The 144,179-nt window shown below is 39.6% G+C and overlaps 1 protein-coding gene and 1 pseudogene across 1 annotated transcript; both read right to left on the bottom strand.

The window, feature by feature from the left end:
* Window positions 1-21,215: 21,215 nt before the first annotated feature.
* On the bottom strand, window positions 21,216-79,034 carry LOC149167481 (aspartic proteinase-like; annotated as a pseudogene).
* Window positions 79,035-138,478: 59,444 nt separating this feature from the next.
* Window positions 138,479-139,604, bottom strand: LOC149167482 (uncharacterized). The gene is made up of 2 exons (XM_089430499.1): window positions 138,842-139,604; window positions 138,479-138,759 (listed from the first exon to the last, which is right to left on the bottom strand). The coding sequence occupies exons 1-2, from the start codon at window positions 139,602-139,604 to the stop codon at window positions 138,479-138,481; spliced, it is 1,044 nt and encodes a 347-aa protein (XP_089286625.1).
* Window positions 139,605-144,179: the final 4,575 nt, after the last annotated feature.

Below are 144,179 nucleotides of genomic sequence, written 5' to 3' on the forward strand. Positions count from 1 at the left end.
TTTCTATATACTAATTCATTGGGATAACATCTAGGGTATGACAGAACAGGTGCACCCACTTAGGTTGGGGCTTTTCTCCATAAGCCTGGGTCCATTTGGCCAAATGCACGCATGGATCATTCTTCCCATCATACTTGTCTATCAGTCACATCTTAGGCTTCCCAAATCGTGTTCTCATCATCCTCCTACATTCGCGCCAATCATCAAAGCTTCCCTTGTGCATACCCCACCATTTTGCGGGTGTGGTACGCAGTGCCCGGTCCAAGGCCTAGAAGCATTGATTTTCTAGCACCTCCCTTTCAAATGCATCCAAAAAGATGTCTACCTCATTCATACCATCATAAGTAGGTAGATTTATTACCTCTGATGACACACAGTGCAACGACCGGGTCATCATGTTGCAATTCAGTGTAGTTACTTCATGTAATCGATTCTTCAAGTGTTTTATTTCTTCATCGGAGTTCGAAGTGCAGGAACTCTCGCAATCCCATGTATTCCATCCATCCACAGTGGGATTCACCGAATCTTGGTCTCACATTGTTATCTTATAGACACAGTCCAGGTAGTCATCACTCTCATAATCACGGACAGGATTAGTATAGCACGATCCTTCAGCAGGATCGAGGGGTACTATTACGTGCAACGATTTCTTCTCAAAGATCATATTTTGCTTCTTTAGATTGATTACCCCATTCATATCAGTAGCCTAGTCACTTCCCAGGAGCACAAGATAGGGATTTTTGTCATCCACTATCTCTATTACTTCAAAGTCAGCTAGCACGCTTGCTCCCTCAATATCCACGGTCACCCCCTACAGCCGCCCCATGGGGATGATCTTCTGCTGATTCAACATCCTTAGTTGAATTGGAGACCATTGCAATGTAGGTCTCCCCATTCACTCCCAAGTCTGTTTTGGTAGGATGTTCGCATATGACCCCAGGTACAACATGACTTGATCCATTTCATACTCCCCTATCTGTGCGGTCAGTCTCATCTCTCATCCTATTCTTGTTTTATGTTTGCCAAGCTTTCGTATTCTGTGCTGCTCACTCGGCACGATTCCAGCGCATCTATTGATGAGCTCTTGTAACCCTTTCACAACTTTACTATCACGCAATAACTTCATACAGGTCTCTAGAAAATTTGTGATCATAGAGGGGTGCATCTCTTGGTCAGGCTTATCCTTGCTTCCTGAGGTGGAGGCCTCAGCGAAGCTCTTCTTACCTTCCATGAAGGTTTCATGTGCACGCTCCAAATCAAACTCAAACTCCTTTTCCAGGCTTTGTGAACCCATGTATTGTCTTCTGGTTGTTCCCCTTGTCATCTCCTATTGTGATTCCACTTCTGAGCACTATATTTACATTTGGATCTTCCTCACGTGGCTCAGACCTCATCATCTACAGGTTTTGAGTCAGGGAAGGTGGTAGTTCCCCCTTGTCACGTATCCTAGCTATCAGTGTATGATAGTCCTCTATTTCATGATCAAATAGTGTGCAATACTTGCACAACGAACACATTGGATTAGTGAAATCATGGGCATAGTGTCCTAGTCCTCTGCAATTGTAGCAAATCAATTGTATTTAACCTTTGCCAGGTCCTCCTCCACCTCGGCCTCATCCGTGCCCTGAAATCTTGTTTTTGCCATCACTGCATTCTGGTCAAGGGGTCGCATTTCAGCTTGAACCCTATAGGTAGGAGTTCTATCCATCATCAATTCATAGCTCCTGCAAGTATGCTCATCATGTCCTACCAACCTACAAAAGTTTCAGAATAGTTGTTGCGGTGCTTGTACATACTTTTATATCAAGTGATAATTATCTGTGGCATGTTTTCTGCCTCCCTGACAGATAGCACACCATAATGCAAGCCCCACGCTAGGTCTTGCTTGAGCTTCTGGCCTTAAAGGCATCAGTCCTCCTCCTGCAATGTATTTTGCAAAGATCAATCAATGGTATTTGTCATGACCCTGACTCTTGCATTTCAAGCACCATAACTCCTCGCGTACCTCTGGCCAAACCGTCCTTTCCTGCTTTAGACTTTGCATCTCAAGGCACAGATTCTTGAGCTATGCATGGATCTGCTAAACTCCTAGATTAGGATCTTGCATCATAGTTTCATGTAGTCTCATGGCAAGCTCCAAGGCCTTTGCCTGAGTTGTTATCTTCTTCTGCTATAGTGCAGTACTTAAGTGTGGTAGTAGCGAAGCCACAAACTACTTGCGATGTTATCCATCTGTCAAATTCATGTTGGCTTCACAGATTGTACATTTTAGCCTCTGATCTAGTTCCCAAGGCATCTCGCCGGTTATATCGCGATCTCTTTGCATCCCACAATCGATTGTGCCTCAGATTTAGGCCTTATAAATTCCCTATTCAATGCTGCCTGGATGTCTGCTACTCCAGCATTCGGGTTATCGTTAGAGTACTTAATGTACCAGGTTAGCGCACAATCTTGTAGAGCACTAACCAACATTGCCTTCTTTATATGATCATCTGTAACACCTTGAGCTTCCCATACAACCCTCAAACCGAACTAGAATTGGTCTAGGTCCTCATTTCCCAAACCTTTGAACAAAGGCAACTTCACTGTATTTTCCATACTAAACTGCGGTGGAGGTGAAGTTGGTATGGGTGAAGTTGGAGGTGAGGGTGGTGAAATCGGAGATGGTGTGGGCGGAGGTGGTATTTACAGGAATCCTTGTCTTATTAACTAAATGGCACTTCACGGAAAAACCTTTGCTATCCCTTCTTCATCACCTCGCGGGGGCGAAACCAAGGGACTATACTCCAGACCCTTTTTTCCTTCATTCTTGTAAGTTTTTCTGCTTCACGTATTCCCGAACATCAAGGTAGATGCATAACCCATTTTTTGCACAATAACATTTTAACCCATGTATTCAAAGATTTAATGTACTTACCTAACAGTTCTTTGAAAAAGCATTGCTCCACCTCGCTATAGCTGACTGAGGTGTCAACCGTGAATTCAGTCACAAATCCTCCTATGACATGATCGAGCCAATGATCGATAGAACCAAGGTTCACACAATAAAACTGTCAAGTTTCCACCTTCCTTGGCTATCTACTAGCTTCGCGATCCACTCATATAGATCAATAGGGAAGGAGCAAAAAAATATCTCGTGGATCTCTGTATACAGGTATCTGTCCAACCACTATTCCTTTGTCAGTCGTGGGTTTTTGTTCTCCTGTGCCATGAATTCATGGATATTTCTATCAAACCAATCTCCAATCTCCTTCTTAGTTAGATTCCAATGATATGACATCACACATCTCTTATGTAGATTCTGGTCCTGGCAACTGAACCATTTGTTGGCTTGAGGGGGCCCCAGGTTCAGCATTAACTAGCCAAACAAATTCCTACACTACTGGCCCTTTTGGCATCAGCCCGTGGAGCGCAGACCAAATTCTCACCCGAAGTAGTAAGGGGGGATGTTGGAACCAAGTTTCCGCACCCTAAGATGGTTGTGATGTCGTTTGATATCTTCTATTCCTGCCTTCGTGTGGATGATCTTGTCTAGGGCTTGTAAGACAAACCCTCTATTCCGACTTTCAATACCTTCACGAAATTATACGATCGACCTTCACGCAACCCTAACCTATGGCTCAGGTGGTAGCATGCCATGCAAATTCCTCAATTACCCTAAGTGATTTTCTTATCTTGCCGAATACTTGAGGTTATTACCACGTAATCAGATATTCATAATTGCGTTTAATTATTCAATGTAATTGCATTCATTCACGCATAATATAAGCATAATAAAGGAAATTCATACATCATATATTCAAACCCATCAACAGAACAAAGACATAGAAATTGTAGAATAACTCCTTTTATTAATATCTCCCAAGTGTTTACAGACTCTATCCACCCTACGCACACAACCGCAGGGGTCCATGCACTCAGCTACGAACTTCTACCCTAGACCTCTACACACTCATCTGTAGAGCCTCTACCTATGCTACAACCTAAGACATAGACTTCTTACTCTAAATCTCTGACTCTGTTACATGTTGTCTCTCTCAAATTAATTAGAGCTTAGCTCTTTTTATACAATCCCATGGTCCGTGCACCATGGGTAGATATCTTACAGCCAACTTTACTTTACAAAACTAAGGGAAAACTACCATTTATGACACATAACACCTTCATGCTTTGTGACCACAAAATGCAGAGTTTTTATAATAATATTACGAAAAGTGACTTAAACATGGGCTTTTAGCCCCAAAAATTCCCTTGGGGGATCCCGCTCCGAACACAGCCAGCGCAGTTCCCAGCAAAAAATGCGCATTTTTATCCAACAATCGAGTAGTCTCTTGCATGTGCAGCTGAGTTAACCGGTTTCCTACGAGGCTGACCAAAATAGACTTGCATGCATGGGATGCTTCTCCCAAGGTAGCATGCAAAGGCATCCCTTGTTTCAGGGATCTATGTTTAGAAGTTGGAGTTTACATGCAAGGAGCAATTCTGAAACCTCCCACCAAGTGTCGCTTCCCCTAGATTCGTGGCATGCACATCACAACCTTGATGTTATCAAAACTCACCAACCGGATGCTGCAAATCTCATTCCTCACATCAACCTTGCAGCTTTGACATCCCACATCACATCAAGGAGCAATCGGCACATTCAGCTCAACTGTTTTGGGGTAAGCCCACTTCCCATGCCTTGTGCTGCATTTCTGTGACTTTTCGTGTTTTTGCTTGTGGGAGTACTGTTTACTTGATTTATTTTGACGCTTGCTGTTGTTTACATGTATTCTAGCTTGTCCTAGCTCTATTTCTATTTTCACTGCTATCTCACTGTCGTCACATGCATGAAACTATTTTCCAAGAACTTTCGCCCAACTGGTGAACTGCCTCACCCACATGCATGTCTGTCTATTTGCTGAATATTTCATTCATGTTTTGCATGCACTATCAATCACTTCTGCAATCACTTAGTTTCACCATGCATTCACTTTCTTATTCGCTTTCAGTTTCCCGTCGACGAGTTGAGCCAACCTTGGCCCGAACTCTACCTCCACCAAGGCTACATTGCACAATCTAGGTAAGGAAGGCTCACCTTCCTCTCCAGAAATGCACACTCCTGCCCAGAACTAGCCTTCAAGACTGTTTTGCGCATTTCTAGAGGAAAATCATTTCTTGGCCCAAGAAATTGCTCAAATCTATCCCTATGCCAGCAGTCCTTCCCAGCTAGAATTGTGCATTGTGTAATCCCAGTAGACAACAACCAGACTGGACTATGCATTACACAGTTCCAACAAGGAGTCAGTCTCCCAGTAGCCCAAACTGTGCCTTGTGCAACCTTGGCAATCGGTCTCCCGACCTCCCAGCCGAAATTACGCAACATTCGTGATCATTCATCCAGGTATGTTGCAAGTCAGCTCTCATGTTCATTTTGGTATTCTAGTGACATATTTCTTTCCATGAGTGTTTCCATGTCTCCAGATATCACAGGTGTTCATCTACCTCTCAGCAGTATAGGTACAATGGTTTCCAGGAGGGCAGAGATGAAGACACCGTTCAAAGCACACTTGGGGATGCAGTCGGTCAAGTGTCTATGGACTTGCCTACCCACAAAGACATCAAGTTTTTCATAGACAAGGACATCAAGATATGACAACACCAGAATCACAACGAGCAGCGTCATGAACAGTAGCTAAAGACAGCATACCAAATGCAACGAATGCAAGAGGAGGGTTGTTGACAACACGGAGGCAGAACAAGGTTGCAATCTCAAGAAGATCCATTGATGGTGAAAGAAACTTTGGAGACTTTGCTATGAGGTGACAGCATGACATGAATATCATACGAAGGCAGAGAATGGAACAAATAAGGAGTTTCATGTACTAAAGCAATAACTCGGGAAGAACATGAAGCTGCACAGACAGACGAATGAGTTGCAGTAGGAACAGGAACAGTAGTGAGCGCAACATGCACTCACGGATGAAATTGTGCCTGTACAAGTTAAAGATCCATCCCAATAGCTGACACGAAGTAGACATGGTGAGCAGTGTTGTTGATCGCATGCAAGGGATTCAACATCATGCATGTCATTCAGCGCACGCATGCAATCCAACCCATTTAGCACACTCACCAAGGTGAAGACAAGAAGTAAGTCCAACTGGAGCTGAACATGTACTTCGACAAGTTGATGTGCATGACCACCAGCACACACTTGAAGATCATCATGAACACTATGCATCAATGTGTTGTCATTTTAGCCACACCTAAGAAGAGCATGTGCATGTTAGCAGACGAGTTGGATGAAGGGGCCAAACCAATGCACCGGTTGCAACAGAAGCAAGAGTTTGCTTCAACAAGATGTCACCATGAGGTGCATGCACACCATCATGGACGACCAAGCTTGGCATCAGCTCACGAGCTTCACCATCACAAGCCTATCAAAGAGTTGGTCTCACCATAGCAGACCGAGTGTTAGTGATGTCTTGCAAGGCTTGCTCAAGCCATGTTGTCTCACATGATTACATGTGCATTATAATGTTGATTCATGTCAAGTGTAAGTCAAGTGTCAATAGTTGGATGTGACAATGATAGAGTAGGTGAAGAGTCATGAGGGTAATTGAACTATCACAAATGGGAATGTCAAGGGTCACCCCACCCTTTGCTATAAATAGTCCCTTGTAACTCATTGTAAGGGCTTTTGGTCAGCCAAGCTTCTACTAAGACTATTTTGAAGAAGGATTGGACAGTATTGTAACACGCCTTGGCTTCTCCACTGCACATATCTAGTACATCTATTTAGAGGAGCAAGCGGATGTGGTTGTAACCTTCCACTATTCGGGCTAGCAGGTTTACATGGATTTATTGTATGATTGTGACTTACACTTCTTTATATAATAAGATCCATCACATTTTCATGCATATGTTGTTATTGTAGTTGTACTGCTTTGATTTCTTTAATGATATGTGTTGTTTAACTTACGTACTTATGTATGAACGGATTCACATGCAATTATATGAATCTTGTTGTTAATGTGTTTCATATGTTGTTGATGTTGTCACCATCTGTTTCGACTGCTCTATCAGACATCAGACGGACCTTTCACTTAAACCTTGCTATAACAACCATCACACTCATCTTGAATTGGTCCTTGAGTTTTGTATGTGTTATCTTACCTTGTATGATGTGATTGCCGCATCCGAGTGGACTGCTCCACTGGAAGTTGTGCATGTCCTTTGTGTTGTGTGTTCCTAGCTGAGTTGGGATTGATCCCTTTCAACTTGGAACTCACCTTCACCTCCTTCCCCCTTCAAAGTGTTGGAACCACTCATACACCTGCCTTGACTCGCTGCATCAGTCACACCCTTGTTGCTGACGGAGTTATTCTACTCGCCTCTATGTGACACTGTAGTCAAGGCATTACCTTACGACCCACTGTTGGGACTCCTACACCAAATGGTCTAAGGTCCAATTGGGACTTTTTACCGGGGAGATCCCCTTGATATGTTGGCAGGTCCAGCACTGTCAACAAACTATTATGTTAAATCCTTGGAAGAAATTTTCAATTGTGTCCCAAACTTCGTTCCTATAGGACTTAAGTCTTAGGTGTTTTTTTTGAAACATATTTCTAACCTGCTTCACTATTAGCTCAGAATCAGAAAAGACACTCAAGTTTTGAACCTTTAGACTCTTAGCTAGCTCGAGACCAAGAAGAAAATCATCATACTCAACCACATTATTGGTGACCTCAAATTCAAGTTTACATGACTGTGTTATGTTTTCTTTATTTGGTGGAATTAATATAATCCCTGCTCCTTCTTTTGAGCAAGAGCCATCAAAATAAAGTTTCTAGATTTCTAATTCTACAATTTTAGTTTTGGAAACTATAATTTCAATGGCAAGTTGAGTGTTTGATGAATTTTGTAAAGATAACTGAAAGCAACCAAAATCCTGATCTACTGCATAAATAGGGTGATTTTTTTCTTGATCAGACCTACAAACAGTATCAAGGAATCTAACTTCCCTATATAACCTTAAATGTTCACCTCCATACACTGGAATAGTGGCAAAAGACATGTTCATATGAAGTGATCCTCCAATTTTAGCACAACATGATATAGACAGGAGCAAGCCAAACTTGGCAGGAATATTGGTGACAACTATGTCTAAAACTATACTCTTGATAGGTATTTGGGCTAAGGTCACAACTAGGTCTTTGATCAATCCTAGGCATGGTACTTTCTTTGAATCAAAGGTGTCGTGATCATGATAAGAATGAGTAACTTGTAACTGAAGTTGGTCCATAATTACCTTTGGCATAAGGTTATGAGAAGCTCCAGAGTCTACCATACAGTTATACAAAAGAAAGTCATGAACCTTTAAAGTTACATAAAATGTTGGAACAATCTCTTCAATCATATCAGAACTAGGGAAAAACACTATTGAGGGTTTTTCATCTTGAAAACTAATAACATCTCCCTTAGCATCTACACTAGAGGACTGTATCCATTTAGACACTTGATTTTATAACCAGGGTTTTTGGAAAGTTCAGCTAAAGGGGTAGGAATCTTGACCCTTTCCAATTCCTTTTCAATATTGAAAGTTGTCAAAATGGTCTTGTTAGATGAAAAGGTTTCAGTGGATGACTCTGTAGTTTGAGGTGTTGGAGTTTGTGTTTGAATAGATTTTATTGCAGGTTCAATTATAGTGGTAGATTTTGAAGGTCTACTTGGGCTTGATCTAGGTCTTATATCATACCTCTTATTCAATTCTGCAATCAAAAATTCAGAAAATGCTTGGTATTTTGAAAGTTGAGCATCTCCTTGTTCTTGTTCAAAATACTAAGGGGAAGATGAAGGAACTATTGCCATTTGTACTATTGAAGAATCAATATTATAAATATCTTTAGTGATTAAAGGGCCTGTATCTTGTGGTTATTGATCATCAATCAACAAGGGTGGTTGAATGTTTTGATCAGAACCTGGTCTCTAAAGGATCTGCATTTGAGGAGTTCTTTGGAATTGAGTTTTAGCTTGAGGTCGAAAACATTTTGCTGAGTAGTTATAGGTTGTGATTCAATTTTAGAAATCATATTAGAAAGGTTTCTAAGTAAAGATGTAATTTCATCAATTTTCTGATCTTCAAGTTTAGATTTGGAAGAAGATGAATCATCAATCTAGCTTATAATTTTATTTCTTCTTTCTCTGCTAAAGCTTTAATTTTGCTAGAAGCATACCTATTAGCTTATACCTTTATAACATTTGTTTGCATGTCTTCTAATGTATTAGATACTCTTTCTCTTAGCATGACTACAAATTCATCTTCAAATTCTTTGGAAAATCTGACTTTTGAAACTACTACTGGTGGTTTACAATCAGCAGGCATTTTATGATAGAGTTTTAAATCTCTTGATCAATTTAGCAACTGGTTCATCAGGGTTTCTCTTCAATACTTCAAATTCAGTGAGAAAGTAGACATGATCCTTCTTTACCCCCCATTGATTTTTAAAGATAGTTATGAGCTCATTCCATTTTCTTATAGAGTCAGTTCTAAGTTGCCTAAACCAGATCCTAACATTTCCTTCTAAGGATTGCACAAATTATCTCATATAAACATTTTCTTGTTCTATGTTCATATTATCAGCAAAATCTAGGAAAGATGATACATAATCTTCTAATGATGGACCAGTTTCTCCATTAAATCTTGGTAAATGCTTTAGATATCCATCGGGATAATTTGCCAAGTTTTGAGGGAGGAGTAGAGCAGCATACCTTGCTTGTACAATGGGCTAAAAAGCCATGATAGAAGGAGGAGTTTGGGGTGACTGAGTGGATGATGATAAGGAAGAGGAAGATGATGAAGATGAAGGTGATGGAGAAGAATCCGTAGCGGTATTAGTATGTGGAGGAGAGAAAGAGGGAGGATACCTCATTGAAGATTTGAAAGGGGTTTTAAAAACCGACTTCTAAACTCCTGATGGAAAATCTTTCTTATAATCAAACAAAGGATTTGAATAGACAGAGAATGTCTCTTCAATATTAGTAGAAGTTGATGGAACAGAATAAGGAGTTCGAGAAATGAAGTCTGTAGGCTTGAATTCAGGTAAATGTAAACCCAATTCGTCCTCAAATGAAGATGATTTTATAGGAATGGATGGGACTTGATATGAATCAAGTGATTGTATTAAAAAGGCTGATGGAAGATATACTCCTCTTGAATGGAGTTCAGAAAACCTAGGATGTAGTTTAGTCCAATCAAGATAGGATAGCACAAATGAAAAAGGATCTACAGATGATATGTCTTCAAGGTGTAAAGCTGAAGAAGAAGAAGACATTTTATGTCTTCTCCTTGAAGAGGCTCCCCTAATAAGTCTTTCTAGATCTGGTAGAGGGTTGACAATCTCAAAATTAGAACATAATCTAGTATGCTTAAAAGGATCTATCTTGGACTAGTGGAATCGCCAGGTGAAATATTTTGACATATATCCTATCATTTATTCACCTTAAAGGAAAAGGGGAAAATCGTTGCCCCGGGGAAAATCTAACTTTCAATCCTTTGCTCCCTGGCAACGACACCAATCTAATGTTGTCCTTTGAGATAACATAAGGTAAATTAGTTATGCCAAATCATCTATAATGTTTTTTTTTGTTTTAAATGATTGGATGAACAATGAACTATTTTACAAACAGGTGCTTTAAACTTAAATAGATTCTTGATTGAAATAAAAGGTTGTTCTTTAACTGCAGATGGTTAGTTTGATTTTAAGGGATGGATAAGTAGAGCATGGAGAGGTATAATTGATTTTATATTGAAACTTAGTATTTGACCATTTATGAGAAGAAATTAAGAAAACAGTGCTTTCTTAATCAACAAAATATAATCAAATTGTTGCACAGATCTGGTGTAATTTATATTTAAATAGGAACTTACAATAACAAATAGTTCTATAAATTATTCTCTCAATTAAAATTACAACTTCACAAAGGATTCAAAATGAGACTGAAATTCAGTTAAATTTTAAATCGGATAACTGCAAAAGACTTAATTTATATGAAGAAAAAATAATGAATAAACAAGATGAAATAAAACTTACTGAGAGACAGACCATATGAGCTAAATCCAGAATATTTTATTATTTCAAAAATTCTCCAACTTAGTACAAATTTGCTTGATAACTTATTCAAGGGTTCAACCCATAACAACTCAAAGGAAGATCTATTTATACAAAATTTTACAAAATATCTACAATTTGTTTGGAATAGAATACCAAAATAGTACAAAATTACAAAAATAGAACAATATAATAGGAACCGAGAAACTGCTGAAGGGGTGGCTCTATCCTTTGGGGATCTGTTGATGATCTGGCCTGAAAACACTGATGAGATGTCCTGAAAACACCGATGAGTTGTTCTGTTGTTAAAATGAGAAATTACTAAATTGTTTCACACAGTTGATCCCATCTTTGTTCACTTGGGATTTCAACATTTACCATATTCCTAAGTGTTTCATCCACGTCTGTGTATCTCTAGAAATTAGGCTTGGTGAAAAACAAGTGTTTGATTTCATGTAAGATGGTTAAATCAAATTCCAAGGCTTCTAGAAAAGCCCTCCCTGTTATCTACCCTTTAACTCTTGCAAATTTGGTTCTGTCTACTACAATAGCATATAAATCCTTGCAATAATCATCTAATCTAATCAACTTATCATTCAAACCTACTAATCATGGCAACCCTTTATGATTTAAAATATTTAATTTTGAATGAAATCTCTTGACAGAAATATCCAGGGTTTGACATTTAGTTTCCAATTGATTTATCAAATTCCTTTTCTCTAATGCCTTCTTGATCCCTAAGATGGTAGTTGTTCTGTCAGAGATGTTTATTTCTTCTAATGCTTCTTTTCTCTTTGAATTTAAAACCTTGATCATATATGTGTCTTCTACTGGCTTGGTCTTCAAGGCTGTTTTTTTTCTTCAATCACTACTCTGCATCTAGTAACAAGTTTTTGCTGCTCAAAAATAATCTGTATGGATGGCCATACCTCTGTCATGGATTGGCTTATTTTTGTCCAAACACTTTCCTTGGAATAAACAAAGTTTCTGCCATCAAGGACTCACTCTCCAATTTCTATATTTTAAGTTCCAATTTGTGAGTCTTATGCATTTCTTGCAGATACAAAGTAACATTTTGTACTTTTCGCAATTCTAGATTTTGGAATTTCTGAAGTAGTTTCTGATTTTCCTGCTTTTGTATTGACAATTCCTTTGATAATCTAGCTGGAGAAGTTGTTGTTGATGTAGAATCAATGGTTGTTGATGAAAAAATAGGTTTTTTCCCTACAACTGCTATTGGGACTGTTGTGAGTGGCATCGTGGCAAGTTGTGTTGTTTCCTTCTCCTTCAATAATTCTTCAATCTACTCTTCCATTTTCTTCAACTGTATATTCTTATCAATGATAAGCTTGAGCATATCCTCCTTTTGTTGTTCACTTTCTTCCATATACTTGGTCAAAGGATCTTTTGTTGAAGGCATCTTTAATTGTTTCTTCAATGTAGCGATGTCTGAATCCTTCTCCCTAAGGAGTAGTTTTGCAGATTTTACATCTTTGGGATCATATCCCACTTTAATCACAAAATCCTCTCGTGATTTTGTTCTATTGTCTTTAGCTAGAGAAGAAATGTTTTTTAACTTAAGTTGGGACTGAACATTTGATAGGGTAGTCCTAAGTTTAGAAAGAGACATGGTTGTAGTTGTCATAGTAGAAAACAACATCTCACTAGTTTGTCTGTGCATATCCATCTGGTCAATTGGATGGATTTGACTGGTGTCAAATGAAATACAATATTTTTGTAATTAGATGGTGATTTAAGAAATGGAACATGGACTTATAGGAAAGCCATTTGCATTATGCCTTTCTCACTGTCAAAAGCAGAAAGGAGCCTATGTTGGGAGGTTGAAGTTTGCTTCCAGAACTAGCTATACACATTAGACTTTAAAGTCTCATTTTTCTACTTAATTTCTAGGAACCTTGAAAATATGTTTTGATCATTCGAAGTGTTGGTTCCTATTGACTGAATAATTTCTAGAGGCTCTCTAGAAGGTGAAGTTGTAGGAGGAGTGGTTTAAGTACTAACTGTGGGAGGAGTGGTTGAAACACTAACTCCTACTGATGTAGACACTTCTGGATGTGCAAGATCAATGAACACTAGTGGAGTCTCTTCTGATAATGTGACCAAGCTGACTTTAGGCTTCTTTTGTTGAAAAATGAATCCTTTTAGAACATCTTCAGTGGATGAAGTTTACTCTCTCAACCTTTTCTGATGCTTGCTCTGAGCAACTGGAGTCTATTGAGTGGGGGTAAACACAACCTGCTCATCTGCCTCTTGAAGGGTCCCATCAATCCATGTTTCTTGATTCATAAATTTTTCTATTTCTGACCTTAGATTATGGTTATAAGGAGTCATTTTGAAACAAACACTCAAAGCATAAATGATGCCAAAAGGATCATAGGATCAAGTGAAACTAGGTTGAAAATTCATCTTCTTCAATAATGTATCTACCTCAACAACATCTGATCTGGTGTTTCAAATAAATGACCCAATCTATGCTTTAAGCTTGAACTAAGACTTTCTTTTACCTGACACAAAATGTAGCTCATCCATGTGAATCATTTGGATTCCAGAGAGAATATTCTCATAGGAACATATTTGGGCAGCTTGTATGGTGCAAGCTCACAACCATATATTCTTATCTCAATGTAGTTCTAGTATAAATACTAATCACCAGTTTTGGTTTGTTCACTTAAATGTAGGATCCTCTTAATTTCATCCCCAATCCTGGGCTTTGTCTGACTATTAAGGAGTTGTGGCACTGGATGTATGAATGTATCTACAAATTTTGCAAATGAGGAGATGGTAGAAGTTGTTTTAAGCATTTGTGTCTAGTGAATCACTAATTGATTCACTCCTTGTTCATCCTACTTTATTGAGTTTGATAGGTAGTAAATCACCCTGTTGAAAAAGAAACATGTAGATAATTACAAAGTTGTAATTGAACACTCCCTGCATAGTGAATTTCATGAATTGTTCATGTATATTATCAGCCAAGTATTAGTTGTAATTATACATAAATACTGGTTGTTGATCTTTATTGAAAATGGATAGGAAACCAAGGATAGTCTCATCAACAGACTAGTCATCAAGGTATCCTAATAAATAGGAAAGCAAGGAAATGCAATGTCTGGAGGATTCAGGGAACATGGCAGATGAGTAAGGTGGATTTATTTTGGGCAATTCTGCATCCTCAGGCAAAAATATTTCGAAAATTTGGGCTCTTTTTGGGAAGGTTAACTTATGGTACAGATACATAAGTGTTGTTGGTGAAAATTGAGTCAAAGAGTCAATTTGAGGAATTAAGAGCATTTCATTTATGGTTTGAGCAGAAATGGTTATCAGAATGTCTCCATTCTAAGCCATGGATACTCTTTTCACATTATCATACTTGGCTTGACACCAAGTAATAAGGTTAGGGAATTCATGTGTCTTTGGGAAACTATATAAAGGTAACAAAGATTCCCAAAACCTAATTGGATCTTGCTGGTCGAGATACTTATGTTTAAGCCATAAGTGCATTTCATAAAAATCAAACTCACACTTAGCTTTCGCAACTTTGAACAGAGAATCGACAAGTAGGATATGGTCAAGGTCAAGTTGGGTTGGGGTAGCAGTACTTTCCTATACACTCTGCTTATTAGTTTTTGCTTTTGAAGCCATGCTGACAGACAAGAAGAAAAGTGGTTATTAGTGACAAACTGAGAAAATAGTAAGAAGTTCTGGAAAACTATAAACCTGCAAATAACTTAAAATAGTGAGAGAAAAGTGATGAAGAGACCGGTTTAGTTTTATTTATAAGATGTGGGAAGGGATAACGGTTTTATTCATAACTATAGCGTCTTTCAATGCGCAGGAGTGGGGCTGTAACTGGTGGATACAACGGGCATGACAACGGGGTAGTAAGCGTGTAATGGAGTAACATATGGGAAAAACAGCCAATGGATATGTGAGGTGTTGGCTCGTGATTGGTTGAGGGATAATGGCTTTGGCAGGGTGAAAGAGTCATTGATGGAGGGAAACCACAAGTGGTTTGCTGGGGGGTAGTGAGTTGTTTGTGGTTTTGAGCGGGGGGGTGTGGAGTGATGTGGTGGCGACACGTAAGGTTGGGGCATCCACCATGGAAACCACTTTGCGGACCCCCCTCCCCTCGTGTTAACGAGAAATGGTCGAGGGGGTGTGAAATATCTCCCCACCATTGATTTGGGTGGGGAAAAGATCAACCGTCGAATCATGCGCTTGCTTTATGGAAAACTGACAAGACCTTTTTTTCATTTATTGATTTGGGTCAAATCAAACATGCGCTTTATAATATAATTTGCAATGCCAAAGTTTATAACCAAATAATTAATCCTGATTAAGGAGCTAGTCATAAATTAGCAAAATTTAAAATTTACCTAATGTGGCTCATTTAGACTAGCAGCCTTTGCATTTATTTTTTTTGTATGAAAATGAAGCCTTTGTTTTCTTTTTGCTTCCCTAACATTTTATTTTTCTTTTGCCTTCTTTCTTTAGGGTAGCTAACTCCTATCATTTTACTTATATGGATGCCTCTAAAATATAAAATTGTCCTAACATTTTAATTTTTCTTTCTTTTGCATCCATATCCTAACTTATAATTTTGAATTTATTTTTCACTAATATACTAACTTATCAAAACCAAATAATGTTATAACACAGTAATTTTTATATTTTGATTTTTATGAAATAGAAAGTATATGTTTTTTTTTCCATGGGGCAAACAAAAAGGTAACTTGCAATCAAGGCAATAATAATTGATATATTAAATTATAAGTTTTTGTTTTTTTTTTAATTTATAATTTGTAATTGTAAAACCCTCATGAAAGTAAATGGTCATAGAGTAATGGAGAAGAGGTGAAAGATTGAATTTTGGATGATGCAATTTCCCATGAGCTTCATATTAATGTTTGAAAATTTTTAAATAACATGCATAATATGTAAACTAAAGGTAATTATTAATGTATTTAACATCTTACAAAACTCCACCACAGGTTGTAGCTTCTTGATGCTCTCGCACCATGTGGGAGGTGCAGGCTAGGATATTTAGGCACAGTTTTCAGCACTTTGATCCTCACTAACCCTATTTAAATATCCACTCAACTAATCCAACCCCTAGCATGGAAATAAAAATCATGAACACTAATTATAATTTTAAATTACAATGCAAGACCAAAAAAAAATAAAATCTCAAATCCTTTCTTTTGCACACAATGTTGGTATGATTGAAACTCAAGATAACATTTGATATCTAAATTTTAAATAATATGGATTGTAATGAAGTAACAATTCTTTGTGAGTGAGCCTTAATATGAATCTCAACCACATTAGAGACAAATACCATGGGAAAAAACAATGAGCTAGAGAATTTTATGAGTTTTATTTTATTTATTTTTAGTTTTAGTTTTGTTTTAATTTAATTTAATTTTGTTTATTTTGACAAAGGTTTTTTTTTTATAAGTTTAAACAACTATATTACTTCAAAAAATATGGTGCATGAGTGATATCCAAAGTCAACTTGACATCATAACAAGAAACAAGTTAACTGAGCTCCCCATGACTATCCAAAAAATTGGTCTCCACTTATCTAACATGATCCAAATTGTAAACACCATGGAGACAATACAACCAAAAGAAAACAAAATAGCCACTGGCCAAATGATGACTACGAAAATACAGATATGAAATTGACTCCACAATGAACATTATGCCCAAAATAAAATTGCTAGGTAGTGTCACAATGCTAAAGAGAATAGGGACAATTAAAAAGTAGCACAACGCACTAGCCACAGACATATCCTTCCAAATACGCACAGTCATAGGTCAAACTCAGATGTTGTGACACAAAAATAAAATTGAAAAGGGTCCCAAGAAAACAGTAAGCACGAAGGCATTAGGACAAATAACCATGACATCGTTATTACAACAACAACCATGAGTGTAGTGAGCGATAATTCCTTGCACTCTTCAAAACAACTACAAAACAAGGGATTCATGACATGCAACCATCCATATCCACATAACCCTACCTTAGAGAGAAATAAGACAATTAGCATCAATGAAATAAGGTTTCCCACCAAAAAGAAAAACTAAAAAACCAACTTCTTCATGTTGTATTAGAGGATACAACCTTGACTACTGCTAATAATTGGATCAGTAGGATCCCTTGGAGGATATGCCAAGTCTCTCGAGGATGAATCCACATGAATCACACAAGAATCAATATTGTTGATACTAAACATGGGATTCCACAATATGCATTTGATATCTTCCAGACTAGAAAAGACATTATAATTATAAACTTTTTTATCCTTGAAAAATAAATGAATCAAAGTATCCATTTTTTGATGCGATGAGAGAAAATACAAGAAATTGAGTCATCTCTTCCAAAAACAACCTAGATTGGGTACCCATTTCAATCCTCCTCCAACAATTTTTGAGTCAGAGAAGTAGGCTCGGTCCCCAGATTCTTAAGACTCTAGAATCATAATTTCTTTTCAAAATTCAAGAGGGACACAATAAAAAAAGGTTTCCATAGTGTCACATGAAAAAGGTCAAGATCGTTTAACACCTACATTACCCAAACCACCTCGTCTGCACACCATTCTTTGATGAAGAGCCATAATGTAAGTTGCGAGAGTACAGGACAAGAAGCCAGAAATAGAACCACAACCAAAATAACAATCATGAGGATGAATCATCGCCTCCTCAAAGCCTGACCGAAAAACCAACAATTCATCCCCCAGCCTCAAGACCAAAGGATCGAATTCAAGAAGGGTTTGAAACTCAGAATGCCTAAAGGACATGAAACATGACATCTTTCGCCACACCAACAAATAGCAACACCTTAAAAATCCCCACACACCAAGATAAAATAATAAACCACTCCAAGTGATAACTTTCCAGCCACAACAATTATATTTTTCTAACAACCAAAGAAGATTCCAAAGATAAATTCAAAAAAGCATCCAAAACCCAGAGCCGGAAAGGGTAAAACAAAACTCTAGGTAAACACACAATCCTCCACTAACACAACTACAACCCCTGCAACTTTAAAACCAAACAGGGAAATGACTTGAATACTAACATCCACAAACCAAAACAGGGCAAGGATAAGATATACCTTAAAATTCGTTTTCCAAAGAAGGAAATTGTGAATAGACAACCACCAACTCAAAAACTGGCCCAAGCTCAGAATAATGTAGGCATAAAATGAATAACATTGGCACTGTGTTACCAACTTATACCAAATCAAAAGTAACCTTAGCTCAAAAGAACCAGTTCAAAACTTGTCAACAAATAACCAAACATCAAAACGGATCACAATAAGTGAACTGAAGGTGACAGAGGTGGAGGGGCGAACCTCACCTCTACGTCTTGACGTTGTGTACTTGTGCCAGCCCATGTGAAATAATCAACATTTAAAGCTAAGGGACATTAAGTATGAATATTGATCCCCCAACCGCACACACTGCTATGCTATCCAACACATGAGACAAATGTACCTATGGCACATCACCCCATAAATATACCATAAGATCCTTGTTCACACCCCCATCAGGGATCAAACTATCCTTTTACATTATTCCCCTGAGTAGTTTAAATTCTTCCACTAGAATAAATGGGTGCCAACTTTCATCCAATGTTAATATTCTAGACTTACACCCTAAGTTTGCTAGAAAGTTTTCCGTTGCATTTTCCGATCATTGAGAATTCATAACAGAAGCATAGTCTTATTGAGTAATCAAAGCACTAATACTAGTTACAAACCTTTCCAGCCTCCAACTTTTAAACAATTTAGTAGGAGGTTTTCCATGTAAGAGCCTCTTTAAATATTATATAACTATTTGAGAATCACCATCCACTTGAAATAATTAATAAACTTCATGGATAGTTATAGAAAGACCTTTCTATACAGCTAAAAATTCATCCATGTTATTGCTCATTGAGCCACAACTCAAGGAAAAAAATCTCAAGGGACCTGCATGTCAATCATGAATCCCCTTCCACCCCACCCCTCCCCACCCCAAAACCTACAACACCTGAATTCCCTTTGGAAGTGCCATAAAAACACAGTTTAACAAAGCCATAAGGAAGACGTGAAAAGGAAGAGATTGATGAAAAATGGACCTTTGGATAGGTTCTAGCGGAGGAAAGACATATATTTTGTGATAAATTAAGGCATTGTAATATCTCAACCTCGAGACTGTCTATTTTCCAATCATCCTCCGAGCAAGAGACGAATAGAATAGTCTCACAAATATTTTGTAGAATGAGCTATCAAACAATAGAAGCAAATATCTCATGGTTCCATAAAAATTATAGCATTACGTTCTTTCCACAAATGCCAAAGAATAAACCATGTATCCAATATCCAAGCTCGATTTATTTTGACTAAGCTAAAATTCTAAACATCACAACATTTCAATCACATTGAGCTAGAGTGCACTCTCAGCGCAACAATTATATTTAAAACTATCATTATACATTAATTATATATTTTTTTACCACACACACACACACACACACACATATATATAGTTCACATATATACCATTAACACTCTATGGTAACAAAACAACACTATAAACCTATTATAAATAATTACAGGCATCTCTTAAGGAATTTTAACAGACATAATCCAAAACAATTGACTCTTCACCTTAAGAATAAAGTTTCCCTTGTCTCCACTTTAGACTTGGTGAGGTAACCCCCAACCTCTTCAAAGGGGAAATAATCATGGTACTTTCGGTTGGAAGGAGAGAGACTAGGTAGCCCCTAGATCTCTCTTTGTCCCTCACTTCTTCCTTCCTTGGTACTTGTGTTGCATAGGCCAAGCAAGTTTTCAATGTATCTAAGGTGACCCAATCTTACATATACAAATATCTATATCTAGGATTAATACCAAGTTAAATATTATCACTATAAATGAAGATAGAACTAGCCAAAACTATAATGGATTGGGACGAGCACCTAAAAAAATGGCTAGGAGGCCTCCCCCTGTTCCTTCAAGCCATAATAAATAAAATAAATAGGTATGGCCTACCTGTTCATTCTAAGGACTTGTGGTGCTATTTTGTTCTCACCTATAGAAGGTAAGTGCAGGGAGTGTGCAAGAGATGTGCACTAGGAAAGCATTCCCAAGTTACCATCCCAAGCAATGAGCATATATCAAGAGGGGTTCTTTATCTAGTTCATTCAAATGACCCCTCCACAGGCTAATCTCCCTCTCTGAGTACCCTTATAAAGAATGACCTCTCCTCCTAGCCAACCCCTCTCCTACCAAACACTTCCTCCCTCTCACAATGGACCCCCACTTAACCATGCCACACACCCACCACACACAGTAACGTGATGAGTTCTCATGTTCTAAAAAATATGGACTAAGAAATTACATAACCAAACTGCTCAATTAAAGAATGAAACCTTAAAAAAATGAATATATTAATAAATTTCATATAATCAAACTATTCAATAAAAAATTAGTCAAGCACAATAATGAAACCTTTAAATTAAGTTTATAAAATCAGGCAACTTGGAGGCTTTAGTTAAGATCCAAAATGTTGAATAAAATAAATATATCTCCCTCCCATGTCACCATGCACTTAAGTTTTTATAGTGGCATTAGCATGCTACTCCACCTACCATATGGACATGAAATGTATCTCTCTTTTGAATTTTCATGACAATCTAAAATCTTGTTTTCTTTTGGATTTTCATGAAAATATGAAATATCATTGAAAAACCAAACACATTCGACGAGGAACGCTGTTTCTAAAGGGACAAATCAACTTAAAGCATAATTGCTACTGAACTAGGAAAGCACTCTAGGGGCATATCCAGTCATTTTGTTTTGACATTTGTAATGTTTCATAGGTATCACACTAGAAAAATTGTACAAAAAATAGTAGTTGAGTGAACTATAGAAAACAAGTGCAATTCTCCTCCTATTATCATCTAGATATCAAAACTCTGTGATGGAAGAAAACCCCAAAAAAAATATGATGAACAGTGGAGAACTTTGTGTGGTTCCATCCTACAGTGCACACGAGAGAGAGTATTAAAAATATTACATTATCGTGCCATATAATATTATATGTATGTTTATCTTCAAATAGATTTAGCAAATACCACTCTCAAGTTTCTATAATCAAACATTGTGTGGTACACACCCATGAAAATATCCCCAAGAATCCTACAACTTGATAATTAAACTAAGAAACATACTTTTGAAAATTTTGAATTGAAATTGGAACCAAGTTCTAAAAACATCCTTGACGTATCATAAACAATATAGAACCAATTGTGTAACATACAATATAGGACCCAACGGTGGAGGGACATCCAAACCCATAAAACAACTTACACATTGCACTATAGAACCTTCCTCAACTTTAAGAATGTACTGCAACCAAAATAAGAATAGCATCAAAACCAATTATTTTCTAACACTGCCACTAGAGCGGCATCAAAGCCATTAATTATAAATATATTCACCTTTTTGAAGGGAAAGGATAAATTACATATTTATGTACAAGATTCAAGAGCAATATAGCTTTACGTTCAAGAATCAAGGGTGCAGAAAATATCCAAACTAGTTCATAGGATTTATGTATATACATCACTCATGCCAAGAACAACGTTTCTTTATTGTTTATTAAAATCTATAGTGGTCTTGAGATGAGACAACTCTGAAGTCATGCTGGAAGGGAGAGTGGAATGATATGTAAAATATAGAAGTGTTTGGTAACTCAATTGGTCAGATAACCCAAATATTTCCATATGGGAACAACAATAACAAAAAAGGTTCAAGCTTCTTTGACACGGCTATCATTTCAAAAGGCAAGGCTCATTTTTTTATTCCTAAGTTAGTGAATGGATTCCTAAGTTTGATTTATATTAGGAAGTCATTCTAGTCACAAATGAAAATACAAATGGCCCCTTAGGCAGTATATTCTGCTTTAGAGGGAGAGATGAAGCAAGTGGTTGAAGATTATTTGTTTACCAACTTGCAATCACAAAAAGAGAGAATTTACATGTGAACTTATAAACCTATATTCTCATCTCAAAAGGATGTATCAAATGAACAATCTCACAAGATTTCAAATTTGAAATATGAGCTATAATTTAGATACAAAAGCACAACAAGTGGAAAATTTTGCAATTGTTACTGGTTATGAAAAAGAGACATGTCATATTATGATAATATCCAGATAAAAAAACCCAAAAAAAAAGTGAAGCTTGGTATTTCATTAGAAAATTTAAAATTGTTACCAAGATTTTTGGATACGTTTATTTATAATTCAAGAAATTTCAATGTGAATTTAGGAATCAAAGTATAAAACAAAAAGCAGAAGCTAAAATTAAGTTCTCTTTAGAAAGCATGCCATAATTGCAACTTTGTTTACTACAAGATTCAGATGCACAATTCTAACATAAATTCCTTTCTTCAACATTTTCCTACAATGCTCGAGTCCCAGTGAACTAATTTTTTACAACAATTGACTATATGATAGAAAAGACATGAATATTATAGAGTGAGTCATAGTCATACAACAAAAATCATTTTCCTATTTTGGAATAAACAAAACATGATGTGGTGTGAGACAGAACATTTATTTCTAATTGAAAATGAAGCAGTTGGCATGCTTGATATTTGATCATAGTCAAACACTAGTTCTCCATTAGGGCTTGACAATTTTTCATAGAGTTAAACATTACGTTCAAGAATCATAAGCATTAGTATTAAAATAATTGTTGCTAAAACAAATCTCAACATCCGTGGAAAATTAAAAAAAAAAATAAATCATCACAAAGGGCAAGGAACTCTCATTACCTTATTCAAATAGGCCTTAATCTTCTCCTTAGTTCGGTTTGGAGCAATTTGGTTATGCACCCACAAAATCGCCATCTAAAAATCAATGCATGTACCATCATTGATGCTTGACAATGTCTATTTTTCATGGGTTTTTTCTAAGACACTAGTTATTCCTGTGCTGCAGAGACCAACAATTTTCAACATCATAAATAAATCTTAACATGGGAAAAATTTAAATGCATAGTATTCCAAAAAAGTATTGATGACTACACAGTTGGACTGTATACAATAATTTCAACAAAAACAAAATAAAAAGAATCTCACCTAACATCTCTTGCACCATCATAAGAGCACAAGCCAATCTGTGAGCAGATATTTTAAGGATTTGTCTGTAAACAATGAAATTCATTTTAGATGATGGAAGGAGAAATTATTTAGTCAGCTGAGGTCTCCAAAAGAAATCCAACCTACCTAATGACATAGATCCACTTACCTTCAAGCCAAAGGTATTCATATTTAAAGTGCAATCTTACATGTGACATTTTCTGAGAATAATTCTTATATCCTTTGATAAATCAAAGACAAAGAGCTCCATAATCACATCTCCATATTGTGATACTATTAATTTTCATTCATGGCTTAAAATAACCGAGGCACCAATAACATTGTTGATTTTTGTTATAATTCCCTACATTTGAGATAATTTACAAAAACACTTCTCAGTTAATTTTTCGAATATTATAGCAAAACATAATCAACAATGTTAATGACATAATATTCATGAACATGAACCATCTGATCAATCTCCCACGTTGCGCTCTTCCCTAAGATCACTCCTCCTCCCTCAGCTCTACTTTTGTGCTCCCCTCTAACGTTGTTTTTATGGCCTTTGCCAACTTTTTTTCTTCCCTTGGCCCCCCTCGCGATCATCCTGCTCCCTCTAAGTTTGTAAAAAAGCTTGAGGACATCACTGAAATAGTTCTTCCTCCTTCTTTGCCTCAAAGAGTTTCTCTCTCCTAGTCTGAGAAGGGTACTATTGGCCAGTTCACTAGCCTACGTCCCTCTCCAAAAGCTTTACAAAAATGGTTTGAGACAAATTGGTCTCCTTCAACTCAAGGAAAAATATCTATTCTCTTCTGTGGAAGAGGTGATTTCACCTTTTATTTTGAGTCCAAAGAAGACAGAGATCTCATCTTAAAAAATAGGCCTTACTTCATGGATACTAGAGGCATATACTTATATGGATGGACTCTGAACTTTGATCCCAAGCTCAATGTTCCTAATGTTGTTTTAGTTTGGGTCTACCTCCCCCACATTCCTCTTCATTGTTGGGGGTATGAATCTATCAAAGAAATAAGCAACACATTTGGGAAATATATAGACTGAACTGAACGAAAGGAAAACATGTATGCTTGTGCTCAAATCTGCGTGGAAGTTAACTTGGGAAAGGGACTACCTAAAGCAGTGAATATCAAGGTAGATAACTGAGCACACATTCAATAGCTGGATTATGAGCATCTTCCATTCAAATGCAAGGTATGTCATGAATACGGTCATTTCAAAGATAGATGTTCGAAGAAAGAAATAGAAAAAACAATTGATTCACAAGACCTTCAATGGGATCTTGTTAAACAAAAAAAATTGGAACCAAGTCTTCAAAATCTTTTTCCCCCTCCTCTTTTGTTCCCCCTCATCAGAGTGCCCCTTTGCCTCTCTAGATCCCCCTCTCAATCCCCTCCCTACTAGACCAGATTCTCCCTCTATCCCTCTCAAATATCCAGCCTCTCCTCCCCCCTCAAAAATATCATAGAAGCATGCAACCTAATGGACATTCTGCCCAAAAATGGTAAATACACCTGGAGAAACAAAAGGCTTGGATCGGGTAATATCAAAGAGAGGTTGGACAGATTGTTAATTCATGACAACATCATCTTAGGCTACAACTCTATGATTTCAAAGGCCATTGCTTCAGCAGCTTCGAACCACAAGCCAATTTCTATAAAATTTAGGGAAAGTGAAAACTTGGGACCTCTCCCCTTTCGTTTCAATCCCCTCTCGACAAATTTTTAAGAAGTTAAAACTCTGGTTTCCACAGCATGGAATCAAAGCATCAATGGCTCCCCAAGTTTTATTTTGGAATCAAAGCTAAAAATATCAAAAAAAATCTAAGAGAATGGGCTCGATCACATTATAAAGAGCCTCAACAAAAGAAAGTAGAGATGCAAAAGGAGCTTGAAAATGTTCATAAAATCATGGAGGAAGGAGAAGTAACAAAAGAGAATCAGCTGGAAGAAAAATAACTTCATTGGGAAATTTATAAGAACAACATAAATGGGGAAGAGACCTGGAGACTAAACTCCAAAAACTTGTGGATTCAGGTCGGTGATAAGAACACTGCATTATTCCACAACACCACTAAAATGATAATAATCAAAAACCACATAGAGACACAAAGGAGAAGGGGATGTCGAAATAAAGTACCAGGAAGAAATAAAAAGGGAAGCATATCAACATTTCAAAATTCTTCTCACAAAAAATCTTGGGAATCAAAACTATGAAGAATTCACAATACACATCCCTAAATTAATTTCAGAAGAGACAAATTATGTTATTACAAAATAAGTGGAAGAATATGAATTACAGCTAACCTTTTGGAATCTACAACCAGATAAAGCCTCGGGCCCTGATGGATTCTCCATTTCTTTCTATCGTTCATTCTGGTTGCTCATTAAAAAGGACTCCACTTATCTAGACCTCATCCCTATGGAAGCTAAACCCTCTTCCTTTAATCGATTTGGACCCATATCCTTATGCAACTCCTCATATAAAATTATCTCCAAAGTTCTAGAAAATCAACTTAAGCCTCTCCTACCCAACCTGATTTCTGAAAATCAAGGAGGCTTTGTACCAAATAGGAAAATTGTAGATAATATCACGCTTGTTCAAGAATTCATTCATTATAGTCTGTTCAGAAATGAAAAAGGCTTCATCTTGAAACTAGACATGGCTAAGTCATTTGATTGAGTTAACCACTCTTTTATAGCTATTGTTCTCCATAAGTTTGGATTTTCTTTTGATTTCATAGCTCTCATAAAATCCTGCATTACTAGGCCCATGATTTCCCCTCTTATCAAAGGCAGACCTAGTGGTTTTTTTTTAAATTTCAAGAGGCCTAAGACAAGGTTTCCCACTTTCTCCATTCCTCTATATTATCATGGCGGAATCTCTTAGCAGAAACTTAGAGCACAACAGATAGAATGGCACCATCACCGATCTCTATTTTAACAAAGGAGTCAAGAGCATTAACCATTCTCAATTTGCAGATGACACCTTATTCTTAGGGGGAGCCTCGTGTATTGTTGCTAAAAGATTCAAAAACATCTTGGACAGATTCCTGGAGGTCTCTGGTTGCCTCCTAAACAATCTAAAAAGTAACATTTATGGATGGAATACCACTACAAGAACTCTTCAACATATTTCTCAAATACTAGGAGTCCCTTTCAAAGAAAATTGGGATCACTTCAAGCACTTGGGACTGCCAATTTCTAAGGATATTTTGAAATCATAGATTTGGATTTCTTCCATAGATAAAATGAAAAATAAAATTTAGAATTGGGGCATGCTCTGGCTCAATTTAACATGGAGAGTTACTTTGATCAAATATGTATTGTCAGAGCTTCAACTATATCAATTTGTTATCATTCAAGCACCAGTTGGAATTCAAAATCAAATAGAGCTCATTATCAAAAAATTCTTATGGAAAGGGGGAAAATCAAAGAAAATTCAGTCTAATAAATTGAAAACAAGTAACATCTCCATATGAGAATGGTGACATTTCCATTCGACTTCCTGGTCTAATGAATATTGTTTTTGGAGCAAAGACCATTTGGAGATTCATCACAGGGGAGCCCTCCTGGTGGAAACAAGTTCTAGAGGCAAAGTATTTAAGCTCCACCTGTCAGCATTTTCTTACAGCAAAAATGCCCATTAGACCACGTTCACAAATCTAGAAGCTTCTGATAAAACATATGCCTCTTGTAAAGGAAAACAAAACAAGAATTTCAGGTGGTGGTCAGGACATCAACTTATGGAAAGATAGTATCATGGGAAATTCTCCTCGCTCTAAAATTTGAGCCATACAACCTCTCATGACATGAATTGAAAATAAAGGAATAAATTAGCTCAACCAAATCTCATTCTAGAACCAACATGATAAATCATGGGAAGCTTAGTCTCCTCCAGCCTTTCCTCCTAATATCATCAATCAATGAAATCTACTACTTTCACACCACAAGGGAGCAGCCCTAATAAGCCTTGATCAACAATATAGTTTCAAGTGGAACCCATCAGGAGGGGATTTCTCTATAAAATCAGGTTATGTGAATCTTCAAGAAGAATATGGACATCGGGATTGGCCTCTGTGGAAATCAGTTTGGAAAACAGAGAGCCTTCCAAAAATCAAAATTTTTATTTGGAAAATGTTAAAAGGAAAGATACTAATAGTAGGAAATATAAAGAAAAAAGGCATCCATGGTCCTTCAAGATATCCCCTGTGTGAAAAAGAGGAAGAAATAATTCATCATCTCTTCTTAATCTACAAATTTTCTGAAGAATGCTCACTCTCATTGATTTTCCTGATTGAGGCCAATATCAACCTTAATCTCACCCTCTCAAAATTTTATGCTAATTGGAAAGTAAGCTACCCATATTCTTTTAAGAACAAGATTTTGATAAAGAGGTCTTGGAGAAGTCTCCCTCCATTTTTATGTTGGAAAATTTGGCTTACCCAAAATAAACAAATATTTCAAAACAAAAAGTCGGAAGTTAGAAAATTTTTATCCAAAACTCAGGGATTGGCTTCTGAATTTATTTTTGCAAAAGGAGCAAAGAAATTGGACAAGATTATCCTCCAACATGAAGAGAAAATATGGATCAATTTTGTTTTGGATAGACCACAATTCATGGGCAAGCCCCTTAAAACCATTCTCTGCAAGCCCAAAGATTGGAAAATTTGTCTGAAAGAAAGGGATTTTTTGATATGGTTAAATAGCCAAAAATACGATGTCTTTTTTTTATGGATATTCAAAATCAAACCCAGATACAGAAGGTTCTGGATGTTACATCATTGATCATGAGAATGCAAGCTCAATCTCCTTCAAGTGGGGGCTTGGTATAGAAACTAATAATAAAGTGGAAGCATATGGGCTTCTATTAGGATCCCAAATCCTAAGAAACATAAATTATATGAACCTAGTAGTCATTGGCGACTCCTCAATTCTAAATCAACAAATGATTAAGAAAAAAAATCCAGAAAAATGTTGATCTCGGTCAAATTACTACCAAATTCCAACATCAACTAAAAAAGTTGGGAAATGTTTCCTTCTTTTATTTTCTATGAGGGAACAACAAGGTGGATGACAAGCACGCAAATAATGCTTGTTTCCGAAAACTCTCGTACCTACGATCCATGGTCAGCATCCTTATCACTTCGATCTCCTCACCTGCCAGAACTCTCTTCACAAAGAATATCCGCATCCCTCTTTGATCCTTCCCCTTTACCATTCATGCTTCTCAACACCATGGTAATCATGCCTTCTTAGACCATTGGGCATCCCTTTTGGCTCTCCCTTCCTATTTCTTCCTGCCTATGCCTTCCTTTCCCTATGATTCCCTTTCTCTTCATTCTAGCATTCCTTCTCTTTTTCCCCTGTAGCGACAATCCTTTCCCTCTATTTTCTCCCCAAATCCCTCAATCCCCCTATTTCATTTGTCATGGATCATTCTGATATGTTTCAAAAGATCCAAACATGCACTCACTATAAGTCCCTTAAGGTCTCTCTGGACCAGATATTCTCCATGCATATTCAGTATCGGGACAAAAGAAAGATAAACATCACATATTTCTACCACCAATGCAATGAGTACATGAAGCAATTCGAGTATCTCAATAACAGGTTTGTTCACTTGGAAAATTGAATCAATGTGTTGCAAGAGATGGTTGCCAAAAACTAGGGGCAAGCTCAAATTCTTTGGACTGTGGCAGTAAAATCCAAAAGACAAAGGAACAGTCAGTCAACAAAGAGTAATAGGAATATCAGCTCATGGTCAGCTATTACTCTCCTTTCAAATCATCATAAATTACTCATAGCTCTCCGATTTATACTTTCAATCATATTCAGATATGCTATGTAAATGTATTATATTCCTTCAACAATTTGTTAGATCTTTCAAGCTAAATGCAGTAGATAAATTTGGAGCTTTTAATGTTAATGTAACAGCTGGAAAGGAAGGATCAAGGATTTTTGTCTCTCTATCTACCTTGATCGCTTCAGCCTTTATGTACTAGGGAGCCATGCACTCCTCTTTTTTGGAATGAATATAACATACCTGATTCTATTAAAAAAAAATATTCATGAACATGAACATCCCAACTACTTTCCCATCACAATTATAGATTATTAGCAAGTTCAGTATAAAAGAAAAACACAGTCTATAAACCATAGAATATAGGGTAGAAGTTTATCAAAACAACACATAAGAGCAACAAATGAAGTAAAGAGCCTACCTTGTATAGCAAATTACAAAAACAGATAGACATGCTTGGCTTAAATAATGTAATAAAACAAAAAAGAAAACTCTTCCTTAGAACCTCAAACCTGGGAAAATTCTTGAAATCAGTTTTAACTATTTATCTTTCATACTACAAAGATAACACATCAACTGAGCATTATTAAGCGTTCACTTGTCACTTATGAATGCACAAGATTGCATCAAATGTGCCACAACTCTGTGAATTTTATAATCTTTTTGGTGCACAAACCTATATGAGCCCACTAACTTGTATATAACAACTTTAAAATATCAAATTTTTATAGGATTTACCAATGGACCAAAAAACAAAGAAGTTCTAGAATATGCAATAGCAACACAACTTGCAGCGCAGAAACCTGTAGTTAAATGTTCATAAAATGCCATCAATATTTTCATAAGGTTCCATAAGAAGTGATCATTTAATCAATTGAATAAGATGAAGGACTCCATGCACACCTGTTGATTGATTATCAATGAGGAAGTCTCCCATATCAAACTAAAAGAAATAGAAACATCAAGTTAGAAGAGTAGAATAACCCCATAATGTACTTACCAGTAACTATAATGCATACCAAGAACATGATATGCATGTAGTTAACCTTAACTATAGTCAATATTAAACATGGAAAACTAACATGATTCTATAACATGCCTGCCAGTAACCCTTTCGAGTAACAAGTGTATACTGATGTTCACCCTTGAAGTGTTTAGGATCAACACTGCCAAAGACTATCTCTCCTCTAGCTTCCTCATCTGCATTCCTATTCATCCAAAATGAAAATATTGGTTCTTTGACAAGGCCTTGGTTGACCATGTTATACATGTTCAAAGTAGAAAGAGTGTTTCATCCAAAAAAAAATATTTTGCAGAGTAAATTTCCCTAGATTGTTAGAGCAACAAACGTTATCCTTTAGAAGCCAACAAAAGGACTCAATATTGGCTAATTATATAAGACAGACCTAGTACTTGTGAAATGTCAGCTTTATAAAAATATAACAATAATAGTATATTCTAGAGATAAGGCTTCTTTGTGCTATCTACTAGTTCAACTTTCATTGTCTTGGAATATATAGCCAACATGGGAGGCCCTTGAAAATCTTAATGAAGAAAGAAATCTAGGATAAAAAAATTTCCACTTTGGTGTTGAAGACAATTGGAGATCTAAACCCTTTGTGGGAGGATCTGGACAGGTTTAAGTTGAACCATCCCAAATGATCCAAACCTTGGTTAGTGAGGAAATAAGCAACATACAACAAAGCAAAAAAACCTTTAGTGGTTCTCCTTGGTTGAGCAACAAAGAATAAGATCAGGAGCTCAAAAAATAGGCAAGGAAATATAGGATGGTAGAGGGGTTACACAAAGGACACTTCACAATACATCGCTTCACTGCATATCTCAATAGATATTAATCATGATGCAACAAAGGGGAGTGCCAATCATGACAAAAGAGGATCCAATTGGTGTAGGAAGCAACTCAAGTGTGGGGGTTCAAATCCAATGTGAGGGATTTGTTAGGCCATCATGATTAGGGTTCCAACATCCAACAACACCTCAAAATACCATCCTGCAGGTTCCCCTGGGCAACAGGGTTGGAGGCATATTTACTCAAAGTTGAGGAGGATTCCATTGTACAATTTTGTTGGTTCTACAGATGAAGCAAACTCAATCTATGGCTGAAAGTTTGGGAATTAAATCACTTGAGATATTGACTATTCAGAGTTGAGGAGGATTACATTGTTTGTTCTACAGATGTAGCCAACTCAATATGTGATTGAAGGTTGGGGAATCAAACCACTTGAGAGCTTGACTATGATTCCATAGAAGAGCAGAACCATCCCCCCAACAGTTCATTGACTAAGATCATAGGGCAGGGGTATCCTTAGGAGAGTGCACGTCAACAATACCAATAGAAAAAATAAGATATGAAGGAAACTATGTAGTCTGCAAGGCCTGCCACCCATCTCCTGTAAGGGCCAAGGTTGAGGAACTAAGAAAGGATGCTAAGGAATGGGGCTCCTCGAGACAACTGTGGACATGAAATGGGTTGTATAAGATATGATGACCAGAATGACAAAAGAAAATATGTGTAACACAAAGAGACAGGAGAAAAAATATTGATTATGTCTTAGGCCCCAAGCAGAAAATTTTGGTTGATACTTGGCATTGGGACACTGTTTGGAGATGACAACAAGTGTCAAAAATTACATGCAATGTGGCTTTCTATCCCAACACAGCAGACTGCAGAAAGTTGCCATTGTGGAAAGGAGTCATAAACCCTTCTTCTCCCACACACTTCATCAAAGTGATGTTTGTAGATTCACTTCATGACTAAGTACATCCTTTGCTAAGATTAGCATCAACCAACTTAAAAGTGATGGGAAACAAATCATTCCTCCAACAGAGATTTAAAGTCAATTTCAGAGATTTCCTTCGATTATAAAATCAAGTCCATAAATGAATTTTTATTTTTTTATTTTTTTTTGTGTCCGTTGTCACAAGAATAGAACAGAGCCACTACTGATATCCAAGCTTTAGATTTATATTTTACATGGAAAACATAAATCTAGCTCCTACTAATTTTCACACAAAAAAAGTTGCTAGAACTTGTTTACTTGGAGAAAAATCCAATACATCTGAAAGCCTTAGTTAGGTTTTGAAATTATGAAGCTATGGACAATTTTAAAAATGGGAAGCTTCCTCAGTCCCATTTGAGTTGGATCATATGAAGTATTTTAAAGTCACCACTGTACATATGTCCAAAATCTTCATATATATTAATGAAAGTTTCCTTCTTCTTTTTTAAATTCCAAGCAAAAGAAAAAAAATACACATTTTGGAAGGTTAACCTAAGCTAATTCATAATTTCACTTGAAGAAAATATTCACTAGACTAAAACAAATTTGTCAACTACAATTTCCTTAAATCCAAGCCTAAGGAGACCATCAAACTTGACCAATAAGAATGTTAGACTTGGCTCACATGTTGTCTCAATAAAAACCTATGCCAGAAAATGACAATATAACTTTCAAAATACTCTCGTGACAAAAAAAGCTTAATTTGTTGGATATTTTTGAAATAAAAAAAAATTCCAACCTGGTCTTTCAAAAAAGGGTACCGTACTATGAGATCATCTTGAGACAAATATCCAGAGATTGCACCACTTTGAATATCACAGGATTTTCCTTCACAACCAATAAAAAACTCAGATCAATTACAATCTAAAATGACAATTTGAAATGACAATCTGAGATGAAAATCCCCCTCTAAATTCATTATGCAAAAGAAAATTGAGAAAGATAAAGTCTTAAAAAATTTCACATGATCTTAACATCTATCAGTCATAAAAGGAAAATGCACCACAACAAAACTCATAAAGTTTGGATTTTAATTTAAAAGTATAAAAGAGTTTAGAAATATGGTAAATAACATGACATAGTAGCTACAATGTATTACACTAGAGAAAGGATGTGTTAATGGATCAAACTGAGAGAGTGTATGACTAGCAAGGCAATCAAAAAACACACTACAATTTCATATACAGAAGGAACGGTATCTTACTGACTAGATCTTAAAGAGAAATATTTGTGGCAAGGTCAGAGAGTTTCAACAGAAGAAGACTAAGTGGGAAAATAATAGAATATAATCATTAAGCACACATCCACAACAAGTCAATAAAGGGAATATACAACAACATATAATTATGAAAATGAAAACTTTAACATATTAATCCATGTGGGAATAAAGATGACAATGAAGAGTAAGCACATACAATCAAAAAGGGGTTTTTCCTGCACTAGTCTCCTTAAGGAGATTTTCAAAACCCAAAGCTAGATGATTATAAATGAAGGATAAGTTATTACTTCTAGACTCATCTGCATGTAAATGATAAAATTCTAGATGACTGCTAACTTCTCAACTCTCCTACAAACTATGACATAAATATCCAGATGACTCGATTAAACAATTTTTATTACAAAATGTGGGAAAGTGGTATTCATTACAGTGGATAACCTCATAATGCATATAACATAGTCAAACCTATTACAATATAAAATGGATTGAAACTTAGTAGTGAATCCCAACATAGGGAAAGGCATTTAACAATGGGATATAAGATAAGTCATAGATGCTCTCTACAAACACACCTAAGAATTGTCATGCTGCAACAAATCCACATAGAGGTGATCTAATGCCTAGATCATGCCCCGGTCTCAATATGTTGCCATATAAATCATTAGAGAAGGTTAAGTGATGCCACTGCTCCTGAACCATCCTATGTTGCCTTGAACAGAACCTTGCTACCCAGGCCAGAGCTCAAGAGGGTTTAGTGGCTACAATAGACATACTTGCTTATCTCAATGAACTCCGACTTGGCCCTAAGTGTGAGTTTCTACCATCAAGGATCCTTCTAAGGTAGTTGCTACCACAATAGGGCTTATTTCAGCCTTTTGTTGTCATAGAGGGATGAATGAACCTCAAACTAAACCTCAAGAGAGTACATTGCCGAGGATTTAACCCTACAACAACTATGTTACCACAAGAAGATGCTCAAGATGGGACGTTATGTAAAATATGAGCACAAAAATCCTTGCTGCCTCTAACTGAACCTCATCTCAATCTTGCTACCTAAAAATACATTTGGATGATAATTCACTACCCAAATAGATGCCAAATACCCTTGTTGCCACACCACAAATAGATGAATGTTGCCTCACTGATTGTCTCAAGAATTAACCTTAATTTTGCTGCACTCTCGATACTCCATAGGAAAATTTCATTGCACACTCGATACTCTAGAGGAAATGTTCATTGCGCTTTATACTTCCATGATACTCCACCTATTTTTGGCCCCTGCTTGGCCAATATATGGCGTAAAAAATACCTTATAATATATATCTATTTATATGTGTGTGTGTGTGTGTGTGTGTGTGTGTGTGTGTGCATATATATATATATATATATATATATATATATATATATATATATATATATATATATATCTATATATCTATATATATATATATATATATATATATATATATATCTCAGAGTACATAGTTTTTGCACCAAGAACCTTTAAATATAAAATCAATAGCACCAGTTAGTACACCCAAGCATAAATAACAACAACACATAATATATTTGCAACCAATTTAATGAATAAACAATAGAGAAGGAACGACGAGCTAGATTGGTGGGCATAAATAGCCAACTCATCCCCTCTATAAGTAATTCAAATCACAAAGACAAGATCAAGCATAGAAACTAGAACCTAACATGAGTTCTATTTATTAAATGTTTCTCAGTCCTTTCACAAGGGCTTCACTGACAAAACAGTACCATACCACGTGTGTTCAAATTGGGGCATAACAAATGAGGAAAACATAAAATAATATATTGACCATATAATGAGGGGTAAAAGGGTTTTTGTATGTTATATATATATATATATATATATATATATAACATTTTGATTCATGAATTTGATGCTTGGTTTACACAACTAGCATATTGCATTAGGATTAGTGGTGCCATAGGTGGATTTGTAGCCACTCTTTTATTTTTATAGAGAGATAATTTTCAATATAACCAAGTGTAGATATGGAATCAAGTTTTATTTTGATTGGGTTTTAACTCATATGCTCGTAAATTAATTAAGACAGTTTTTGCATTTGGGTTGCTTAGTTAAAAGTTAATGCTCAGGTCTCTAGTTAATTAGTAGCTAGGGTTTGAAATTCGATAATTAGGGCTTTTCTCTTTATTTAGGGTTTTCTCTTCAATTAGTGTTTCTTTTCCAATTGTTAATGGCTAGGGTTTGCTTACAATTGTTGATAGAACTGCAAGATTAATGTTTGCAATAGTTAGGGTTTTGTTTCTAATGAATGGTTTTGATTGCAAGATTAGAGTAGGGATTGACTAGTGTTTGCAGGAACTCGAAGTTGTGAGTAGATAGTTTCCAAGGACATAGTAAGGTTTTCTTTTGCAGGTTCCTGAAGTATTTCTCTGGCATTTCTAGAATTGCGCCTCAAAGTCTACAGACCCCAGATTGACATTAAATGTTGGTCCATTAAAATACCATATACTACACCCAACAAAGACCAGGAAGATCCATCTACAAGTACAGGAGACACTACAAAAATCACAAGAAAAATACAAGGCTAGGCATGATCAGCACAAAAAATAAAATTCATTTAAAGTGGGAGACAAAGTATGGTTACAATTGAACAAGGAGAGGTTATAGGGTCCTAGTAAGAAAATAAAGGCTCTATTATATGGCCCCTTCGAGATACTGAAGAAGGTGGGAGATAATGGTTATAAACTCTATCTACCCACATAAATGTGCATTTAATTAGTGGTGAATGGGGAGAATCTAAAACTATATCATCCTTCCATTCTAGATCAAGAGGGGAATAGGTCATACCTTATATAGAGAATTTGGTACTAGATGCTCATACGGAGTTGAGAGATGATAAAATTTTTCAAAAGAGATCCATAACTATAAGACAATGGTAGCATGCTCTTTGTAAAATTGGGTTGAAAGGATAGGTTCTAATCAAGGTTAAATGGTACACCAAAGAGAAGGTGGAGGAAACTTTTACTCACCTCATTTAGAAGAGTCTTTTGGGGACCAAAAGCCTCCCAAAATGGGGAGGCGTGATTTATACTGGATCATTTTAGTGTTTTTCATCCATATTTATCTTTTAGAGTGGAAATAGTGGAGGAATCATCTAACATGACCATTTTTATCAGTATGTCCCAATTTGGCAAATTAGGTTATGAAACCCTCCAGAAGTAATTTGAGGCATAAAATGGGATTTTTGGGGGTAAAAATTCATCACTTGAGCGCAACCCATTGACACTGTTCTACACATAAATAACTTTCCAACAATGCAAGAATCACCTCAATCAGATTTTGTATGCAAAATTTGTGCCACCCATAAGTTGACCTTCTTGTTTTGACCACCATGATTTGAGATGATGATATGTAAACCCCCATTATTCATGGAAAAGGGATAGCCATGTTATCATGGTGAAGAAGACTCTAGAATATTCTATGTTGTAACTCTAGTTAAGAGTTGAAGGAGTCAAGCTTAACCACTAGTAGGATATCAGACCATGTTATAACCGAGCCACTAAGAGGAAAAGGGTTCCATTTTGTTTGAGCGCATTTTCTTCCATATATGAGAAGAGTAGCCAAAATGGATAGGGAAAGAGTAAACATAGAGGTTTTTTGCACTATAGAATCCCACGGACCATAGGCATCACTTCTTTATACTTGCATTTGTTTCCATTCAGAGAAAGAGAGAGAAGAGAAACATCACCTTCTAGCTTGGTTTTCAGCCAAAATGGTTTCCTAGGTCATATATTGTGTTATTATGGTTGTGATTGATTGTATTTTTGTTTGTTCTCTATTTTTTTCATTTTATATATTACATGGATAAAACCAATAACTTAGTAAACTAATATGTCTAAGTAAAATAACCCTCATATTACAGGTTTTGGATTTTCAGTCTAAATTTATCAAACATGTTGTGATGAATTTTCCAATGGAATATTAATGGAAATTAATGGATCGGGTATGGTAGAAGGTATGTTTAATTTCTCTCTAGATTTATTTTTGTGAACAATGTTTATATGGGAAGTAGAATTGTGTAAGATTCTCCACTAGTTCTACGAAGTCAGAGGAAATATTATAGTTGGTGCACAATGATGTGCTTGGACCTATGTTGATTCCATGATAGGGTAAATATATGTACTATGTCTCAATTATATATGACTTCTCTAGGAATATATGGATTTATTTCCTTGGAAATTTGAAGTTTTTAACAAATTCAAATAGTTTAAGTTTATTATGGAAAATCAAGCAGAGAAGAAAATTAAGGTGTTGAGGAAAGAAAATGATGGAGAAAGGAGTTGTGGAAAGGATGAATAGGACACTTGTGGAGAAATCAAGGAGCATGCTCAATAGTGTTGAGTTAGGACAAGAATTATGGCCAAAGGTAGTGTACATTATGTGTTTTCTAGTAAATATATCACCCTCATCAACGTTGGATGAAAACACTCCACACAAGTTATGGACTGGGAAGAAACCTTCTCTTAAACATCTTAGGATATTTGGTTGTGATGATTATGTACATGTTCCAAAGGAGAATAGGAGTAAGTTGGATAAGAAAGTTGAAAAGTGTATCTTTATTGGATATAAAAATGGTCTAAAAGTTATAAGCTTTGGAACCCGTAAATTAAGAAGGTTGTGTATAGTTGAGATGTAGTATTTAGAGAAGTCAAAGATTTTGTCAAATAGGAATTCCCACTAAGAGAGAAAGAACCATAAAAGATAGAGTTTAAATTGAAGAATGATCAACCAGACTCTCGAGAAGAACGAGAATAAGAAGAAGAAGAACTGTAGACTTTGGCACTTAGGAGATCGGTTCGAAAAAAAAAGGCAGCCTGCCATAAAGGTATACTCCACCTAATTTTTGTTCAAATTTTATTTTGTTTATTAGTGATGATAATCCTATTGTTGTGAGGGGGTAAGTGGATTCAAAGGATGGAAAACTTTGGAAAATGTCCGTGATTGAAGAAATGGCAACCTTGGACAAAAATGAGGTCGAGGATGGACATGAAGACACCGTTCTCAATGGGGATCTGGAAAAAGAAATATACGTGAAGTGGCCAGAAATTTTTGTTGTGAAAGGAAATAAATAACTAGTATGCAGGTTGAAAAAGCCTCTGTATTGGTAAAGCAATCATCAAGGATATGATATTAAAATATTAATATTTATATACTAGGACTTGACTTCACAAGGAGTAAAGCAGATCATTTTGTATATTTCAAATTAGTTGGTGATCGCACTATTTATTTGGTATTTTATATGTTGGTAATTGGAAATGGCATGGAGATCATCCAAGAGTAAAAACTTAGTTGTCCTCTAGATTTGACATGAAGGATCTCAATGTTGCAAATTTTATCTTGGACATGGAAATTAAAATAGATTGGGAAAATTGGAAACTCTAGCTAAGTCGAAGGAAGTATGTAGAGACAATATTGCAGAGTTTTAATATTGATCCAAATTTAAACAAGAACACAACAAATTACAAATATAACCATAATTATTGAGATGCAGCAGAAATAACACTTCATTTCATTAATATCAGATACTGAAAATGCTTACAAACAGAACGGAAATAAGACTAGCTCGAGCGATGGTAGCTTATCTCTAAGAAGATATGTGGCAGCTACATTCCTTTGAGCTATGTTACAATGAGGTTCAAAGGCCTAGTTATTATTGAGAAACAATGGAAAACACTAAACATCCAAAAACCTAACCCTAGGAGATGAAGCGCCAAACTACGGGCCCCGTTTGGGTAAATTGGTACATCAACTTCTCAGGGATCGTAACTTTGGCATGTGATCTTCTTTTGATGCCCACAATACCTCGTTAGAAATATCTACTAAGGACTTGTTGTGGCCAGCAACAACCCCCCACTTTATTTAGTTTTAGTAATAAAGCTAAATAAATGGGGACCCTTCTAAAAAATAAAAAACTAGCGCTTATCTTTCCCTTTGAATAAAACAGACTATTATAAACTTAGGAAAACACCCACAAAACCCAAAAACTTAAGTCTTATGATAAGTTCTGAATAAAATCATTCTCTTAACAATAAGACATCACATCGCAAAGGGTAATGGAGGACATCATATAAGCAAACTTCCGAAATTATGAAAATGCGATGCGAGATTGCACGCCTTAAAGACTCATTGCACATCGCGGATTTCATATGCCGCAAGTATCACCTAAGGTAAAATATCCTGATCTAGTGATATGCGATAGGGAATCTCACAAATCACATCTCGTAGATGCATAAGGTGATAAATGATTGTTAACGGAACGAATTAGCGATATTGTGATCTGCGATATTGCGAAGAAAATTGAAAAATCGCTTTATCACAGATCTGCAGGGCTCATCGTACAATAAATTTTTTCACATAATCCAATACTGAGTTATGGGCATTAATTTTAATTTAATGGTTAGTTGATGGTCATTTATGAGATAAGATTTAGATCTAATCAAAAGATTGTTTCACGTAGGGTGATGTATTTGATATGATTTTGGAGTTAAGAACTTTCCCGTCACCTTATCTCTTACCATTATTCTTTCCTTAATTGTAAATTTGCAAGAGTGGCAAGCAGAATAATATACGCAGTAGTGTTCAAAGCGTAATGGGAAAGAAGGGAAAAGCTCCGGTTGCTGAGGACAAAGAGATGACGCCCTTATACACAGACACCACCTACAACAGAGATGCCGGCATAACCACTTGGGAAGGCATGTACAATCTGCTCGAAGAAGAAAACCCCAGAGTCATGGAAGTTAAAGTAACAACAGACTCACATGGGTCATCTGAGGCATCAATTACTTAACTTGCATGCTCGTTCTTGCACCGGATAGTGGCAAGACCCAAGATTCTTCCATACACAGACATGGTCAACTGGGTACTAGACAGTGCCGATATAACAGACAGAAAATTCAAGTCTTGAGGCCAAGACCTCATTGGGTCATTCACTCCACAAGATTTGAGACTTATGTATCATCTACCAGAGCCGCAGGCGAGCTACAACAAATAGTTTGTCGAGAAGTTCGCCAAGGAAAAAAATATTTGGCGGAGTGCACCAACAACTGGTCGGTAAGGGAAAGAACTATTGAAAAAGGACAAACACAATATTGTCTGATTGATCCAAATGGATCCATGAAGATAATCAAAATACCATGACTGTATCAGATCGGGACAAACTTCGGACTCAAAGCGATCAGAAAGATCTCTGAACAATGATAGTTGGCAACCAGCGAGGAATGACGAGGACATCAGTCAAATCACATTGATCGAGGCCCATGGAGACCATGCAGGAGGCGAAACTAGCACCTGGGAAGCTCAGATCGGGAAAAGGAGGCAGTTTCTGATGCGTGATTAGCACTTAGCGCTAATTGCGTATCACTGGTCAAAACCCCTCGAGAAGAAAAGCCCCAGAGCACTCGGACGCATGTAAGCCAGGAAAACCGTGAGGAAAGGTGCTAAAGGCTAAAGGCAGGACCCGCGCTCCAAAACCGATGGTATTTATCGGGGGCACCCTTGGGCGGTAATAAGGATTTGAGGTACGACTTGACCGCTAAGGTGGCAAATGAATTGTTTCCCGATGTAACCAAAGGTAGAACAAGCAGCGGAAGAAGCAGCTACAATGGAAAATAAACGTCATTGACTATGTCAATGAAAACCTGCACAGAGAAAACCTCATTTTAGAGACCGCTCCCGGATTTCTCCCAAAGGCACAGCAACTGTAGACAAGCTGGAGACAAAAATCTGAGGAAAGGGCAGAGTCCATCAAGAAGTTAACCAAGTTGAATTGGGTTAAACCCCACAGTCAATGCATGACTCTCAAATGCCTTACGAACTCTGCCGAGAAGATAGCGCCAGCACTTGTCGATTCTATTTTCGCAGGGCAACTAAAATCGGAGGTCGGCCAACCAACGCTCCTCAAGTCGATGCTGAATGCTTGCGATCTTAGAGAACATATACATAGATAGTTAATTCCAGATTCAGTTTTAGTTTTAGTTTTGATTTATTTTTGCCTTAGATGAGGATGGTCATTTAAACCTCCTCCTATATTTTTGTAATAAACTATTTTTAGTATTTAGGTATTAGTATTTTAACCCCTCTCATGCATTTAGAGAGGGGTCCTGAAATTTTTCAAAAACATTTCCTCATAACATGCACTTCTACACCCTTAGAGGAGGTTTTGATGAATGAATGGAACAAGATTTATTGATATCTGTGTTTAATGTCTGCTACTGAAATGCACTTTTGTACTCTTAGTAGATGTTGAATTAGGAAGAGATAAATCTATATTGCTAAAACTCATGAGTAGAACTTGTTATCAATGGTACTTTTATCTCTTAATGATTTCTACTTATGTGTCAAAGTAATATTTTATGCTCAGTTATTTATATATGAAAGCTTGAATGTTTGAGTTATCATTTGGCACTTTTGTACGGTGATACCTATTCTGTTTATGCTTAATGTATGAATGACTTATTATGCAATATGCTTCTCACAATTGTTTCGGCTAATTTCCTATACGAAACAATTCATTTTTATCGAATTCTTTTCTTGTAGTGATTGAATGATCTTTATTACCAATTGTTGTTAGAAATTATTTTAGATCACATAAGTGAAAAGTTGAATCCCGGGTTAGTTTTAGAATTAGATATTTTTGTTCATTAGAATATAATTGCATGTTTTAAATTAGACATTAGATTAAAAGCATTTTACTTAGAAATCTTTAGAAAAAGGAAATATCAATTCTTATCAACACACACAAATTGGGAAACTGGTCCCATTATCCCCAGTCGGACCCACCATACCAAACAGAAAAGGACCTGCTTTCAAGGTTTGGACCGGGTGGGTATCCTCCTTGTTGTAGACCTGATTTTTGGGGCTTCAACAGGACTACAACATTCTAGTGGTCAACATTAGTCCATGGCCCATGTTGGCCTCGTTTTTCCCAAAAAAACATCGTTTAGGGCCTCAAAACGACTTCGGAAGTTCAGGACCTGAAAAACTGCCAAAAATAGTAAATGTACTACAATTAAGGAAATTGAAAAACTGAAAGAGACAATGGTGGGGGTCCAAGTGGAATAGGCGGGCGGCCACCAACATCCACCTAGATCAAATATGTAAAAATGTAAACCAGTAAAGGTGTCTATTTCTATAGGTGTAAATTATCTATACATCAGTGTCCCAAGACATAAGAAGAGGAAGAGGACATGTCTTGTGTTTCATATGCCACTATAGTTAGAAGCTTGATGTATACAAAGGTTTGTACTAGAATAGACATTGCACATGTAGTGGGAGTATTGAACAGGTATATGTCAAAAATAGGGAAAGAGCATTGCATAATAGTAAAGAGGATTTTAAAGTATTTTTGTGGCACTACTAGCTATGGATTTTGCTACCAAGGAAGACCAATATTGGATATATTTTTGTACATAGTTGTCTTTGTTGATGCATAATGAGTTGGTCATATGGGTGGTAGAATATTTACAAGTGGATATGTGATTAACCAATTTGGAGGAAAAATCAGTTGGATGAGCTAAAACAATTTGCAATGGCACTATCAACTATAGAAGTTGAATACATGGAAGCCACTCATGCAATCAAGGAAGCAGTATTTTCACAAAGATTGTGTTAGTACAACAATATGCAAAGAGAGATTGTGACATTCAAAATTCAATATTCTTAGAAAATAACCCAGATTATCTTTCAAAGACAAAGCATATTGATGTTTAATATCACTTCCTGAGGGATATGATTGAAGACAAGAAGTGCTACTGGAAAAAGTGGAAACTTTGAATAATATTGCAACTAAATTAACAAAATCTATTAGCACTGAGAAGTTCTCTTGGTCTAGAGAAATATTGGGCATTATTTCCTTAGATTTATTATCTTGCACTCTTATGACCCCATGCGTGCAAAGAAAAAAATAGGTGGGATAATATTGGGTATGTGTCATATTCTTTGCATGACTATCCACAAGCATTGTGGGTGAAAATGTGAATATACTATACACTTTTGGGCAAATGTGGCGATGGAATTTCAAAATTTTACTCTTTCATCGAATTGAATCCCTCAAAATTCATTTAAGCTTTGTGAATTTTGATTTGGAGTAAAAGGACAATTTGTGGAGAATTATGTTCCTGTCCTAATGATTTTTTTCACAAAAACTATCAGTTTCATATAATCTATCAATTTTCCATTAAATTAAATGCTTTCCCTTGCAATTTTTAGCATATCTTAACAAGTATGTGTGTGTTCATATGCAATAACTTAGTCTAAAATGTGTGTGTGTGTGTGTGTGTGTGTTCATGTGCAATAACTTAGTCTAAAATGTGTGTGTGTGTGTGTGTGTGTGTGAAAAATCATATTTTTTCTTATTTTTGAAGTTGGTGAATTAATATTTGAATAGCATTTTTCAAACACATGTGTTCGTGCATGATTTTTTTCTACTATTTAAATAAATTCAAAAACCAAGAGTGTGCTTTTGAACAGAACTTGATAATGAAGATGATGCAATTTATTGAAAAATTTTCATTTCATATCTTTTATGTTATTGATTTTTCATTCAACCCTTCGAAATTGTCCAAAAAAAAATTAAACATGAGGTTTAAAAGAAATAAGATGAAAAATATCATATGAATTTGAAAATTTCATAACTCATATGCCATTAGATAAAGGAGAAAAATATCAAATGAATTCAAAAATGTCAAACTCATATGCCATTAGATAGAGGATTCCTTCACAAATCCTACACTTAACTCCATCACTTAAGGACAATTATTTCCTTAAGTTTTCCATGCTACAAGATGGTGTTGCAGAGAAATCTGTAAAAGGGGAGCTAAAACTTTTTTTTGCAGGTCCTCAACCACTCGATTGAGCGCTTAAAAGGCTCGATCAAGCATATTAGGTAAATTTTGAAATAGCTCAATCGAGGGTTTAACAAACCCTGGATCAAGTTTTTTACATAGTTAAATAAGGGCTCGATCAAGCTTTCATAGCTTGATCCAACTATAGCTTGATTAGGCCCTTGAAACCATAAACTCCCCACCAACTAAACAACCAAATATCAATGGTATTGATTGTGAATTTTATGGAGCTAGGAGCTCAATTGAGCTATTTCTTGTCGAGCTCCTTCTTCCACCCAAAAATAAAAATAAAAACACAGTTAAACATTTGTTCATAGAGAAATAATGCATCATGGAAATTACATAGTCAGAAGACAACAAACATCAGAAGTTGGAGAATTCTTTATCAAAAATGGGCTCAAGTGCCAAATGAAGAAGAATCCTGGGAAATGGATAGAGAAAGGATGAGGAAAAGACAATAGAGATTGAAAGAAAAGTAGGAACAAGAAGATTATCCAATTCAACAATTTCATGCAAATACAGGTAATTCTTTGTGTTACCTCTCTATTACCTATTCCATATTTTATGTATTAGGAAATATGATTCAAGAAAAGGAAACAATGGAGAATGAAACATTACAACCAAGATAAAATAAAAAATGATTTAGCAATACCACAACCATTTTAGTGTAATGAACCACAACCAACTCTATTTTAGTGGTGGAAATTTGTGCAACATGAAGCATTCAAATGGATTGTGCATTGAGTCCTTTTACAACACCATACCTTAAACTAGTTCATTAAACAAGCCATTAATATCAAAGTGCCTGAACATTATCTAGACTTATGTAATCTTGTAGCAATGTACAATGACCCTACCAGATGTGGACTTCCAAGACTACATGTGGAAGAATACATTTTGACTAAGTATTATTTGTGTTTCTTAGAGAGATAAAAAATTTAAATAACAACACAAGGAACAACATTCGAAATTATCAAGACACTTGAGAATGGAGAATACAATAACAAATTTTATTAACTCTTTTCCATTGGTTTAAAAGGTGTAAATTATGGAAAAGTTCATGAGAAATCGCCCTCTATATAACATATGAAGTTTCTAGGTTCTTATCTCTAATGAGATTAACACTTGGTGCATAATTTGTTTGGGAGTTTCTCATATGAAAATACATGAGACCATAAAAGGTTTCACACATTCTACATCCATGGCATCAAAGTAGTTGCAATCTTATAACAATTTTAGGAACTATGGTTGATGATTTTTTTCAAATCATGCCACTAGGGGAAGGATTGTATAAGTGAAAGAAGGATTTATTGTAAGAGACACCATCAACATCCATGTCTTCCCCACATCTCTAAAGAGGATAAAGGGAAAATTTGGAATATCATATGTAAAGGGAAATTCTAATTTTGGTTTGAATATAGTGCATATGTGTATCAAATTGAGTTTTTGGATAAACATTCAATGCAAATAAAAAACTAAATTTGGGCATAATTTAGAAAAAAGAAAATTATGGATCTCAAACAATGATAAAAATCTATGAAACTAGTTTGTTGTTGGGACTTGACCAAGTTTGGTTCATTGAAGATGATGTTTCTTGTTGTTTGAATATGATGAAATCATTGTAGCAAAAAATTGACATTTTTCTTTCACATTTTCAAAGATATGATGAATGCTCCATTGAAATTATTATTAATGAAAATGAGAAATTGTTTTTATATAAGAATAACAAATATTTATATATAAAAAAAAAATTATTTTTTATAAAAATGTGTGATTATGAAATTTCAAATAATGTTAAAAGAATTCCATATTAATGTGATGAAACATATATCAACATCAATACATCCATCTCACGTTTTAAAATTATTATTTTTAACAATCTTTAACTAAATAAGGTGGGCTTATTAATTGTATCCATATCTTCTTAGAGGTGTTGCAAAGAAATAACATGTCAGTAGGATTCTCAAAGAAATATAAAGTAAAAACCTTATAACTACATGTTCATAATAATACTTATTAAAAAGATGTATTCATCTTTTTTTTTAATGGATGCATGGCTTCTTAATTGCATCACTCGCATATGTATAAAATTATTATCTTGAAGATCAATATTATTTTACTAAAATGTGATAACATATTTTTTGTTATCACTACTTTGCAAACGTGTTTTTCCTTTCTAAAACACTAATTTCTTTATAAGAATGAATATGTTTTTATTAAAAATTAATCTCCTTTCATATTTAAAATATAAAAAATAATTAAAAGGCATCTATAGCATTATTCATGTATGTTCCCATCTATTTAAACATTTTTTAAATTCAAAATCCAATTATAGAGTGTATATATAATTTGAATGGTAAAAAATTAATATTTACTTTATGATCAATGTTAATGTTAGGATCTTATTTATTATCTAAAATGGTTGGTTGATTTTCCTTTTTTTAATTAAGTTTCACATTATTGTGTATATTGTTTTAGGTTATTTGGCCTAATTGTTGTTAAATTTGGTTGTATATATTTTTGTAAAAGTTGTTATTTTGTAAACTAATTTTTTAACAACTTTGGTTTAATGTCATTGGTCGTAATTTGTAAGGATGTAATGTTGTAAGAAATTATATTGTTGCAAAAAGAGATGATTTTAGTCTAGCATATAATTTTAAAATGTTACATATTCATATGACATTGCCTCCTATATCAAAGAGTTTCTTTCATTCAACAATGCACTTGCTTTCAACAAATAATTTGGTTACCCTGCATAACATGAAGATGTTAAAATTATTGAATTATCTAGTTGTAAGAGATGTTGTAGAGTATAAAAAATGTTTATTAATTGTTGGCATTTATTACATGATAAATTGGAATATGAAATCCTATTATGTATTAGCCATGATTACGGAGCTTAAAAAATCCTTCACCACCAAACGAAAAAGAATTACTGAGAGAAGTGACGTCATGATACTAGGAGTTAAAAACTAAGGTATGTTGGTTAGTGTTCTCACATAATGGCTACCCACCACTTTGGTTATGAGTCGATCACATATTGTTCATGGTTCAATTAATACTCCCCTGTCTAGTGAAGGTATCATAGTGACCAATCTTAGGTAAATTATCTTACTCTATAAGTGACCGTTGTGGGAAGCAACGGTACCTGGATCAGATTTCGGTGGTCGTTGGTACCCTCCCCAGTCTCCATCATTATAATTAGGTTTCAAAAAGTATGTGAGTATCATCCATTAGATGGTCTTGAGGCCCCCATTAGTGGTGGCTTGTAGAAAGGTTCCAATGACTTACATTGAGTGGATAATATGCGTAGGCGTCTAGGAACATTTTATTTTCTTGTTGTACAGATGTGTGGATTACAAAATACCTTACACTTTTTTATGTATTGATTCCTTCAAGGGACTCCACTTTAGTCACCTTCTACTAAATTGAATACTTATGATTCACTCACATTTATATTTTGTATTCTACTATGCAGGGATGGAAATTGATCATCCATATGACGAATAAGATGTGCCCTATCAATTTGGTTAACCAATAGAGGAACAAGATGTGCCCTATCAAGTTGATCAACCACAAGAAGAACAGGTTGTTCCCTCTCAAGTTGATATGATAACAGGGAGTCCTAGTGGTTTCGAAAGGGGTGGAAGGTTTGCAAAAAAATTGGATGCAAGCATAAGAGAGGACCTTGGGGATCCTATCCCTGATCGAATTATTAGAGAGCATCTCAGTAACATCATTTGACGATATTTTGAGAAACATTCAGTTGTTGCACAAGCTTAGATATTACATGGGTTGATCAAACATAAGAAACTAAAACATGCCAGAAAGCTTTTGGGTATCCAAGATGCTAAAATTTTGAAGGCACGTGTGAATATCACTGAATATATATCAAAGGATTTGTTTGGAAAATCAAGAAAACCCGATGCTCGAGTTGTTCGTAGGGAAATTACAACTATTCTTGTTGCACTAAGTACATCACAACATCAAATGTTGGCAACAATATCGAAATTATTCCATGTCTCGAGATAAACATTTCACAAGCATACCAAATTCAGGGTTCTAGTAAATGAAAATGATACAGCTACTTGTTGGGCTCTTATCACCAAGGAACCTTACTGAGATAGGGTTCTAGCAAGAATCAAACCACTTAAGGGGGTTATTGCTAACTTTCTTTTGACAGAAATAATAATCAAAAGGCTAATGAATAAACAGAATTAAATGAGTTGCACTCATAAATGAATTAATGCTCCACTAATTAACGAATTAGATCAAAATTTGATTGAAATCTCTCAAACATTCAATATATGGTATGAAAAACTTATGCGAACATTATCATATTCGAGTCAGAACTTCATAAATTTATTCTTATAAATTCACCTTAAACATTACAAAAGCATTAAAATCTATAAAACACTAAAATTTACAAAGACCTAGAGATTCTAGACAAAATAAAATAAAGGATTATTATTATTCATATTAATATTAGTATCAGCATTAATATTAATATTATGTCGTGTAGAAATTCTTTACAAAGCTTTTAAAAGTTTATCATAGTCCCTATGTATTGTATATAAGGTGATGCTTACCCATTTTGGAATGTTAACCATGGAAATGTTCTGATGCTCATTTTAAGCCTTTAAATATAATGAAACAATTTGCTACATTAGAAAAGAGTCAAAAGGCTTTTATTTTCTTGAAATGCACTTTTGATTGTGGATTTATTGTATGTATCAATGCATCGTTGAAACATGACATTGTAATGAAATAAAAATGTTGAAGCTAAATCAATTGATTCACTAAACTTGAAACCCTCATACAACCTACAATGATTACATGTGACATAAATTCAATCCTTATTAAAATTTACAAAAATTATGGATGACACAAATTCGAGCATCTGTAAAGTTTTAAGATTCCTTTTCATATATATTTCAAATTAAATCCAAAGAATCGATGCTATAGTCTATGAAGTTATTAATAGTATATTGTGTTTGTTTTCCTTTCAAAGCAATAAAAAATTAGCAACCACTCCTAAAGGTGAAAAAGATACATCATTGTAGGCTTTATGTACACTTCAATTTCATCTATATCTCATTTAATAAAATACTCAATTTGATTTGTGTTGCTCATCTTTTCTCTTTGGGTGAGATATACACTATGTCATAGATTTATTGAAAACTTGAGCAATATGTGACATATCACAAAGAAAATACCTTTCATATGACATCATATAAAAAATTTGTTGCAAAGAAAAGATTTTAGGAGAATGTGATGTGTTTTGTGGAGAATATCTTTCATACAACATGATATATTGCATGGAAACTTTTTTTGTTGAATCGTGATGTATCACATGGAAAACAACTTTGTGTGCAACACACTATAGAGGAGAAAAGTTTGTGTCATGCAAAAAAGTGTTTTTGGTTGATGCAAAATGTCATGAAGGAAGTGTTTTTGAGAAGAAAAACTTTGAATGTGAAATGGTTCAAGGAAGAAATTTTTTGAAGATGCAACTAAGAAAAAATTGTTAGAGGAAAAAAAAGGAATATTTCTCTTTGTCATGAAGGAAACATTTTATGGCACAAAAGAAAATTTATGGCAGCACAATGTATCAAACATAGGCATTAGAGGGACACAAAATAGCATCAATGAAAAATTTTGGGCTTTCAAGAGTGCAGAATAATAATAGGTTCTCCAAATTTAATTGAGAAAGAAAACACTATCAACTAGTCAACGAAATGAAAATCACACCACTGCCAAATAAAGAATAAATGGAGAAATAGAGTTAGATATATTACAAAATATTTTAAAAAATAGATAAAATATTAAAATTATATATTTTTATAAATTTAAGTTTTTATTTCTTTACATTATTAACTAAATCAAGCAATTTCAAATTTTTAAAAATAATATGGTATAGTTACTTGACATAATTGATTAAATACAATAATTTTATATGAAGAAGAATTTAAAATATATTAACAACTATGAAATATAATATTGGAAAAATTATAAAAAATAAATTAAAATAAATTATTTAAAAAAATAAATAATTTATTTTATTAATCTTTTATATAATTATATAACCACACATTATAACTGTATAATACAAATTTCAATTGACAATTTTCAAACACTTAAATTATAATATATCATTAAATTTTATATATAAATTAATTCATTCTGTTTGCTAACACGGTCATATTTAATATAAAAGATAAATTTAGTTTATATCATTAAAATCTATATATAATTTAATTAATTAACTATTATAATGATGTAAATTATAGTAATCATGAAAGAGATTTGTAATAGTATTAATTTATTATATTAGATCATTATTTCAAATCAAAACTTTATTAAAGAAAATATAGTTAAAGAATCAATTAGTAGATCAAGCGAGTGTAATTGTTCCACAATCAAAATTGACCTAGTAGCTACCAAAATCATCTTCACTCTCCAACACTCTTGAAAAATAATGCACCCTTCTTTATAATTGTAATAATGTTTGCCTATAAAGTTATATATATGTAAACTATGCATACATTTCTCGTTCCTAGCCTAGGTTTGATATTTGATTAATACATATGAGGTTTTTGTTAAAGAAAATGTTGTCTAATATTTTTCTCTCATTTTGAGTTTACATTACACTAATATCCTTTTCACTTTCCAACACTCCTAAACAACAATGCACATTTCATTATAATTGTATTTAAATTGTGCATACATTTCTCAATACTAACCTAAATTTGACTTTCCAACACTCTTGAACAATAATGCACCTTTCATTATAATTGTATTTAAATTGTGCATATATTTCTCATTCCTAACCTGAATTTGATTTTAGGTATGTTAATGTTTGCATACTCTTTCATATACTTGGGACATAAAGTAAACTTAACCCATATTTAACTAATACATAGGAAATTTTTGTTAAAAATATTGTTGGCTTATTTTTTTTCCTTATTTTGTATTTACATTACATTATTGTTTTATCAAAAAATCATAAATAACTTAATATAAATTTATTATTAATTTTAATTAATTATTAATTAAAATAAGATTAGTTAATTAAAATTATACATGTGATAGTATTTTAATATATTATATTTTATATATATATTTATTTATTTGTAAATATAATTTTTATTAATATATTATACTAGAAAAATTATAAATATAATTTTAAAAAAAATATATATTTAATATAAATAAAGTAATAAACCGGCCTGGAGTATGCCGTAAAACTGCTTCTGCTTGGCTAAGAGCTCGTCTTCCTCGGACGTAAGGAAACAGGTTAACGGCCCAAGACCCAGAGGCATCTGGCAGGAGTGATGAGCCTGCTCCCTTACGGACCACCAGCGGGTTATTTCAGGTGGCGTGGTTTTCCTATTTAACTGTGATGAGTCAAACCGACATTCGCGGATAGCAGCCAGAAATGGCTGTCCTCACTGTTGGTTTTGACACCTGAGTTGATAGGTTTTTCCACCTAGGTGAAAAAAAAAATAAAGTAATAAATATTTTAGTTTTTTTATATATTTCACAGATATATAAATAAAATCAAATTATTATTATTATTTTGTGTGTTGTTTTGGAGTTGTTTCCCTTTCCACTTATTGTAAACACATGCAAAATGTTTGCTACTCATAAATTATTTTTTAACTCACTAGATATTAATGGTATCGAAAAAAGTTTCATAAAAAATTCATGTTATTTGGTTAAACATAACATTTTGAGTAACTTGGTTTTTTAATGCATTTTCTTTCAAATTTCATTAGTGAGTCCTTCGGAATTTTTTGAGTGAAGGTGCCGATCATAAAAGGGATGTTTAACTTAACGTTTTAATGGAATCTTGAATCATGTCATGCAATTTATCTAATCTTAAGGAATGATATTCACATGTCAAAAAGGATTTTAAGCAACAATATGATAGATATTTTATAAACTTGTAAGTATAAAATTATAGATATAATTAATTATTTGAGGTTTTAGTTTTTTACATCTCTAAAATATAATTTTCAATTAAAAATCAACCATGTAAATGTTTGTTTATTTATGAATATACGCATTGATTAAGAAAAATGACAATTAGTTTGCGCATTTTCCTACAGCAACAAAATCATCATTTAGCTATACAAAAATAAATTTAGATATAAACAAAATCTATATGATTTCCAAGTGAAAAATAGACAAATAAACAATTTACTTATTATTAACCACCACGTATAACTAATATCTTTTTTAATCAATTTCCATTTATAAAAACAATCCCATTATGCTCATAAATTTATATCTGTATAAATTTCTGTAATTATAATAATGAAACTATAAAGAAATTCTACACTTACAAAAGAAAATATTTATGGTTTAAAAAACATCTTATAATTTAAACTTTTATATCTTAATTTCAAAAATCTTATTTAAATTCCTAGCCCTAATTGTGTATGGTTAGTGTGTCATGTTTACAATACTGACTTTCCTAGCCTTTTACAATGTCAAAATTATAGTGAGCTCGGGAGGCTTCTCTCCAAGCTTTTTGAGCATATGAATAAAATCTTAAATCAAAATAAATAATTTGTTTCTTTAGGTCGGATAGACCAATGTTTGGTCTCAATGGACGTTAACCATCATCATCATCAAATCAAATCATACCTAAAGATAACTTAAAAATATATGTAAAAAGCCACAAAAATATAGAAAAAAATTCGTAAAAATTTTATTAAAGTTAAATTAAAATAGAATATGAATGTAAATTTATATATCAACTATAAAGAATAAATTTTAGAGTTTTTTTGCATTTTTTAATTTAATTTAAAATTTAAAAATTTCAATTATATGGTGGTTTTATGTGGTTTTTGTATCATAGGTTTCTGTGATAATTTTTATTTAATACTAATTTATTTCATCATTTGCAAGGGAAGAAATTAGAATAAGCAAAAAATGGCAGAAGGCTTACCTTGACCTCCAGATATTTGGTTCTTTGGCAGCTGATCTCTAGACATTTGGCTCCTCATTCATGCTATTGGGGGGCTGGGTCGGGCTCTAAATACCCTCAGTCAAGCTCCACCTTCTGTGCTTTTCGCAAATGCCCTGCGCAAACTAAGGCTAGGGTTTTATAATAAAGAAAGGGCTCGATCGAGCCCTGGTTTTATATAATAAAAAAAAGAGGGTTCTTTAAGTCTACCACCCCAAATTTCTTTTGGCATGAAATTTTAAAACATTGCTCGATCAATATCCTAGCTCGATTGAACCTTTAGCTCGATCGAGCGTTTAGGTAATCTCAAGTTGTATAGGAGCTCGATAAAGGATTTGTTTTATTTTTTATTGAGAAATATTTAAGCCTTCAAATAGCTCGATCGATGGTTGAAATATTGCTTGATCGAGCAATTGAAAGATGTTTGATTGAGCTACTTTTCTTCACCCTAATCCCCCATGCTTGCCAAAAAATGTAAACGAGCTTTAAAATTTCACCCTTGTACATTGCATGCTATGTAGTAGGGTGGTCATAAGGGGTAGAAGCTTCTCCTATCTGGGGAAAACTCCCCAAAAAAAAATTGGGTAGTTTTTTGTGTCAGTTTTTGGTGATTTTTAGCACATGGTTTTGCTAAAAGAGATTTTGTGGTGCATGGTGGTTTTGCAAATGATTTCATAGTTTTGGTTAAGAAACTACAATTCCATTCTAATATGGGATAAATGGATTGGTGGTTCATGGACATTATATATATATTGAAAATCTTGTTTGTATTCCCGATTTGAGTTTCCAAGGTAAAATCTTTGTGTTAAAGTGTGTATTTTCCATTGCATATGTTATGTTTTAATTAATAATTTATTTGCAACAATTAATTTTGTAGAGTTAAAACTTGCACCAAACTCACTTTAATTGTTATCAATGTAGTGTTTTCAAGACTTCTATTCAAAAGTTATTTTGCTGGTAGTGATGTCAAATCAGTAGTCCATCCTTCAAGAAATTAGTGGGAAAAGAATCTCTCTTAAAGATAAACAATCTAGACCCCATTTAAAAAAAACGATGGAGGAAAAGAAGAAGAAATACAACCTCATGTCTAAAATCTCTAATATAAAAAAAAGGTTTCAGTTTTATTTTTTTAAAATGCATGTGAAAAGTATAAGTCAAACAAAAATTCCATATCTCACGATAACTAAAGTTAATTGCTACATGCATACTGAGAAAATGTTATTAAAATGGGAAATCTTCTAAGTATCTTTAAAATTGCATGTAAAGAAGTATCAAGTCAAACAAAGATTCCATAATTGAGATGAGTGAAAGGAATTGCCACATGGATGGTAAGAAAAAAAAAGTTTTATTTCTCTTTGTATGAAGAATAATTTATGCCTCTTTACATGAATAATAAAAAAAGGAAATACAAATTGCTCTTTACATGGGGATAAGTTTTATAACTTTGAGTGGAGGAAATTTTTGGTGAAGAATGAAAAAGAAAATATAAGTCTCCTTTTAGGTCGAGGATAAGTTTTATAAGCATTCGTATAAAAGTGAATAATGCGGATTTTTTTTTTTTTTTTTTTTTTTTTTTTTTTTTTTTTTTTTTTTTTTTTTTTTTTTTTTTTTCTGAGTAAAGACTAATTCTATTAAAGTAAGAGGAGTATCGTACAATCAGGCTTGCATGCAAGTGAAGCAGAAAAGCAAGGGAGCCCAAGAAGATAGGCTCCACCTTGCTCCATGGCGAAGAACCAGGAGAGGGCTAAAGAGAACATGGAATAACAAAGAACTGGAACTGAGCAGAGAGAACTACCCTGAGGGGGTTGTTACTATTATCCGACTTTTTTCCTTTTTTTCTTGCTAACTTTGACCCATTCAGAGGAGTTTGGCTGAGCTGAAACAAGTTGGAGACTATTCTGCCCAAGCGGCGGAATATCCTTCTCAGAGTCTGAGGACGAAGTGAGATGAGAACGTTTCTGGGATATCTAAGAAACGGAAGGGTTTACTGGATCGTCTAAGGGAGCTTCCATCGGACTCTCAACGTTCTGCCCATCTGCAGCAATTTCCTCCTCATCCGAACTGGAGGACTCTGAATCGTCCACAGGGGGAGGAGGCGCACAGTGGTTCCAACTTTTAGACTTGGGCTTGCACTTCAGATTCTTCTTTTTGTCGAGATACTAGGGACAGGAACTTTGGAGGTGTCCTGTCTGATGATAATGGCGGCAACGGAAGGCTGTATTCTCGTAATCCAAGGTTTGAGTCCAATGGAAATCTCCATACTTGAGATTAATCTGATCCGGCAATCCTCTGCTAATATCTATTTCTGCACAGATTCTACCATAGGTGTAGAGCCCATTTTCCTTCTGAGAAGAATCTACAGCCAAGTAGCGTCCTAAGGTTTCTGCAATGGGTATGAAGACCAAGACGTGCCATAGATGCGTTGGAAGGTTCGGGAGCCTGACCCAAATGGGGATCTTGGTGATAATAGTTGTAGAAGGGTCGAAGTCTGGAAACCAAGGAGTAAGAAAAAGCCCAGCCGAGCCCCAGAACCAAGGGCCTCCCGTTAAGGCCTTCTGGTAAATAATGCGGAAATATTGAAAAAGGTAAAAGTATTAAAATAAAAAATGGATGAAAGCATTTATATTCTCAACATATACTTTTAAGAACTCCAATTATTATTAGCAAACAAATATTCCAAGTTTCACTTGAAAGATTATAAATTTATCAAACATATAGTTTTTTCTAAAGCTTAATTAAAGGATTATAAAATTATTCTCTTTATTTCAATATAAAAACAAAAAATGAAGAATGAAACCTAGCGTGAAGCTTAAAAATAAGATATTGAGGAAATGGATTTGATAGTCAAAGATGTAAAGAACTATAAAGAACAAGTGGACATAGCTGACTAGTATAGATCCATCTTAACCATGAATCTATGAAGGGCCAAGAGGGATCAAATTTCTCAATCTGCACACCTCTTTTAGAGTTCAAAACTTGAAAAAAGGTTTGCACCTCAAGAGATTTAATCCCTCTCGAGGCTTGATAAATTGTGGTTAAGATATATATATGTATGTATGTATGTATGTATGTATGTATGTATGTAGGCACGCACACACACACACAAAAAAGTGTAATTTTTCATTGTTTCAATTACATTTTTGAATGCATAAATAGATACAATGCCTTTAAAATCCCCTTGGGCACTTGGATTATGTAAGCTACACAACTTAAATTTGCAATTTCAACAAATATTTGTTAGATTTTTTACTTGACCAAAAAATACACATAAAAAGGGGCCAAAATGTAAGATAATGAGATTACTTTAGATGTTTAAAATGTTTTAACCATAAATATGTATTTTTTTCAATTTCTTTATATAATATATACATATATGGATAGTTGACTTTGAAATATCTTACCTAATATGGGCATTAAAATATTTTATTTATAGACTGACACTGTTCATATTAAAATGTTTTTTTCTTATTAATATATTTTTAAATACATGCCAATATGACCCATATTGAATATTTTTATTTTTATTAATATGTTTTTAATGTTATATATCAATTTTATATTGAGAATTGAATGAAGTATACATCTCCTTCTTATTAGAAAATAACTGAATTTATTTTATTTTTATTACTTCTTGCTTGTGAACATTGAAATATTTTACTATCACACACACACACACAATGTTGGACAGTTGGCATTGCCTGGATGGCTATTGGCAGAAAGTGTGATAGCATTGATGTCAACAGTCATGCTAGGAGATGTGTTGGACAGTTGGCATGTCCTGATGTCTAGCGGTAGCATGTGTGTTGGTATTGATGTCAACTAGATGAGCAGTGAGACTAGTGGCAATAGATGGTGGCATTGATGTGTTTGATGTGTCAATCTCAAGGGGATTCCCCACAGTTGTTGAGGTCTCTTATAGAGAATCATCACAATAGTGGGCTTATTGGAGAAGCCATAATACTAGACCATGATGGTTGGGAGAGTTAGGATTTGGAAGCATTTATGCATCAGTAGATCAACTCAAATGCTCTTGGGAATAACATGGTTAAAAATTTCTTTGAAAAATCTTTCCAGTGGTATGTGGAACTCTATAAATGGCCCTCTCGATCGAAATTTATGGTCATACAAAGTTAGGACCCGAAGTCCTTACGAGCACTCCCCAAAACCATAGAAGCTCGGAAGGTCAAAAGCCAGAAAGCTTATTTAAAAAGGCTACGGGATTATATTGATGAAGGGAAAGTCGAAGCCTTGAAACTTGAAAGCCTGAAAACTTGGAAGCTTGTAAGGTCGGAAGCCTAAAATTTCAGAGCTGAGAGGTTTATTTAAAAGGTCTTACGGGACTAAATTGATTCAGGGTAGTGGAAACAAATCCTGGAAGGTCAGAAGCCCGAAGAGCCGGATGTTGAAAATAGCAAAAAGAAATGCTAAAAATAGCATTTAGAATATTCCAATTTTAATTTGTCCTTGAATTAAAATTCAAATTTAGTCTCACCAGCTACTTGAAAAATAATTAATTAAGTCATCTTGAGTTAATTAGTTGTAGAAATTCAACCTAGAAGTCTTTGTGAAGTCATGCAACAGTTATCCCTTAAATTAAGGAGATTATACCTTAATTAAGGAGTAAGGATGAGTTATATTTGAGTTGTAATTAGTTAGCTCAGTTAACTGATTTATGTCCAGTTAAATTAGTTCCAAACAATTTGAGGAACTAATTGTGAATTCAGTTAGTTAATGCATTCATACATCCAACTAGTGTACTCCAGATAACTAAAGATTCTCTCATCATTAACTCATGCATGTCTTTTTTGAGAAAGACCCAGTTGAGTTAAATTTCAAGGACAGGTTACTATCAGTTGCATGAGTTTTCCTATAAAGGAAACTCATCCATGCAGAAGGAATAAGGTTCCTTGAGGATTGCACAGTTTTACAACGTGTGAGATCAGTGTGGGTGATCAGTGTTACACTTGGTAATAGTAGGATCACCCAGGAGAAACATCGCAAGGAAATAGGAGGCTTGGATGGTACAGGAGAAGGTTTGTGAGAAGCCTTGTTTTCTTGTGAGCATCCAGGAGGATTGTACTGAGAGCTGGCTAGCTGTGAGAGCTAAGGCTTTTTGTAATTAATGATGTGTTTCCACCTTGTATGATAATACAGATAGTGGGGTTTTTAGCTGACTTTCCCCTGAGTATTCTTCTGTGTTTCATGTGCATTGATTCTTCTTCTGGTTATATGTATTCTGCCTGATCTTGCTCAAATATATTAAGCTTCTGCAAGTTTGATTGTAGAAGTAGATTAAAGTATTTTGCTTTAGTTATATTGCATTATGAGGTTAATCTATAGCCATAATTTTTACAACGGAATCCCAAACAGTTAGAACCTATAAATTTTAATTAAATTATTTTCTTAAAAAAATTAGGATTGAGGGTTTTCGGCATTAGTTTCATAGCAGGTCACTTTGGGCATAAAAACATTTACAAAGGAAATTTTTTTGCAAAACCAAGGATCAAGGGACCCTTTCTCTCTCCTCTGATAGGATAGGTGGCAGCATATTATTAGTCGAAGATGATGTTAGCATGACATAATGTTGGACACATGGCAAGCAATTTTGGTGTTTTGGGGTACCCAAAAGACCCATATATGGGTGCCACATGGACCTCTCATAGGTGGACACGTGGCATGAATGACATCAACATGATGTCACCCAGGCAGTGAGCATACACCGGAGGTTGGAAACCCCGTAACTATTTGTTAATTCAAAAAGGGAGCTTCAAGGTTGTGGGGAGCAAGGAATCAAACTCAACTGTATAGGAATTGTAGTAGGGCCAACACAAAGGTCTTCAGATATCCAAAGGTCGACAAGTGGAGTGTAGCCCAAGCCCAAATTCTCCAATAACATAGTGCAAAGGAAGAGGCAGAAGTTTCCATTGATGCACATAGGTGGGCTTCAGCTTAGCTATGGCATATATATATATATATATATATATATATATATATATATATATATATATATATATATATATATATATATATATATATATATATATATATATATATATATATGAAGTGGGGACATATGAATGAGTAAGCAGTGGATTTGCATGTGATTGGTGATGAAGGGCCATGTGTGATAAACAAAGGAAACTATCTCTCGCGGGCTAGCAAAGGTGTTTAGCACCTTGCGGCTTAGGCGCAGGTCACAACACCTATTCCAGTGATGGAAAACAGGAAGAATTCCAAAAAGAGAAGTGCTAAAGCACAAGTGGGCTAGGTCAGAAGCCCATAATATGTATGAGATACATTTTACAAAAGGTTATAGGTGTTAGGGCTTCTAGGATATTACTCATATAACAACATATGTTTAAAAGCATGGATGAGTTGACAACTTCTGGCATTATGGGCCAAGGCCTAACATTTCTTCCATATTTAGAGTTTGCAGCAAAATGGAGAATAAGGCTTAAACGAGATGGAAGATGAATGAATGCACGCAGTAAGGTTGGTTACGTTGGTGTAATGGTGTCTGCAGAGACTACCACCTTGGGGCAGAAAGGACCACAGTTGACTCCTTCAACAATCATGTTTTAGCTCCCTTGCACGATGAGAATAATTTAAATAATTTAATTGAAAAGATGGCTATGTGTGGAATCACCATACCTGAGTGATCCTCACGTCATGAAAATATAACTGAGAAAATCGACCTAGGAGTAATGGAGACTAGACCAAACTCGGTAATTCCATTCTAAAGTACATTCTTCAGAGTTGGAGTTGTTGAGTTGTGTTATATTATTTCCATGACTACCCCATGCACGGGGCGGCCACAAGGAAAATCTTTTGGACCCTATATTAGGTGGGTGGACCTATCTATGGTTTTGTGCTTGGATTTCGCACATGGTTTTGGGCATGATAGTTTACTGTCAATGGTATTTTGTAGATCTGATCAAGGGAACTATTGTTATGTTCTAATCCAGGGTTAATGGATTGGGGTTTATGGATGGTTCGGTATGCATATATATGTATTGTAACATTGAAGGAACATAATGAAAAATCAATCTAGTAGTCTTGGTTTTGGGATCCAGGGGAAAATATCTGTGTATATATGTTTTATGTTTTATGCTCTCACCATTGTTTATTTTCAGTTTTTAGAATTCGTATGCAAGTAATTTATGTACAGGGTTAAAACCTACAGGAGTGGCATGTTGCTTGTACATGAAAAATTCATTGGAGGTACTCCTTGAGTGTGCAATAAAGACTAAGACTTAATTCTCAGTATGGATAAGTGCTCAGAGCCCATTCTTCCATTTAATGTGGGTGCAAAGGCCAAACGACCAAATCTAACAACAGGATGGAGAACCATGCAAGAATATGCACACCTCTTTTAGAGTGAAAAACTTGAAAAAAGGTTTGCACCTCAAGAGATTTAATCCCTCTTGAGACTTAATAAATCATGGTGAAGATTTATTGATACTGGTTATATGTATGTATGTTGACACACACAACAACAGTGTAATTTTTCATTGTTTAAATTGCATTTTTGAATGCATAAATAGATACAATGCCTGGAAAGTCCCCTTGGGAACTTGGATTATGTAAGCCACACAACTTAAATTTGCAATTTCAACAAATATTTGTTAGATTTTTTACTTAACGAAAAAATACACATAAAAAAGGGCCAAAACGTAAAATAATGAGATTACTTTAGATGTTAGAACTTAGAATTTTGTGATCCATATTATAAATGAGAATGTCTTTCAGATTAATCACATCATTAGATGTTTTAAAATGTTTTAACCATAAAAATGTGTGTGTGTATATATATATATATAGTTGACATTGAAATATTTTATTTGTATAGACTGACATTGTCCATATTAAAATGTTTTTCTTATTAATATATTTTTAAATACATGCCAATATGACCCATATTGAATATTTTTAGTATTATTAATATATTTTTAATGCTACATATCATTTTTATATTAATAATTGAATGAAGTACACATCTCCTTCTTAATAGAAAATAATTGAATTTATTTTATTTTAATTACTTCTTCCTTGTGAACATTGAAATATTTTACTATCACACACACACACAATGTTGGACAGTTGGCATTGTCTAGATGGTTAGTGGCAACAAGTGTGTTGGCATTGATGTCAACATTCTTCTAGGAGATGTGTTGGACAATTGGCATGGCCTGATGGCTAGTGGCAGAATGTGTGTTGCCATTGATGTTAACCAGATGAGTAGTGAGGCTTGTGGCAGAATGTGTGTTGCCATTGATGTTAACCAGATGAGCAGTGAGGCTAGTGGTAGCACATGGTGGCATTGATATGCTTGATGTGTCAATCTCAGGGGGAGTCCCCATGATTTTTGAGGTCTCCTATAGAGAATCATTATAGTAGCGGGCTTATTGGAGAAGCCATAATACTAGACTATGATGGTTGGGAGACTCAGGCTTTGGAGGCATTTTTTCATTAGTAGATCAACTCAAATTCTCTTGGGAATAGTATGGTTAGATAATGATTTGAAAAATCTTTCCAATAGTATGTGGAAGTCTGCAAATGGCCCTTTGGATCGAAATTTATGGTCATACAAAGTTAGGACCTAAAGTCCTTAGGAGTATTCCTTGGAACACTAAAAGCCCGGAAGTTTGGAAGGTCGGAAGCTTATTTAAAAATGTTATGGGATTAAAATGAGGTGGGGAAGCAAGAAGCTTGGAACCCCAAAAGGCCTGGAAACCGAGAAGGTTAGAGTCCTGGAAGGTTGCAATCCTAAAATGTTGGAGCTCGGAAGTTTATTTAAAAGGTGTTATGGGACTACATTGAGTTGGGGTAGCGGGAATAAATCCCAAAAGCTTGAAATCCTGGAAGGTTCGAAGCTCGAAGGGCTAGAATCTTGGAAGGTCAGAACCCCGTGACTTTTTATTAAATAAATTTCTTAAAAGCGTCGAGATTGAGGACATCAGACATTAGTTTCGTAGCAGGTCACTTTGGACATAGAAACATTTACAAAAGAAATCGATTAGAAAACCAAGGATTAAGGGACCCTTTCTCTCTCCTCTAACAGGATAAGTGGCAGCATATTATTGGTCAAAGATGATATCAGCATGACATATCATTGGACACATGGCAAGCAATTTTGGTATCTTCGAGTACTCAAAAGGATAATATATGGGTGACACATGGACCTCTCATAGGTTGACATGTGGCATGAATGACATCAGCATGACATCACCCTGGTAGTACGAATAACCCGGAGGATGGAAACCCCATAACTATTGTTAATTCAAAATGGGAGCGTCGAGGTTGCGGGGAGCAAGGAATCCAACTCAGATATATAGGCATTGCAGTGGGGCTAACCCAGAGGTCTTCAAAGATCCAAAGGTCGACAAGTGGAGTGTGGCCCAAGCTTAGATTCTCTAATAACATAGTGCAAAGGAAGACGTAGCAGTTGCAAATGATGCACACACGCGGGCTCCAGATTAGTTGCGGCATATATATATATATATATATATATATATATATATATATATATATATATATGAAGTGAGGCACTATGAACGAGTAAGCGGTGACTTTGCATGCAATTGGTGTGTTACACTAAAAAATGTCACCATGACTATTTGCAGTTAGTATGGCTCCATCCACTATCATACTATCCTCCTTGGCAAGTCTCATGCCTCTGCTCTCCATGTCAAACTTCAAGAAAGAGAGAAAAGTCATTTAAAGTCAAATTATCTCTGGTACGCAGTTCCTCTTAGCCTTACCTGCGGGTATGCAACCCAAGTTCACAATACCTGCGTACTTGTACGCTCTGTATGTAAAGGGGTGGGTGCGTACTCCTGTAAAGGTCAAAAGGCGCAAGTTTCACTCCAAAAAAGTTACTTGTGGTCATTTCTAGAGCCTTCTAGAAGCATGTTTGGCGTGTATGAAGCGCCTCCAGATGGTTCATGTATCCCTACAAAAGAGGAACTTATCCCATCAATAGGGGAGCTATCCCATCCAAAGAGGGGATTATCCCATTGATGGTGGACCTGAATAACTTCCTCTAGAGCACTATAAATACAGGCATTGGGCCAAAGGGAGGGGAGGTTGAAAGCTGAACATTCCTAAGGGTAGATGCTGTTGGAATTAGGACTTCCGTGTAGAAGCTTGTGAGGAGAGATTACCATCTTTACTTGTTTCCATTGGGAGGTGGGTGAGCTGATCAGAGTAAGGGAGAACTCTTGTGGACCCTGGGAGGAGCTTGCACAACACCAAGGCTCAGGTTGTAATGGTTCCTTTTGTTACCTTTTAATACAAATTAGTCCATTCTTCTCAACAATTTGTTATTAATGAGTTGTTTCATATACTCCTTGGTCTATATGTTAAATATGTTTTATTTTATGTGATATTCAGGTGCTATTTAATCGTTTGATTGTTGGTGAATGCAGGTTTCGAAGTGAAGGAGGAGCTCATCCGGATCAACGGAGCTGGACTACTGCAACAACGTTGGATTACAGGTAGGATCTAAACACTTGATTTCTCATATTGTAAAAGCATATTTAGGGAAGGATTGCTCTTATTTGTCTTGTTTGTCATTAGAAAGTCTTAGGCTTTCTAGGAAGGTCGGTTGTGTCCGCACTAACGACTCTTTCCGCGTGACAAAATGGCGACTCCACTGGGGAATCCATGAATGTGTTTGAGTTCTTTTTGATTTGATATTTTGGTCTGAGAAAAATTGCTTGTTTTCTGATTTTTGGTTGTCTAGCTGTGTATTTGGGTGGGTTAGCTTAGAGTCAATTTAGTTTTTTATTTTTCTTAGCCTTGCCAGCAGTACGCAGTCTCTGGGTTTGACACAGTGCGTACTTGTACGCGCTGCGTCTTTGTGCACAGTGCGTACCCGCGCCTGTGTGAACAGATGACCTGCGTACCCCTGTCAATTTTGAGAAAATTTCAATTTTTGCCTTTTTGCTCTTTAGATTTTGCTTTTACTTTGTTTTTTACTGCCCAGATCCATCAGTTTACTGTCAAAGATCTTCACCTGAACTTGTCCCGTTAGTGTCGAGGGTTTTGGTGGAATTCATAGGGATTTTGCCTTAGGGTTTGATTTTTAACTGGTCCTGTAGTGACTTTGGCGTTGGAGGTTGTCGAACTTTGGATCTCCCTAGTTTTGATCAGTCCTCTTAGGAGTCGGGCCTGTCATAGAAGTCGCCTTTGTGAGAGACCTACCTTTGTTTCTTCTCTTTGCGAATCTCGAAAAGTTTGTGTGTTAAAGCTTTGAATTCCATTCTTGAGAAAAAAGAACAAAAAGATTTCAATTTTGTTTTTTGGTTAGTTTATGATTCTGCATGAACTGATCCTTAGTTGCATTTTGACTAAGTAAAACTTCCGGGAATCATCCTTGTAGGCTTTTGTCCTCATTAGTTTTTGCTTTTAGGTAAATTTCCTTTTAATTTGCTTTTGAGTGAATTTGATTTGATTGTCTTAGATTTGTTAAATTCGATTTGATAAAATAGTTTTACATGCTTTATTAACATAGAAAAAACACAAAAACTCTTTTGGAAAAAGTTTGCTTTGGTAGCATTTGTAGAATTTTGGGAGAAAAAGGAAATTTCGTAGAGTAATTAGTGGTCATGAGTTGTGTGTTTTGAAAAGATAAAGATAATTGTTTCTTTGATTGTCTTTACTAAGAAAGTTGTTTTCTATAAAATTTTCATTTTCCAACTCTCTTAGTTAGGAGATTCATTGAAAAAGAAAAGTAGTGTAAATCATCTTAGGTGCATCTTTGTAGTGGTTGCGAGTCGAGTCTACACACCACCAGTTTCATCTCCACTACCTTTTGTCTTTAAGAAAAACCATAAAATTAACGCTTAAAAGTAAAAATCAACGTAGTAACTTTTATTTACTAGGGCTCTGAAACACCAATTTAGATCAGGCTAGTGTCTTGGAGTAGGAGAGTAATTAACTCTCCAAGACAACAAAACCAAACAAGTAGCTTATCTTGTGATAGAATAAATCCAATTGTCTCATTTGTACTCTGGGAAAGCTCCTCTTAAAGGAGAAGCACGAGCTCGTGTCCGAACCAGTGAGGGGATCAATCCTCCCTCATTGGGAACGACGCAAGACACGCACGTATTACAAACGGTAAACCTCAGATTAACCATTGTCGAGGAGCCAGGGGTCACTTGTCAGTAAACCTTGGATTATTGTCAAGGAACCGGCAAGGGGATTGAGCTTCATACTCTGCCCTTGCATGCTGTCGGAGTGTAGACTATTCCCCCAGGTGCATTTGTTGTGGTTGGTAACCTTAGTGACCATTATCTTTAGGATTCTACCGAGGTGACGGTGGAGGGAAGATCCCACTGTACCTGGAGCAGACATCGGCTAGACTCACTTGGATTTTCCGGGGGGTTCACTTCACTCGAGACGGTTAAAGTGGAGGAACTTGTGCCAGTCTATTCATTAAGCAGGTTGCCAGGGTAACTGTTCCACCCGCCACTTCTGTACTGAATCCGGCAATGTTGGGTTTCATCTCCAACTAGCGTTTTCGGTCTGGAAGGCTACTGTTTGTGCTTGGTTTGACGCCCTAGATTCTTTAGGCGTGTGATTCAAATTTGTTTGGTTCTTTAGAAACTTTAGGTGGTTTGCTTTGAGATTTTACTTTGTTTGCGTGTGCAGTAGTTAAAAGTTTTTAACTATGGCGGAATTACCGAGACAGTCCCGTAGACTCCGGGGCAAGTCTCCTGAGGTTGTTTCTGTGGCCGAATTGTTGAGGAAATCCCGTAGACTTCGGGGTGAACCTCCTCAAGACGTCCCAAGTCATTACGAAGGTTTAAAGGTCCTTGTAACTCCTCCTAGGGGCAGTAGAGTAGGTTCACCAGAAGAAGGAGAGTCTTCGTTGGTAGTCCATCAAGATTACCAAAGTCTAGAGACAGGTTATAATCCTGAAGCAGTTGAAGTTTCTGAGCTTGCTGGTAGTTTTTCATCTACTAGTGATATAGGCGAAGAACCTGAAATATCTGAACCTGTTACTCCAACTTCTAGTGTACCAGATTCACCTAGGGTAGAAAGAGTCATCACCGAAAATCTTCCTACTGGTTTGATAGCTATTGAAGAACTTTCTCCAGAGGAAGAATTAGGCGTATCTACCCTCGAAGATCAACCTACTATTGATCTAAGGGAGCGTGAATCTATCTTTTACAGTCCTCCTAGAAGTACTACTTGGTACCTTTCGTTAACCAATTATTTAGACAACTCAGGGGTAGGTTTTTCTCCACCTCGTACTCCTTTTCCACATGGAGGTATTTATACTCCGGTAAATATGTCTGGTCAGTCGTCTGTGTTCACTCAATCTCCTGAATCTTTCTTACACGGTGGTCCTTCTGTTCCCACCGGGTATTAGTCACTTTCTGGTACCTTTGCGGGGGCATCTCCTCAACCCATTGATCATGGGTTATTAGCTGGAAACAATGGTAATAAACCGTTGGGTGTAGGGGACATTTACATGATGTCAGGTACAGTTCCCATTTCTCAACCTCAAGGTGGCCAATTACCGCCTGGGGGGCAGCCTCAATTAACGCCTGGGGGGCAACCTCAAGGTACACAAATTGTGTCTGGGGGGCAGCCTCAAAGTCAGTATGTACCTATGGTACAATACATGCCTCAAGGTCAACCCCAGCCTCAATATGTACCCCAGGGTCAACCTCAGTATCAATATTTACCTCAAGGGTATCAACCCCAAGGGTATCAACCTCAAGGGTATCAACCTCAAGGTCAAGGTCAACCCCAGTATCAGTATTTACCCCAAGGTTATCAACCTCAAGGTCAATACTAGAGTCAAGGTTATCAACCACCTCAAGGTCAGTCATATGTTCAAGGTATGGGAACTGTACCTTTTAGTTATCAATCCTATCCTCAACCTGGTTATGGATCTCAGTATCCTCAACCTGTTACGGGTCAATACCCCGGAATGATAGTGTGGGATCCATCACAAGGTCAACAGGTGTTGCAGCCAAGTATACAATTGTTACCTCAAACTGGACAACCCGTAGTTTCTGGTTCACCCCAGCAACCGCAACCTGTCCAATCAAACGTTCAAACTTCTGTAACTTCGGTAGTTACTCAGCCGCCAATTGCACCTAGTACTCCATCTCAAACAGCTGTTGCAACTACCGCAACATCTACCGCACTTACTTCTGGAGTATCGACAGCTCCGGTTTCTACTGTCTCTGCAACCACTCCTCAGACATCTTTACCGTTGTCTGGATCTACGATTCAAACCACGGTCCAGATGCCTATAGGGAAGCCTGGTTTAAGTACTGTTGTAACAAGTCAGCCTCAATTTACCTACCAACAGTACCAGGGACAGTACCAACTCGGTCCTGCTGTCCAACAACCGGTTTACCAGTATCAACCGTATCCTGGGTACACTTATCAACAACCTCAACAACCCCAGTACGGTCCAGTTAATCCTGGTTTTCCAGGAGGATATAATATCCCTAATGCGATTCCTGTTCCTAGTTATCCTGGATATCCTCCTCCTGGGACTGGTCTTGTGACCCATAGTTTTAGAGATCCTAATCGGCAGTTACCGTTTATCGCAACTTTGGATTTACCAGACTTGACGCGCCTAATGAACGATCCAATTCAATATCTTCCGTTCTGGCCGCCAATGCCAAATAAGTTGCCCAGTGATATACCCAAGTTCGAAGGTAAGTCTGGAGAGGATCCGTCCAATCACGTGATGACTTACCACCTCTGGTGTGCTTCCAATTCTATCTCGGATGATTCGATCCGCTTACGTCTTTTCCAACGTACGCTCATTGGTCTCGCGGCCAAGTGGTACATTGAGTTACCACGGGCCTCTTTTTACAATTTTAGCCAGTTAGCTACCTCGTTCCTAGCTCATTTTCAGTTGCCGGTCAGATACAATAACGGCACGAAGCTATTAACTTCATTAAAACAGTCGACCTCCACCTATATTTCCGATCATATTCATGAATGGAGACGTCGAAGACGTTTAGTGAAAGTTTTTATCCCAGACCAAATCTTAGCTGAATGGTTTGTAAAATCATTATTACCGAAGATTACTGAAGATGTAGCTAAGGCCGGAGTAGTTACTGAGGAGCAAGTCATTGCTCAAGCCCAGTACCTTGACTTAGTTTACACTCAGTCGGGTACGTTGCACGAGAAGATCCCAGATCTTCCTAAGTCGAATCAAATTGCTGCTGCTCCTTCGGGGTCTCATGCTGCTGATGGCATGATCAGTACGGTGAATACTAAAAATAAGAAGAAATGCTCAAAGAATTCTTCTCCAATAATAACCTTACCGGACTCCCAGACAGGAGAATCTTCTCCTGAAATTACTGCCGATATTCACGCTGTAGAGTCATCTATGGCTAAATCAAAAAACGGTGGTAAGAAGAAAGGCAAGAAGAAGGATAAAGCAGACAAGGCTCCAAAGGAGAAAAAAGAGAAGTCGAAATCTAACAACGAAAAGCGCAAACCTCGCTATCCTTGTTTAATTTGTGAAGAAGATCATTTCACAAGAGATTGCCCTCATCGGGCAGAGGTTGTGAAAATTGTTAAAGGTTCCCCAACTCCTGCTGTATTGAAAGATCCATTTCCGAAGTAGGAGAGTCAAATGATCGGTTCTTCCTCGAGTGCCAGTGAAGAACCCATATTGATGATGTCTCATGTACGGATTGCGACTCGATCGCAAGATTATGGTAGTAAGAATCCTGTTGATGGTAAAGAAGCAAAATCTTCTCATTCTAATCCATCAACCTCAGCTCACGGTTCCGATCCACTACAGATCGAGAAACCTAACCTGGAGTTGGTAATCAAACCGCCCACCAATGGTATACTTCGAAAGTCTGCTTTCAATCCACATGCGAGAGTAGCTCAGAATTATAACATTGTTGAGGATTTAGCTGTTTCACCCTCAGCAATGTCGGCTTTGGAAGTGCTGCAATCATGCCCAGCACAACGAAAATTACTCTTGTCGGCTATAGGAGCTGTTGATATTCAGGACCCGAACCTGATAATCTTTGATCTAGAAAATAGTACACTGCGTCTCCCTCATCAAATGGCTTTCCAGATTCCAGTGATAGTCAAAAATAGGCATATTCATCGGACTGTAATTGATGAAGGAGCTTCTACGTGTATTATGTCGATTCAGTGTTGGAGATCACTTGGTTCTCCTTCACTGAACCAATCCCCGACGATCCTTAAGGCCTTTGACGGCTGTGGGTTCCATCCGTTTGGCATTCTACAGGATTTGCCTATAGGGGTTGAAGGAAAAACCGTTAGTCTGGATGTGGAGGTGGTTGATGCCCCTCTAGACTACAACCTTCTTTTGGGTCGCAGTTGGTCTTACGCTATGACAACAGTCGTGTCATCGGTCTTCAGAGTTATAAAGTTTCCACATAATGGTAAGATCATGACGATAGACTAGCTGGCTTACTTTTCATCCGACCCAGCCTCTTCAGAGAGTATCCAGCATGTCGGTAAAACGACTATCCCTTACAAGGATGTTGGTGTAGGATTAGTTAAAGATTCCGGTTTACTGGGAACTTTTCCTTTTCCTTCGATCAATGCAGACCCTTCATTCGCATCCATTCATATGATTACTTCAGACACTATTATTTACGATGATCCTTGGATTGTCCCGTCTGAATCTGAAATAGACTCCTTCGGTAATGCAATGCCTTTGAGTCCATATGAAATTGCTTATGAGGCCATGCAGTCTTTTTCCGACTCCAGTTGAACCCAATTCGACCAAATGAATGTGGTCCGTGAGGAATCACTTTTCACATCAACCTCAAAACGGATAACGTTTCCTGAAGTCGTGTCATCTGACGAACAACTTCGCGAAATCCTAAGTGTAGACGATCTACCATGGGAAGATCTTCATCATAGATCTTCGTTTTTACCTGAGGGTGATGACTTTGAAAATGATTTTTCATCAATTTTTACAGCTGAATATGTCAAGGACGCTCAGAATCCCATGAAACATCCTGATTCAGAGTTGAATTTAGGAAACATTTCCCAAACTATTGCCATTGACATTTCAGTCAAAACTGGAGTTATTGAAAACATTCATATAGGTGCCTCGTGTACAGATAACGAAATTCAAACATACAAGGTCCTATTTCAAGAATTCCGCGATGTGTTTGCCTGGTCCTATGAGGAAATTCCAGGAATTGATCCCTCCATTGTTGTTCATGAAATCAAGGCCTACCTGGACGCTAAACCCGTTCGGCAACGTCTGCGTCAGATACACCCTAGGAAAGCGGCTGCGATTAAAGCAGAAGTCGAGAAGTTGTTGAAAGCAGGTTTCATTTATCCGATCCCGTTAACGGATTGGGTATCGAATATTGTTCCGGTTAACAAGAAACAAGGAACAATAAGAATATGTATCGACTATAGGGATATAAATCGTGCTTGTCCAAAAGACAACTATCCTACGCCCTATATCGATCAAATAATCGATGATTGTGCCGGCAGTGAAATATTTTCCTTTATGGACGGTTTTTCCGGTTACAACCAAATTAATATTCTACCTGCCGATCAACCAAAAACGGATTTCATTTGTCCTTGGGGGACATTTGCTTACTGCAAATTACCTTTCAGACTTAAGAATGCCGGAGCCACTTTCCAACGGGCAATGTCTTACGCGTTTCACGACATCAAGCACATTGTGCAACCGTATCTCGATGATTTGCCTGCTCATTCTTTACATCGAGCTGATCACCTTGTCCACTTACGCGCTATTTTTATGAGGTGCCGGCATTATCGAATTCGGTTGAAATCACACAAATGTGTCTTCTGCATAGAAGTGGGACGATTGCTAGGATTTGTCGTTTCAAAAGCCGATATTCGCGTCGATCCCTCGAAAGTCGAAGCCATCATCAAATTGCCTCCTCCTTCGAGTTTGCGCCAACTCCAAAGTTTGCAGGGGAAAGCAAACTTTTTACGTCGATTCATTCCTAACTACACCGAGGTTACAAAGGGTTTCACCCGGTTGTTGAAACAAAACGCTCAATTTTCTTGGGATGAGATAGCTCAGAAATCTTTTGATGCACTTAAGCACGCATTGACCCATGCACCGTTGTTGCATCCTCCCAACTACAACCAGGACTACTTTTTGTATCTCACCACCTCCCACTCCACCATTGGAATGGTCTTAGTTCAGGAGGACGAATTCGGAACGGAACATGTGATATATTATCTTAGTAGGATGTTAAATCCCACTGAGCTAAAATATTCGCATGTGGAGAAATTGGCCCTGGCAGCTGTTCAAGTTGTCCAGCGTTTTCGTCATTACATTCTTCTCCGTAAAACTACAGTGATTTCGGATTGCAAGCCTATGATCTACATTTTGACAAAACAATTGCTAGGGGGCAAGTACTCCAAATGGATTTTTATCCTGCAGGAGTTCGATTTGGAGTTCGAGAAGTCCAAGTCTAAGAAATCATTAGTTTTTGCGGAATTGATGTGTGACTTCCCGCGTGCTGACACGGAAACTGTGGCAGAGGAACCCATTGCGGACGAATCTCTGTTTCTTATCAGCGCTTTAGATCCGTGGTATGGGGATATAATCGTCTATCTCCAAACCCAATCCTTTCGGCCCGAAGCTTCAAAGTCGGAACGCCGGAAAATTCGATTCCAGTCCCAACAATACAGAATTATTGGAGATACTCTTTATCGTCGTGGGGCGGACTTGGTTTTTCGTCGTTGTTTAACTCATGAAGAGGCAGAAAGGGTTTTGAATGACTGTCATTCTGGAGCGTGTGGCGGTCATATGTCTGAGTATGCCACAGCTCAGAAGGTGTTGCGTGATAGCTATTTCTGGCCATCCATGTTTAAAGATTGTATCATTGCGGTCCGAAAATGCCACAACTGTCAAGTGTTTGATCGCAAGATGCGCACACCACCTGCTCCTCTCCACCCTATAATTGTCGTTGGTCCTTTTGCTAAATGGGGTATCGATTTTATTACTTGTAACCCTCACTCGGCCGGGGGGCATGCGTATATCATCCTTGCGGTTGATTATTTCACTAAATGGGCCGAGGCGATGCCTACATTCGAGGCAAGCGGCAAAACAGCAGCGATTTTCGTATTCAATCATATTATTTCTAGATTTGGTGTCCCACAAGCGATCATCACTGACCATGGGCGCCATTTTTGAAACATTATGATGACAGAACTTACAAGCCAGCTTGGTTTACGCCATGATAGTTCTACTCCTTATTATCCTCAAGCAAACGGTTTGGTTGAATCTATCAACAAAGTTCTAGTTATCATGATTCGACGAATCATTGGTATTCATCGGTCGAATTGGCACAACATGTTATTTTCAGCGCTTTGGGCATATCGAACCTCAGTAAAAACATCAATAGGGTTCACTCCTTTCCAACTAGTTTATGGTTTGGAAGTAGTGTTGCCCATTGAATGTGAAATCCCATCACTTCAAATGGCTATTGAATTAATTCCATCTACTTCCGAAGAGGAGAAGCATCTGTTATACTTAGCTAAATTAGACGAGACTCGACGTGATGCTGCTTTGGCAATCGAGACTCACGCAAAAAGGATGAAAGCTCAGTATGATCGTAACGTGACCCCTCGTAATTTTTCGGAAGGAGATCTAGTGCTATTATATGATCAAGCTAACGATAAATTAGGTGCTGGAAAATTCGTTCCCATGTGGCATGGGCCCTACATTGTCAAGCGAAAGCTGGCAAAAGGGGCCTATGAGCTGGTAGATTTTGATGGGGACTCTTTGGGTAAGCCCAGAAATGGACTTTACCTAAAGAGGTATTATGCTTAAATGGTGGGTATGGAGATTTAGTTAATTCTAGTTAGGTTAAATTTTCTTTCTAGCTGGTATGTTTGCTTAGTTTAGGCTGTATGCTTAGTTTAAAGAGTGTGTTTTTGTCGTTATTCTGGCTTATCTTGGTTTTACTCTTGATATTGCAGATGTCGACACCTCTCCAAACGTACATTGGATTTGCTGATGGTGCTTGTCGTAGTACACGGAATATCTCTTCCGCAGCTTGGGTTATCTATTCGCCCTCTGACGAGTTAGTTTCTATGCATGAGGTGAGCCTCGGTCAAACAACAAACAACATTGCAGAATACAGTGCAGTGATTGAATTATTATCTGAATCTATTTCATTTGGGATTCGGAGTTTGATAGTGAGGTTAGATTCTGAACTCGTTGTATTACAGCTTAATAGAGTCTATGCCATTAGAAATCCGGTGTTATTAAGATTGTTTTTGAGGGTGCGTCTCTTGGAACGTGAATTTGATTACATTGAATATCAGCATATTCCAAGGTCTTTAAATACATTAGCAGATGCAATGGTGTCTCGAATGTTAAATAGACATTTGTAACAATCATAAATGTAAATTTATAAACATTTCATCACATATGTTTAACAAAATAAGCCGGTAATAATGATATATATAGATAGGAGTGTGTCAAAAATATACATCGTCTTTGATCATAGGTTGAAAAACACCTTATGATCGGCAAAAATGATAAGTACAAAAAACCAAAAATGTCATATGTGTCTACAAAAGTGACTAGCCAATCACTGGTGGTGCTCTCTATATGACACCACTGCCCGCGCTACCCTTCACAGGAACCTCCTGAAAGGTCCTGGGACTGCGACCACGTAGCGCTGAAGTCGGATAGGAATGTCATCTATAGTGGTTTCTGGTATGTCCGCCGTCAGACGCTCTAGATCCTGTTCCAGCTTGGCTAAGGTCTCTGCGGCCGCATCCTGTGGGGCCGGCGCTGGTACAACTGGTACTTTCCTCTCAAAAGCCCGGAGGTTGGCTGGATGCCGCGGACCCACATCTGCATTGTGAAAATTTGTGCTGTCAGTTTTGAGACGATATATAAAAAACAAAAAAAATAGATAATTTAAAAACTTGTGAAAAATGAAATACCTCTGTCGTCCCATTGTTCTCCCTGTGGAAGAACCATGTCCGGATCATTGTGAAAATCCATTCCGGCATACGGAAAATCCTGAATCGCAAAGACCTGGCCCTCCAGCCAGTGAAAGTAACCATCAGGAAATCGAACAACTGCTGCTCCCTCATCAGGATGCTGGGCCATTACCCCAACCCATCTCGTCAACTTAGGCTCCCGACGAGCCCCAACTGGAACTGTAAGATGCTGGGGGATCAGCATTGGAACTCTCTCTAGGGAAAAGCTCACAGCTAAAGGCCCGTATCCAAAGGTCTTCAGTTTTCCGTTCTTTGCCCTGGTTATTTGGCCCTTCATATTGGCCAACACAGCATCGCACCAGTTGAAAATGGTGCCTTGGAAGCAATCTATAGCCATCCGCATTTGGGAACCAGTGGCTATGTGCAAAGCGACAGTGCCGCAAAGTCTGGTAACTGTAAAGGCAATTACCATAAGTTCGGTTTGGGATATGTACTTGATTTCTATCCCCCTCTCCTGGTTTTGATTGTTGCACCACTCTAGCCGGAGACTAGCAAGCGATTGGCCACCCGGCCTAGTCCCGAATAGAGAGAGTTGCTCACCCCTGTTAGGCAAGCCAGTGAGAAAGTATATGTCGGAGGACTCTATCTCGAGCTGGTTTTCTCCGATGTAAAAACATTGATCCTGAATATTCCACCTTTCAACCAGCCACTCTAAGAATGGCACCTGGCCCCTCATGCCAGGTATGGCCCAGTACTTGTAGAGACCGCATGCCTTTAACGCATCAATAGAAGGTTGATGACCTATTGCGGCCAAATCAACATCTTTGTGTTCTCTTTCATGCCAATCTAGCATGGTGAGTGTCCTACACACCAAAAAACAATGATTAGAATTCATTAAACAAAATTTGGTTGGTTAAAATTGGGGTTTGGGGTTTCACCGCTCTTGAACACGACACTTTTCATTCACCTGGGTTGGGAAGTCCTTTGCCTTAAAAGTTGATCAAACCACTTTGAAAGTCTTCAACCGTTTCCGGGTATTAACTTTGGGTCAATCGTCACCAAGCCATCTATCGTGTCATTATGTGTTCAAGAGGTCTCTGCAAATAAACCATTCATATGCAAAATACTTGTCATCCATTTGACCATCCCTGAGTCAGTCCTTACAGCAACATTTCTTCAACTTGAACAATGATTTCGTGTTGTGGGCTTGCCTGCAATGAGTCGCTTTCTATCGACATCAGCATATTATCTAGAAATATGACTTAGAAATCGTCAGTACCTTGAAGTCTGCATGCATCAATGGCAGGTTTCTCGCCTTTGACGACAGTTTACATCATTGACTTTCGATCGAAGGATTCCGTGACATGTTCGACATCAACCCATTCATTCACATTTCATGGATTGTACTGGGTACTTTTAGAACCATTGACATCACTGGTGGTCTCTCTCACACTTGTTAATGGTTTACATCATTGACTTGTAATCAAGTGGTTTCTACCATGCTCGACATCAACTCATTTATTCGCATGGATAGAATCGAACCAATTCGGGAAGTAGAAATGAAGACCCTGGATCTAGTTTCCACCATCCAGGCTGCGAGGAGTTTTGTATTCATTATGTGGAAGACTAATCATAAACAGATGGCTGCGTCCATACTGTGTCTACAAAAGTCTATGATTGTGATGTACTGCAAAATCATTCTTGTATCAGAGCAGTAGTTAAATTGTTAGTTAAAGTTTTCAATCTGAGTATGGGAATGCCTACCTCAGTGATGATATCATCTTATATATGTATTTTGTGTTGAATATTTGCAGGTTCTGACCAGGTCCTCCGCAAGATACTCCTTGAAATGATAAAGTACTTCACCCTTCCTAGATCATAAAAACCCTAATCTACTACAGGCTTCGCACTTTAGGGGGCAATCTGTTACACTAAAAAATGTCACCATGACTATTTGCAGTTAGTATGGCTCCATCCACTGTCATACTATCCTCCTTGGCAAGTCTCATGCCTCTGCTCTCCATGTCAAACTTCAAGAAAGAGAGAAAAGTCATTTAAAGTCAAATTATCTCTGGTACGCAGTTTCTCTTAGCCTTACCTGCGAGTACGCAACCCAAGTTCACAATACCTGCGTACTTGTACGCTCTGTATGTAAAGGGGTGGGTGCGTACTCCTTCAAAGGTCAAAAGGCGCAAGTTTCAGTCCAAAAAAGTTACTTGTGGTCATTTCTAGAGCCTTCTAGAAGCATGTTTGACGTGTATGAAGCGCCTCCAGATGGTTCATGTATCCCTACCAAAGAGGAACTTATCCCATCAATAGGGGAGCTATCCCATCCAAAGAGGGGATTATCCCATTGATGGTGGACCTGAATAACTTCCTCTAGAGCACTATAAATACAGGCATTGGGCCAAAGGGAGGGGAGGTTGAAAGCTGAACATTCCTAAGGGTAGATGCTGCTGGAATTATGACTTCCTTGTAGAAGCTTGTGAGGAGAGATTACCATCTTTACTTGTTTCCATTGGGAGGTGGGTGAGCTGATCAGAGTAAGGGAGAACTCTTGTTGACCCTGGGAGGAGCTTGCACAACACCAAGGCTCAGGTTGTAATGGTTCCTTTTGTTACCTTTTAATACAAATTAGTCCATTCTTCTCAACAATTTGTTATTAATGAGTTGTTTCATATACTCCTTGGTCTATATGTTAAATATGTTTTATTTTATGTGACATTCAGGTGCTATTTAATCGTTTGATTGTTGGTGAATGCAGGTTTCGAAGTGAAGGAGGAGCTCATCCGGATCAACGGAGCTGGACTACTGCAACAGCATTGGATTACAGGTAGGATCTAAACACTTGATTTCTCATATTGTAAAAGCATATTTAGGGAAGGATTGCTCTTATTTGTCTTGTTTTTCATTAGAAAGTCTTAGGCTTTCTAGGAAGGTCGGTTGTGTCCGCACTAACGACTCTTTCTGCATGACATGGTGACTAAGGGACATGTGTGATAAACAAAGGAAAATAGCTCCTACATGCCAACAAAGGATTTAAGCACCTTGAGGCTTAGTCGAAGGTCAGGGCACACGATACAATGATGGTAAACATGTAAGATGCCAAAAGGAGAAGTGCTAAGGCAAAAGTGGGCCAAGTTGGAAGCCCATAAGATGTATGAAATATGTTTTACAGAAGGTTACGGGTGTCAGGGATTCTGGGATCTAACTCATATAACAACATATGTTTAAAGGCATGGATGATTTGACAAATTTTTGGCATTATGGGCCAAGGCCTAACACTTCTTCCATATATGAGGTTCACGACAACGTGGAAAAGAAGGCTTGAATAGGATGACAAATGAATGAATCTACACAGTAAGGTTGGTTCCATTGGTTTAATGGTGTCTGCATAGACTACTACCTTGGGATAGAAATGACCAAAGTTGACTCCAAGAACAATGATGTTTGAGCTCCATTGCACACTAAGAAGAATTGAATTGAAAAGACGGCTAGGTGTAGAATCACCATATTTGAGTTCTCCCCATGTCATGAAAAGATAAATGAGAAATTTGAACTAGTAGTAATGGATACTAGACCAAACTCGATAATTCCATACTAAAGTACATTCTGGAGAGTTGGAGTGCCATGTTGCTTGTACAGGAAAAATTAAATGGAGGTACTCCTTGAGTGTGCAAGCAATACTAAGATTTAAATCTCAGTATGGAGAAGTGATCAAAACCCATTCTTCCATTTAATGCGAGTGCAGAGGCAATGCAACCAAATCTAACAACATGATAGAGAGCCATGCAGGAGTATTGACACCTATTTTAGAGTGCAAAACTTGAAAAAATATTTACACATCAAGAGATCCAATCCCTCTCAAGGCTTGATAAATCAGGTTAATATTTATCTATATGTGTGTGTGTGTGTGTGTGCATGTATGTAGACACACACACACACCATGTGTAATTTTTCATTGTTTAAATTGCATTTTTGAATTCATAAATAGATACAATGCCTTGAAATTCCCCTTGGGCACTTGGACTATGTAAGCTACGCAACTTAAATTTGCAATTTCAACAAATATTTATTAGATTTTTTACTTGACCAAAAAATACACTTAAAAAAGGGACAAAATGTAAAATAATGAGATTACTTTAGATGTTTTAAAATGTTTTAACCATAAAAGTGTATTCTTTTCAATTGCCTTATATAATATATACATATATGGATAATTGACATTGAAATATCTTACTTAATATGGGCATTGAAATATTTTATTTATAGATTGACATTGTTCATATTAAAATGTTTTTCTTATTAATATATTTTTAAAGACATTCTAATATGAACCATATTGAACATTTTTATTATTATTAATATATTTTTGATGCTACATATCAATTTTATATTAAGAATTGAATGAAGTACACATCTCGTTCTTATTAGAAAATAATTGAATTGAATTTATTTTAATTACTTCTTCCTTGTGAACATTCAAATATTTTTTATTTTTTTTACAGAAACATGTAGTGGATATATTAGAAACTTGGCCTTAATGCCAAAGAGTGGATTACAAAGGGTGAGTCCAAAACGATAAGTGTCAAACAGCCTTGCAAGACTGAGACATTTATGATTAGCTCACATCTTTTCTTAGCTGCAACTATGTGATCAATTTTAGAGATTTTCCCAAGCTTGTGGGTACAAACAAACACATTTAACAGAAAGAAATAAAACATGAAAATGTTCTAAATTAAGGAATTGGTTCCCATATTTCCTGTCTGCCTCTGAGCAGAACACCAGCCAAAAGAAGGGTTGCTTTGTTAGCTTCAGTGTCCGCCTCCTTATTACTGGCTCTCAACACATGATAAAAATTTAAATTCTGGAAAGAGTCACCAAGGTCTGAAATTCTGTGAATCAGCCTTGCGAGCCTTAGGTCCTTTGGCTTTGAACAGGTCACCATAGTGCTAATAATAACCTGAGAATCTCCAATAACGTTAACCTCCTTGATGTTCAGCACTTTCAGCAACTTGAGTCCTTGAAAAAGAGCCAAAGCCTCTGCTTGGATGTTGGAAGTGATGCCCAAGACCCAGGCAAAACTGTGAATCCTAGAACCATCTGGGTTTAATGGGATTGCCCTTAGCAGCCCCATTAAAAAAATAGAGAGTGCCTCTGATTGTTTGCAATCCATCCCTGGAGCTCATTTGTTGTGGCCCTTATTTTCTAACCTTTTGGGAGGGAGATACTCTTTACCAATTTTTGAAACTATAGGTTGAGAGAAGAGCCCCAATTTTTATCTTGTTGGGTGAGATTTAAAACATCTTTGTGATATCTCAGGCACTCTTTTAACTGGAATTTAATTTAACTATCACTAGCTTGACGTCCTTCTCGCAGTTTCTGAAAATCATTTTGTTTTGCTCAAGCCGGATCTGCCAGCAGGTAATTTTGGGGAGAATAAACCAATCAGCTCTAATAATTGTGTTTTTTGGAGGAGGACCAAGGTACCTTTGCAGCCATTTGTCAAAAAAATCAACAGTGGAGGAAGGCAACTCGAAGCTGGAACTCAAAGTATTCAGCAGCGCGGACTAGATCTACGAAGTAAAGGAACATTCTAGCATCAAATGTGAAACACTTTCCTGATTTACTTTGTAAAGTCTGCACCTTGAAGGGCCGTGGAAGCCACGCTTCTGTAGATTATCCTCAGTCAATATTTTGAAATGGTATAACATCCAATTGAAAAAATCGATTTTTGGCAGAGAGGGGTGGTACCAAATCCCTTTCCAGGGCTTTGGATTTGTGGCCACATGGGGGTTCTTGCATAGCTTGGCGTATGCCTGAGCAATGGAATAACCACTAGCCTATACACCCCAACCTCTAGAATCCCTAATTTGCATCCGTGATGGAGCCAATCCGTGAAGTTTAGAGAGCAGTTCCTCATGTTCTATAGCCAAATCTGGGGATGTTTCAATTTTCTAGCCAGCCTAGCGTGAATCCTACCAGGCTGAGATATCTCACAGAGAACGCATTCCAACATCGTTCATCCAACTGTGCAATGCTTGGAGAGAGGGACAATCACCCAGCGGCTCATTATTCATAATTCTATCTATCCAAAGGTTGATCCTTTTTACATTGCCAGGGACCCAATAGGCATGAGTATTAAAGAGCGGACAAGCTTTTGAACAGAGCTTCCAGAGGGGCATATTCAAGAGTGGTAGAGGATGGTCTAGATAGTGGGAGCGCTTGCCCTTAAAATATTTTTTCCAAAGATCTAGATGTGCCCAGCCAGGGTTAGGAGCAATAATTCTCCAAATAAGCTTAGCTCCCATGGCGATACTTTGATATCCAAGATTTTTTAAATTTAAGCCTCCTTCCCAGAGTGGTTTGGAGATGGAACCCAGCTGACTAATGGAATCTTTTTCTCATTTTGCTTGCCCCCCTTCCAAAAAAATTTCCGAATGATCTCCTCCATTTTTCTAAGAATCTAAGAGGGAGCAAGAAGAATAGAAAACTAAAATAAGGGAATACTATTAAGGACTGATTTAATGAGGACAGAATTACCAACAATGTTGAGCCAAGAAAAGCCCCAGGCAAGAAGCTTGTTCTTGAATTTCTCCAGATGGGGAAGCCAATCTCTATGAAGGCTCTTTTAAGAAAAACAGGAAGGCCCAAATACTTGAAGGAAGTCCAGTTTGAGGAGGTTGCGAAACCAAAGGTTCTGGAAATGGAATTGAACATGCTGGAAGTGGTGTTCCAGCAATAGATATGACATTTTCCATTGTTTAAACTGCTTCCCGAAGTCAAACAAAACTCGTCCAGGACTCCTTAAATCTGGAGGCTATAAGCACAGAGGCAGCTCCCAATAACAAGGTGTCATCCGCAAAGAGGGCATGATTGATGTTTTTAACACCTCTTACTATACAGAGCCTAGCAATTTCCTGGTCCATAATTTTTTTTGTCTAAATAGAAGCTGAGGACAGAGGCTTGAAGTACAAAAAGAAGGGGTGAAAGAGGGAACCCCTGCCTGAGCCCTCTCGTGGCTTTGAAAAAGTCAGCAGCTCTGCCATTTACTAATGGAGTGATCCAAGGCTCTGAAATGCAAGGCCGAATCCAATTTATAAAATTCTCCCAAAAAATAAATTTGTGTAAGACTTTCAGCAGAAAACTATGCTTGACTCTATCAAAAGCATTTGCTAAATCAAGCTTGAAAACCATACCTTTTTCCTTGCAACTCATACTTGAGTAAATTGCCTCTTGGACCAGCCTGTAGTTGTCCACTATCTATCTCCCTTGAATGAATCCTCCTTGGCTTTCCGGAATGACTTTGGGGATGATGAGCTTAAGTCTATTGGCAATGACTTTAGTAATCAGTTTATAACCGATATTGCATAGCGATATCGAACGAAACCTGTTGAAAGTGTTGGATCCTTTCTCTTTGGGATGAGAGCAAGAAAAGTAGAGTTCGTGCTGCCTCCAATTTTCTGGCAAGATTGGGACTTAATAACCATTTTTTATAGATCCTTTTCCACAATCTGCCAGCAAGATTGGAGGAATCTTGTTGTATATCCATCCGATCCAGGGGCTTTCTCCGAGTCCATGGCGAAGAGGGCATCCTTGACTTCATTCTTAGTGACTTTAGCTTCAAGAAAGTGATTCATTTCAACAGTAATCAAGGAGGGAACCACGTTAATCAAATCAGAGCTTTGGTCCATATTTTTATCTTCACTATATAGGCTTTTAACGTGAAAGGAGGCAACTTTTTTGATGCTTGCATTGTCTTTGTGAGTAATAGTGCCATCTTTGATTTCAAAAATGGAATTTGTACATTTCCTTGCCTGAGCTTTTTTATGGAAGAAGGAAGAGTTCCTATCCCCTGCTTTAAGCCAAAGACTGCGTGACTTAAGTCTCCAGTACTCTTCTTCTCCTAGACAAGCCTTGTGGAAGTTTTGCTAGAGCTAGGCTTCTTTGTCTAGAAACTCTTTAGTTATGTCAGTTGTTTCAGCTTGGAGGTGGTGATTTTCCAGACTGCATTGAAGATTTTTCCTTTCATTTGCTGGATTTGGAAGAGCTTTGGCCCAGCTTTTTAAATCCCTTTTCACTCTTTTGAGCTTCTCCTCCCAGAAAAAAAAGGGTGAGCCTTTTACCGGTTGCATCCAGATGTCCTTAACTAAATGCATGAAGTCTAATTCATTAGTCCAGAGCAGGCTGAATCTGAAGGGGATTGGACCTAGGTCAAGCTAAAACAGCAGTTCCATCTTGATGGGTTTATGATCTGAAGTGCTGCATGGGAGGATATGAACTCTAGCTTTGAATCCAAGTAGAAGAAAAGAGCTTTGAATTAAAAATCTATCCAATCTATCAGCAATGTGGCCAGGACTAATTCTTTTGTTAGTCCAAGTGAACTTACCAGAGATTGGCTTGATGTCCAGCAGGTCCCAGTCCTGCATAAAATCGTCTGCCCATTCCCTTGCCAGATCTCAAACAATGCTGCCTCCTCTATTGTCTGCTGATAAGAGAGTAAGATTTAGATCTCCTGCTATGATTATATTCTCAAGATTAACTAGATCTGCTTGGGATCTTATGGAGTCCCAGCAAGCCTTTTTTTCCACAGAATTCACGGGAATGTACACGTTGAAGAGGCTAATAATCTCTTTTGATTCTAAGTGTTGCAATTTTAAGAACATCTAGTGAGTATTGAGGGTCTCATAAACGAATGAGAATTTACTATCATTCCAAAGATTGGATAGCCCTACGGAAGCCCCTCGAGCTGAGATAACTTTTGCCTCACATTTGTTCCAGAGTTTCTTGCTTACCTGAAGGAAGACAGAGTCTTCCAGTTTGGTCTCCTGGATGAGAAGTATGTCAGGAGTTTCTATTCTTATTAAACTTTTGATGGCTTCTTCTTTGATTTTGCTCCCCATACCTCTACAGTTCCAGGAGACTATCTTCATCATTTGTATTTCTAGTTGGCTCCCTTGGAACCTTGGGGCTGATTTCTCGCCATCTTTGCTTTTGATGCTAGGAGCTTCTCGAGGGTTGGCTCGCTGCCTTGAAGCTTATCCTCAAAAGTTTCCTGCTCTCTTTTTTCCCGATCTGATTTGCGGCCTCTTGTGGATCCCCTTATCGAAGCTTGGGATTCTCCTATTTCCCCTTATTCCTCCGAGCACTCTGAATCATGCTCCTCTTCCTCTACTGCAACAGTGTTTCATTTGGAGCTCTCAGCCATTGCCATATCTATTGCTGGAGCACCACTTTCATCCATTTCCTCTGTTGCTAGAACACCACTTCCAGCTTGCTCAACTCCATGTCCAGAACCTTTGGGGGTGCCTTTCGAGGGTGGGGTTGATTTTTGATTTTTTGGTTCTTCCGTTTCCTCTATTTGCGAGCTTAGAGGGGTGAATTTGTTTTCTTGATCCTTTCTGGGAGGGGGTTGCTGAGGGGGGCCTGAGGACCTCTTCCGTTTGGACCAGCCTGTTTTTGGATTTTCCTGGCGCACTTGACCTGATTCCAAACTTCTTCTTTACCCTTATCTGGTTCCACATTAGTTGGGCATCCTCTGGCGAAGTGGCCGTAGACATGACATTTTCGGAATTTGAAAGGTAGCTGCTCATAGTCCAGCTTCTGCAAATGGGTCCAGTTTCCTACTTTGATTTTGATGGCTTCCGGGAGACCCACCTATAGGTCTACTTCTACACAAATACAAGCACAGTCATATTGATCTTTGTTGTTTGTCCTATCTATGAATTTCCCAAGGGAACTTCCGATGTGTTTCATCAAGTCCAAGTTCCAACAATGGACTGGGAGATTAGGAAGTCTAACCCATACAGGGACAGCCGAGGGGACATCAACTGTAAGGTCAAAATCCAGCGTCCATCTATTGAGGTACAAGCCCTGGGGGCCTATGAAATAGGGGCCATTCTGAAAGATCAGATCCTTGTCCTCCTTTGAGGTGAATTCAAAGAGGAAAAACCCTCGTCCTAAGAAGTAAGAGGTGACACTGCTCTTGATCAGAGGAGCCCAGTTCCTGTTCACCTAGGACTCAGTTGTCTTAGGAGAAGGGCATAGACCAGTGAACTGGCTAACGAGAGCCTGCTCAACTAAGGAGAGGGCAACTTGAATCGGGGTATCTAGCGGCAGGGAGATTTTAGGAATGTCTTCCAGCCTCTTGACAAACTTGGTTCCTTCGCTCTTCTTCTTCTTCGGCAAGCCGGCCAAGAGCCGAGAGAAAGATTTGGCAGATGAAGGAAGGCCTGCCTGGGGTGAGCTCGAGACCTCCATGAGGGCGAGCCCGGCTTAATCGTCCCACCTAGTAGAATTCGTGCGCTCTGAATCGCAGAAGCTCAAATGGAACACTGAGAAGGGGGGTAGAGGGCCCAAAGCCACGGGTCGCAAAGCAGCAAGGGTGTAGAGGCCCTAAGGCGCAGCTAGGGTTTCATGGGTGCTCCAGAGCCCAATCAACCATCTTGTTTAGTGATAATGAATGTTGTTCTAAACATTGAAATATTTTACCAACACACATACACACACATTGTTGGACATATGGCATTGCCTAGATGGCTAGTGGCAGCAAATGTGTTGGCATTGATGTCAATAGTCATGCTAGGAGATTTGTTTGACAGTTGGCATGACTTGATGGCTAGTGGTAGCATGTGTGTTGCCATTGATGTCAACCAGATGAGTACTGAGTCTACTAGCAACATATGGTGGCATTGATGTGCTTGATGTGTCAAGATTAGGGGGAGTCCCCATGGTTATTGAGTTCTCTTATAGAGAATCATAACAGTAGTGGGCTTATTGGAGAAACCATAATACTAGACTATGATTGTTGAGAGACTCAGGATTTGGAGGTATTTTTTCATTAGTAGATCAACTCAAATGATATTTGGAATAACATGGTTAGAAAGTGCTTTGAAAAATATTTCCAATGGTATGTGGAAGTCTACAATTGACCCTTTGGATCAAAATTTATGGTCATACAAAGTTAGGACCTGAAGTCCTTAGGATCATTTCACGGAACCCCAGAAGACCGGAAGGTCGCAAGCTTGGAATCTTATTTAAAAAGGCTATGGGATTACAGTGAGGTGTGGAAGCGGGAAGCATGGAAACCTAGAAGCCCGGAAGGTCGAAATCCTGAAAGATCTGAGCCTGAAGGTTTATTTAAAAGGTGTTACTTGACTACATTGAGTCGAGGTCATGAGAAAAAATCCTGAAAGATCGAAATCCTGGAAGGTCACAAGTCTAAAGGGTCGGAATCCCATAAGGTCAGAACCATGTAAATTTTTATTAATGAATTTTTTAAAAGCGTCAAGATTGAGGGCTTCAGGCATTAGTTTTGTTGCGGGTCGCTTTGGGCATAGAAACATTTACAAAGGAAATCGCTTGCAAAACCAATGATCGAGGGACCCTTTCTCTCTCCTTCGATAAGATAGGTAGCAGCTTATTATTGGTCAAAGCTGATATTGGCATGACATAATGGTTGACATGTGGCAAGCATTTTTGTTGTTTTCAGGTACACAAAAGGCCCATATATGGGTGACATATGGCCCTCTCACAAGTCGACACATGGCATGAATGAAATCAGCAAGACATCACCCTGGAAGTGGGTATACCCCAGAGGTTGGAAAACCTGTATCTAATTTTAATTCCAAAAGGGAGTGTTACGGTTGCGAGGAGCAAGGAATCCAACTCAGATGTATAGGCATTGCAGTGGGGCCAACCCAAAGGTCGACAAGTGGAGTGTAGCCCAAGCCTAGATTCTCTAATAAAAAAGTGCAAAGGAATAGGCAGCAGTTTCCAATGTGTTAACACTCAGGTTGTTCCCTTTGACTCCTAAGGGAATACGGCCGAGGTAACCACAAACCAACCTTTGGATCACAGGTTCTAGCCTACCTGCAATCAGAGAGGGCTATCTCTTTAGAATTTAGCTTTGTTTTAGTAATGTTTTTAGGCTAGTTATGATGCACTGAATTTTGTTTTAAAGTTTTGGTTGAATGATGTCTTCTAATAGCTGAAATGCAATTTTCAGGAGTTTTTAGTCCATTGGGCATTGGAGTCTGTGATTATGTGTTGCTTGAGGTATTTAGTGAGAATGATGATACTGCAGGGCCAGATGGGCACTCATGAAACAATCTTCAAATTTGGGAATATGGACTGTTACCAGCCAGTGAGAGGCAACTAAGAATCTTTCACTATACTGGTGATACGGAGAAATGAAATATTACTCAGGAGCAACTCAGAATTCCTGAACAGTATTTACTATGAAAGATTCAGTGTAAATGTGAGCAATTAAGAATTTCACATTCATAACTAATTCTGAAGAAGACATAAATAACAGCAGAGATTGAGTTTAGGGTGTTCAATGAACAAATCCTGAACTATTCTTTTTCTCTAATGCTAAACCTAAGAAACATACAACATAAGTGGATTATGAAAGATAGGAGAACATAATAACACGGTTCAGAAAAACTTATTGTAACATGAAATAACGCAGGAATCCTGCAGCAACAAGCAAGCTCATCACAACACTTCAAACAATGCAGAACTTCAGAAATTCCATCAGCTCCTTGTATTAAAAGTCTGAAATTACAGTGTAGCTCTTCAGAAGAGAAATCAACAACCCCAACAAGTTTATGCGTGGGGATATATATACAACTGTTTTACAAAAATATCTTAACGATGAGTCATTTGCTCAATAACTTTCTTTACCAACTCTAAAAAATGGCAGATGCAATAGTTATTGCTACTTTAAATGAACAATGAATGACTGTTCACTTCTGTCAGAAATCCTTTGACTTTTGGAGGCAACCGAGGTCGGTTGAGTGCTTTGTATTGAATTTGAGGAATCTTCTTTTTCCTGCCTTGTCATGGTGTGGCTGCCTCAGCCCCGTCATCTGCATTTGTAGGTCCTGCTTTGGTCGCCAAATTTGATTGTTGAGTTGGCCTTTTCCACTCCTTTCCCAGTCAGAGAAACTATATCAATTTTCTGAAAATGCTGACCTGTGATCGATACACAAAAACCTAGTGAATAAACCTGTTTCTTCACAACAAAGTTTGTATCATGCCCATCCACCATTCCTGTGTAGGCAATTGGTGTCTCAGGATTTTGCCTAAGGTCTCATCTACCTCAGTGTATTTGTAATAGTTTGGAGGCACTTAAAAGATGTTTAATCTCATTCATAATAAAGAATAAATTCTCTAGCTTGTCATAGAGACTCTGCCCAGATGGAGGCCATGTTTCCTCTGGGGCACTTGCTGATGCAGCGATCTGGTTTGTGGCATAGGTATTGACTCTTTTGGCATAGTGCTCATGTGACAGTAACCTTCTAGCACTAGTTACCAAGCTGGGAAGACCTCTGTTATGCAATGCTGTGATTTTTTCAATAAATTTATTCACATCTACCTGCATTTCTTGACACCTTCTGTCCAATGTCTGCACATGATTTCTCAAGGTAAGCACCCTCTTTACTAGTAAAATGGTATCATTTCTGTTGGTGATACCCATTCCTGCCAGCTGGGGGCCAGTGCGATTGTTAAGGAAATTAATCATCCTGTTGGCTATTTCAAGCATATTTCCTAGAGATGCCCTAGCTCTCTGATTTTCTGATTGGGCCCTGCCTATGAGATCCATATGCTCATGGATAGTTTCAATATACTGCCACTGGTATGTAATAGATTGACCAATGTTGGCCCATAGGATTTTCTTAATTTCAACTATAACCTTATCAAGAGAAAGCTCTTTTTCCAGTTCCTTTATTCTTTTTTCAAGAGCCCTTACCTCTCTTGTTCTTTCAGCTATGCTCTTCTTTTATTTATCATATTTTTCCTAAATAGCAGCCAATTTATCTTTGGTCTCTTTCAGTTCAGCCATCTGTGCTTCTAGTGCTTCAAGCTCCTTCATCATATTCTGCATGCTGAGGCTGGGCACCTGTTCTGATGTTGTTGTTGGTGCTGATACTCCTGTAGCTGGTGCTGAGCCTGAAGGGCTTGCCTCTGATGTCTGTCCGGTGGGAGGACCTGCTGCAGTGGTAGAAAGTGGCACACCTTCAGTGGACGCAGATGTCTGTGCTGGCTGAATTGGTACTTCACCTTGTCTTATTTTCAATGCTACCTCCAAAGCACTCTCTGTTTCCATCAATCTCTTATATAAACTCAGGAGTAAAGCAACTACATCTTGATCCTTCTTTTGCTCTGCAACCTCTCCAGTCTGAGGGTGAAGGGTAGCTGGTAGCTTGATATGCTTTCTCATAGCTGCTATGTCTTCATCTCTTTTCTTAAATAGTGCCTGCACACCCCTAGGGTCTTTCGGATCATGTCCCAGCTCTATAATAATCTCTTCCAAGAACTTGATTCTGTTGTCCTTGGCTTGAGATGATGCCTTTCTAATTCTAGCTGAGTAGCAGTATTGTGTAAAGAATTTTGCAATTGGTGTGCCAATAAGGTTTTATCAGCTAATGTGGAATAGAGCATATCCCCTGTTTGCCTGTGTAGCTCGATCTGGTCCATGGGTTGGATGTCTTTGGCGAAAATTTCCAAATTAGTTCTGATATAATCAACAGCTGTTTGAGGTTGCTGCATAGTAGGCCTAAAGTGACTAAGAGTCATTTTTTGTTCTTGAATATCATAAGCAGACATTAGCCTCTGCTGATTAGTTGGTGCCATTTTCAAGAGTTGATTGTAAATCTGGTACTTGAGAGGCTCATTTCTTTTCTTGATGTCTATGAACTACTTCTTGATGCTAGAGTCTGCCTTGGATCACTGCCTTGAAGAACTCACCTCTGCCCCATGTGGCATGTCTTGTCCTTGCTGCAAGGAGCTGGCCGATGTTTCAATGCTAGGAGGGAGCATAGTATCGGTTGGTCTCTCTGGCAATTCCTCCTCCGAAAAGGGATTTAGCCTCTGTCTTTTTTCACCTTGCTGGTCCGTTGAAGTAGTAGGAGTAGTGTCCTCTTGCCTGTCCCTTTTCCTCATTCTTTCCTCATTAGTAGGTGTTTGTAAAACTGAAGACTCAACTGTTGCCTCCTGCCTTGGAGGGATTTGCTCTTGTGTTTGCTACTCTGTGGAGGCAGGTGCCTTAGCTATGCCTTCTTGCTGTTCTACTTGCTATTCCAAATTGGGAGGTGACTCCTCTTGTTGTACTGTTTTGCCTTTAGCCATGTTTGCTGCTTGACCAGTTGTTTTGGCAGACTGCTGGGGAACAGTGGACGAAGAGGCAGCTTCTCCAAGATGCTGAGAGGCTGAAGACCAAACTTGTCCAAAATATTCCAAGTCAACTGCCTTTTCTAAAGTTTTAATGGCTCTTTCTGCTAATTCCTCTTCAGAATAATCCTCCACTAATGTGCCTTCTCTCCACTCTAGTTGGTTAGCATGTTTTTCAATTTCTGGAATGCTAAAGTGATCATAGGTGGAAATCCTATACTTGATTCTTCTGAGGCTTATGAAATGGTTAGGGTCATAGGGTGCCCAATAGAAGCTTGTCTTGAGGAGGAGGCCTTTTAGAATTTTGTCTGCCTCTTCCCAAGCGTCTTCCCTCTTGTTAAAGATAAATGGACCCAACTGATGCTTAATTTTCAGCTGTGCTTTCTTGTTTCTGCTATGGAAGTGGATCATATCTGCATTGCCAAACTGTCGGAAGTATTCTAATGCAAAAAGTCTCATGGGAACATACTTTGGTAGTCTGTATGGGGCTAGCTCACAGCCATATATTCTGATCACTGTGTGGTCTTGGTAGAAGTACCAATCTCCAATGCTATAGTTCTTAGAAAGCTGGCGGATTTTCTACATATCATCAGTGAGTCTAGGAGGAGGGGAACTCTGCAGCAGGGACAAGGCTGGGTGAATGAAGAGGTCAATAAACTCACAGTAGTTGTATGGTGAGTAATGAATATGATGACAGACTGATGTCCAAAACATTACAGATCTTATGTTTCCCTTTGCATCTAACTTCTTGAGGAAAACATGAAAGCTATCAGGTTGATTGTACAATAGCAGGTGATATATATAGGAGGTGTATTTGAATACCCTGTCTCTCTCTAGGTTCATGAACTGTTCATGAATCTTGTCGGCTATAAATGTAGCATAGTCATACTGGACAGCAGGGGGCTATCCTGGGGTGAACATAGATAGCATTACCAACGTTGTCTCATCCACAAACTCACTGGTTTTGAACCCTAATATGGAGGATATCATGTCTACTAGCAGTCTCCCTATGTCATTGAACCAGACATGTAGATAAGGGGGAGGCTGTCGGGGCTGGAAATCTAGGAGCATAAACAATTGGCCAATTCTTGTAATTTGTGAGTTGGAGAGCTTGGCACCTTGATCCAGTAAAAGCTGCATAGAAAGAGGAGTTAGTGGCTTTGCAGATTGAAACTGTAGCATTTGGTTGATGGCTTCAGGAGTGATATGGAATAAGACAGAGCCTGAAAGACTCAGAATAGCCCTTTGATTGGGGTCATAATTTGTGCAGCATTGGTGAATCAAATCAGGGAACTCATTGATCTGAGGGAGATAATAGGTTGGCAAGTGGGATTTCCAGATTCCCAAGAGGTCAGTACCATCTCTGTGTTTTTTCTTTAACTCACAAACAGTTTCTATGTGGTATTTGTTACACAACTCTACAGTTTCTCTCATTTGATAATCTCTGTCAGCAAGGGCCAACCATTCTAGGTCCTTATGTGGGGCATTCAAAGGTGCAATATTCAATGCCACAGGGGTCTCCATTGTTAACTGTTATTTGGAGTTGTATTTGAACTTGACTTTCTGGAAAAGGTAACACAGGGCAGTGAATTTCAATGAACAGGGCAATTTGCAGAGAGAAAACAGGTGAATTGGGGTGAAACAGAGTTGAAATGCTCTTGAGAGAGGTTAAAATAGTCAATGTTGGGACTGAGTATTGCTTTTACAGTGGATTTTGTCTGGCAATGGTTTTAAGTCGCAAATGCGCAATAAGCTGTGGAAAGCTTGGTAAATTTGAACAATGGGGGCCCTCTACAGGTGAATTTGGGGATTACAGTGGGGGATGGAGGTTCTTCCTGCTTAGGACCTTTAGCAGTTCTTATGTTTTCCCTCTTTTCTCGTTTAATTCAGTGAATTTGTAAGGACCAGGGTATGTAGAGGGAATTTGATAAGTACCTGGGAACAGTATGGCCGACGGTGTTGAAGGTCGATTGAACACACGGCGCCGGCAGCTAGGGAGCAAGCTTTGGAGTTGGTGGACAGGCGATGTAAACAACCATGCAGGGATACAACGCGCTTTTGGTGAAAGAAATGGGAAAAAACGATTTTTGCGTGATAATATAGGAAAATTAGCATTTTGGTGCCATTTTAATGGATGACATCAGCATGATGTCATTGGTCCAGTCGGGTATGGAGGAGTGACGTGTCGACTGGTGATTGGGTTGACATGGATGAGCGACGTGGCGGACAGGTCGGAGAAATGGCAGAAGGTAGGGTGACGTAATGCTGATGTGGAGATGACGTGGGGCGGGGATGGGAAAGTGGTAACGAAGAGTGGTTAGCGGTATTATCGGACCGCTTAATGTACGGGCCCAGTAATGGTCAGAGGCCGCCCGCTCCAGTAACAGACGAGCACGCATCCCAGGCCCTACGTCACCCTCTGACAGATTTCGGGCGGTAAAGGACGGACGGAGGGGGTGGTCCGAAATTGTTGTGGACCGTCGGATGGGAGGGCCCGGATCCGATGGATGACGGGCTGCGAATGTGTGAACGTGATACGGCGGGACCCGGCGGGTATTTTTTAATGTTTTTTGCTTTTTGGTGGGGCGCGCCGAAATACAAACTTTGGGAAAGCGGCTTAAAAGTGGGTTTTTTCCAAAAATTCATATAATGAGCAGGGACAATACAATATTGCGGTTTAGAGGGTGGATAAGGGTTATTAAACTAACCAAATGTTAATTTAATCCCCAATTATAGAATAAGCTAAATTCATGAAAACCCTTGATCCTGAAACGCTTGCCGAACTTTGAATATGTGGCTATAATGCCCAGGGGGCGGGGGTATTTACATATTTTTTGGTTTTTTCACAATAATGATATAATAGTAGGGGAAAAGGAGAACTTAGGGAGTTAGATAATAGGGTTAGCAGTCAATGTGAATTGGGGAAGTGAAAGATTGAAAGTGAGGAATAAAGAACTAAGTTTAACGAGTAAACTTAGATTTAGAAATAGATGGGGAATGATTTTACACAAGAAATGTGGCTTCTTTTCGGAGAAGAAGGTTAAGACTTGTCATGAACTTTTCCAAGGAGAGATACAAGGAGGACTTTCAGGGAGGTCCTAAAGTCCTCAAGGGGATGTTAGAAATGGAGTCTTTGGGGGAAAACAAGAGAAGTTAGACAAGCTCCTATATTTTGTCTTCAAAATGCTGCATAGATACCTCTGCAAATGCTAATATGTGCCTTCTTGATCAAGGCCAAAACTGAATAGGATCAGGCTTCTGCAACTTCTGGCTACCTACCCAACCTAGTACCTAGCATTTTTTGTTACTTCAGGGAGGGTGCACTTAGACTTGCAAACCCTCATATGCTCTTTTCTTTTTGCTGCCCTCCTATCTAAATCTACCCTTATATCTTCCAAGGGCCCAGATTAAGCTGATGGGCTCCTTCCTTTCTCTATCCGGCTACTCATTTGTCAAGCTTGAACTGTTTGAACAGGTACTCATTCCCTAGTCTAAAACAAGCAATTTAAAACATGGCATGGCCCAGTTTGAACTGTTGAGCCATCCATCAAGATAACAGTGGCATTTGGGTGGGCCACCTTCCTGGTCTTTCTTTGGGGTTCATTTCAATTGTTTTTTCTGAGAAATTCATTTTCTTGCCTTTTGATTATTCTTTTAAGGCATACCCTCTTTACATGTTTTAACTGTTTTCTTCATTCACAAAAAATGGAACCTTTGCATCATCAAAGATGAACATTTTTGGCATTTCCACTGTCAATCATGAAAAATGAAACCCTATTGGTATAGGAGGCTAACACAATGATGCACACAAGTGGGCTCTACCTTAGCTGCAACATATATGCCAAAAGGAGAAGTGTTAAGGCACAGGTAGGCTAGGTCGGAATCCTGTAAGATGTATGTGATGAGCCTCATCATTGAGCAATTATATGGGCCTTAATTGTCCTTAATTTACCTCCTAGCTTAGTCAAACCAACTATTCTCACAACTTATTGCATACTTTTGATTATATTTTATTTATGAGATGAGTTAGAGTTGGATATTTTGCTTTTTGTGGTCTAATGTGCATATAATGTAGGAATAAAGGATAAAAGCAAGGAAAAATGCAGGCATAAAGGATAAAAGCAATGAACTATGGCAAAGACCTTGGAAAAAACTCGAATGGAACAAGAGAGAGTAATTATAGGAGGTAAATCCTCCTCATTTACTATGCCTCCATTCGAATATTCCTCCATCAGCTTGGAGTGCAAACAACCATTACTTTGAGGACTAGAAGACAACCGAGCAAGTGAAAGGGACAGAAACTAGTTTTTCTTGAGTTAGAGGCCAAGCCACCCTAATTTGAAGGAAGTCGTTAGAGACTTCAAATGTATAAATAGAGAGGCTTAGGACCTCAGTAGGATTCAGACTTCTATTGTAAAATTCTATTTTATTTCTGAGCTACAAAGACTTCTGACAATTTTATCTATAATCCATGGTTTTTATAATAAGAATGACTTTTGTTTAAGTCAGCTCTGAGTTAACTCCAAGGGTTGAAGCTCTTGCGTTAGGGCCCGACCCGAGTAGCCAAATCTCCTCTTCATTGTACATATCTATTAGCATAGATTTCTGTTCATTTGCTTAAATAGATTCTTGGTTTTTCATTGTTTATATGCTTAGTAGCTTTCTAGTTTTGTTTATTTGCTTAAGTATCTCCCTCGTTCTGTTCATTTGCTTAAGTAGGATTCATGGTTTTTCTGGTTAGTTGCTTAGGTAGCTGCATTTTCATTACAGTAGTGTAGAGTAGATCGGTTGTGTTGTAGTTTACTTCCATTTGTGCCTGCTTTCATTTTACAGGTTAGTTAGGTGAAAAATATCATTATTAGGTTGTGTGGGGGTGTCTCGGCCTCATCTCCTCCCTCTAGGACCATGACTTGAGGAAGAGACCCTTCAGCAACCCAAAAAACACAGGTTTCTGGTTCTCACATGAGCTATGGATTTTGTCATTTGATGCAATTACTCATTCACCTCACTGTATTTTTTTGTTGTTTTCCTTTAAAAACCTCCTTTAGCATGTTCTTCATGCATCACTTCCTCGTTGTCTGATCCATAGCAAACCTTCACAATCACCGTCCGATCCATTAGTTTTCCCAACTGTTATTTACTTTCTGCACTTTAAATCCTCACGTCGATTTTCCTCGCCTGATCCAACGACTATCGCTTCACCTGATCACCAACTAACTTGGCCGATCTCCACCATTGATCAACCCCGCCTGATCCGACAGTTGTGTTATAGACAATTTTGTGCCTTGCAGCATCAGGCATGAATTGTCAATAATCCAAGGGATCCAAAGTCCCTAAACATGATGTTCCTACCCCTAGAGGAACAAGGTCAGCAAACCAACAGCTCTCAGATCAGTTCTCCACCTGAAAACACTCAAAAACAAGCAATCCTGAAATCAAAGAAGGTGCTCCACTAGGCTTCTGCACCGAAACTCAACTCCTCCATGGTGTACCTGCGTTGCAAAGCAGGTAGAACAAAGGCCACCTACACTGAGCGAGATGGGACAAGTGGCACACTGAGTCATTGCTCTGGAATCTTCCAAAAATGACACTTGGATCAGGGATTTTGCCTTGTGATGAGTCAGAGGCTCTGTTTCTCCAAGTGGAAGCAAGGTTCTCCAAGTGGACTCAAGAACTGAAGATCAACTAAAGAGAGAGAGGACACAAGGCAGCTACACATCAATTGCAAGCTGACTCATCCTTTCTCAATTCATCTATATATTGAGCTCTCTCCTATGAGCTCAGGAGGCTGGAATTTTGTGCAAAGTAATGATATGCTGTTGGTTTCACTATAGAGCTATTGGGTGATTGCTTGAAGGAGGTGAAGAGGAGAAATTCTTTCTGCTGGGAGGTGTTGCTGGATTGGGGCCTTCAATGGTTGTAACACTCTCAGAACTTTACTTCTTCCATTAATAAAAGCTATTGAGGTTCTTCTATATGCACTTGTTTCAATGATGTATTGTGATAATTGTATATTTGATTTATGCTAATCCTTGAATCAGTTATGATTGCATGCTTCTTGTAGTTTCCTTCTTTGTTATTTTGCAGGATCTCATTGTAGCTGGGCTAGCAAAAGAGCAAGGAGTTGGGAGCAAGCAAGCAAAGAGAAGAGTTTGGATTCGACATTAAGCGCAAGACAACGGTTAGTGCATCTCTTCATTCTCTCTTGCTTTCATAAAGAAGTAAACCTTAAGTAGTTTTCTTTACAGTTGTTGTTGAGGTACTATCACCCTTAGAGTGGGATAGGGTCATCCGAATCGGATACTTTTCCCTACAACAAACTGGCGACTCCGCTGGGGATCGTATCTGTTTGATTGTTTGTAGTATTTTGCTATTCATTTCCTGAACAAAAGAGTACCAAATCGAAAAGCTTTTGACTATATCAAAAGCGAAGTAGAGGGCAGCTACTCTAGCTCATTTCTGAGCATGTTCATGATTTGAAGAGCTGATCTACAAGGATCCTTGTAAGCTCTTAGTGATAGCTTTTCATCTTCCTTGTCATCCCTTAGTGTGTGCTTGACTGATTGCTTCTGATTTGAGCAAAAACTGTGCATTTTTGAGAAAATTGTGACCCGGAAACTGAGAAAACGCAACTTTCGTTTTCCAAAGTAGGTAGTACACAGGCTACCTGCTTTGCAACGCAGGTCCCAAAGGGGCTACCTGCGCTGAGAGCCAGACTGGCTGTGCAGCACCTGCGTTGGCCCAATTTTGCCTTGTGCATTTGGGGTTTCCTCCCTTTTTCTTGCCTGTTTTCACTATAGATTTTGCAGCCAGTTACCAGTCTTGTACCTATTCTGAAACCAACCTTACTTGCCATCATTCCACCTCTGTTATATAACGAAATATTACTTGTTCTTTTGTATTTCTTACATCACTTACAATTTCCCATAACGAAAGTGAACTAGTCTTGCTTTGGCCTCTTAGATCTGAACCTGTGTTAGGCATTTTGCTGGTCTAAAGAGTTAGCTTGTTTGCTGTCCATAGCTGATTAGTCTTTTTACTTTCGTCATTATGGTTTGATTTCATGTATTTCCAGTGATTAAACAAGTAAATCTTAAGGTGTCTTTTGATTTTGGACTAGCTTGTTTACTTTCACTTTAAATCGAAATCAAAGTTATATAACAACTTTCTTTTTGTAATACATCAACATTAAGAAAGGGAAAAGAAAATACATGCATTGTGCATTTTGCATTTGACTGTTTGCATGCTGATTTAGGAAATTTTGCATTAGTGTGTGCTCTATGATCTATGTGAAAAGATTTGCCTTTCTTCTCCTCAGTAGTTAAGATTTTCAAAGTTGAAAGATTGAAAAGTTTGCTTCTCATCTTAGACTGCATTCAGGAATTTGTTACATACATCTCGTGGTGATCCTTAAAGGCAAACTGCTAAGCAAGATCAACATTAAAATAAATTCAATTTACATAACAACGCTTTGAAACATAACGCAAACACATAGAGGTCTAGGTAGAGACGTGTTCCGGCGTCGTTAAACGTAGTGACTGTCGATCTCTACGAAGGTGGGTGATTCCTCCTGAGAGTCGGTGGCACTAATACGGACTTGTGCTCCCATGTACCGTCGCGTATATATTGGGAGACCCCTATAGGAACAAAGCCTTTATCCATAGGAAGCCGTGTCGGCCGCCCTACTGATCGCGATGCAGTGAACACAGCATTCACGAAGATCGACCACCCGTACCGTAAAACGTATTCTGTGGTTTCGCGAAAAGTTTGGCACACCCTCTGCCTAGAACTCCAGAGTAGTTTCTTTTGGCCTTTTTCAAACTCTATAACTGAAAAATTCCATCCAAGCATTTGTCACTTCGGGCTCGTTAAAACATCGAAGGAGACTAGAGTCATCTTTAGCTTTTTCTCGACTCTTAAAACATGAAAAAGCAAAGTTGTGTCTAAAGCGTCGTTAATAAAATTTATTTTAATCGGAACATAATCACCTGTTATTCCCACGTTGATCTTTCAGTTGAAAAGTATGGAGCCCACCAACCAAGGAAGTCACCTTGGTGGAAGTCCCAATCCCTTCTCCTCTTGGGGAGATGTTGGTGCGCCTCATATGGCCACATTGTCACTTCCAGGATTGACAATTGGCCTACCTGTATGGCTCTTTTCAACTAATGTAGTTCAGATCGCCACTAATCCTGAGCAGTCGAATCAACAGTCAAACCAGTCTCGAGCTACCCACCAGCCTTCCACCTCTTACAATTCTTCCTCTGATCCTTCATCTTCGCAGGGTAGAGCCGGCAGAAGTCAGCCTCCCATGGAGAAGAAGGAAAAGAAGAAGAGAGAAAAGAAGCAGAAGGGGCCTATGGCGAAGGCGACTGGGGGCAAGCAAAAGACATCTGACAAAAATCCACACACTGCACCGACCAGGCCTAAATCACCATGTGTCATTTGCAAAGGGACCCACTTCCATCGTGATTGTCCTTGTATTCCCCGGATACTAAGGGACTGGTCCCCCAGGTTGAACAATCTGGTAGCATCAACCTCTGGTAGTCATGTTGATTGCAGTCCATCAACTAGCGAGAGTGAAGGACGAAAAGGGAGACCAAGATCACCCTGTATGTTGTGTGAAGGCGATCACGCCATCCACCGATGTCCATTCTTAGATGAGGCGAAGAGAGTTTTGGAAGATCGTCCGGTATCACCGTTACGACTTCCTCCTGGATACCAAAAACTCGTGCCTAATCCCTCGATAGTTGAAAATCCAGCTGGCCCGCTCAAGTGGTCAGCTGAAGTGTCCGTCATTGAGAATGAACCTACTGAATCTAGACCAGACGATAGTCTAAAGGTCGAAACGGCAGTTGACCCGGTTCTTCCTTCAGAGGTTTCATCCTCAAATGACACCGTCGTTGAAGATTCATCTTCGAATGACACCCTCACTGAAGAGAATAAGGATGACACCATCCAGATTCTTTTCATCAACACAGACTCTGATGAGCATCAGGGCAACGCGCCCATTCCTTTATCGCAGGAAGGAACATCATCAGGGTCGTATCCGGCCGTGTATTCGGTCCCACCACCAAGCAACCTGGTTGTGTCCTTTGATTGGAATCAACTAGGCAGACCCCGGTTACCAGCCAGTATCCCATTCAGAATCATCGTCCAAATCTACAGAATGGTGATGGCTGGAACTATCATTGATGAAGGGGCTTCTGTGAGTATCCTTTCCTCTATTGCTTGGAAAGCACTGGGTTCCCCGACGCTTTTACCTGAGATGAGAAATCTATCAGGTTTTGATAAAGGAACCAGTCGCCCGTTAGGGATTCTCCCCAATGTTCCCGTTACATTGAAGGGGAAGACAGTTCATATGAACGTCATGGTCGTCCAAGGACCCTTGGTGTATAACTTACTCCTTGGACGAGACTATATATATTGCATGGAGGCAATAGTGTCCTCACTCTTCAGAGTTATGTGTTTTCCGCACGAAGGAAGGATGGTCAAGCTCGTAGACCAACTTTCATTTCCAGGATCACGCATCGCAAATAGTCAAATACCATCCCTTAACGGTTTATTCACTCAAGGAATGCCTCCACCCCCGGTTCTACTTCCCGATGAATGCGAGTGATTCGGAAAGATGTAACTAGGACCCAGGGGGCATGCACCCTGGCCTGCCTTGGGCAGAGGAAACCTTGGGTATAAAGTTGATTTCCGCAGAAGAATATGACTAGTCCATACCCCGTCCGAAGGAAGGAAGAGAGGGTTGTTCTAGAATAAGATTCTTTTGTCAAAGTTATGTGAGTGAGATAATCAGCTTCTCGCTCCCCTTGTCTAGGTAAGTAGGCTCTCCTGAGGAAGGAGATCCGTTTGTGGCAGCAAGTAGCCACCATCTTTGAAGGCAAGCCTCACCCATTAAAACATATGTTTTGAAGGATAAGTAGGGGTAGCCTCCAAAGAAAGAGATGAAATTGCTGCAACAAGTAGTCACCATCCTTAGCAACCTAATGATAGACATCGCCGAAAAGAGAGTTCAGTTTGCGGCAACAAATAAAACCACTTTTCGGATAATAAGAAAGAGGCAGCGCCTCGAAATTATACTTTATACCTGGGGGCATGCAAACCTTTTGGAATGCAAGCACGGGACGACTATTTATTTTTTAAATTTTTAGGTCCTCCCTTTAAACCTGTAGGTCTAACCTGTTAAACTCGTAGGATTATCCGTTTCCAGCTTGCATAAAGAAAGGATGTGGGGCAAAAGTCAAAACTTGCCAAATTGGAGTAGCTAGTGAGGTATAGCTCCTTAAATAAGAATACCTCACCTGAGGCGTTCCTTGTATTATGACTGGTATATTCGAGCAGTTTTAGCACACAGTTCATGCTCGTTAAAAAATAAACGCAAGATCCGAGCAGTTTTAGCACATAGTTCATGCTCGTTAAAAAATAAACATAAGGTTGAGCAGTGTTCAAGCTCGTTAAAAAACGAACCCAGCCCGATAAATAACCTTGGTAAATGTAACCTTTGACAGCCATATTAAAGCCCTTGGTCGTGTTCTTGCAGTCTCACCTCCATTCGTTCATTTGGCCAATCGTTCATCTCCATATGTTTGTTTACCCATTTTGAGGAACAGCTGCGAAGAATGATTTCACTTAGCCATCCTTGTGACACTGCCATGATTGGAATATTCCAACCTGTACCTGGAATCTGCTGCTATCCCTGTTTATCACTCGTTCCTCAAAAGACGAGTCTTCTTTGAGCTCTTTTCTCCTGACTCGTAAAATATGAAAAGTTTGCCGAGTTTTGGCCTTCCAGCTCGTTAAACGACCGGAAGAGCTATCCCTCTAGATTTTAATCTTTTTGGACCTGAGGGATTATTGCACAAAAAGATCGAGTGCTTGTTTTGTTCGGCTCGTTAAAGCAATCGAAAATTCATCCCTTCTGTATTGTTTTATACTTTTTCGGACTTAAGGGATTAGATGACGAAAAAGGAATTCAGGAGTTGACTTTATGTACCTTTTTAGACTCTCTAAAAATGAAAAGGACCGAGTTATCCTTGTCGTTAGACTCGTTAAATTCATTAAATAGCGACAAACTTGTCTTTAGACGAGAACGAGTTTCCCTATCGCTAGGCTCGTTAAAACATAGCGATGGGCTTGCCCGAAGGGCAGGTTATAGAACAAGCATATGTTATCCTCCTCAAGCTTGATAAAAATAAAGAGGTACTGGTCAGCAATGACTGGGGAAAAATTGGGAGAACCTCACAGCTTTAATGGTAGCAAGTCACTCTTGAACATGACACTTTGTCCTCCGTATCACATCGGGTTGGGTAGTTTCATTCACCGGTCTCATCACCATGGTCCTCGCCACACCATCCACATTTGGGGTAATGCTACCAATCCATCACATCAGTGTCGTTATATGTTCAAGAGATGTTGTTCTGCAAAGAGTCAACCGTGTCCCATCCACTGCCATACATTGTCCTTCATCCATTTCATGACCGCCACCCTGAATCATACATCACAGTTTGTTTTCACCTCATCACAATCACTAGCTCCGTTCCGTGTCAATGATGTGGGATTCATTAAGGCCCTCCTTTGACGGATCGCTCCTTGTCGACATCAGCTCATTATCCAAGGAGTTGATCTAGGAACAACCCCTTCAGTACTTTGAAGCTTGCATGCCTCAATGGCAAGTTTCTCACTTCCGGCGACAGGTATACATCAATGACCTTCGACCAGAGGATTTTGCATGGTGGTCGACGCCAAGTCCTTTATTCCCACCATGTGAATTGTACTGCTGTACCTTGAGGGTCATCATCCTTATCGGTGATTCCTCTCGCGCTTGTTAACGGTTTACATCATTGACCGGTAATCAAGCGATGTCTTTCCATGTTCGACTTCAAGAAATTCTCACATGGATCGACTTGTACATCGAGTGAAGATCGGAAGAGATTGAAGACCCCGGATCTAGTTTCATCCATCCGGGCTGCGATATATATTCAGGATATAAAGACATTTGATGTGTACATCATTGCAGCAGATGATCATCCTTCTCAAAGGATGATAATTTCAGCAGAGAATTATCAGTCTACCATCAGACGATCGTCTGTTCTATGTACCAAAATGAATTTATAAAGCTGAGCATGGGAATGCCCGCCTCAGCTAGATCATGAAAAAGTATGAAAAATAATGTATTGTATTGTATCTTATTACAGGACACTTCTCAGCAGATTGAATGAACTTCAGATCCTCCTAATAAAGCATTTCACCCGATAAACGACCTCATACTTTAGGGGGCATCTGTTATAGACAATTTTGTGCCTTGCAGCATCAGGCATGAATTGTCAATAATCCAAGGGATCCAAAGTCCCTAAACATGATGTTCCTACCCCTAGAGGAACAAGGTCAGCAAACCAACAGCTCTCAGATCAGTTCTCCACCTGAAAACACTCAAAAAAAAGCAATCCTGAAATCAAAGCAGGTGCTCCACTAGGCTTCTGCGCTGAAACTCAACTCCTCCATGGTGTACCTGCGTTGCAAAGCAGGTAGAACAAAGGCCACCTACGCTGAGCGAGATGGGACAAGTGGCACACTGAGTCATTGCTCTGGAATCTTCCAAAAATGACACTTGGATCAGGGATTTCGCCTTGTGATGAGTCAGAGGCTCTGTTTCTCCAAGTGGAAGCAAGGTTCTCCAAGTGGACTCAAGAACTGAAGATCAACTGAAGAGAGAGAGGACACAAGGCAGCTACACATAAGTTGCAAGATGACTCATCCTTTCTCAATTCATCTATATATTGAGCTCTCTCCTATGAGCTCAGGAGGCTGGAATTTTGTGCAAAGTAATGATATGCTGTTGGTTTCACTATAGAGCTATTGGGTGATTGCTTGAAGGAGGTGAAGAGGAGAAATTCTTTCTGCTGGGAGGTGTTGCTGGATTGGGGCCTTCAATGGTTGTAACACTCTCAGAACTTTACTTCTTCCATTAATAAAAGCTATTGAGGTTCTTCTATATGCACTTGTTTCAATGATGTATTATGATAATTGTATATTTGATTTATGCTAATCCTTGAATCAGTTATGATTGCATGCTTCTTGTAGTTTCCTTCTTTGTTATTTTGCAGGATCTCATTGTAGCTGGGCCAGCAAAAGAGCAAGGAGCTGGGAGCAAGCAAGCAAAGAGAAGAGTTTGGATTCGACATTAAGCACAAGACAACGGTTAGTGCATCTCTTCATTCTCTCTTGCTTTCATAAAGAAGTAAACCTTAAGTAGTTTTCTTTACAGTTGTTGCTGAGGTACTATCACCCTTAGAGTGGGATAGGGTCATCCGAATCGGATACTTTTCCCTACAACAAGTTGTCACTTCAGCCAATTGCTAACTAGCTTGGCCGATCTCCACCATTGATTATCCCCTCTTGATCCAATGATTATCACGCAATCTCACGTGGATTAGTGTACGACCGTTATCCACCCAAGAGCACGTGATAAAAGTGGTTTTCTCGTGCTACTTGTCGCACAGTTAAGCTAATCGCGTGAAATTTCAAAATACAACTTACAGCCTAAAGGGTGCGTGATAAAATACTTACTGCCTTATAAACCCCCTCCATCATTTATGCATGTTTCTTTTTCTAGAGATACGATCTTTGTCATCCATCTCTTGACTTCATTCGTGTGATAAGATCTCAGCCATTCATTTCATCTGTTCATCCTATTCACCCATCTAGTCACTTAATCGCGTGATAAGATCTGAGTTGTCCATCGCTTCATTACCTCATTCATCCATCTCTTCACTTAATCCCTCGCGATACTATCTTCGTCATTCATCTGCTTTGTTAACCTCGTTCATCCATCCATGCACTTAATCTCTACAATTAGATCTCGACCATTCATCTGCTTTATTACCTTGTTCGTCCATCCATTCACTTAAGCCTTCGCAATACAATATCCACCGTTCATCTTGTTCATTCACCCCGTTCATCCATTTATTCGCTTAAAGCCTCACGATAAGATATCCATCGTCCATCTTCTTTTTGTTGATCGATCTAATGGCCCCTAGGCGCTACTGCATCCCTACGTCCTCCTTTCACCAATTTCGATCTTTAACTGTTTTTTCCACTTGAAAACTGATTTAACTTAGTTTCTTTGCTTGCACCATAGGATAGTTTGATGCTCTTTACTTCTACAACTTAGATAGCAGCCTTATGATTAGTGATTTTTTAGCAATTCTTCTTAGCATGGTTGTTTAATTGGTTAGTTAGGTTATGGCGTGGTTTATCATTACATGTTGTTTTCTTCAATACTGCAGTAGAATTATCTCTCCCTTAGAATAGATTTTCTCTTCTTCCATCAAAGGGTTAAGCTTATTCTGACCCTATAGAAGTCTAGCTTGGAACCCCTGGGGTCTCTTGCCAGATGAGAAGTGACAATAGGCAGTACCTTCACTTCTACTTGTGCATATAGCAGTGTCACCTTGAAGTTTGTACGAACCGCGGGTTGATAAGTAAAGCTGGTAGCCCTAGGAGTTGTAGCATTCTTGTTGCAATACCTAGGCTCATCACTTTTTGGCACCGTTGTCGGGGAGGTGTCTAAGTAGAATGTGATTACCGCTTTCTTCTATTTCTAGTCTTCAACTTTCTTTTCTTCTACTTCTTATCTTCAATATTCTTCCATTAGTTTATTTCTACAAAAGTAATCTAGTTTCTTTCTTTCTTTCACTTCTCATTATCTGCTTTCCTTTACATTCTGCAAGTACATTCTAGCTTTGACAAGATCTTACAAAACCCAACCCAAAAACATTTCCTTTCATGCCTCGTAGCAATAGTGACAATTTAGGTAAATTCTTGACAAATACCCCCACTGCATCCAATAGTCAAGCTTCTCTCTTCTTCAGTGACTGTGAAGTGGAAGAACCTTTCGGTGAGAAACCTTACATATTTGAAGAACCTAGAAGGGAAGAAGAAGAGGAAGAACCCATTCCTACTGAACCAATGTGTCACGCGGAACGAGTCGATCTTGTGGACAAGATAGACCTTCCTAGAATCTAAAGAAGACCTAATGACAAGCAAACTAACCAGACACTATCTTTCTCTAAATATGCTTTGATAAACAATAGCAAACAAGTGTTTTTAGGGCCTACCTTTGGTCCAACGCAAGCTTCTGGATGCCCTCGCTCCTTTGATCCAAATGAGCTCCTTTTCGCGAATCTGCAAACACAAACAAGGAAAACAAATTAAATAGCACCTGAAAAGCCAATTGCATAAAACATATTTAACATGAAAGTCAAGGAGTCCATGAAACAAATAACATAAGATACTTGTTGAGAAAAATGAGTTTGATTGTATTAATTCAAAAGAAGAAGAACTTTACAACCTTTGCATTGACGCTGTACAAGCTCCTCCCAGGGTCCAAGAAGATGCCTCCTCTACTTTGACAAGTTTCACTCACTCTCCAATGGAACCAAGAGGTATGTGATCTCTCCTCTCAAGCTCAACCAAAGAGTCTTAATTTCACCAGCATTTACCCTCAAAATGTTCAGCTTCTAACCTCCCTAGTCCTCACCCCAATGCCTGTATTTATAGTGCAATGGAGGGAAGTTACTAGGTCCTCCTTCAAAGGGATAAAGCCCTCCTTCAAAGGGATAGCTCCTTTAGTCAAGGGATTAGCTCCTTCTCTTTTGGGATGCATGAACCACCTCAGAGCGAACAATCCATGTCAAAATTCCTTCTAGAAAACTCTAGAATTAACCCAAAGTGAGTTTTTTAAGATAAAACTTGCGCCTTTTGACTTTCACAGGGGTCTGCACCTACACCGTTAGGGACAGAGCGGGTAGGTACGCATCTTTTGTACACAGAAGGTGCGGGACCACAGGTGACCATGAGAGAAAGTGCAGAACTAGAGTTACATTGATTTTTGATGTCTTTCTCCCATTTCCAAAGCTTGATTTGAAGGGCTGAGGTCTTAGACTTGCTTAGGAGAACAGTACAAGTGATGATAGACCCATACTGACTGCAAATAATCATGGTGACAATATTTTAGTGTAACAGATTTCCCCCTAAAGTGCGAAGTCTGTAGTAGATGAGGAATTCATTTATCATATAGGAAGAGTGAAGTACTTTATCATTTTGAGGATAATCTTGTGGAGAGCCCGGTCGGAACCTGTAAAAACATTCAATGCAAGATATATATATGAGATCATATCATCGCTGATGTAGGCATTCCCATACTCAGATCAAAACTAACTAGAAAACTATTTACTACTCTGATATAGGAATGAGCTTGTAAAACATCACAAGTATAGACTCATGTGAACACAGTATGGACACAGCTATCTGTTTATAAATAGTCCACAACACAATGAATACAAAATTCCTCGTAGCCTGGATGGTGGAAACTAGATCCAGGGTCTTCATTTCTACTTCCCGAAATAGTACGATTCTATCCATGCGAATAAACGTGTTGATGTCGAACATGGTAGAAACCACTTGATTACCAGTCAATGATGTAAACTATTAACAAGTGTGAGAGAAACCACCAGTGATGTCAATGGCTCTCAAAGTACCCAGTACAATCCATGAGATGTGAATAAATGTGTTGATGTCGAACATGTCATGGAATCCTTTGCTCGAAAGTCAATGATGTAAACTGTCGTCAAAGGCGAGAAACCTACCATTGAGGCATGCAGATCTCAAGGTACTGACGATTCCTAGATCATCTTTCTAGATAATGTGCTGATGTCGATAGAAAGCGATCCATCGCAGGCAAGCCCACAACATGAAATCATAGATCAAGTTGAAGAAATTTAGTTGCAAGGATTGACTCAGGGATGGTCAAGATGGATGACAGATATTTTGCAGATGAATGGCTTATTGGCAGTGACCTCTTGAACACATAACGGCACGACAGATGGCTTGGTAACAATTGACCCAAAGTTAATACCCAGAAACCGGCTGAAGACTTTCAATGTGGTTTGACCAACTGTTAGGCAAAGGATTTCCCAACCCAGGTGAATGAAAGTGTCGTGTTCAAGAGTGGTTACAAAGTATCACAAACAGACTCATTTTTCTCCCTTTTCCCCCACCATTTCTGGCAAGTACCTCTTTATTTTTGACAAGCTTGAAGAGGATAACATTTGCTTGATTATAAGCTCATCCTTCGGATGAGTCCAACTTAGTTTAGATTCAAACCCTAAGAAGGAGTGGTTCGTTCCTATTTGTAATTGAACAGGTCCTTTATTGTGAAATTTTAACGAGTCCAGTATAGGAGAAACTCGGCGTTTTTCAATTTTAGAGAGTCTGAAAGAACTTATGAAGACTCCAGGGTTGACCTTTTTCATAAATTTGTGTCTCCCAAGCCCAAAAAAGTATAAAATAATACTTGAGAGAACCGCTTGATCTTTTACGACCAAGGAGTACTTTTCGTTATTAGTGTCACTGATCCAAAAAAGTAAAAAAGTGATCAACGACACATCGTTTTATAACCAATATCGAATTTTAAACGACAAAAATCCGGCAATCTTTTCGTATTTTTACGGTCGGAAAAGAGCTGTAAGTGGACCGTCTTTTAATTCTGTTTTAACGAGTGTAGAAGAAACACTCGGTAATCTTTTCATGTTTTAGGAGTCAGAAAAGGGCTTAAAGATGACTCTACTTGTTTTTTCGTTGAAAATGATAGATTTCGCCTAAATAATCCTTTATTCTGCACAAAAACACAAACATTACTCATACCTGTTTGAAATGGATAAAAATGTCGCAAAATACCTTTTCAAAGTCAAACATAAACAAATTTGCAATTCATTTACTCAAAAAACTTATAAAAAGGGCCTTTGTCAATTCATTTTTACCGTTTGAGTTTGGGTGAGAAAATAGTGCTTTTGCTCAGAAAACATCCCATGAAGATCGCGGAAAATCCAACCGTCAAAATTGAACGCCGTCTTCTCCAGGTAATCCACATCATCCCACTCTTCATTTTTAACCGTTTAATTTTTTGTTTAAGTCATTTATTTCATTTTTGGGAGGGTTTTTAGGCGCAAAACCCGCGCGCGGGGGTCCGCAAGTTTACCATTGCAGACCCGCAGACCCCGAATTTTTCTCCATTGGGAAAAAGCTCGGGGTCCGCACCTTCCGTGTAGAAAAAGTGCGGTCCCACTCACAGTGTCTAACTCGGAGGGTGCGTACCCCGCCGCAAGGGTTTTGAACCCAAAAGTTCTCAAAAATGGACCACACAAAATATTTTCTAGCAATTTAATTTATCCTTATACTTGATGCAGAGAGTACATCATGCTAGACTGGCGTGAACGAGAGCATGAGGACATGGATGCTGCCGCATGTAATCATCAGCCTTCACTTGATGCTTTGAGGGCGTGCAGACTGTACAAATTCTGGGCCATTCCTGGCATGAGGGCTCAGGTGGATTTCTTACAGTGGCTGGTTGACAGATGGAACATATAGGACCAGTGCTTCTTCATTGGTGGCCACCAGCTCGAAATCGAGCCGGCGGATATTTATTTCTTGACTGGTTTGCCTAAGAGAGGCGAAGACTTGACTCTGCCCAGGACTAGGCCAGGTGGCCAGTCTGTCGATAGCCTCCGACTAGAGTACTGCAACAGCTAGGCTAGAGACAAAGGGATAGACATAAAGACCATATCCCGTCCTGAACTCATGGTGATTGCGTTTACTGTCACCAGACTTTGCGGAGCTGCTACATTACATATTGCCACCGGATCCCAGATGTGTATGGCAGTTGATTGCTTTCGAGGCACCATCTTCAACTGGTGCGATGCTGTGCTGGCCAATGTGAAAGGCCAACTAACCAGGGCCAAGAGCGGATGACTAAAGACCTTTGGTTATGGTGCTTTGGTTGTGAGCTTTGGCCTAGAGAGGGTTCCTATGCTGATCCCGCAACACCTTACTGTTGGAGCTGGGCTTCCTCGAGAGCCCAAACTGATGCGATGGGTCGCAGTCATGGCCCGTCACCCGGACGAGAGGACAGAGGTTGCTTGATTCAAACCTGAGTATTTCTAATGGCTGGAAAACAAGGTCTTTTCCATTCATGATTTCCCTTACGCTGGGATAGATTTTCGTGGTGACCCAGACATGGCTCTTCCACCAGGAGAGCAGTGGGATGACTCAGGTAAAATCCTTTTCAACATTTTTCCTATTTTAAAATTTTTTGTTATTTTCCATCGTCTCAAAACTGATAGCAAAAGTTTCAAATGCAGATGTGGGTCCACAGTGACCAGCCGCTCTCCGGCCTTTCGATAGGAAGCAACCAGTTGCACCCGTGCCTGCCCCGCAGGACGAATCAGTAGAGGTTTTGGCCGAGTTGGAGGGTCATCTCTAGCGTTTGACAAGAGATATTCCCGAGACCACTATAGATGACATTCCTTGTCGACTTCAGCGCTATGTGATTGGAGTCCCTGGACCTTTTAGGAGGTTCCTTTGCAAGGTGGCCCGGGTAGCGGTTTCTTATAGAGATCATCACCAGTGATAGGATGATCGCCTATTGTGGGCACATGTGACATTTTTTATTTTTGTACTTATCATTATTGTCGATCATAAGGTGTTTTTCAACCTATGATCGAGGATGATGTATTTTTGACACACTCCTATATATATATCACTATTACCGGCTTATCTTGTAAATCATGTTATGGAATGGTTTTAAATTTACATGTATGATTATTGCAAATGTCTATTTAACATTCGAGAAGCAATTGCATCTGCTAATGTATTTAAAGACCTTGGAATATGCTGATATTCAATGTAATCAAATTCACGTTCCAAGAGATGCACTCTCAAAAACAATCTCAGTAACACTGGATTTCTAATGGCATACACTTTATTAAGCTGTGATACAACGAGTTCAGAATCTAACCTCACTATCAAACTCCGAATCCCAAATGAAATAGATTCAGATAATAACTCAATCACTGCACTATACTCTGCAATGTTGTTTGTTGTTTGACCGAGGCTTACCCCATGCATAGAAACTAACTCATCAGAGGGCGAATAGATAACCCAAGCTGCGGAAGAGATGTTCCATGTATTAGAACAAGCACCATCAGCAAATCCAATGTATGTTTGGAGAGGCATCAACATCTGCAATATCAAGAGTAAAACCAAGATAAGCAGGAATAATGACGAAAAAACACTCTCTAAGCTAAGCACACTTTTTTAAACTAAAACACACCAGCTAGAAAGAAAAAACTGTCCTAACTAAAAATCTCCATACCCATTCTTTTAAGCATAGTACCTCTTCAAGTAAAGGCCATTTCTGGGTTTACCCAAAGAGTCCCCATCAAAGTCTACCAATTCATAGGCCCCTTTTGCTAGCTTTCTCTTAACAATATAGGGACCATGCCACATAGGAACGAATTTCCCAGCGCCTAATTTATCATTAGCTTTATCATACAATAACACTAGGTCTCCTTTCGAAAAATTTCGAGGGGTCACATTTTGATCATACTGAGCTTTCATACGTTTTGCGTGAGTCTCGATCGCCAATGCAGCATCACGTCGATTCTCATCTAATTGAGCTAAGTATAACAAATGCTTTTCCTCTTCGAAAGTAGCTAGAAGTAACTCGATGGCCATTTGCAGTGACGGGATTTCACATTCAATAGGTAACACAACTTCCAAACCATAGACTAGTTGGAAAGGAGTGAACCATGTTGATGTTTTTACTGAAGTTCGGTATGCCAAAAGCGCTGAAAATAGCATGTTGTGCCAATTCGATCGATGAATCCCAATGATTCGTCAGATCATGATAACTAAAACTTTTTTGATGGATTCAACCAGACCATTCGCTTGTGGATAATAAGGAGTTGAACTATCGTGACGTAAACCAAGTTGGCCTGTAAGTTAGGTCATCATAATGTTTTGAAAATGATGCCCATGATCAGTGATTATCGCTTGTGGGACACCAAACCTAGCAATTATATGATTGAACATGAAAATTGCATCTGTCTTGCTGTCTGCCTTGAATGTAGGCATCGCCTCGGCCCACTTAGTAAAATAATCTACCGCAAGGATGATATACGCCTCGAATGTAGGCATCGCCTCGGCCCACTTAGTAAAATAATCTACCGCAAGGATGATATACGCCTCGAATGTAGGCATCGCCTCGGCCCACTTAGTAAAATAATCTACCGCAAGGATGATATACGCATGCCCCCCGGCCAAGTGAGGGTTACATGAAATAAAATCGATACCCCATTTGGCAAAAGGACCAACGACAATTATAGGGTGGAGAGGAGCAGGTGGAGCGCGCATCTTACGATCAAAAATCTGGCAGTTGTGGCATTTTCGAACCACCGTAATACAATCTTTAAATAAAGACGGCCAGAAGTAGCCAGCGCGCAATATCTTTTGGGCTGTGTCATACCCAGACATATGACCGCCACACGCTCCAGAGTGACAGTCATTTAGAACCCTTTCAGCTTCTTCGTGAGTTAAGCAACGTCAAAAAATAGAGTCCGCCCCACGGCGATAAAGAGTATCTCCAATAATTTTGAATTGTTGGGACTGGAATCGAATTTTCTGACGTTCCGACCTTGAAATTTCTGGCCGAAAGGATTGGGTCTGGAGATAGACGATAAAATCCCCATACCACGGATCTAAAGTGCTGATTAGAAATAAGGATTCGTCCACAATGGGTTCCTCCACCACAGTTTCCGTGTCAGCACGCGGGAAGTCACACATTAACTCCGCAAAAACTAAAGATTTCTTAGACTTAGATTTTTCAAATTCCAAATCGAACTCTTGCAGGATAACGATCCATTTAGAGTACTTGCCCCCTAGCAATTGCTTGGTCAAGATGTAGATCATAGGGTTGCAATTCGAAATTACTGTAGTTTTGCGTAGTAGAATGTAGTGACGAAAACGTTGGACAGCTTGAACGGCTGCCAATGCCAATTTCTCCACATGTGAGTATTTTAGCTCAGTTGGATTTAACGTTCGACTAAGGTAATATATCACATGCTCCATTCCGAATTCATCTTCCTGAACTAAGACCATTCCAATGGTGGAATGAGAGGTGGCGAGATACAAGAAGTAATCCGGGTTGTAGTTGGGAGGATGCAACAACGGTGCATGGGTCAACGCGTGTTTGAGTGCATCAAAAGATTTCTGAGCTATCTCATCCCAATAGAATGGAGTGTTCTGTTTCAACAACCGTGTAAAACCCTTTGTAACCTCGGCGTAGTTAGGAATGAATCGGCGTAAAAAGTTTGCTTTCCCCTGCAAACTTTGGAGTTGGCGAAGACTCGAAGGAGGAGGAAAATTGATGATAGCTTCGACCTTCGAGGGATCAACACGAATGCTGGCTTTCGAAACTACAAATCCCAGCAATCGACCCGTTTCTATACAAAAGACACATTTGTGTGGGTTCAACCGAATACGATATTGCCTACACCTCATAAAGATTGCTCGTAAATGGACAAGGTGATCAGCTCGATGTAATGAATGAGCAGGCAAGTCATCGAGATAGGGTTGCACAATGTGCTTGATGTCATGAAACGCATACCCTTTGAAATGTTTCTCTGGCATTCTTAAGCCCAAAAGGTAATTTTCAATAAGAAAATGTCCCCCATGGACAAATTAAAGTCGTTTTTGGTTGATTGGCAGGTAGAATGTTGATTTGATTGTATCCGGAAAAACCGTCCATAAAGGAAAATATTTTGCTGCCGGCACAATCATCAATGATTTGATCGATATAGGGAGTTGGGTAGTTGTCCTTTGGACAGGATCGATTAATGTCCCTATAGTCGATGCATATTCTTATTGTTCCCTATTTTTTATTAACCGGAACAATATTCGATACCCAATCCATTAGCAGGATCGGATAAATGAAACCTGCTTTCAACAGTTTTTCAACTTCTTTAATTGCAGCAGCTTTTCGTGGATGAATCTGACACAAATGTTGCCGGACGGGTTTAGCGTCCGGGTAAGTCTTGATCTCATGAACAACAATCACGGGATCAATTCTTGGCATTTCCTCATAGGACCAGGCAAACACGTCGCGGAATTCTTGAAATAGGGCGTTATACAATTGAATTTCGTCATCTATACACGAGGCACCTATATGAATGTTCTCAACAATTCTGGGCTTAACCGAAATGTCAATAGGAATAGTTCGAGAGATGTTTCCCAAATTTAACTCTGCATCGGGATGTTTCATTGGATTTTGAGGTTCCTTGACATATTCAGTTGTAAAGATTGATGAGAAATCATTTTCAAAACTATCATCCTCAGGTAAAAATGAAGATCTGTGATGGAGATCTTCCCATGGTAAATCAGCTACACATAGGATTTCACGAATTTGCTCACCAGAGTGAACAAGTTCAGAAAACGTAGTTAAATCCGAGGTTGATGTGAAAAGTGATTCCTCACAGACCACATTCATTAAGTCATTTTCGGTTGAACACGGGTTGGAAAAAGAATGCATGGCTTCATAGGCAATTTCATATGGACTCAAATGCATGGAATTACCAAATGAGTCTATTTCAGATTCAGAAGGAACGATCCAAGGATCATCACAAAAAATGGTGTCTAATGTAATCATATGAATGGTTGCAAATGAAGATGATGCGTTGATTGGAGGAAAAGGAAACGTTCCCAGTAAACCAACATCTTTAACTAATCCTACTCCAACATCCTTATATGGGATAGTCGTTTTACCGACATGCTCAATACTCTCCGAAGAGGCTAGGTCAGATGAAAAGTAAGCCAGCTGGTCTATTGTTACGATCTTTCCATTATGTGGAAACTTTATTACTCGGAAGAACGATGAAACGACCGCTGTCATAGCGTAAGACCAACTTCGATCCAATAGAAGGTTGTAATCTAGAGGGGCATCAACCACCTCCACATCTAGATTAATGATTTTTCCTTCAACCTCTATAGGAAAATCCTGTAGAACGCCAAAAGGATGAAACCCACGGCCATCAAAGGCCTTAAGAATTGTCGGGGATTGATTTAGTGAAGGAGAACCAAGCGATCTCCAACACTGTATCGACATAATACATGTTGAGGCTCCCTCATCAATTACAGTCCGATGAATAGGCCTGTTTTTTACTATCACTGGGATCTGGAAAGCCATTTGATGAGGCAAACGCGGTGTACTATTTCCTAGATCAAAGATTATTAGTTTCGGGTCCTGAACGTCAACAACTCCTATAGCCGACAAAAGTAATTTACGCTTTTCTGGGCATGATTGCAGCACTTCCAAAGCCGACATTGTTGAGGGTGAAACAACTAAATCCTCAACAATGTTATAATTCTGAGCCGCTCTCGCATGTGGATTGAAAGCTGACTTTCGAAGTATACCCTTGGCGGGCAGTTTGATTACTAAGTCTGGATTAGGTTTCTCGATCTGTAGTGGATCGGAACCGGGAGCTGAGGTTGATGGATTAGAATGAGAAGATTATGCTTCTTTGCCATCAACATGACTTTTACTACCATAATCTTGCAATTGAGTTGCAATCCTAACATGGGACATCATCAATATGGGTTCTTTATTGGCACTTGAGGAAGAACCTATCATCTTACTGTCTTGACTTGGAAATGGATCCTTCAAGATAGTAGGAGTTTGGGAACATCTTTGCAACCTCTGCACGATGAGGGCAGTCTCTTGTAAAATGTTCTTCGTCACAAATGAGACAAGGATAACGAGGTTTGCGCTTTTCATCATTGGATTCCGCCTTTTCAGGTTTCTTCTTTGAACTTTTGTCCGTTTTATTCTTCTTCTTTCCTTTCTTCTTCCCACCAGATTTTGATTTAGCCGTAGATGACTCTACAACGTGAATATCGGCGGAAACCTCTGCAGAAGAATCTCCTGTCGAGGAATCAGGCAAGGTTATGATAGGAGAAGAATTCTTGGAAGACTTCTTCTTACTTTTAGTGTTAACCGTACCAATCATACCGTCAACGGCATGAGATCCCAAAGGCGCTGCAGTGATTTGATTTTACTTGGGAAGATCGGGGATATTTTCGTGTAACGTACCTGACTGAGTATAGACCAAGTCAAGGTACTGTGCTTGAGCAATCACTTGCTCCTCAGTAACAACTCCGGCTTTAGCAACATCTTCAGTGATCCTTGGCAGCAAAGATTTTACAAACCACTCAGCCAAGATTTGATCCGGAATAAATACCTTCACTAAACATCATCGACGTCTCCACTCATGAATATGATCTAAAATGTACATGGATGTCGATTATTTTAGCGAAGTTAACAATTCCGTGCCATTGTCATATCTGACTGGCAACTGAAAATGAGTTAAAAACGAGGTAGCTAACTGACTAAAATTATAAAAAGTGCGTCGCGGTAACTCAATGTACCACTTGGCCGCGAGACCAATTTGTTATAGACATTTTTGTGCCTTACAGCATTGAGCATGAAATGTCCATAATCTAAGGGATCCAAAGTCCCTAAACATATTGTTCCTACCCCTAGAGAAACAACGTTAACAAACCACAGCAATTCACAGAAGTTCTCCACCTGAAAACTGCTCAAAAACAAGTTAATTCAGGATCATTTCAGTGGCTACACTAGCTGTTTGCGCTGAATTTCAAAGCCAACACTGGCTACCTACATTGAATGTCAACTGGAACACTGGCTACCTGCGTTGAACGAGAGTGGACAAGTGGTAGGCTCATTTCTCAAGGTGTCAAAACCCAGGAAGCTTCCAAAATGACACTTGCCTCAGGGAATTCGACTGGTGATGAGCAAGAGGTTCCAAATCTCCAAGTGGAAGCAAGAACCTCCAAGTGGACTCAAGAACTGACAGAGGGAGAGGACACTAGTCACATCTCAAGCTGACTCATCCTCTCTCCAAACATCTATATATGGATCTCTCCTCCATGAGATCTAGGGACTGGAATTTTGTTATTGCAAAGAATTGCTGTTGGTTTGAGACTGGAACTATTGGGTTCTTATTGCTTTGAAAGGGGTGAAGATAGGAATTCCATTTGCTGGGAAGGAGATGCTGGATTGGAGCCCTCTGGGTTGTATCTCTTCCTGAACCTTGTTATTCATCAATAAAGCTATCTTGGTTTCTCCTATATGCTGATGTATTTTTGATGTATGAATGCATTAGTATGTTTAGTTTATTTCTAATCCTGAACTAGTTATGAATATGAATCCATGTCTTGTGTAGTGTTCTCTTCTTGTGATCTTGCAGAAACCTCTTGAAGCTGGGCGAGTGAGAAGGCAAGTAGCTGGGAACTCTCCAAGAGAAGAGAAGCTGGATCGAAGGACAAACGGAGGACACCGGTTACTCCATCTATCTCTCTCTTCATTCTTAATTCATAAAGGAAGAAATATCAGAATAGCTGTCTCTGTTTGTTACTAAGGCACTGTCACACCTTAGGTGGATAGGATCGTCCTACATAGGCATTTTTCCCCACAACAAATTGGCGACTCCGCTAGGGAGATTTGTTTAGTCATCTTATTTGTGTTTCTATCATTGTTTACTTCATAGAATTGACAGCAACAATCGAACTGCATCTGCTTTTCCCGGATGCAAAGTAGACAGTTGCTGCTTTGATCCAATCACTGGACTTGTCTATGATCTGAACAATGGATTCATAAATGATTTGATGATCCTTGTGATAGATCTTAGTACCCCTCAAAGCATCCCTTTGATTGTACCTTGCTTGTTGCTTTTATTTGGCCTGAAACAGTTGATTAAATAGCAATCTGTGACCCAGAACCTGTGGGAAACGAGAGTTTCTCCTTCAGCGCAGACCCAGTGAAGGGATTCTGCATTTCAACGCAGGTCCCGTGAAGGCTACCTGCGTTGAATGTCAAAACCCCTGTGTTGAGGTTGCGCTGAACCAGTTTGCTCTTGTGCAGCTGGGGTTCTCTGCTCTGTTTTGCCTTGTTTTGATCTCTGATTTTTGCAGCCTGTAACCAGCATAGGTACCAGTCTGATAACTCCTTTTTTCTGCTTAGATTCCACCTCCTTTTGTACAAAAATACTGTGAGTGTTTTTATGTGTTTGTGGCGTCATTTACAGTCTTCCTTTGCATGAGTGAAGTAATCATCCTGTGGCCCTTGATTCAGATCTGTTTATTCTGATCTTAGGAGAGAGTTCATTGGCTGTTTGCAGTTGATTATACATTTGCTTTTGCTTATTGGTTTGAGTTTGTCTCTTTTAAGTGTCAAAACAAGTCTTCATTTCGAAAATTGTTAAGTGTTGTAATCTCTTCTACCCTTTCTGATTTCGAAAAAGTAAACTTGTTTGTATTTGTCATTTAAAAGAAAATTCAAAGTTGTTCAAAAAGCTTTCTTTTGTAGGCATCAACACTAAGAAAGCAGAAAACAAACACCTGCATTGTGCATTTGCATTTGATAGTTTGCATGTTGGATTTAGGAAAAGTGCATTAGAGTGTGTTGATTGCTATTTGAGAAAAGATGGTGTCTTTCTTTTCCCTTAGTAGCTAGGATTTTCAAAGTTGAAAAGATATAAAGCTTGCTTATCATCTTTAGACTGCATTTAGGAATTTGTATCATACATCTCGTGGTGAACCTTGAAAGGCAAACTTTAAAAAGATCAACCTAAAATAAATTGAATGAACTTAACAACGCTTTGTAACATAACGCACAACATAGAGGTCTAGGCTAGAGACGTGTTCCGGCGTCGTTAAGCCTGGTGACTGTCGATCTCGTGGATGGTGGGTGATTCCTCCTGAGGGACGATAGCACCAGTACGGATTGTGCTCCCACGTACCGTCGCGTATATATTGGGAGACCCCTATAGGCATAAAACCTTTATCCTTAGGAAGCCGTGTCGGCCGCCCTACTGATCGCAATGCACTGAACACAGCATTCAGGAAGATCGACCGCCCGTACCCTAAAAAGTATTCTGCGGTTTTGTGAAAAGTTTGGCACACCCTCTGCCTAGAACTCCAGAGCAGTTCCTTTTGGCCTTTTTCAGAATCTATAACAGAAAAAGTCCATCTGAGCATTTGTCACTTCGGGCTCGTTAAAACATCGAAGGAGACTAGAGTCATCTTTAGCTTTTTCTCGACTCTTTAAAATTGAAAAAGCAAGTTGTGTCTAAAGCGTCGTTAAAAATTATTTTAAACGGAACAATCACCCCTATTCCTGTGTTGATCTTTAGGTTGAAAAAATGGAGCACACCAACCAAGGAATTCCCCTTGGTGGAAATCCTAGTCCCTTCTCCTCTTCGGCAGATGTTGGTGCGCCTCATATGGCCACATTGTTGCTTCCAGGACTAACAATTGGCCTGCCGGTCTGGCGCTTTTCAACCAATGTCATTCAAACCACCACTGTTCCTGAACAGTCGAGTCAATAGTTAGACCAGACCAGAGTTTCCAACCAGCCTTCTACTTCATCTAACTCTTCCTCTCCTCCTTCCTCTTCGCTTGACGGAACTGGTAAAACAAAAAACCAAGTTCCTAAGGAGAAGAAGGAAAAGAAGAAGAAAGAGAAGAAGAAGAAGGAGCCAAAAGTGACTGGGGGCAAACAAGTGTCGTCTGACAAAAATCCACACACAGCACTGACAAGGCCTAAATCGCCATGTGTCATATGCAAGGGAGACCACTTCCATAGAGATTGTCCCTGCATCCCTCGGATACTAAGGGACTGGTCTCCCCGTTTGCACAATTTGGTAGCATCAACCTCTGATAGCCATGTTGACTGCTCACTGTCAACTAGTGAAAGTGAAGCCACAGGACAGAAGGGGAAAGCTAGATTTCCCTGCAAACTGTGTGAAGGCAATCACGCCATCCACCATTGTCCCTTCTTAGACGAGGCTAAAAGAGTTCTGGAAGATCGCCCGATTTTACGAGCGCAACTTCCTCCTGGATATCAAAAACTCCTGCCAAGTCCTTCACTAGTTGAGAATCCGGCTGGCCCGCTCAGGTGGTCAGCCAAAGCACCTGTCATTGAGGATGAACCGTCTGGATCCATGCCTGACGAAAGTCAAAAGGTTGATACGGCAGTTGACCCGGTTTTGCCTTCAGAGGCTCTATCTTCGAATGATACGATCACAGAGGAGAATAAAGACGACACTGTCCAAATTCTCTTCATCAACACTGACTCTGATGAACAAGGGGGCAATGCACCCATTCATTTATCGCAGGATGGAAGTTCGTCAGAGCGATATCCGGTCGTTTATTCGGTCCCACCACCAAGCAACCTGGTTGTGTCCTTTGATTGGAACCAACTAGGCAGACCCCGGTTGCCAGCCAGCATACCATTCAGGATTATCGTTCAAATATACATAATGGTAATGGCTGGCACTATCATTGATGAGGGGGCATCTGTGAGTATACTTTCCTCTATTGCTTGGAAAGCGCTTGGTTCGCCAGCGCTTTTGCCTGAAATGAGAAATCTATCAGGCTTTGATAAAGGAACCAGTCGACCTTTAGGGATCCTCCCCAATGTGCCTATAGCATTGAAAGGGAAGGCCGTTCAAATGAACGTGATGGTCGTTCAAGGACCCTTGGATTATAACCTACTCCTTGGACGAGACTATATATATTGCATGGGAGTTATAGTGTCCTCACTCTTTAGAGTAATGTGTTTTCCGCATGAAGGAAGAGTGGTCAAGCTCGTGGACCAACTTTCATTTCCCGGATCACACATCGCAAATAGTCATATACCATCCCTAAATGGTCTATTCCCGCAAGAAGTGTCTCAACCCACGATCCGTCCTCCTGATGAGCGTGAGTAATCCGGGAGGATATGACTGGAACCCAGGGGGCATGCGTCCTGGTCTGCTTCGGCAGGGAAACTTTGGGTATAGAGTAGGTTTCCGCGGGAGAATATGACTAGTCCGTACCCCGTCCGTGGTTGGAAGAGGGGTTGTTCTGGAATAAGATTCTCTTGTCAAAGTTATGTGAGAGGGCGTGACTCGTCGCTTACCTTTGTCTATTTCGGTAGACATTGCCGAGGAAGTGTTTTGTTTGAAAGATTAACGAGACAATCTTTGGGTAACCTGAAAGAGGTAAGCCTCTCTCTTTAAAACAATTGTTTTGAAGGAAAAGAAGTAGAGGTAACCTTGAAATCGTACTTTATACCTGGGGGCATGCAAACCTTTTGGAGTGCAAGCAAAGAGCGGTTATTTACCTGTTTTTTGGGTTAGCCGTTTCCTAACTTGCATAAAGAAAGGATGCGGAGAAAAGCTTAGTGAGATGAAGCTCCTTAAAAAATAGGATCTTGATGAGACACTCTTATCATATGGCTGGGTAATCGAGCAGTTTTAGCACAAAGTTCATGCTCGTTAAAAAATAAACGCAAGATCCGAGCAGTTTTAGCACGTAATTTATGCTCGTTAAAAAATAAACGTAAAATCAAGCAAATGTTTCCACCCACGTTTAAGCTCGTTAAAAAATGAACTATCCCGGTAAATAACCACTGTGAATGTTATATCATCAACCATTAAAGCCTTGGTTGTGTTTGCCAGTCACCTCCACTTTTCCATTGGCCGATCGTTCACCTCCATATGTTTGTTTATCCATTTTGAGGGACAGCTGCGAAGAGTGATTTCACCTAGCCATCCTTGTGACACTGCCGTGATTAGAAAATTCCAACATGTACCTGGAATCAGCTGCTAACCCTGTTTATCACTCGTTCCTCAAAAGACGAGTCTTCTTTAAGCTCTTTTCATCTGACTCATAAAATATGAAGAGATTGCCGAGTTTTGGCCTTCCAGCTCGTTAAAGCGACCGAAAGAGCTATCCCTCCTCTAGATTTTAATATTTTTGGACCTGAGGGATTATTGCACAAAAAGATTGAGCGCTTGTTTTATTTGGATCGTTAAAACGATCGAAAACTCATCCCTTCAGTATTGTTTTATACTTTTTCGGACTTAAGGGATTAGATGACGAAAAAGGACTTTTGGAGTTAACTTTATGTACCTTTTCATACTCTCTAAAAATGAAAAGGACTGAGTTATCCTTGTCGTTAGACTCGTTAAAATCATTAAATAGCGACAAACTTGTCTTTAGACGAGAACGAGTTTCACTATCGCTATGCTCATTAAAACATAGCGATGGGCTTGCCCGAAGGGCAGGTTATAGAACAAGCATATGTTATCCTCCTCAAGCTTGACAAAAATAAAGAGGTACTGGTCAGCAATGACTGGGGAAAAATTGGGAGAAACTAAAGAAAACTTTGATGGTAGCAAGTCGCTCTTGAACATGACACTTTTCCTCCGTACCACAATCGGGTTGGGTTGTTTCATTCACCGGTCACATCCATGGTCTCGCCATACCATCCATCTTTGGGGTAATGCTACCGATCCATCGCATCAGTGTCGCCATATGTTCAAGAGAAGTCGTTCAGAAAAGTCAACCGTGTCCCATCCACTGCCATACATTATCCTTCATCCTTTCATGACTGCCACCCTGAATCATATGTCACAGATCGTTTTCACCTCCATTAAAATCATTAGCTTCGTTCTGTGTCACTGATGTGGGATTCATTAAGGCCCTCCTTTGACGGATCGCTTCTTGTCGACATCAACTCATTATCCAGGAAGTTGATCTAGGAACAACCCCTTCAGTACTTTGAAGTTTGCATGCCTCAATGGCAAGTTTCTCACTTCCGGCGACAGGTATACATCAATGACCTTCGACCGAAAGATCTTGCGTGGTGTTCGACGCCAAGTCCTTTATTCACACCATGTGAATTGTACTGCAGTACCTTGAGGGTCATTATCATTATCGGTGATTCCTCTCGCGCTTGTTAACGGTTTGCATCATTGACCGGTAATCAAGCGATGTCTTTCCATGTTCGACTTCAGAACAATTCTCACATGGATCGACTTGTACTTAGAGTGAAGATTGAACAAGTTTGAAGACCCCAGATCTAGTTTCATCCATCCGGGCTGTGATATATATTCAGGAAAGATAAAGATATTGGCATGTACAACATAGCAGCAGATAATCATCCTACTCAAAGGATGACAATTTCATCAGAATTATCAGTCTACCATCAGACGATTGTCTGTTCTATGTACAGAAAAATGAATTTATAAAGCTGAGCATGGGAATGCCTGCCTCAGCTAGATCATGAAAGCAGTATGAAAAATAATGTATTGTATTGTATCTTATTACAGGTCTCCTCCCAGCATTGGATGAACTTCGGATCCCCCTGATAAAGAATTTCACCTGATAAACAGCCTCATACTTTAGGGGGCAACTGTTATAGACATTTTTGTGCCTTACAACATTGAGCATGAAATTTCCATAATCTAAGGGATCCAAAGTCCCTAAACATGTTGTTCCTACCCCTAGAGGAACAAGGCTAACAAATCACAGCAATTCACAGAACTTCTCCACCTGAAAACTGCTCAAAAACAAGTCAATTCAGGATCATTTCAGTGGCTACACTAGCTGTTTGCGCTGAATTTCAAAGCCAACACTGGCTACCTGCGTTGAATGTCAACTGGAACACTGGCTACCCGCGCTGAATGAGAGTGGACAAGTGGCAGGCTCATTTCTCAAGGTGTCAAAACCCAGGAAGCTTCCAAAATGACACTTGCCTCAGGGAATTCGACTGGTGATGAGCAAGAGGTTCCAAATCTCCAAGTGGAAGCAAGAACCTCGAAGTGGACTCAAGAACTGACAGAGGGAGAGGACACTAGTCACATCTCAAGCTGACTCATCCTCTCTCCAAACATCTATATATGGATCTCTCCTCCATGAGATCTAGGGGCTGGAATTTTGTTATTGCAAAGAATTGCTATTGGTTTGAGACTGGAACTATTGGGTGCTTATTGCTTTGAAAGGGGTGAAGATAGGAATTCCATTTGCTGGGAAGGAGATGCTGGATTGGAGCCCTCTGGGTTGTATCTCTTCTCGAACCTTGTTATTCATCAATAAAGCTATCTTGGTTTCTCCTATATGCTGATGTATTTTTGATGTATGAATGCATTAGTATGTTTAGTTTATTTCTAATCCTGAACTAGTTATGAATATGAATCCATGTCTTGTGTAGTGTTCTCTTCTTGTGATCTTCCAGAAACCTCTTGAAGCTGGGCGAGCGAGAAGGCAAGTAGCTGGGAACTCTCCAAGAGAAGAGAAGCTGGATCGAAGGACAAACGGAAGACACCGGTTAGTCCATCTATCTCTCTCTTCATTCTTAATTCATAAAGGAAGAAATATCAGAATAGCTGTCTCTGTTTGTTGCTAAGGCACTGTCACACCTTAGGTGGATAGGATCGTCCTGCATAGGCATTTTTCCCCACAACACAATTAGAGTGTGCTGGAAAAGTCTAAGATGGATCGAATCATTTGTGATGGAGTTAGATGCACACCAGAGGTGGTAAGTCATCACATGGTTCGACGGGTCCTCTCCAGATTTACCTTCGAACTTGGGAATGTCACTGGGAAACTTATTCGGCATTGGCGGCCAAAACGGAAGATAATTAATCGGATCGTTTGTTAGGCGCGACAAATCAGGTAAGTCCAAAGTTATGATAAACGGTAACTGCCGATTAGGATCCCTAAAACTATGGGTCATGAGACCAGCCCCAGGAGGAGAATATCGAGGATAACTAGGAATAGGAATCGTGTTCGGGATATTGTATCCTCCCGGAAAACCAGTATTAACCAGACCGTACTGGGGTTGTTGAGATTGTTGATAAGTGTACCCAGGGTACGGTTGATATTGATAGACTGGTTGCTGAACAGCAGGACCGAATTGGTACTATCCCTGGTACGGTTGATAGGTGAATTGAGGTTGACTTGTGACAACCGTACTTAAACCAGGTTGTCCTACAGGCATCTGAACCGTAGTTTGAATCATGGATCCAGACGGTGGTAAAGATGTCTGAGGAGTAGATACAGGAATAGTAGAAACCAGAGCTGTCGATACTCCAAAAGTAGGTGGGGTAGATTGAACAAATGTTGCGGCAGTTGCATCAGTCGTTTGAGATGGAGTACGAGGCGCAGTAGGCCCAGACTGAGAAACTACCGAAGGTACATAAGTTTGAATGTTAGACTGGTCTGGTTGCTGGGGTGAACCAGAAACTAAGGGTTGTCCAGTTTGAGATGACAACTGTACACTTGGCTGCAACACCTGTTGAGTTTGCGATGGATCCCACACTATGTTCATTCCGGGGTACTGACCAATAACAGGTTGAGAATATTGAGGACCATAACCGAGTTGAGGGTAGGATTGATAATTGAAAGGTACATTTTCCGTTCCTTGAACATAAGATTGACCTTGGGGTGGTTGGAAACCTTGGTTCGAGTACTGACCTTGGGGTAGATACCCCTGAGGCACGTACTGATACTGGGGTTGACCTTGAGGTATAAATTGATACTGGGGTTGACCTTGGGGTACATATTGAGTCTGGGGTTGACCTTGAGGAACGTATTGTACCGTAGGTACGTACTGTCCTTGAGGTTGCCCCCCAGATGCAAATTGTGTACCTTGATGTTGCCCCCCAGGCGGTAACTGGGCACCTTGAGGTTGAGAATTGGGAATAGAACCTGACATCATAAGAATGTCTTCTACGCTCAACGGCTTTGCACCATTGCTTCCAGTGAATAACCCTTGTTCAATGGGTTGAGGAGATGCTCCCGAAAAATTACCAGAAAGTGAATGATACCCAGAGGGAACAGAAGTACCACCGTACAAAAAAGATTCAAGCGATTGAGTAAACATGGACGACTGACCTGACATATTTACGGGAGTATAAAAACCTCTAGGATGATAAGGAGCACAAGGTGGTGAAAAACTTAACGCTGGGTTTTCCAAATAATTAGTCAAAGAAAGATACCAAGTAGTACTTCTAGGTGGACTGTAAAAAATTGATTCATGCTCCCTTAGATCAATAACAGGTTGATTTTCAGGGATAGGGATGCCTACTTCTTCTTTCGGAGCAAGTTCTTCAATAGCTATCAAACCAGAAGGAAGATTTTCGGTGATTACTCTTTCTACCCTAGGTGAATTAGGACCACTAGAAGTTGGAGAGACAAACCCCGATGTTGGAGTAACAGGTTTAGATATCTCAGGTTCTTCACCTATATCACTAGTAGATGAAAAGCTACCAGAAAGTTCCGAAATCGAAAAAGATTCAGGATTATAACATGTTACTAGAGTTTGGTAATCAGGATGTACAACCAATGAAGACTCTCCTTCTTCAAGTGACCCAACTTTACTACCACTAGGAGTTACGAGGACTTTCAAGCCTTCAAGATGGCTCGGCACTTCTTCAGGAGGTTGGCCCCAAAGTCTACGGGACTTCCTCAGTAAATCAGTCACGGTTACAAACTCAGGAGACTCGCCCCGAAGTCTACGGGATTGTCTTGGTAATTCAGCCACAGTTAAAAACTTTTAACTACTTCACACGCAAATAAAGTAAAATCTCAATGAAAACCACCTAAAGCCTCTAAAGAACCAAACAAATTTGAATCACATGCCTAAAGAATCTAGAGATCAAACACACACAAACAGTAACTTTCCGGACCGAAAACACTAGTTGGTGATGAAATCCAACGTCGCAGAATTCAGTATAGAAATGGCGGTTAGAACAGTTACCTCAGCAACCTGCTTAATGAATAGACTGGACCAAGTTCCTCCACTTAACCGTCTCGAGTGAAGTGAACCCCCCAGAAAATCCAAGTGAGTCTAGCCGACGTCTATTCCAGGTACAGTGGGATCTTCCCACCATTGTCACCTTAGGAAGAATCCTAAAGAATATGGTCACTAAGGCTACCAACTGAGACAAATACACCTGGGGGAACAGTCTACAATCTGATACGCACGCAAGGGCAGAGTAGCAAGCTCAATCCCCTTGAAGGCTCCTTGACATAATCCAAGGTTTACCAACAAGTGACCCCAGGCTCCTCGACAATGGTTAATCCGAGATTTACTGTTTTTAATACGTGAATATCTGGCATCGTTCCCAATGAGGAAGGATTGATTCCTACACTGGTTCAGACACGATCTCGTCCTTCTCCTTTAAGAGGAGCTTTCCCAGAGCATAAATGCAACAATTGGATTTCTTCCTACCACAAGATACAGCTACTTGTTTGTTTTTACTGTCTTAGAGAGTTAATTACTCTCCTACTCCAAGACACTAGCCTAAGCTAAGTTGGTGTATCAGAGCCCTAGAAATAAAATGTTACTAGGTGAATTTTACTTTAAGTGTTAATTTTAGTGGTTTTTGCTTAAGTCAAGAGGTGGCGGAGATGAAACTCGTGGTGTAAAGACTCGACTCGAAATCACTAAAAAGATGCACCTAAGATGATTTAAACAATCTTTTCTCTTCGATGAACTTCTAAACTAAGAAAGAGTTTGAGAATGCAAATACTTTGTAAACACAAATCTTTCTCAATTAAACAAATTAAAAGAATAGCTTTTCCTTTCCAAAGCACTCAAAATGACACAACTAGCTATTTCACACAAATTTCCCTTTTCTTTTCAAAGCACTCAATCACTACAAAAAACAAACTTTTTCCAAAAGAGATTTTTATTTATTTATTTATTTTGTAAATAAAACACTCAAAACTAATGAAAATGACTAACTTTGAGAGCTACAAACTATAAAAAACCTATTTGAAGTCAAAGCTTACAAAGTGTCTTTTTGAGGATGTTTTACTTAGCTAAATGTGAGCTAAGGACTAATTTATGCAGAATCACAATTAGTCAAAAAACAACCAATCTTTCGTTTTCTTTTTTCTAAAAATGAAAATCCAAACTTTTAAATACAAGCTTTTCGAAATTTTGAAATGAGAAAACTCAAAGCGGATTCCTCAACAAGGGGAGATTTCATAAATGGTCAGACTCATAAGAAGGCTGGTAGACACCAAGGTGATCTGAGGTCCCTACAGCTTCTAAGCTCAGAGCCACTACACAACCAAATTGAAAAACAAGCCCAACAAGAAAAATTCCTAGGAATTCCACCTAAAACCCTAACGCTAATGAAATTAAACCAAGGAAATTTTTTGACAGGGAACAAGTAGGTCTGGGCAATGGCTAAAACCTATAAACAAATTATAAACTGATAAAAAAGAGAAAAATTTAAAATTTCTCAAATTTTTGACAGGGTACACAGGCAGCCTGTTTACACAGGTGCGTTCACGCTCTGTGCACAAAGCAAAAGTGCGTACAAGTACGCTGTGCTTAACTCAGAGGGTGCGTACCTCTCCCAAAACTATGAAAAATAAAAACTAACTCAAAATTAACTAAATTCACCCAATCCCACAATCATCAAGTCAAAAACAAAAACAGAAAATACAGTTTCTTAGGTCAAAGTATAAACAAGGAAAACAATCAAGTCCCCATTGGAGTCGCCATTTTTTCACGCGGAATGAGTCGATCTTGCGGACAAGATAGACCTTCCTAGAATCTAAAGAAGACCTAATGACAAGCAAACCAACTAGACACTATCTTTATCTAAATATGCTTTGATAAACAATAGCAAACAAGTGTTTTTATGGCCTACCTTTGGTCCAACGCAAGCTTGTGGATGCCCTCGCTCCTTTGATCCAAATGAGCTCCTTTTCGCGAATCTCCAAACACAAACAAGGCAAACAAATTAAATAGCACCTGAAAATCCAATTGCATAAAACATATTTAACATGAAAGTCAAGGAGTCCATGAAACAAATAACATAAGATACTTGTTGAGAAAAATGAGTTTGATTGTACTAATTCAAAAGAAGAAGAACTTTACAACCATTGCCTTGACGTTGTACAAGCTCCTCCCAGGGTCCAACAAGATGTCTCCTCTACTTTGACAAGTTCCACTCACTCTCCAATGGAACCAAGAGGTATGTGATCTCTCCTCTCAAGCTCAACCAAAGAGTCTTAATTTCACCAGCATTTACCCTCAAAATGTTCTGCTTCTAACCTCCCTAGTCCTCACCCCAATGCCTGTATTTATAGTGCAATGGAGGGAAGTTACTAGGTCCTCCTTCAAAGGGATAAAGCCCTCCTTCAAAGGGATAGCTCCTTTAGTCAAGGGATTAGCTCCTTCTCTTTTGGGATGCATGAACCACCTCAGAGTGAACAATCCACGTCAAAATTCCTTCTAGAAAACTCTAGAATTAACCCAAAGTGAGTTTTTTAAGATAAAAATTGCGCCTTTTGACTTTCACAGGGGTCTGCACCTACACTGTTAGGGACAGAGCGGGTAGGTACGCATCTTTTGTACACAGAAGGTGTTACACAGTAATTTATCACTGTCTTCCTGTCAGTCACCCTGCTGTGTCCAGAAGTCACAATCACTAAGTGTTTGATCCCTGAACTGGCTTAAAACCCATTTTTCCAAAGTTTTGTGCATCAGCGCGTCTGTTCCTAAAATAACCGCGATGACCAGCGCCTCACAGTGTATCTCGTGCGCTGCCATCGCGGAAGAACATCACTTTTCCGCGATGACGCACAGCGCGGCTTTCCCGTGTTCTTCCGCGCTGACATGACTTGTTCAGTTATTGTTATGTGCTGACAGCGCGGCAGTCTCCATATAATCCGCGCTGATCCAGTTTGGGCGAATTTGTTCAAACAACCAGCCTTCCAGATAACTCCAGGCTTGGTTGTTAGCTTTGTGAATGTTGACTCCCTTCTATGGCATGTCTGTTCGACCCTTTGCAACCACTTCCCTTGAAGATAAGCTCATCCTTCCACCCTTTTAGGAGACTCCTTCTCCTATATAAACTTCCACCATTACCATGAGCAGCTAGTTTTTGGATAGTTAGAAACTAGTGGGAACTAGCTAGACTTAGCTTGGATTGTACAGAGCTTGTAGTGCTCAGATTGCTGCTATAGGTTTGGTGTGTTAGGAGTGGAAGTGATTGATTGCTTGGGGAAGTTTGTTTGTGACATTTGTGTGAGAGAGAGAGAGTTGTTTGTCTTGGGAGAACCATCCTCAAAGGTGAATGCTTGAGATACATGCTGACTGATCCCTCCTGAGAAGTTTATCGACGTCAGAACATTTGGTTGTACTCTTCTCTATTCTGATTAATAATAGATGACTGCTATTATTGTTCCATTCTCATTTGTTTATGCAATGGATAAATGTGAATTATGTCTTTTCTGACTGGCATACAGTTACTTTTACTAGATTTCACGCTTGCGTTTACCTTCTCTTCGTGTGTGCAGGTGTCCGTTCGCGGGGATCGCGGAGGACTGTGACCAGCTGAAGCAAAGGAGCGAAGGAGACATCTCTTCGTCCAACGACAGCGCAGGAATCCAAGTAGGTGCTCTTTACTTCTTGTTTAATTGTAACTAGGAACATGCGTGGCAGCATTGTGTGATTGTTGCTAGACCCCTATTGGGCTAGTAGGGATCGCCTCTATCCGTAGAGGGGATTTACCTCTCCAACAATTTGGCGACTCCGCTGGGGATCAGCCTTTTTGTCTCTTGAGTCCACTTTTGTGTTTGGCTTTGATTGATCTCTTTTCGAGTTTTTGGGATTGCCTTTTTGCTTATGAACTTTCTGGGCGTTTCTGGGAAGCATTTTTATCATTGAAAAGCTCCTGCCTTTGGTTTGGGAAGTTTTATTTCGGTTTTCCTTGTTTTTTGCTCTCAGCGCGTTTTATTTCGGAACAGTCGCGCTGACATCGCGACTCTGTTCTTTGGTTTTCTCTTCATCACGCCTGTACGTCTAACAGCCGCGCTGACCTCGTTTTCAAGGGCAGCGCGCTTTATTCGTGTTCTTCCGCGCTGACATCGCGCCCACTCTTCTTTGTGATTTTGGTCGTCGCGTCTGTGTGCCTTATATCCGCGCTGACCTCGTTTCTTCTAGGGCAGCGCGCCTTTTCCCTGACTTTCCGCGCTGACGTCGCAAAGTTGCTGAAGGCCTCCCCCTGTCAGCGCCAAGTTGCTGAAGGCTACCCGCGCTGAGCCTGAAAAACTCATTTTTGTCCAAATTGACCTCCTAAACCTCTTGCTGTGACTTTCCCTTCTTCTCCCCACTTGTCTGATGACTTGTTTTTCACTCTCTGAACTTTGAACTGTTTGATTACGGAGCTCAACTCCATAGGGTTTCGTTTTGCTTGGTTTTAAGTTTGCAAACAACTTCCCTTCTAGCTGCTTGGTTCGTGTTTTCATCCTTACTTTTGCGATTACTGGATTGTGTTTGGGTCTCTAATTGACTGGTTGCGACTCTGGTCCGTCGGATGTTTGCTTTTCTCTATTGATTTCGCACTCTGAACCCTAGGACATCTAGTGGCCGTGTGTGTGTCAAGCCTCCCGTGAGGATCCCTGTTTGCTTGATTGACCAGCTCGTTCTAGACTCGTTTTCGCATTTTTTCAGTGATTGTCAGAGTGTATTGGATTGTGCTTCCAAGTGGTCTTTTTCGCTTCCTCCTTGCTTGCGATCCTTGCTTGTTTTGCAGAGCTTAGATCACATAGCTCGTGCATTGCCTTGTTTCCTTTTGATTTCGAGACTTCGGTTGAGTGTTTTTGGGAACTTTGTGTGCTCTCATTAAGTAGTTTACTTGGTGTTCAGGTTCCTCCAAATTCCTTTAGGTGTTTTATGTCACTAAAAAGAAAACGAATTAGTAGCTTGCTTTAAAATTCGAAAAGGAAAAGAACATTTCATTGATTTGCATTTTCAAAAGAAAAGTTTCCTTTCCTCGCTTTAGTTGCATTTAGCTGCTTGTTTGTTTGTATTCGTTTTGTTTAAAAAATTCTTTGCTCTCTCGTAACTAGAATTCATCGAACGAAACGAAATTCTTTTGCATATAGATTGCATCTAAGTAATTGTGAGCGAACATACGATAGAGCTTGAAATCGAAACTTAATCTCAAGATCAACTATAAAATGAACCAAATGAATCTAAAAACGCATTGGAACTAAACGCAAATATTTAGAGGTCTAGGTTAGAGACGTGTTCCGGCGTCTTAAAACATAGTCACTGTTGTTTCACATTAGGTTGGGTGATTCCTCCTTCTATGACTCGATAGTGGTCTAATACGGATTGCGCTCCCACGTACCGTCGAGTATATAGGGAGACCCCACTAGGCTTTTATCCTTTATCCATAGGAAGCCGAGTCGGCTGCCCTACAATTCGCAATGCAGTGAACACAGCATTCACGAAGATTGACCACCCGTACCCTAAAAAGTATTCTGTGGTTTTGCGAAGAGTTTGGCACACCCTCTACCTAGAGTTCCAGAGCAGTCGCTTTTGATCCTTTTCGGACTCCCTAAACGAAAAGGTGCCTGTGAGCGTCTTGTCACTTCGTGCTCATTAAACATTCGAAGGAGACTGGAGTCATCTTTGTCCTTTTCTCGACTCCTGAAATATGAAAAGGTCAAGTTTGGTCCTTGCGTCTTAAAATTAATTTGGCCACGATAACATCACCTTTTCTAGGTCTTGTGTGCGATAGTTTTGAGTAGGCTTTTATCGATAGTTTCCTTTAAGAGTTCTAAGGGGTCTGGTCATCCTGGCTGACCCATCAACTTCCGGTATAAGTGACCAAGGTTCTCAATCCTCTGTTGCTCCCGAGGTACCAGTTGTAGGCGGTACTCTTCCCATTGTTCCGAGTATCCAGCCTATTAACGCACGGTCCCCAGGCAACCTAGATTACTTGGAGGATTGGAATCCCGTCTGGGAAGAAGATTGGGATACCCCCCAAACCCCCCGTACCCCTTTAGGTATGTCATCTCCGATGGAGGGGGCAGCTTCCAGCACGGGTGAGACACCCGCAGTCACAGACATCGAGACACCCGCGGTCACAGACATTGAGACCCCGATCCCGTCTTCATCTCCCCTCCCTCCACGATATCAATCGCTAAGGGATAGGTATGATGCTAGAACCACTTCTACCACTATATGGGATCCTACTCTCGCTGCCTCGATCGGCCCTTTTGTTTCGCAGCCTCTTTTCCCACCCCTCACGTCAGAACTCAACCCGCCCGTCACCTCAGTTCCCGCTCAACCTACTGTTTGTGTAGCACGTTCGACTCCGGTCGTCAGTGCTGTACCGATTCCCTCGTCTGAAGTTCCTCAAGCTGGTTCTTTTGTTGGAGGCATTCCAGGATCAGGACCGTATGATGCTTATGGGGAACCTATAACGGACCCAGATTACGACGGTCCTGTTTTCTTCTTCGATGCAAATGGTGAGTTCCTTGAGGAAATCTCAGGTCTCCCTCGTCGCCCTTTCGAAGAGAACGAGGAATCTTTGAATGTCATGTATGACCACACTACTAAGTACTTTGGAAACCGAGACCCTCCTCGGCAGCCCATAGGACCACCCAATCAGGACCCGTCATTCTACGTACAGCCCCCTCAAGGGCAACCATTGTATGGCCTACCTGACCCAGGACAATCTGGGCATCCACAAGGTCAACCTTACCAGGAACAACCTATGGACATGGGAGGTCCGCCATACCCATATCAGAATCAACCTACTGGGCAGCCAGAGCAACCGTCTTTTCAAGACCAGCTTGGTTTCCAGCCAGGGTACCCCTCTGGACAAACTGGCTCAGTTTACAATCCTTCAAATCAACCAGCCGTCCAGCAAGGGTATCCCTATGGCCAGGGTGGACAACCCTATGTTCAACAGGGCCCACCTACCCCTCGAATCGCAAATCCTTCTGGGCAAGGGGGGCAACCCTCTGCCCAGCCTATATACCAAAGAGGGCAGCCTGCCGTACAGCAAGCCCAACCCTCTTCCCAACCCGGTTACGGTGGGGGACAAACGGGCCAACCGTCTATACAGCCAAATCAACCCGGGGTCTACCCTCACCGTCAACCTGGACAAGCTGGCCAGCCTCGGCGTCAACCAGCTATCCAACCAATTCGACCACCCGCTCCGCGAAGACAACCCTTGGTAGCACATGGACAACCTGGCATTCAGCAAGGCTATCCTGCTGGCCAACCAGGTCCATCTCGAATCCGACCAAGTCAACCTTCGGGACGTGTGGTCCAACCTCAACGGGTTCAAGGACAGTACTCTGGGCCTCAGACTCAAACAGGTTATCAACCTCCATATCAAACACAGCCTGCCTACCAGGCTCCGTATGCGACCCAGCAGTCACATGGCTACCAGCAACCCCAGGGGCAAAATCAGTATGCTCCTTACCAAAATTATCAGCAACCACAGGTCACTCCCTATCAAAATTATCAATATGGTCAACCTGGCAGGCAAGCTGCTAATTCATGGGGAGCTGGGGGGCAAACACAGGGACAGTCGTCCGCACACGGACAAAACTCCTACGGACAAACTCCCTATGTGCCAGGTCCTTTCGGACCAGGTCCATCGGGACAAAATTCCTATGCGGCCGGTCCTTTCGGGCCAGGTCCGTCTCGACAAAGTTCGTGGGGGCAACCCCAATCTGGGTGGAACCCTAATACCGCCTCGAACCCTCAGCCACAGATGTCCTTCAACCCGCAGCTACCATTTTTAGCTACGTTGGAACTACCCGATGTGTCCAAGTTAACAAACGATCCTATTTTGCATAACTCATATTGGCCACCGGTTCCGACCAAAATACCAGGTGACTGTCCAAAGTTCGACGGCAAAGCCGGAGAGGATCCTCAAGCCCACGTAATGACATATCACCTTTGGTGTTCATCTAACTCATGGCTTGATGATTCTATCCGACTGCGCCTCTTCCAGAGGACCCTCACTGGTTCAGCCGCAAAATGGTACATCGAACTTAATCGCGGTATGTTTTCAGACTTTAACTCGTTGGCTATGGCCTTTCTTACTCATTTTCAGTTACCCATTCGGTACGAGACTGGGACCCATTTGCTCACGTCTCTGAAACAGGATACGGCAACGCACATCTCTGATCATATACATGAATGGAGAAGGCGCCGTCGTTTGATTAAATTTTGGATTCCCGATCAACTCCTGACCGACTGGTTTACCACGTCCTTTGTCCCTAAAATTGCCAAAGATATTGCAATGGGGGCGTGTGTAACTGAAGAGCAAGCGATTGCGCGAGCTCAATACCTCGACTTAGTATATTCCCAGTCAGGTACTTTGTATGACTATTTGCCAGATGCCCCGAGGCACGGACAAACCAAAGCTCCACCGAAACCGTCTGTTGATGGAGTTATTGGCTCCGTAAATTCATCAAGTAAGAAATCAACCGCAAACTCTGGGAAGCAGAAACAAAACGCCTCTAACGAGAATGCTTCTCAGAGCCCATCTATTCCTGGGAATACCTCCGAGGTAAATGCCGTTCAGTCCACCGCGGCAGACAAATCCTCGAAAGGCAAAAAGAAAGGAAAGGCCAAAGAAAAACCCGGACAACCTAAGCAGAATCCTCATAAACCTCCCGCCGAGGAAGGAGCCAAGCGGAAGCCTAAGTATCCCTGCCTCATTTGTGAGGAGGATCACTACACCAAGGACTGCCCCAGGTGGTCCGAGGTTAGTCGGCTTTTAAAAGGTGCTTCAGGGTCCCCCGCCGTGCTTAAAGAGCCTTTCCCATCCCAGCAGACGCATCAGGTGGCAGACCCTTCTCAATCCTCTTCCTCGTTCGGTTCTCAAGTATTCATGGCGGGAACCATCCCCGTCCACGTTACGACTCGAACGAAAGAATATCCATCTTCAGCCGGGAAGGAGCCGGAGGTCCCCTCCAGCGCTCCCGCGTCTAGTTCTGGCCCTCTTCACATTGAACGGCCCAGCACCGAGAGGATCCCCCGACCCCCTCCCAAAGGTGTACTCAGGAAGTCATCTTATAACCCCAATGCTCGTGCCGCTCAGCATTATAGCATTGTCGAGGACTTAGCTCAGGCTCCGTCTGCTATGTCCACGTTAGAAGTCCTCCAGAGCTGCCCCTCCCAGAGGAAGTCCCTGCTATCAGCGATTGGTGGCATCGACCCGGCAGATTCGGATCTAATTTCTTTTGACCTCGAAGGTTTCACGCAGAGATTGCCTCATCAGGTGGCTTTCCTTATACAAGTTCTCATCAAAGGCAAGACGATTCACCGTACTGTCATTGATGAAGGAGCCTCAACCTGCATCATGTCGGTTGCTTGTTGGAAGGCTATTGGTTCGCCTGCTCTGAGCCAGTCTCCCACCACCCTAGAGGCATTCGATGGAAGAGAATCTCGTCCACTTGGTATCCTCCCGCGTTTACCTATCTCTTTAGAAGGGAAAACTGTAGAAGTCGAGGTTGAAGTCGTTGACGCTAATCTCACTTACAACCTCCTTCTAGGACGAAGCTGGACTTATGCCATGCAAGCCGTGGCTTCCTCCTTATTCCGTGTCGTTCGTTTTCCCCATCAAGGAAAAATCGTCACGGTGGACCAGCTGTCCTTTTTTGCTTCCTCTTCTGAAGGGAATGTACCATTCGTGGAGCATACCTTCAAATCGCTCGAGAGTGTGGGTGCCGGATTATTTAAAGATCCCTCCTTGATGGGAGTCTTTCCCCTCCCACCTCCAAATCTCGCCTCCGTTAACATGATCACAACGCATTCTGATCCATGGGTTCTCCCTCCCGTGAATCAAGAAGACTCCTGGGGCGAGATGATGTCGTTGAGCCCAGCCGAGCTCAACTACATCGAAATAGTTGTTGCATCGGCTTCAACCTCCGAACCTGCTATTCCAGGCAGCGTTCCCGATTCACCTGAAACCTTCCCTTGGTTGGGAGAGAAGGCCACCTCGGACCCCCTGAAGGAATCATTCCCATCCGACGAGGCTATTATCGAGACTATGTCTCCCGAAGAGCTCCCTTGGTCAGATCACCGCCATCGCTCTTCGTTCCTCCCTCCTCATTCGGAAATGGCCACGTGTCTCGGAAAGTTTGCTTCATGTCTCCCACATATCCCTCTCCAAACACCTATCCAGTTATATCAAGTGTCTTCGGAAGGGAACATGGGTAACATTACGCAGACTTTGGCTATCGACATCTCTGTCAAAACAGGGGTTGTCGAAAATATTCATATTGGAGTCACATGTACTCCTGAGGAAATTCAAATCTACAAAGATCTATTTCGTGAATTTCGTGATGTTTTCGCATGGTCTTACGAAGAAATGCCCGGCATTGACCCCAGTATCGTGGAGCACGAAATCCCTACCTATCCTGGGGCTAAGCCTGTTCGTCAGCGTTTACGCCCAGTGCACCCTCGAAAGGCTGCAGCCATCAAGGCCGAAGTTGAAAAGCTTTTTCGAGCTGGTTTCATTTTTGCCATTCCCCTCACGGAATGGGTATCTAATATAGTTCCTGTCAATAAAAAACAGGGCACTATTCGGGTTTGTGTTGACTATCGCGATATCAATCGCGCCTGTCCAAAAGATAACTTCCCTACGCCTTTTATTGATCAGCTTATCGATGATTGCGCAGGAAGCGAAATTTATTCGTTCATGGACGGCTTCTCTGGTTACAACCAGATCAACATAGCCCCCGCAGACCAGCACAAGACTGCTTTCATTTGTCCTTGGGGCACCTTCGCTTACAAGAAGCTACCTTTCGGTCTCAAAAATGCCGGCGCCACTTTCCAACGTGCGATGTCGTATGCTTTTCATGATATCCGACACATCGTACAACCTTACCTGGATGACCTACCCGCTCATTCAGCTAAACGTCAAGACCATCCATCTCATTTACGCGAAATCTTCCTTCGCTGTCGACACTACCGTATTCGACTCAATCCGCATAAGTGTGTCTTCTGCGTGGAATCTGGCCGACTACTCGGGTTTATCGTCTCCCGAGAGGGCATCCGCTTGGATCCCCTTAAAGTCGAGGCCATTGTGAATCTTCCTCCCCCTGCCACTCTACAGCAATTACAAAGCTTGCAGGGAAAAGCCAATTTTCTCAGACGATTCATCCCAAATTATGCCGAGGTGGCCAAGGGTTTCACGCGATTACTAAAGCGAGACACGCCCTTTCATTGGGACGCTATCGCTCAGCAATCTTTTGAGCATCTTAAAGACCTTCTGGTCTCATCTCCGCTCCTAAGACCTCCAAATTACCACCGTGACTACACCCTTTATCTGGCCGCTGCCGATACCACCATCGGCATGGTTTTAGTGCAAGACGATGACGATGGCTCGGAGCACGTTGTATACTATCTTAGTCGCAACCTCCTCGATACGGAGACTCGCTATGCATATGTCGAAAAGTTGGCATTGGCCGCTGTCTGTGCTGTCCAACGTTTCCGTCATTACATCCTGTTGCGCACAACGACCGTGATCTCTGACTGCAACCCCATGACCTATATTTTGTCACGTCAGTTGCTGGGGGGCAAATACTCGAAATGGATCGTAATCCTCCAAGAGTTCGACTTGGAATTTACTGCCGCCAAGTCTAAGAAATCACTGGTCTTTGCTGAACTGCTCTCTTCCTTACCATCTCAGTCTGCACCATCTCATTCAGAGGAGCAAATTCCGGATGAAACGCTCTTTCTCATCAGCACTCTCGACCCATGGTACGGGGACATCATTGTATATTTACAAACGTCTTCGGAAGCTCGACGACGGATACGTCATCAGGCTCAACCGTATCGCATTTTAGGCGACACCCTGTACCGCCTCGGCGTCGATTCTATTCTTCGCCGATGCTTAACTCTCGAGGAAGCTGAGCGAGTCATGAATGACTGCCACTCCGGCGCTTGTGGCGGCCATATGTCCGGATACGCTACCGCTCAAAAGATCCTCCGCGCTGGTTATTTCTGGCCTTCTATATTCAAGGATTGCATCCTTGCTGTACGCGCATGCCATGAATGCCAGGTTTACCACCGGAAGATGCGTGCACCTGTTGCACCACTGCACCCTGTCGTAACCGTAGGTCCATTTGCCAAATGGGGCATCGATTATACGTCCTGTAACCCTCGTTCGGCCGGGGGGCATGGGTACATTATCGTTGCCGTGGATTATTTCACCAAGTGGGCCGAAGCAATGCCTACATTAAACGAAGACGGTCACACGGCGGCGCAGTTTTTATTCAATCATATCATCACTCGCTTCGGAGTCCCTCAGGCTATTGTTACAGATCATGGAAAGCATTTCCGAAATCATATGATGACAGAGTTAACGAGCCAGTTAGGCTTGCGTCAAGATAGTTCGTCACCGTACTATCCTCAATCTAACGGTCAAGTTGAAGCCGTGAACAAAGTTTTGATCACCATGCTTCAACGCACCGTCAATACACACAAGTCAAACTGGCATCTAATGCTTTTCCCAGCCTTGTGGGCCTACCGGACTTCTGTGAAGGATGCCACCGGTTTCACCCCGTTTCAACTGGTCTATGGACTGGAGGCTACCCTTCCCGTCGAATGTGAAATTCCTTCATTAAAATTAGCTGTCGAGTTGCTTCCCAACACCACTCCGGTGGAGGAACGGCTTCTTTACCTAGAACGGTTAGACGAGACTCGTCGTTTGGCCTCTCTGGCTATCGAAGCGCAGAAGAAGAGAGTCAAAGCTCACTTCGATCAGAATATTCATCCTCGTTCCTTTGTTGAGGGAGATTTAGTACTGCTCTACGATCAAGCTAAGGATAAGCTGGGGGCAGGAAAACTCGAATCCATGTGGTTAGGTCCCTACATCGTGAAACGTGTTTTACAAAAGGGCGCATATGAGTTGATTGATTATGAAGGAAATCCTCTTGACAAGCCCCGAAATGGGCTGTATCTGAAGAAGTACTATGCATAGCTGCTCACAATCACTTTGTATATACGTGTGTTTTTGAGTTTTTACTGCATGAGTTTCTTTTGCTTTGGTGTGAAGGCGTGTTTTTGCCCCTTATTAGGCTTTCTCTTTCCTGCGCAGATGTCTCGTACTCCTTATGTTGGTTTCGCTGATGGTGCCTGCCGTAGTACTTGTAATTTGTCTTCGGCAGCGTGGGTGATCTACGATCCTCACGGGGAGTTGATAAACCTGCAGGGTGTATGCCTAGGTCGTACCACTAACAACGTTGCCGAGTACAGTGCTGTAATAGAATTACTTGCCGAAGCAGTTGACCTCGGCATCCGAGAGCTAGTGGTGAACCTGGACTCCCAGCTGGTTGTCCATCAACTCAACAGGCGATATTCCATCAGAGACCAGCGCATATTAAGGTTGTACCTACGTGTAAGATTGTTAGAACGGAATTTCGATTACATTACTTATCAGCATATTCCGAGACGATTAAATACGTTGACTGATGCATTGGCAAATCGTGTATTAGATAGACATTTGCGAAACAGATAAACATCATACAAGGAAGGATAGAACAGCATAGTAAGACCATAAGCATATGTAAATAAATCATTTCAAGCATAGTTTGCACATGTGTGTTTTTAAGCTTGCATTAAACATATAAAATCCATGAGTCGAGTGTCGTGCAAATTCATACATAAGATCACAAATTGTACTGAACAAACGCATAACACAAGATAACACATCATCACATGTAACAACGACTCATCCAAAAATCGGTATGTATATATATATATATCGTGTGGCGCACTGAGGCGCTCAAAAATAGAAGTGCATGTCCCAAAATCTCATACATCTGAGTCATAATGTCTCAAAATAAACAGTGGAAATAAAACCTAAGTGACTAATCGGCTGGATGGTGCTCTCTGTAGTACACAGCCGCTCGTGCCACCCGCCTCAGAAGGCGGTGCACTCTGGGTTCCACACCCACTGTGTGGATCTGATGCTCCACAGGAACCTCCTCGACCCCCTGGAAGTCCGGCACCCCCTCCAGCAACCCCTCAAGGTTGCGAGCCACAATCTCTGGTGTGTTGGCCCCTGGAGGGGCTAAGGCCAAAGCTCCGGCTCCCGGGCCCTCTCTCCGTGCCGTGGCAGCCAGGCCAATCGGTCTAGTAGGCCCCACATCTGCATGACAAGACATTTATTAGGACATGTACATAAAAAATTTAAAAACAATACAAAACTCAAAAGACAAAAAGTGTCATACCTGCATCATCCCACTGTTCACCCGGAGGCAGCACCAAGTCAGGATCATTGCGGAAATCCATCCCCGCATATGGCCAATCCTGTACGAAGATCTCCTGCTGGTCCAACCAGTCTCTGAAAAATGCCCCCCAGCTATGTGGTCGGCCGCCACCCCCACGTGGCATAATCCGAGCCCATCGTGAGGCCCTCGTCTCTCGAGGATCTTTGGGGGCATCCACAGCCATAGACTGCAGTCGCATGGCTGGTACTCGCTCCAGAATGAGCGGGACCAGGATCGATCCATAGCCGAACTGCTTCGTCTCCCCACGACGGCAGTTGCTCAATTGCCTCTTCATGTTGTTGGCCACTGCCGTGCACCAATCAAACACGGTAGGCTCGAGGCACTCGAGAGCTAGTAGGAGATGGGTCTTGGACGCCTCGTGATTCGCCATGCTACCTGCCGCCCGGGTCACCATGAACAGGATGGTGCGCAGCACTATGTCTCTCACTGTGGGGATCGAGCACTTCCCACTCCGCGTTTTCACCGCCCCCGGGCAAACCTCAGCCATCAGGTCATCCAGAGTACCGCCGCTAGGTCGCTGCCCCTCCAAGATGGGCCTCGCACCTCGGCGCGACAACCCAGTCAAGAAAAAGATATCCATGTGGTCAAACTCAATGTCGTGACCACAGATGGTGAATTTTTGGTCCACCGGGTTCCATGCCCTGATCAGCAGCTCCAGCAGATCATGTTGGGCCCTCAGACGCGGCGTAAGGAAGAATTTCATGAATCCGCACGCCCGCATGGCGTTGCAGCAATTTACGTCTCCCCAAGCAGCCACATCCTCTACATCGTGAACTCTCTCTTGCCATTGAAAGGCCATGATGTCCTGCATGAACAATAAAAACCAATCAGAATTGTTTTCATGGAGAAATTTACGTTCATTTATTAAAAAAACAAAACTTTTCCGCGCCATCGCGACTATTTTAGGGACAGCCGCGATGACAATGGCGGCTCTGTGTAAAAAATGCGAGGTCAGCGCAGAAGAACACGCCTTTTCCGCGCTGACCCGAAGTTGGTTACATTGGCTATTTTTCGGCCAGCGCGACCCCGTGGGCAATTTCCGCGCTGACCGAGGGCGCACCCATGCAAATAAAAAATGCCCAATTGGGCCCATTCAACCGTTAAAAAACTCCTAAAATGAACCAGAATGCAGGGCAAAAGAATGAGAACCTACCTGGAAGAAGCAGATCTGAAAATGGTCTCCGGATGGGCTGGAAATCGCTCCGTCAACTTTTTGGCTTCTCCACGTTCTTCGCACTCCAAATAGTAAAATGGTAAAAATGACTTATTACCCCCCCCTATTTATAGTAAAAACTCCTAAAATTACCATATTTTTTGGGTTTTTACCATTTTTAGCCATAAAACTAGCCTTGGTTCTATTTTCAAGCATGTTTCAATATGTTTTTTACGTATATCGAATGGATTTATGCGGGTAGTGCCCTTGTGCAGGTACAGGTATCGCAGCTTGGTCATGACAGTCCACAATTCATGTGATTCCCAAAGTGTCGTCTCTAAGCTCTTTTCCGACGTTAAACAAGAGAAGATGGCTGAGCTCCCTTTCAGCTCGTTAAAGGGAACGAAAGGCGGTCGTTTTTAAGCTCTTTTTCCGACCGTTAAACCAAAAAGATCGCCGGGTGTTTGTCGTTTCGCACTCGATATTGGCTCTAAAACGACGTGTCTTCGACCACTTTTTTACTTTTTCCGGTCGGAGACACTATTCATGAAAAGTACTCCTCGGTTGTAATGACCGGGCGGTTCTTTCGAGCACAGTTTTATACTTTTTCGGGCTCGAGAGACACAACTGTACGAAAAAGGACCCCCCTGGAGTCTCCTTTTCCGCATTCTTTTCAGACTCTCGAAACAAGAAAAGAAGCCGAGTTTTTCCTTTGTCAGGCTCGTTAAACACTCAATGACATCGGATATTGTCAACATGACACACATCAAGCATATGTTACCCCCGTCAAGCTTGTCGTCCAAAAATAATCGGGGTACCTGCCTGCAAAGGTGGGGAAAATGGAACTTTGATTACAGTCGTCTCGGCAGTACGTCACTCTTGAACATGGCACTCCGCTGTTTCGTGTCTGGGTGGGGTCATCTCATCTCGTTTTCACTAGCCTCCATGGGTTTGGGATATCCTATTTGACCTCTCATCTGTTCATTGCCGTCATCATCCTATCCGCTGCTCATTTGATGTCAAGTACTGCCAAATCCGTTACAGTGCCGTTATATGTTCAAGAGAAGTTGTCCTCTGCCACAATGCAACCTCGTTCGCTATCTCATCACAAATTATTATACCTCTGTCTCATGTCGATGATGTGGGAATCATCATGGCCCACCTTCGATCAAGGCCACTTCTCGTCGACTTCAACTCATTATCCGAGAAAGTGACTTAGAGACTCCTTCCAGGTGCCTTGGAGCCTGCATGCCTCAATGGCAGGTTCCTCGTGTTCGACGCAAGGTTTACATCATTGACCTACGATCGAATGATTCCGTGGGTGTTCGACACCAGCTCATTGATTCACACGCCACGGATTGTACCTATAGTACCTTGAGGGCCATTGTCATTATTGGTGGTACCTCTCGCGTCTGTTAACGGTTCTCATCATTGGCCGGTAATCAGACGATGTTCATGCATGTTCGACTCCAACCCCTGTATTCACATGTGTGGACTTGTACTCTGTTCGGGTCGAGATGGAGCACAAGACCCTGGATCCTTGCTCACTGTGGTCCAGGTTGCGATTTTGTGGATAATCATTACATGACTCATTGATGGATGGCTGCGCCCATACCTGAGTCTTCGTGGATGGCTGCGACCATACCTTGTCATTATTATGGTCTCTTTAGCTGGGTGGCTGCGTCCATACCATAGACCAGTCTCGCATGTCTTTTGGATGGCTGCGCCCATGCCTAGACTGCATGTATATGATTGTCAGAGATTTTTCGGTACTTCCTGGTGATGTTCCAGTTCGACGTGTGTTGTAAAGCATTTCACCCCTCCCACTCTCTCGGTCTTCATGCTTTAGGGGGCATCTGTTACACAGTAATTTATCACTGTCTTCCTGTCAGTCACCCTGCTGTGTCCAGAAGTCACAATCACTAAGTGTTTGATCCCTGAACTGGCTTAAAACCCATTTTTCCAAAGTTTTGTGCATCAGCGCGTCTGTTCCTAAAATAACCGCGATGACCAGCGCCTCACAGTGTATCTCGTGCGCTGCCATCGCAGAAGAACATCACTTTTCCGCGATGACGCACAGCGCGGCTTTCCCGTGTTCTTCCGCGCTGACATGACTTGTTCAGTTATTGTTATGTGCTGACAGCGCGGCAGTCTCCATATAATCCGCGCTGATCCAGTTTGGGCGAATTTGTTCAAACAACCAGCCTTCCAGATAACTCCAGGCTTGGTTGTTAGCTTTGTGAATGTTGACTCCCTTCTATGGCATGTCTGTTCGACCCTTTGCAACCACTTCCCTTGAAGATAAGCTCATCCTTCCACCCTTTTAGGAGACTCCTTCTCCTATATAAACTTCCACCATTACCATGAGCAGCTAGTTTTTGGATAGTTAGAAACTAGTGGGAACTAGCTAGACTTAGCTTGGATTGTACAGAGCTTGTAGTGCTCAGATTGCTGCTATAGGTTTGGTGTGTTAGGAGTGGAAGTGATTGATTGCTTGGGGAAGTTTGTTTGTGACATTTGTGTGAGAGAGAGAGAGTTGTTTGTCTTGGGAGAACCATCCTCAAAGGTGAATGCTTGAGATACATGCTGACTGATCCCTCCTGAGAAGTTTATCGACGTCAGAACATTTGGTTGTACTCTTCTCTATTCTGATTAATAATAGATGACTGCTATTATTGTTCCATTCTCGTTTGTTTATGCAATGGATAAATGTGAATTATGTCTTTTCTGACTGGCATACAGTTACTTTTACTAGATTTCACGCTTGCGTTTGCCTTCTCTTCGTGTGTGCAAGTGTCCGTTCGCGGGGATCGCGGAGGACTGTGACCAGCTGAAGCAAAGGAGCGAAGGAGACATCTCTTCGTCCAACGACAGCGCAGGAATCCAAGTAGGTGCTCTTTACTTCTTGTTTAATTGTAACTAGGAACATGCGTGGCAGCATTGTGTGATTGTTGCTAGACCCCTATTGGGCTAGTAGGGATCGCCTCTATCCGTAGAGGGGATTTACCTCTCCAACAGAAGGTGCGGGACTACAAGTGACCATGAGAGAAAGTGCGAAACCAGAGTTACATTGATTTTTGATGTCTTTCTCCCATTTCCAAAGCTTGATTTGAAGGGCTAAGGTCTTAGACTTGCTTAGGAGGACAGTACAAGTGATGATAGACCCATACTGACTGCAAATAATCATGGTGATGATATTTTAGTGTAACACAATGGCTAGAAACCAAAATGACAGGGGAGATAGAGAGAGAATTGAGAGTGCCTTACCCATCAGGGAAACCAATGGGGACACTAAGATGGAGAATATAAGCCCATTTTCTCTACCTCATTTCCATGGCCTAACCACAGAGGACCCTGACACTTTCCTATTTGAGTCTTTTGTTATATGCCAAACCTTTAACTATATAGATGTTGAGAAAAAAGTTAAAATTGTTTCCATCTGCCCTCAAGGATGCATCATTACGCTGGTTCATGGGTTTACCCGAATATAGCATCACAACTTGGGCTCAAATGCAATAGATTTTTAACAACAAATATAGGGACTACTGTACGTGAAAGGATACTAAAGAAGAGATTTTCAGGATGACTATAGGTCAGGATGAATCCTTAGAAGACTATGAAGAAAGATTCCAGCTCAGTTACAAAAGGGTTAGGCGCACACTTGACACTGAGTCACTAAAGTTGGTCCTGCTTAGAGGAGTAAGGGAGGATCCTCTGAATACCTTACATATGATAGCAGGAGGATATTTCTACCAATTGCCCTATGAGGATATTAAGACTGTCTTTAGAAACCATTCTAGGGCAGCCAGGAAAAAGGGTAGAGGTAGTCAACCTATGGCCAATACATCATCCTCCAACTTATCCATCAAGGGTGAAATTCGAAATATGCTAGAAGATTTCAAAAGCGATATGTTGCAAACCCTTGCCTTGTAATTAGACACCATGAACATCAAAAGGAAGAAAGAGGAAGCAGAGAGAGCCTTGGTCATCTTTTGTCCTAGATGCACCAGGAGGCATCCTAGGAATGAATTTCCATTGAACTGTATTAATATTTTCTCAGTCTGTGAAGAAAACCACTCCACAGACAAGTGCCCTTCTTTACCTATACTCAAAGTTGTATATCAA

The sequence above is a fragment of the Pinus tabuliformis genome, chromosome 5_1, assembly GCF_031772625.1.
Source record: "Pinus tabuliformis cultivar Carrire ecotype Pingquan chromosome 5_1, CPIR1, whole genome shotgun sequence".
NCBI lineage: Eukaryota > Viridiplantae > Streptophyta > Pinopsida > Pinales > Pinaceae > Pinus > Pinus tabuliformis.

Coding starts and splice junctions, on each gene's coding strand:
- LOC149167482 (XM_089430499.1), bottom strand. CDS start 139,604: ATGAAATTCTTCCTTACGCCGCGTCTGAGGGCCCAACATGATCTGCTG. Junction 138,760..138,841: donor TGAACAGTGGGATGATGCAG/GTATGACACTTT, acceptor CTTGTCATGCAG/ATGTGGGGCCTACTAGACCG.